The 144,179-nt window shown below is 35.3% G+C and overlaps 4 protein-coding genes and 1 long non-coding RNA gene across 6 annotated transcripts; all 5 read right to left on the bottom strand.

Annotated features, from left to right (window-relative positions):
- Nucleotides 1-289: 289 nt before the first annotated feature.
- On the bottom strand, nt 290-8,755 carry LOC140165440 (uncharacterized). The gene is made up of 4 exons (XM_072188741.1): nt 8,634-8,755; nt 2,989-3,275; nt 1,779-1,865; nt 290-431 (listed from the first exon to the last, which is right to left on the bottom strand). The coding sequence occupies exons 2-4, from the start codon at nt 3,266-3,268 to the stop codon at nt 418-420; spliced, it is 381 nt and encodes a 126-aa protein (XP_072044842.1). The 5' UTR covers nt 3,269-3,275; nt 8,634-8,755; the 3' UTR covers nt 290-417.
- Nucleotides 8,756-43,866: 35,111 nt separating this feature from the next.
- LOC140166483 (uncharacterized) lies at nt 43,867-48,610 on the bottom strand. The gene is made up of 4 exons (XM_072189962.1): nt 48,451-48,610; nt 46,628-46,884; nt 45,315-45,401; nt 43,867-44,449 (listed from the first exon to the last, which is right to left on the bottom strand). Exons 2-4 carry the CDS (start codon nt 46,875-46,877, stop codon nt 44,436-44,438), a joined length of 351 nt encoding a protein of 116 aa, XP_072046063.1. The 5' UTR covers nt 46,878-46,884; nt 48,451-48,610; the 3' UTR covers nt 43,867-44,435.
- Nucleotides 48,611-51,899: 3,289 nt separating this feature from the next.
- On the bottom strand, nt 51,900-57,422 carry LOC140166482 (uncharacterized). The gene is made up of 4 exons (XM_072189961.1): nt 57,296-57,422; nt 55,293-55,615; nt 54,326-54,412; nt 51,900-52,703 (listed from the first exon to the last, which is right to left on the bottom strand). The coding sequence occupies exons 2-4, from the start codon at nt 55,606-55,608 to the stop codon at nt 52,678-52,680; spliced, it is 429 nt and encodes a 142-aa protein (XP_072046062.1). The 5' UTR covers nt 55,609-55,615; nt 57,296-57,422; the 3' UTR covers nt 51,900-52,677.
- A 21,081-nt stretch (nt 57,423-78,503) lies between these two features.
- LOC140166481 (uncharacterized) lies at nt 78,504-93,547 on the bottom strand. 2 transcript variants are annotated; one of them, XM_072189960.1, is made up of 7 exons: nt 93,431-93,547; nt 91,829-92,011; nt 90,645-90,737; nt 84,919-87,759; nt 81,658-81,896; nt 80,953-81,039; nt 78,504-78,654 (listed from the first exon to the last, which is right to left on the bottom strand). In XM_072189960.1, the coding sequence occupies exons 2-4, from the start codon at nt 92,001-92,003 to the stop codon at nt 87,737-87,739; spliced, it is 291 nt and encodes a 96-aa protein (XP_072046061.1). In that variant the 5' UTR covers nt 92,004-92,011; nt 93,431-93,547; the 3' UTR covers nt 78,504-78,654; nt 80,953-81,039; nt 81,658-81,896; nt 84,919-87,736. The 2 variants fall into 2 exon arrangements, with proteins under 2 accessions (XP_072046061.1, XP_072046060.1); XM_072189959.1 differs by lacking the exons at nt 90,645-90,737; nt 91,829-92,011; nt 93,431-93,547 and having other exon boundaries at nt 84,919-85,072.
- Nucleotides 93,548-106,442: 12,895 nt separating this feature from the next.
- On the bottom strand, nt 106,443-114,989 carry LOC140166480 (uncharacterized). The gene is made up of 4 exons (XR_011860871.1): nt 114,857-114,989; nt 111,821-112,025; nt 109,254-109,352; nt 106,443-107,070 (listed from the first exon to the last, which is right to left on the bottom strand). It is a non-coding gene; the product is annotated as an uncharacterized lncRNA (long non-coding RNA).
- Between the last annotated feature and the right edge of the window lie 29,190 nt (nt 114,990-144,179).

Here is a 144,179-nt window from a genome sequence, read left to right as displayed (position 1 = left end):
AATCATATCTGAAATTTATTCACGTACTAGATATTACAAACAAATAAACAAACAAACACATTTTAATAGAAATACATTAATAAGCATTACTCCCAATGTTATATTTCCTTTATAAAAGGAAACAAAGACGCTCACCACTTCTTCGTAAAATAGTGGGTTTTTTTCAACTTTTAAAAATAAACACATTGCCAATATATAATATGTCCAAGTGTTTTCAGTAGCTGTATTTAAAAAAACCCAAAACTGTTATGTTTACGTTTTCAGTTCAATCTAAAACAGTTTTGTACAAAAACACGCTATTGTATCCATGGTATCCGTTGATCACAAAATACTCGAAGAACGATCGATGTTGAGTCCATTTCCAGTTCAAGAGTTTAATAGTATTATAGTACAGCATATAGAAGGTAGCACAATTGCTTAATATTTTCCGCCTGAAATAAAAAAAAATAATGAAATAATTTATATTAATTTAATTGAGTTTAATAAAGCTATGTCTGTAATGTTAACCTTTCATATATCACATCTAGTGATGCAGAATGGTGCATCATAGTAAACAAATTGTTAATTTTGTGTGAAAAGCCCCAAAATTGGCACAGATGTAGCTCTTGATATGCTTAACAAATTTGGATCGAGGGCCAAATTGAATTCATTCCAAATAGCGGGTAGAGGTCATCGAACTTTATACAGGGAAAAAATTCAAAGTTGTTCAAATTGAGTTATAAGCAAAAAGGTCAAATGTCAAGGTTTGACCTCTACAGTGGTCAAATTTGAAAAATTGCTCCGATTGTTATCAAAATGGTCTCGAATTGTTTCTCTCAGCATACTAGTCCATAATAGGATAAGTTTTACATAATTATGTAGGAAGTTTGCTTCCCAAGGTTGCACAGGCAAATAGGTCAAGACCATAAAGCTCCATATCAAACGTTACATAGACCTATTGACTGACCAATTTTTGGGTGTAACCTTGGGAAGCAAACTTCCTACATATGTGAAATCTTATTATGAATTATTATGATGAAAGGAAGAATTTGAGACCATTTTGACAACAATCTGGGCAAGTTTTCAAAATTAAGCCGAATAAACTATATACTGTTTTCGGGTACACAAGAAATGTTCAAATGACTTATTGTAATCTAAGGACCATCTCTTACCGTGCTTAATACGCTCATATCATATCGAGATATAATATTATTGAACTGCTATGTTGGCATATAGTTTATGCACAGCTAGTATATCCCCATTTTGATATGGCTCACTTACATTATGACGTCATATAAATATTACGTGAGGAACATTGGTTCTTATTTAGGTATCACTAGGTAGAGAACGACAACAGTTATCTATACTGGTACCTAATTACATAAATCCAGAAAATGACTCAATTTTTGCTCAATAAAATAGTTTCAACTAAATAAGAATGAGAATCAACAATAATTGTTTCTTTTTACTATCCTCTACCGTGTGATAGATGATAGACAAGTCTATTTTTTTTAGTAATGGATGACTACGATAAAAAAAACTCCCTATCGTTTATTCGCTAATTAATTTGCAAAGGGCTATTTCAAAATGAATGTTGCCCAGTAGTTTTCTGTTATTATGGACGAGCATGGTACATACCAAATGCGATAAATTATGATGCACCTATTTGTAAATAAATGTAATGGTCACATGTTAATGTTGCATTTGGACGAAGCATGGTTTTCAATAAACATCAAATTTGATGGGCAACAATCATTTCGATACAACCTGTACAGTATTGAAACGGTGAATTGGCTTACCACACAGGACGTATCTTCTCATGTCAGTTTGGTTTCGCACCTTCAAGTTACAAATCTGGCAAAATACACCGTTAGGCATGCTGCATGCTGCAAAATAAATAAATAAATAAATAAATAAATAAATAAATAAATAAATAAATAAATAAATAAATAAATAAATAAATAAATAAATAAATACACGAATGAATGAATCACATGGAAATGTTTAGCCAAAAAATGATTCTTTTATAAACGCATCTATACACAGTTTCCACCTGGATACACCTGAGCACACAATTTCATCCAAGCAAGCAGTGCCTTGTCTCTACACAGTCTGTGTTTACACTACACGGTTTAGTGCATAGCATCATAAGAGCTGTGTGAGCTTCTAGCTGGTGACCGGTTTTGTGATTGGTTTTTAACAAAACCCAGAATGTTCTCTTCATCCAATCAGCTTTTTTGATATTGAACGAAAGCCTGTCAACAGACGACGCAATTCAATGTTTATAGCAATGTGATTAATTTGTTGAAAACGGCCTATCCAAGCACGATTTTTGACCAAAATCACCGAGTGATCCTTCCAATATTCTTCAAATTTGATGTCAATAAATGAAAGAGCACACTTATATTTTCCATAAACTAGATTCATTTCAATAAGCAATGATCAATTCTGAATGAATGAATGAATGAATGAATGAATGAATGAATGAATGAATGAATGAATGAATGAATGAATGAATGAATGAATGAACGAACGAACGAACGAACGAATGAATGAATGAATGAATAAATGAATGAATGAATGAATGAATGAATAAATAAATGAATGAATAAATAAATGAATGAATGAATGAATGAATGAATGAATGAATGAATGAATGAATGAATGAATGATTGAATGAATGAATGAATGAATGAAAATTCTTCTAATAATAATCTATTCGTTGCTAGTACAGAGGATTTGGTCCACGTTGCGTGCGTCTATCTTAAAGTTTATTAATGTAGGGTCTATATAGTATAAATCAATTTAAACCATAATTAATCTCATAAATTTGCAACAAGTTTATATAGCTCTAAATAAACAAACAAGATAAACGAAGTGTCCTTGGGTATTTGTTTAAAAGCAATTCGTAAACAATAAACATGAACACAAAGAGCTTTTTAACTCAACAATTTATATACTAGTATTATATTCTTCCGCGCCCATGACATAACAAGCTTTTTCACTTACGTCCAATCTTCTTCTGTGACTTTCTTCCTCTTCCTCTTCCTCTTCCTCTTCCTCTTCCCTTTCGTCCTCTTTTCTCCATCTCCATCTCCATCAACTCTACAGCCCTATCCATCGGTGAATTTTGTTCTTCGAGATACTCCAAGACATCAAACAAATTCAGTTTATCGTCGGTAGCTAAAGCATTTTCATCTTCGTCTAATTCGTCAATCTCGTCATCAAAGAAAGTATAAGCACTGGCAATCACCAGGGTGCAAAACAAGAGGTATAACGTGAGCTTCATCGTGGTTCTGTTAAGCAAAAATGCAAGAAGGATTAAAAGTATTAGTCTAGTGTACTAAGATTTTGACACAATTTTCATCAAGATCAGAGCAAGTCTAAAATGTTGACCTTTTAGAGGTCAACGCTTCACCTTCAACATTTTTGGTAATAACTCAAGAACGGTACATCCTAGATAGGTAAAACTATACATTTTCTGAATTCTTATGACCAGAGGAATACATTTAGTAATGTTTTGACGAAGTTTGAAATTTGATCCCATGTAAAGTTTAATGACCTTTATGACCCATGGGACAATGTTTTATTTTGGGAACAACACAATTTGTGGGATTTTAAGGATTACGAAGAAGTAGGTTAGAAAAAAGCATCTGGGTGTATGGGGAACAATAGCGGTGAACTAGACTATATGAATATACTCCAAAGTGAACATATTGCGCTGGCAAGTATGTTAAATGAGCTATGACTACTAACAGACTGCTTGAAAAAAATCAGTGTTGAATTGTTTGGCATGTTATTTGATTTCCGGAATAATTATAAAATACTCACACCCTATAGCACTAACTCTAAACCCTAATCATAACCCGAACCCCATGGACCATATCTGAAACCGATGTTGTGGCACAGTTTTATCTAAACATGAACATACTTTGCCAAAATAATGTAAGTACCTACCAAGTCCGGCGCAAGAAAGTGTTAATAATATATAATTGATTAACTTTCAATAACGCAAGTATCGGTCACAAGCTAAAAAAATATATTGCTTGGTTAGCACTTGAAGATCATGGACTTTGATACACGATTGCTTGCACAGCAATTCAAATTTTTCAAATTCAATTCAAATTTTTCAAATTCAATTCAATTCAATTCAATTCAATTCAATTCAATTCAATTCAATTTAATTCAAAATTCAATTCAAATTCAATTCAAATTCAATTCAATGCAATTCAATTCAAATGTATTTATTTCCATATGTGACACATCACATCGAAACAGACCACCTCGCGGCAGAAATGAAAATGGAGATTTAAACATTAGGATAAACTGCTGCTTTTTAGCTTGAAAATGACACCTTACTTGTTGAAATCAGATAAAATAAAAATGTTTTATGAGGCAAAACAAGCTCAGAATTCTTTTTATTTTCTTTATATTTTTCCATCTTCTTGGTTATTCCTTCATGTAATTTTACTCTTTCATTGTTATCTGCCAATGAAGCTAGCCGCGAAGTGGTCTGTTTCGATGTGATGGGTCACAGATACATATAAAAACAAACGGCAAACAAAAAAGACAATATGGAGGAGTTGACCGGAAGGCCAATGAGGCCTAAATAAACCAACCCCTAAACAAAATTCGTTGCAAAAACAGCCTCGCGGAGAAACAAAAAGCTTTCTACTTAAATTACCTGTGGAAAGTTATATAATTACGAACGTTTTTAGAACATATTGTTTTGTTTCGTGACTGATGATTAAAAATATTACAGGGTTTGCAAATTTTGTGGTCACATATGTGAGCGTACACTACGAATGAGCCGTAAGATACAGTGTAAAATGAGATACAGTGTAAAATGTGCGTGAAGGTCATATTCATAGTTATCTCAATTAGGCGCGACATGTTTCTCATTTGATAGCGTTTAAACCAATCAATAATCCTATTGCTGAAGAGGATAATAATCTTCTACCTTTTTCTATAGAATCATTAAATAGCTCTAGTCTTTATTTGCTTTGGCTAAATCCTGTTCAAGTGGTGGGTTACAATTGCATTGTATTTTGTCTAGGTATGTATAACCAACAATTAACAATGAGAGGACATTCCTGAACCTCGTTGACTTGGGGAAGATTTAAAATGACCGCAAATTATGACTTAAACCTGCAATGTGAAAAAATAGACACATGAAGAACTGAAAAAAGGTACCATTTTGTTGAAGGAACAGAGTTCAACAAACCATAACCTCGCTTCTGGATATCATTTGAAGTCAAATGATATGATATATATTTTCTAAACTTAAGAGCGCGGGTTAGTGTAGTGGTCTTCTCACTCGCTTCTCACCACTGCGGCCCGGGTTCAATTCCCCGCGGCGCCACATGTGAGTTTGGTTGCCGATCCATGCTCGTCCTCGCAGGTTTTTCTCCGGGTGCTCCGGTTTTCCTCCTGCATCTAAAATCGGACCTCTTCCCATATCCCTGTCCCGTCATATCCGGATGGCGTCCCTTAAATTTAGTAGCCTCTGAGCACTATTGGGATTAGCCTGGCTTCGGTCGAATGTTATAAATAAAAAAATTTAAAAAAACATGAAATAAAACAAAATTTACCGGGGCCGACTTAACGGCTGATTCGTAGTGTCCGGTCACATATTATTTTCATTTCGCGAAAACATGACACAGCAACCAGTTTTGTGATCAAATTAAAAAATATATGGCATAAAAACCGTTTTAAACAGAATATGTTGCAATGTTAGAAACATGGTAAACAAATGAAAGAAATAATGGATACAGGTGGTCGGTGGATACCAATCATTTAGTGGAGCTTGTATTAAATACACGTTCACATTACTTACATTCCACAACATTCATCTTCACACTAAACTTAAGATTGCTAAAATTAAGCATTAACAATCACGGCTACAGGACTGGTTTAACAATAATTTAGAGACATTCTGTGTCTTAAATGCTAAAATTGTCATGGGAATAAAGGAAAACGTATAGTTGATCAAACTATTGTAACGTTGGTGACAATTTACGTTAGAAATAATCTTTGTTTTTCATTATTTTATTCTTGGCACACATAAACAAATATATTGAGTGGGTACAACGACCAGGCTCAACCATCCGCAGGCATATTATACAGCACATTGCGAAAATAATAATTGCGTTAAAATAATACATCGAAAACTATTAATTTAAAATATAGGCCTATATTGCATAAAAATAAGTTTTACGGGCCCGCTCCAATGGAATTGGGCGAGACGGTATTAGTACAACAGTACATAATACTATACAATCAAAGCAGGATTTTGACAATCGGCCGAACGCAAATGCAATAAAGTAAAGTTAGTAAAGGATTGCAATTAAAGAATACCTGTTCACTGACTTAACAAATTATGGCAAAAGGTACGTAAACGTCAAAGTATGAAACTTTTTAGCCTAGTTAGTTATTAAATAGAACAAATCTCATCTTTTTACATGAGCAATGAATGGTCTATTACCCTGGAATTATGGAAACTTTAAGGCATCATTACTGCTAAACTGATGATCTAACATGTTTAAAGTTTAAAGTAAATACATATTTTACCCCAATTTTGGACACCATAAATAGTATTTTTCTTATTACCTTTTTTTATCAAAAACTTATCCGATGGATTATTCAATTGTTTGCTATTCTAACAAACAATTTGGCATTTATGAGACGCTAAAGTTTTCAAGTTAAAACCAATAAGCCTATCAAACCCAAAACCATAATACCTATTAGGGATCAAATCAAAACTCGACCGCCGGTTGCCCGCCGGTTCCGGGCGGTTCCGTCCGGTTGTAAATTATAGACAGTAATGAGGTCAGTCGTCACACCCTGGCTCATATGGCCGGTTGGTATCATCGAGTGAATGAGTGGAGTGATTTCAAGTGGTTTCTTTTCAAATTTAGTACAATAGGAAAAATCGATTTTCCTTCTCGGAGTTCTTCTCAATCAATATAGCTACTTTTAGCATTTTATTTTGATAAAATATAAGCAGAGACCTGGTCTATTTATTTCTAATTATTTTACATCGTGACAGGTTTTATTTCCGAGGGATAATCGCGATCACGAAATTCTGCATGTTTTAAAACGCAAGGGTAACACACTAAGAAAGGAAAAAAAAAAAAAAAACAAGACAGAAAGGGAGAAAGAAGGGAAGAGAGGGGAGCGGAACAGGGAGATGGAGGATGGGGAGAGGTGGAAAAGGGGTGAGAGTATGAGATGTGTCTCTCAAATCACATGAGAGAGAGAGAGGGGGGGATAAAAACTACACGAAGTTCGTAATATAGGCCTAGGCCATTAGGCCGGTATATTGGGCCTACAATGATGTTGGCCAGGCTCGTTGAGGTGATGTGCAAGAAGAACTAATGATTTTGCAAGATCGACAAAATATATGCGAATCCCATTACCCCTCGGCACCGCGTCCGTCATCAGCACCAATGGAGATTAGCCATGGAGCAGGGTGGCAAGTCATTCCCCTCTCCTGCTCAGTCGTCAGAAATGTTGTTACAAAATCTTCATTTTGGTCTATTTTAGACCCAAAATCAACCCCATTTTGTACCATATTGGGCTATCATTTTCTTCGGAAGGAGAGGGAGGTGTCCCAAATATACGGGAGGGGGAGGGTCATAAATGTTTGGAAAGAAAAAATGTGGGGGGGTCATAAAATCTTTGTTGACCAAAATGTAGGGAGTCATAAGATGACCACAGATAGTGTGTTTGTTTCCTTCAAAAAGACTGATTTCAGTACAATTTTTGCCTGTTTAGGGGTGTGTCGGGAGTGTTAGATCAGCTCCTCTGATATAATACTCTTTAGGTGGATCAAAATAAGCCTACCGGGACTAAAATATAAATATGGGGATTTCTTTTGTGATTTATGCACGCATCATATCTTCTGGAGGCAGTTTTGAACTAATGACCTTTCGTATATAAAATAATAATAATTGTCCATCACCAATACAGGCCTATGTGATTCACAAAATAATAAATTCACAACTTCTAAATTACTTAACCTATAGAAATCATTGAAACACTGTTCTGAACTTAAATGAACTGATTAAAACAATAGTGATATATTCAAGCAATTTTAACCATAAACAAGAAATCATTTCCAAAATTAATTTGCTTTGGTGACAAGTCAATAGACACGCGACTAAGAAAAATCGATCATCGTGCAGTACTTTAAAGTATGACTTGAAATTTCACGGTCACAATAGACCGTGAAATTTCAAGTATCTATTGTGATCGCGAAATAAACATATCGATATTTTGTTAATCTCTCCGGTTATGTGCTTAAACCAACCGGCGGTTACTACTCATGCATTCTTGAATATTCATATACCAATGACCTCTGCCAACCGGACGGAACCGCCCGGAACCGGCGGGCAACCGGCGGTCGAGTTTTGATTTGATCCCTAAGTACCAATTAGTTAAATACCCAAGTTTCAAAAGTCATATACTAAAATATAACATAGGCTGGCATGATTCATTCCAAACTTTCTCAATAAAAGTAAAAAGCACAACACTTCTTCCACAATATCACTTCGAATTCATCAGCGGTATAAGAGTTATCATCTTGTGGATGTTACATGATAGACAAAATACTCGCAAAGCTATTGATATAAGTATCAATTACACACACTTACCGTGATTGCGGATCCTTTATCTACACAGCACAACAATTCCTCACGAAAGCTATTCAACTTGTGAACCACCGCTGATTTCCAATGTTATTTTATATCATGTTCCCTCTCTTAATTTAAACTACGATATTACTAATTATCGAGTGGGGAAGAACCACTAATTGTTTTAACATTGTTATTAATGAAATAATCACACCGCACAATATATTTATGACATTCGTATTGCATTTAAATTAAACTATACTGTGTATACTACGCATTGAGTGGGAGCCAGATGGGGGACATATTGTCTCCATTCTCCTAAATCTTATTCTAAACTTAGAATAAAGCTGATTTCAATACATAAAAACTAGTCCATCTTAAAAACAAAAATGTGTAAAATTCATTATCAACTGGGGTATTCCAGGGCAAAATTGACACTCCATCTCAAACTTGATAATCTATAATGAATAACATGGGCTATTAATTGAAAAATAATAATTTAGAAGCGGCCAATTTATTGCATTCTTTATCATGTGTGATAAAGTGATAAGCTAGGAAGTCGCCCTTGAAGTGTTGAGGTGTGGACGGGACATTTTAATAAAAATTCTTTTGTTTACGCGTGGGATTTCCCCTTATAATTCATGATGTGGTCCTGATGTAATAATAGGTGTACCATTGATATTGACCTGTTAGCCTGCATAAAGAGTTTTATTCTAGTCTTTTGTTACTTGAAAACTTGAAAAAAGTGTATTTTCGTATTTGGAGGTTATGTTAATTTAAGGTTATTAGCGCTAAAATGTTACATCGCGCTAATTAGCGCTATCAGCGCTAATTGCGCCCTCTCACTCGGTCATCTCCGACACTCTGGAAGTACTTCCCTGAGGACATTATCCAATGTAGTTTTCTGCAGTTCTTTAAGTCAGCCATTCGTGCCCATCTTGGCTAGCCAGTTCCTTTGTTTTTAATTTTTGTTTTCGTTGTTGTTGTTTTGATGTTTTGGCCTCTCTTTAATTTATTGCTTTTGCAATATTGGGCTGTGCCAGGCCTATGGGCCGAATGGTATAAAAAATATAAGCGCTAATCACGCCTCTCACACTCGGTCATCTTCAATTTAGCAAATTAGCGACAGAGTGCAAGTCACTGCTAATTAGCGTTAAAATGTTACATCGCGCTAATTAGCGCTTATTGCGCTATTAGCGCAAATTGCGCCCCTCTGACTTAGAACATCTTCAATTTGTCTTTAGCGAATTAGCACCCTTTTGGGCTAGCGTGGCAATTTAGCGCTAATTTACGTCGACTCTACACACTAATTCCATGCTAATAGCGGTATTAGAAAAATTGCGCTAATACGCTGAAGGTCCAATCCCGCACTTGACTCGTGTAAAAATAAGTGGTAATCTGGTCATTCGCTTATTAGCGCTAATTGCACCTACTGTGTCATCTTCAATTTAGGTAATTAGCGACAGAGTGCCGCTAATTAGCGTTATTAGCGCTAAAATGCTACACCGCGCTAATAAGCGCTAATTGCGCTATTGGCGATATTTGCGCCCCTCTCACTGGGTCATCTTTAATTGAGTAAAATAGCGACAATATGCTAGGTACAGCTAATCATAAGAGCCAAAACGCTACATCGCGCTACTTAGTGCTAATTGAGTCTTCAATTTAGCAAATTAGCAACAGAGTGCTAGGTGCCGTTAATTCGCGTTATTTGCGCTAAAATGCTACATCGTTCTAATTTGTATGTTGAATATTATGCTGTGCTGGTCTCAAGCAGGTCTGCAAATTAATGTAACACCTAATAACAAGGATGGATGGATGTACACTACTACTGACCACTATATAATTTTCTCCCATTGATATGCTGTAGAAACTATTGTAGAAATGGCCCGTGACTTTTAAAGTCATATTTCCTAAAAACATGACTTTCGAAATTCTCACTCTTTTTTATTCGTTGAAACGGGCAAAACATACGTTTTTTTCTTACAAATCGAATAACAGTATTTACAGACATTTTCACCATTAAAAGTTAATATAATAATTAAAATCAATACTAATACTCTATCATCTTTTATGTCCACAAACCCGCTCTCCGTCTCAAATAGCCGGCCTTTAGCGGGCGAAAACCATCAAATAGCCAACAAAATCAAAATCAAGATGTTTTCAAAATATGCTTGAAAGAGGACACGGACCCCACTTCCCGAGTCTCCATTGTCGTCTTATTCCATATGCCATGTATGCGGGGAGCAGCGACAGCAAGGGAGGAACCATCAGCCTTTTTATAAGATCGCTGCATGGAAAGGCAGGTGTAATCGGGAGTGAAAGCGGAGTCTGTGTCCTGTAAAGATGGATTATTATTCTGTAAGAAGGAGATTGGTCATTGAGACCGTTGCATTAAAACATATAACATAATCCTGTATTAAATAACGATGCATGTCTTTTAATAAGCCAGCAAAAGGCTTCTCCCTGGCAACTGCAGAGAGTTTGGATAATCAATGCTTAAGGTGGTACTACACCCCATGATAAATTTGTTACTATTATTGCATTTTTCTCAACAAACAATAATACACTGTTAACAAAAGTTATGTATATTATAGGGGCAAGGATTCCAGTTACTACACTGGAATTCCAGTGACTCAAGACAAGCGGTGCGTTATTTATGATAAAAAAAGAGGTACCGCTAGAATGCACCTCATTTCTTATATAATGAACCAATTGTCTTGAATTACTGAAATTTCAGTGAAGTAATTGGATTCCTTGCCCCTATAATATACATAACTTTTGTTACCAGCGTGTAGTTTTTTTTTTGAGAAAAATGCAAAGTTAGTCACGAAAGTTATCATGGGGTGTAGTACCACCTTAAGAGGACCAGTCCCCTAACTGCATTGTGGCAAACTTCGCGGGTGATGTAGCGGCGCCGGGATCATTCAATGGTTTCTTAATGAAAATTGATGGATTTACAAAGGACCAATAAAGCAATATGACATTGGTTGAACTTTTCCTAATTTTATAATAATTATTTATAAAACACATTTTATCCTATACCGATATATAGCCTGTCTCAAAAAAAATTGTGCAAGTGAAAAGCGCCCTCTCTGGCAATTAGAAAATAACGTTGTGAAATAATGCTTACATCAACGTCAAGGGTGTAGTCCTAGCTCTCAAATGCCGTTTGTGCTGTTCAATTTGCTTGTTTTAATCTTGAGATATGTTTAGTTAAAGACGAAAGGGTAAAATCACAATTGTGCCACTTTTACTTGGGAAGAGGGCTTTAACAGTGATAGCATCAAGTTTATCAAGAGTTCCTTCGTAAAATCAAAAGAATGCATCAATTAATTACACAATACACATTTTTTTGACTGTTTTTACTGTTTTATCATGATGCAGGAATGATGATTCTCTTTTTCCACTTAATAGAGATTAAAAGATAAATAAATATTTCACATTCTGCTGTAAAAATGGATTTCACATTCTGCTATTCTGCATGTGCGTGTCAATGATTTTATCATGGTAAATACTGCTCTCTTAGTCAATTTTAAGTCTTAAAAGACATGTTAAAAGACAAAAAAATATTGCGAACGTATACATGTTATAGGTTAATGAACGCGTATTACTTGTTGGGAGAGATATTAGACAAAATAATCCACGCGTGCTGATGTTGATGCGTCTAATGCATGCGCCCCAAAGGGGAGTGCATTAGACGCATCAACATCAGCTATCATTGATTTACATGTACAGCTCTCTTCCCTAGTAAAAGTGGCACAATTGTGATTTTACCCTTTCGTTGTTAAATAAACATATCTGAAATTGGAACAAGCTAATTGAACAGAACAAACGGCATTTAAGAGCTAAGACTGCGCCCGTGACGTTGATGTAAGCATTATGTCACAACGGTATTTTTTAATTGCCAAAGAGGGCGCTTTTCACTTGCACAATTTTTTGAGACAGGCTGTATATCATTATGTCCAAGTGTTCGGCGGCGTTAGCAAAACACACAAATTAATATGTTTACGTTTCATAGTTCAATCAGGAGATAAATAGTTTCTACAATGACAAGCTTGTGACTCTTCCGCGTCCAGTTTCCGAACAAAATACAACTTGGTGATCATCTTGTGTTCAGCATTTACCAATAGGAATAACGCCTGACTCTGAACCTGTCCGTGAACCAAAGTCTGCCTTCAGTCACTAGAGGAAGTTTTGGATGAGAAAACGGACATTTTGATGAGAAACGGCCAAAATGGTGAGAATTTAAATTTTCTCATTCTTTTGGATGAGAAACTTCCTGGTGCGTGTGTGTCAATCATTATTGTCTTATTAAAACTGGTGAGAATTGCTAATCCCCGCTGAGCTCAAAATAAACATTATTATTTTCTCATCCAAAAGAATGAGAAAATTTGAATTCTCACCATTTTGGCCGTTTCTCATCAAAATGTCCGTTTTCTCATCCAAAACTTCGTCTAGTGTAAGTTGTCATACAGACCAAAAATCACATCATCATCATCATCATCATCATCATCATCATCATCATCATCATCATCATCATCATCATCATCATCATTATCATTATCATTATCATCATCATCATCATCATCATCATCATCATCATCATCATCATCATCATCATCATCATCAATACATACATAATTATCATACGTAGGTCTGGGCATACGTAATTATTTATTTAATTATTTATTTATCTATCATTCAAACATACAACAAATCCGTATGCGAGTTAACGCATCGTAATAGGTCTGTCACACTACGACGGACTGGATCAACGTACATCACCGAATACAAAAATATTTTATTCGGTGGAAAAATCACCAGTCCGGCAGAAGATTCGGTGGGATTTTGGGTCCGATTCCCGTTCGTCTCTCTATGCGTTGTGGCCGCTAATAATCCTGCAGGCGTCTTATATCCGATCGTTCAACGTCCGACAAATGACCGGATTTGGGGTCCGATTCCCGTTCGTTTCTCTATGCGTTGTGGCCGCTAATAATCCTGCAGGCGTCTTATATTCGATCGTTCAACGTCCGACAAATGACCGGATTTGGGGTCAACGTCCTACAAATGTCCGGATTTGGGGTCCGATTCCCGTTCGTCTCTCTATGCGTTGTGGCCGCTAATAATCCTGCAGGCGTTTTATATTCAATCGTTCAACGTCCGACAAATGACCGGCGAATCCGTGGCATGTGGCACCAACAGGGACGTCCACCCTATCAGAAAAGTGGGGGAGGAGAGGGTGTTTGAGAGGGGTTTTGACCCCTTAGAGGCAGTGACGTAGCAAGCACTTTTTCAGAGGGTGAACAAAGTGGGGAAAGACAACTTTTAAGGGGGAAAACTTTGACGAAAATGGTCAAATATTGGCTAATAAGTACAAAAGGGCTACAAATCTGATATATCAGGGCAACCAGCGTCCCGGGGAAATAGACGTGAGAAACCTTTGGACAATGAAGGCCCAATTGAAGCCATTTGTCATTTTTGGATCAATTTAGCACTATTATTGGGTACTATTTTAGTTTGAAACAGCCGCAAATTGGTGAAACGAAAGCCTAATTGAAGCCATTGAAAAGTTTTCACCATTATGATTATTGTATAATATAAACAATTATTTTAAAAATAACACGTGGATGTCCATAGCAGAAGCAAAAAGGAAGACTTGTCCATTTTTCAAAATGAAGGTGCAATTGAAACCATTTGCATGGGCACTGTAGGGCCTATTTACATTATTAGTCCTAGGCCTATTGTGTAGAAATTTAGTTTTAAAAATGGAAAATTTGGAAAATTGTTTTTGGTGCATCATTTTTACACTATTATTGCCTTAAACAAAAAACAAAGAAGGCCCGAACTGAATTTGCAAAATTTAAAATGTTACACTGATCCACTGACATCACAATAAGACTTCAGACTCGTAATTTCAGGTAATACATGCATGGATTGATATGTTAAAGTCAGTTATAGACCTAAGTCCGTCTTAATACTGATTTTTGTGACAACATGTCACGGGCCCTACATATCGACGGGCCGACAGTATTTTTTCACAGGCTTTTGGACCAAGGAACCACATTTAAGCACTGCCTATAATAATCACAGGCCTATACTTAGGCTTACTATATACTATCCTGGGCCTACTCAATAACGTACAATTTAACCTTTTCCATGTTTTCTCTTCTTTTTTCTTTCTTGTCAATCACTAAAACTGGTAGGAATTTGATATTGCGTCCTCTACCCTTCAGAAAGTGCCCCTCCTCAATACTACTTACATGCATGGTCCTACTAAATTACGTGCAATTTAACTTTTCTCTTCTCTTCTCTCTTCAATTTTTCTCACTTTCTTTTCTTTTTCTCTCCTTTCCCCTTTTTCTTCTTGTCAGTCACTAAAGTACTGGGGCAATATGATACTGCGTCACACACCCTTCAGAAAGTCCCCCCATGATCGATGCACATGTTCGCCATAGGCCTACATCCGGCACAAGCGCCTGCGAAACCTTGCAAACACCTGCGGTATATAAACGAAAGAATAACGAACAAACCCAGGGTATTATACAGAACAGTACGAACACACATCGGACAACTTCCGAACATGTGTATTCGGCACACTCCGTTTCAAGTTTTGTGCATGCACAAAACTTGAAACGTATTAATCGACGGACTAAACAAACATCACCTAACACGAAACGCATTTGGCGGATAATAGCAGGATATATGAAGAACATAAAACGAACATTGACGAACACTAACGGATTTGCTAAAATACCATCCGTTTTTTATACGGAAGACCGATCCGGTGTAGTGTGACACTAACACGGTCTGGGTCAACGTACATCACCGAATGCAAAAATATGCTATCCGGTGGTGAAGGCCTCACAGGAACGTATTTGCAACGAACACGGGCCGAGTGCAACGAACAAAGAACAAACATGAACGAAAGGAGAACGAACAAACTCCGGCAATATGCAGCACCATACGAACACACATCGGATAAATACCGAACATGTGTATTCGGTACACTCCGTTTCAAGTTTTGTGCATGCACAAAACTTACCGACGGACTTAACGAACATCACCTAACACGAAACGCATTTGGCGGATGATAGCAGGACATAAAAAGAACATAAAACGATCATTGACGAACAACAACGGATTTACTAAAATACCATCCGTTTCTTGTACGGAAGACCTATTCGGTGTAGTGTGACAGAAGCATAAAGAATTCCTTCATAATCACTATATGTAGCAAGTCCTTCATTCAGTCTCGTTCCAAAACTAAGTCTAATCGTGAAATTTAAATATACTGTATGGACTTTGCATTTTAGGATGCGCACATGACGATAAGCCAACGGTATACCACACGCAAATCAATGCATACCATCGATAATCCACTACTGTTAAGGGGTACTACACCCATTGCATTTTTTGCGGTTTTTTGCATTTTGTGAAGAAATGAGAAAAAAAAAATGGACAAAGTGGTATGCAAAATGAAGGGGCAAATCTTCTCGTTATATTGGTGGCATCGGTATGAATGTAGCTTACATGCTTTTGAAGATAGAAGCCAAAAGGAGGTACATCACTCATGCTTAAAATTCACTTCATTTTGGAAAGCTTGCTATCAACGGATTTCGTTAAAATTTTGGATACGTGTTGCCAACGCATTAGAGAAATAATGTTGATATGTAAAATAGGAATAAGTGGTTCCTGATGGCTTCATGAACTTGGTGATTTTCAGAGCTCCACATCTATCAAAAACGAACTGGTTAAAATGCTTCTATTTTCAATGTTGAGCTATATTTTGTATTTGTAACTAGCGACATTATTTCACTGAAACTTACTTAAGCCATAGGTAACAGGTTACCACAACCATACTACAGCAATGTTGAAAAAAATTGCATTTCTCGTCACCTATACCCACCATATTCAATAAGACTCGTAAGCTTAGATTTGCTAATTTTGGTAACTATTTTGTCGTTATTTTCTAATCCATTTCAACTAGGAACTCCAAAATTGATACAGTGATATAATATTTTAAGTGGGTTCATATTTTTTGTGTCTTACCTATCATTGTCGCTATCCAAGGCAAAAAAAAGCAAATATATTCCATAGAATTCTGCACTCGCCACGGTATCCGAATTTTGACACGCGAATTTTGACATCACCCGTGCGTTATAATTACTTTTTATATATAACGAGCTGTCTCCGGGCTGGTTATAACCAGTTGCCGTGTTTTATGCATGTATATATTTAGGTATTTTTAAGCTATTCTGGCGTATGGGGCAATCCCAATACAGGGCCATGGAGTATGGAAAAAAAAATTGGACAAGCCAAGACGGGCCGGGGAAAGGAATTTGGGAAAATTGGGCAGATCGAAGGGGGGGAAAGCGATATTTGGTGCACATTAAATGGGACACGACTGATTTTTGAATAACACGCACTTTTGGAAGTCACGTCACGGGTAGGCCTATGCCTACAGTATTACGCAGTAAAAATCATGAACAATTTCCTGCATGCTATCCGGCACGCTACGTAGGCCCTACGCTCGCATTTAGACATTCCCATCTATACAATTTTAAAGGCCTATCCAGTAATCCCAGCAAAGTGTGAAAAATTAAAATTAATTATAATGTCTAAAAGTGAAGGATACCCCAGTAAGTCATTTAAATTGTCATTTGGTATTTTTGAAATGTAATATTTGGCACATAGGATCCTATCAGCAGTAGGCCAATTGATGTAGGTGGCCTATCATAGGCTTAGCTAGTAATCAGATTCGTGTAAAATGTCTGATGATTTTGGAAATCCCCCAGTGAGCCCCTTATCATGCTTATTGAATATTTTAGTAGTGTTATGACCCCGGGCTAACTTTTATTTTTCCGTGTTATGTACGCCTAATTATTAAATTGCGGAATTGTAGGCCTATACTCGTGCTTTACACCGATGATTCAGTTTATATTATCGCAACTCGCCATCTGGGGCGGTGAATTGCTTTCCCCATGCCAACAAATCTTTGCCCTCCCCACTTTGACATGCCAACCCCTCTATCGACATACCAAAACATTATCCCCCTACACCTACATGGCAGCCGGTATTCAGTTTTAGGCAGCAGGCCGAGAAGGGGCAAGCCGCAAGTTTTGGCACGTAGGCGAGTATATTATTGCAAAAGCCAAGTATTAATATACCCGGGGTATAATAGGTCTACTATTATTTAATATGTTCACGTTCTCTACTTACTTTATTAGGGCCTACCATTTAAAATGTCTAAAATTGCGGAATTGTTAAAATGTCTTAAATTGCGGAATTGAGCAAATTTCTCATACGTCCAGTGCCGTAGGCCCATACATAAGGGGGCAATGGGGGAAGCTACCCCCACCCCCTGTGGGAAGTCCGCCCCCCCCCCCTTGGATGCGGTCGCCCTGAAGAATTTTATTAGGGTCTTTTTGTACTTTTGAGCCTATTTTGTTTCGTCACAAATTCCCCCTTGAATGAGGGTTTCCCCTTTCACTCCTTTGCCCCCCCCCTTAAAAATTCCTAGCTACGCCCATGACCCCCCCCCCCCCATGACGCCACTTCACGGGGAGGGGAAGAGGCACAACATACATTTCTTGATTTTATCAGGGATTTTACCAAGAGAAGGTGCTAGGCATACATGCTCATGTTTGAATCTGGCAACACGAGAACTTTGAACTTCTGCGGTAGTCTTGTAGCCGTCCGGCCCTGTTCAGTTTTATACACGCATTTGAATAGGAATTGTTTTGCGCACTTACTTAATGTTTATGGAGCACATTTTCTTCATTAGTTTGTCAAGTTGATGTCAAATGTTCTATTCTATATTATTTGGCAATAGTGTTTTTTTGCCTACAGTATGTCCAAACATGGTCCAATGTTGTAATTTGTTGTTTTTGATCGCAAAGGTCGGATATTTTTATTCCCGATTTAACTGTGCACCCGCCGAGGGCTTCGCAAGGGTGCAGAATTCGGCGAAAGTTTGACGGTAATTTTGCCTTTTTTGACACTAAAACGCATTCGATCCTTAATTTTATTTCAACAAAATTTTTGATTAGGTAGCATATTAAATGAGGCGGCTACCAACTTTTTTACCAAATCTTAAAGAATTATTCTCAAATGTCTGACCTGTGTATTTCCTATTGGTAATACAAATTGACGTGTCAGCCCTAGTAGGCAGGTCGTATTTTGGACCGGTAGCGAGTCTAATACGTACTGTATCATATGTGAATATCGATGAATGTTAGAAACGGCAGAACCCGGTTGTGAAGAAGACTACGTGGATCGTATAAGCGTCCTTACCAACCAGCCAACTTTAAGACAAATGGGTGAAAAAGGACACTCTTTCACGATGTTTTTCATATTTTTTTATTTCACATGATTCGTGCATATATCGCCTAGCTATATATGAAAAAATATTTTTTTAGACCAATCAAACCAATATATGGGTGTAGTACGCCCTTAAAGATTTGATCATAGTGATTTCTAATATTCTATGAATATGGTGGTATATCGTTAATTTATGTGTTTATGGTGTACAAATCGACACAATTTTTTCACAACAATATGGATTACCGATATGATCATTTCAGAAATTAATTTTTTTAGCGCAATTTGTCAATTTAAATAACATGATTAATATGACACTTCTCAATGAACAAAACCAAACCAAAACCACTGGCCTTCAATAGCTCAATCGGTTAGAGCGCTCTTGATCTGCAGTTAACGTGGCGGGTTCGAATCAATCCAAGTATTTTTTTTACTATTTATTAATTGTTATAAATATTTCAGTAAAATTTTCATTCAAATAACTTTGCAGAGCAACTGTTGTCAAACTCTTTCTATTTTTCCAACTAAAATGCAAAATGTCACTATTATGCGCAGTTTATTGTGTCTTCTTAGTATCTCAGGCAGATTCTCCTATACTCCGGTTGTTGTGCTATAAGTTAATATGTTGTTTCATGAAGATGATTCATATTTTCCTGTGATTTATCCCTAAATCGTGGACTATACATTTACCATGTTTACTAGTATTCATCCTTATGATCACCAAGACCTACAAGGATATGAATTTGAAAACATCTCCTTGCGCATTTACACATAGATTTTCTTAGAATGTGAATTTGCATGGTTTTTATGGTCCGGTATACATTTTCATTGACCGTTCCATTAATTTACAATATTTAATACTGCCCATTTTATAAAACTGAGAACATATTGTTGTGATAAAACGTGCCAAATTTGGTTGTAATAGCTGCTTCCGTTTTAAAGATATGAGCCAAAAACCAATTTTAGATGATTTTTTTGGTCATCGCCAATACAATCCCGGACATAAGTCGTTCGAACACTTGTGTCAAAGTAGGACTGTTTGAGACCGTATTTCTGATATACTTGACATATTAAAATATCGCTTTCTTTGACGTGAAGTCTGAACCATTTCCTATTACTACAACCCTCCCCCTGCCCCACCAATCAATGTTGGATGTTTCTAGGGTTCATGACCAAAAAACAACCAACAACATTGATCAGGGGAATGGGGGCATATTTGAGGTACCCATATTAAAGTGTTCGAACAATTATGACCGGGATTGTATTTGCGATGTCAAAAATATAACATCTAAATTTGTAGTAGGTAGGTATTACAACCAAATTTGGCACACATTATCACAATGATATGTGTCATGTTTTCTGAATTGAACAGCATGATATTGATTAAATTAAGGGAACGGTCAATTAAAATGTGTCGCACACCATGTAAACCTATGTGAAAACTGTCCTATTTTCAAGAGTGTTTTGCCTGCCAATTTAAAATAATTTAGTAGAATTTAATGATTTTTTCAGATATTATTCCTGAAAGTAAGAACTTTATATACACAATAATATTTTCTATGGGGGATCTTTATATTTTAGGGATCGGTCAATATAAATATTGAATATTATAGGTTTTTGATGTAAATTAGGTACTTTTTTTGAGAAAAGACCACAATTTGATATTAAGTGTTAAAAAGAAATCATTTTCATTGCAAATATATTTAAACTGTGTACAATTTAATAAATGTTCCATATTAAATGCCAAACTTTGTGCTAAATTGATCAGCCACTGGAAGTGAATAACCGCAGAGGCAAGATTTATCTTCAGTAGATAGCAGGGTTTATCTTCAGTAGATAGCAAACCACTGCACAACCTGTACGTTTTTGGTTCGTGATCAGTAGAGTATAATCATTTCGACCCATATAAACAGAAAGCCAGAGATTCACAGACGGAGGCGACACCCCGAGCAATGTGTTTTGGGAATGTATCCTCAATTCAAATATTACAGTGAAAAACAAAACAATCAACGTGCATTTTCAAGAAATTTGATGTAAATTTGATGTAAATGTCAAAATCCAAAATGTTAATACATCTTATTCAGACAAAGTTACTTAATGACTCATCATTAAAAATGAAAAAAATTGTAAAAATATATCCATTTACTTTTGATTATTTTATTCAACAGTGTCAAAGCAATTTAATGTGTAAATGAGAGGGGACGATAATGACAATGTTTAACACTAGAGGAAGTTTTGGTTGAGAAAACGGACATTTTGATGAGAAACGGCCAAAATGGTGAGAATTTAAATTTTCTCATTCTTTTGGATGAGAAACTTCCTGGTGTGTGTGTCAATCATTATAGTCTTATTAAAACTGGTGAGAATTGCTAATCCCCGCTGAGCTCATAATAAACATTGGCCGTTTCTCATCAAAATGTCCGTTTTCTCATCCAAAACTTCGTCTAGTGAGTGTGTATTAGAACATCACTCTGGCAAGCCACTGCCCCCACCTGAAATAAAAGGGGACACGGTTGAGTTTAGACCTATGTATGCAACAGCTTTCAATGTCAACTCACATCAAAATACATAAATTATATAATTTCAACAAAGTAAAAAATAAAATGGAGGGGTTTATTTATCGATTAATATTATTATTATTATTATTAGTATTATTATTATTATTATTATTATTATTATTATTATTATTATTATTATTATTATTAATATTATTATTATTATTATTATTATTATTATTATTATTAGTGTTATTATTATTATGGTATAATTATTGTTATTATTATTAATATTAATATTATTATTATTATTATTATTATTATTATTATTATTATTATTATTATTATTATTATTATTATTATTATTATTATAAAACATTTATATGGCGCTCTACAAAGCACAAAGCGCCTTACAAATAAACATATACAAATTCAATTCAAGCAAATATACAAAGCAATTCCAACAATTGAAGCAAAAATACAAAAACAAGCAGCAATACTAATCCGGATAAAGATGAGTTTTGAGCATGCGCTTGAATTCAGACCCCACCTCTCTGATGAAGCATCCCCAGCCTTTCTAAAAGAACGAGGAACCCAAAGGCGGGTGAGATCAGATGAGGAACGAAGCCGAGATCTGACAAGCGCAACAATACTATTCAAGAGATGAATTAGATCAGTCAGGTAACCTGGAGCTTGAGCATTATTAGTGCATTTTAAAAAGTACAGAAGTAATTTGAAATGAACCCTTTGTTTAACTGGAAGCCAGTGAAGCGCGTCAAGTAAGCTGGCAGAGGGCTGGTCCCGTCCACAACTAAACACCAGGCATTGTGATAAGCATTGTGACAAACTCCCTGTGTTATGAGACGGCGAATACGCCACAGATTTCTATAATGAAAATTAACAGAACTACATATTGAATTTATGTGAACAGACATGTCTAGAGAAGCATAACACCAAGATTCTTCACAGATGATTTTGCATGAATACACAGATTACCAAGTTTGAGTTGAAAATTCTGAAGCGTAGGCAAAACACGGTTATTTGCAAAAACAATGAATTCTGTTTTGTCTTGATTAAGTTGGAGCATATTGTCCACCATCCATTCATTTATTCTAGCAACACAAGATGTTAATGAAGAACACATTCACAGTCCCCTATGATCTTAGGATTGAATTGAGCAAAAAGTTGGATGTCATCCGCGTAAGCATGAAAAGAAACTTCATATGCACGAATGATGTCACCAAGTGGGGCGGTATATAACGTAAACCCTTGTTTCATTTTCATGAGCCTATTATAGAGCCCTGAGGAAGTGAGTACGTGAGCAAATGCTCTTTGGAAAATGTGTTCTTGACATTGACCTTTACGGTGCGGTTATGAAGATATGTACTAAACCAAGATTTAACGACACCGCCCATGCCAAACCTAGTCTGAAGCCTATGAAGTAAGATACTATGATCCATAGTATCAAAGGCAGCGGACATGTCCAGTAGAACCATGAAGACAGCAATACCTTTGTCAAGAGCCTGCAGGATATCATTCTTAAAGCAATATTATAACATTTTCAAACAAAATAGATTTGCATTTCTTTGCCATAAAATGTTAGCTTTTACTGTCAGATATATCCCCTTTTATTTTTGAGCCGAACAACTATGGCAAAGCAAAGAAAATTGGAATTTACTACCAGCGCACATGTCGCCAATACGTACCACTCCTTCGGTCATGTTGTGGTACGACCCTTTGTTGTGTATATTACCGTCCCACACGCCGTGACGTACTGTGTGTTATGAACATCGTGTATGCGTTCGACTAATAATTCCATCGTAATAATAAAGCGCTGAATCAGCGTTTTATTCAAAATCACGGATTTTGACAAAACTACAGCAGTTAGAATCTTGATTTTTGCAGGGTACATTGGTTTAATAAAGTACAATTTAATCGTGTAAAAAAGAGGAATTTTAAAAATTCAGTGAGGGCGTCTTCCTCAGCAAATATTATAATATGGCTTTAACTTTTAACAATGCAGTCTCCGTATTATGGTTTCGCCTATATAGGCAGACTGATGTTGTTCACCAAGGCAATTGCTGTCCACACAGTCGGTAACCTGACATGTCACTGCCTTTTCCACTAGACAGAAAGGTAATATTCGCAACATGGCGATAGCTCTTTAATGTGTTTGGATCCATGGCGTTCTTCTTAATAACAGGTTTTATGATGGAATGTTTCAACCTTGATGGAAATACACCTGATGCAAGAGAAGCATTGACAATTGTGGTTATTACAGGAAGCATGGTAGGAAGGTTTTCTTTTACTAACCATGAGGGCATAGTATCCAGCAGGCATGACTTACTAGGACATTTCATAATGATATTGTGAACATCTTCATCTGAGCACACATTATTTCGTATTTTCCGCAAGATCTTCTTGAAAGTCAGGGAGAACTTTGTGTGTCTTATTTAACTGTACATTGATTGTATTGTACAGAGGCATTTTTACATTTATTAGTAAAGTAATCAATTTTAGCATTTGTTATAAGTCTACAGACATGGTCATTCTGAACTTTGAAAGCGGTCTCATCAGCTTCAGAGCGACTTTTCTTCCATCTACGTTCTAGACGCCGACGGATATTCCTCGTTTGATAGATGGTATCATTATACCATGGAAGTCCAGGTTTAATGGTACGCGTTTTTGTCACAAGAGGACAAACCTCATCAAGGACATAAAAGATGTAATAGACTCATATGAAGCGACAAAAAAAAGGCTCGTCACTCTCAGGGAACTCTGCTAAGCGTTCTTCAAGCAAAGTGGTTAATTTATTTTGATCCACTTTACCATACTCACGAGAAGTAGTGGTGACTACTAAAGAGGGAGGTTTTGCACATTGGAAAATGCATGACACAACAAAATGATCAGAGTAAATGCAAATTGTCAACTTTGACGATCTGAATAATATCGTCATCCAGGCGAGCAATAACAAGGTCTAATAAATGACCCTTTATATGAGTTGGTTCTAAGACAAACTGATGTAAACCAGTGTTGGGGAGACTATTGTTGAATTTCTTGGTATCATAGTTGTCAGGTTCATCCATGTGCACATTGAAATCCCCTAATACAGCAACTTTTTGGGGTGTGACACAGATTTCGATAGGCTACGATTAATACTTTTCGAACATTGTCGAAGGTTATTAACAAAATTAAAGGCGAAATCCATTATCATAATACCGTAGAAGATCACCTAATGGTTCAAACGCCATTAATACGCGAATCTCCCGAACAAGAAGAGGACATCACAGAACGTAATCTCTAACAGCATCCTAGTAGTACTTTTTAGGACAAGTTGCATGCTACACGAATGAACAATGATACATAGTGACAAATCGGGGCGATATTATAGATAATGTTATTGAATAAATATTGAATAAAGTAACTGTTGGGTTTAAAAAGCAAGACAAGTAAGACAAAATGATTTTAATTCGAAGGTGGATTGGCATTGAAGTCTATGATATCTTTAAATAAATTTGGTTAATTTTTGTCATGAAATTGTGTCTTTTAGTGTAAGATTTTTGATTTTTATAGGAATCAACTTCGCCTGTGAGCTTTTATATTTTTTTGGAATTAACTTTTTAGCGTTTCAAACTAATATAGTTCACGAAAAAAAAAAAATTCCCACCCTTATGAAGTCACATCGTGTGGTCTATATATTTAATTATAGTTTTGTCAGAATATCCGTTTTGATTTCACCATTTTTCACATACGGTTGCCAAAATGTCCAACTCAGTACAACCAGCAGAAATAATCGATATTTCTATTGTGGCTTGCAAAATCATCCATCTATGGGTACAGTAGCGAGTTGATTTTGACAAAAATTGGTAATCGGAATTGAAAAATGGTGCAATAAAAACCGAAATTCTAACAAAACTATGATAAATAGTCTTATATGATCTGCTTTAGAAAGTTGGGAAATATCTCTCATTAGCGAATAATGTTACTTTGAAAAGCAAAAAAGTTTAACACCAGAGTTTGAAAAATGACATTTACCGAAGAAATGAAACTTATTGATTTTCATTTGACTTTCAACACCGAATCGATCGTTTCCAGTGCTTAATTAAGTGACTAAGGTTTATAACAATAGCCATCGGCTGAATAGCGTTCTGAGTGAATCATATTGATATAACCTGTAATCGAACAGTGAGTTGACTTACCACACGTCATGTATCGTCTCATGTCATCGTGGTTTCTAATCTTTAAGTTGCAAACCTGGCAGTAAACTCCGTTAGGCATGCTGCATGCTGTAAAACAATGCAAAGAATAAATAAATAAATAAATAACTCAATAAATAAATAAATAAATAAATAAATAAATAAATTAATAAATAAATAAATAAATAAATAAATAAATAAATAAATAAATATATAAATAAAATAAATAAAACAAAATAAAATAAAATACCTCTACAGGTCCGCGTGGTCCGTTTTTAATTCGCAACTGTTGAAAATGCACCAAATTTCATATACTGGTATCAATCTCTGTGAATTTAGAGTTTTCGGCAGCAAATTTGGTACCAAATTGCAGCTAACAAGATTCTGAACACGACCTTTTTAATCAAATTGTCATAACAAGATCAAGTTTTGGTGTAGGACGGGTTATATGACTGCGGACTTTCTTTATTTGAGCAGTTTATTGTAATGAATTCATTTTGCTTTTAGGTGTGGCATTGACCAGTGACGTCAATGTATATATGCGGGGTCTTTAAGGGGGTACTACACCCATTGATTTTTTTTTGCATTTTTTGCATTTTGTGAAGAAATTACAAAAAAAATTGGACAAAGTGGTATGCAAAATGAAGGGGCAAATCTTCTCGTTTTATTGGTGGTATCGGTATCAATGTAGCTTACATGCTTTTACAGATAGAAGCCAAAAGGAGGTACATCACTGATGATTTAAATTCACTTCATTTTGGAAAGCTTACTATCAACGGATTTCGTTAAAATTTTGGATATGTGTTGCTAACACATTAGGGAAATAAAGTTGATATGTAAAATGGGAATAAGTGGTTCCTGATTTCTTTTATGACTTCATGAACTTGGTGCTCCACAACTATCAAAAAAGGAACTGGTTAAAATGCTTCTATTTTCAATGTTGAGCTATATTTTGCATTTTTAACTTGCGACATTATTGCACTGAAACTTAATTAAGCCATAGGTAACAGGTTACAACAACCATACTACAGCAATGATGAAAAAATTGTATTTCTTGTCACCTATACAACCATATTGGGTAGTTTTCCGTAAGCTTAAGTTTTGTGATTTTGGTAACTATTTTATATTTATTTGTGAAATCCGTCTCAACTAGGCATTCTAAATTGTACTCACCATTTACATCCCAAGGTATATTAGTATATCCACCATGCACTTCTCGATATATATCCAGTTAAAGACAGAATATCAAAATTATGCCTCATATGATATCACAGACTCTCACATGTGTATTCAAAATTGATGCTTAAATTTGACCTGAACCAATTGACCTATAACCTGACATACGGTGACCTAATAGCCTTTTCTTCTCCTAACAACTAATGACTATGCATCCATTGTATAAGTGTTTATTTAATTTATTCAGTGTTATATCATGGTAGGTATTTTGCATGCACCACTATAGATTTTCTATAGAGAGTATAACAAAGGATTTAATGTATTCTATTCATGTACCCTACTTGAACATTTTCAAAAGAATAAATTATGGTTTGTTATGAAACACAGATCTGAGTTACTAGGTTACAGTAAACAAAAAATATATAGGGCTAAAATGACTTACTAAAATTGTTGAAATTCACTTTATATGTAGATATATTTTATAAGTTCAGGACATGAGGTGATAAACATATATATGTACTTAATAAATTTGCAAGAAAAAAAAGAAGAGGGGTACTGATGAAAATCGGGGTATTATATCGCCTTAAGCGAGTGCCTGTTTACATCAGCGCTTTAAGCGAACGCTATCAATTTGAGGCTGCGCGAAATAAAATGCACACTGACGTCACTGTCACATCAGGGTGAAAAATGGTATAGTATAGAGTTTTTGGTCCACGATGCGTGCATTGTCTTAAAAGTTTTAAATGTAGGTAAGTAGGGGGATTATAAAAATGTGCAAATACTGCATGGTTAGAGGACGAATATGGCAAATCATTTTTCCGAGGCACTGGGCACAGTCTTGTCACTCCGAACCCGAGGGGTAAGGGTGATAGGCCCGTACCCAGCAAACTTGTTAAAAAGTTTTCATACACTCTTAGATAGCACGAATCAATCAGAGCAATCGTTAGAAAAATCCAAACCATGCATGTATATTGTGCACTCCGTGTATTACTCGCAGTGCTTGCACACGCGTTCGCGTCGCGTAGGTTGATGGGTTGATGCATTTATATTTGGTTCTGTTTTCAAAGAGTGATGTGTATCTCAAACAAGGGAAGAGGCTTACGCATCATACACAGTGGAGCATTGGAAACATTTAAACATAACAAACTAACGCACGGGATCAAATTAATGATGCTTAACCGTTATGATCTCGTACACTGGTTTGTAATGTGTTGTTTGCATTGTTTACCCTGGCTGCTCATATCCATAAGTACCAGACGTGAGTCCTGTTTATCAGGAACAGTCTGTGTAACTCCGTGGTAGAGTGCTCGCCCGACAAGCGAGAGGTCTTGGTTTAAGTCCCCGCACAGGCAGGTATCTCCGGAGTTTTTACTCTGGTATATCTGCATATGCATGTCATGTTTCTTGTTTGACACATTTTCCGATAAAGTGTTCAAAATGCCAAATATGTGTCGTCCATAGTTTCAAGTCGTATTCAGACTTGTTTTGTCAGAAAGAAATAACTTTTATTAATATAACTTATACTTAGGAGTTGCTTTTTAAAATATAATTTGTCACTGCTCGCTAAACATGCGCGCATATAATGGATTATAGGTACTTTTCATTAGCTGGTATCATTCCCTAATTATAAAGTATAAAACATCACAACACAGGTAGGTTATTAAATGTTTCCAACAGGTATTTGAGATTATGTCGCCAATATTGTTCACAGATACGTTAGCATATTTCTGATGGATAACAATCTGTGAAAATAATTGGCTAAATGAATGTTCTCATATGTGATGGATCAAGCAGGCTCCATAGTTATATTACATATGTGGTACATAACACAATGGTTTCAAAGTAAAAAATCAGGTCTATTAATGGCAAAAGTCCTGACGTTACGTTCATGTCATCCCAGATACGTTACCTAAATTCTACTATTCTATTTTACAAGATTTGTATCTTCACAGGCTCTCAGCATTTAGGATGGGGCTTGCTCAAGGATGGCAACACATGGACACGATAGGGCAAGTAAGATAGGGCAACGCGTTGTTAAAAGCTCTATTTCTATTGGCTGGCTTAGCAACGCGTTGCTTTGGCGAAAGCAACCAAAACTCGCCTTTCGCCCTTGACCACAACTCGCCTTTCGCCCTTGACCACAACTATCAGTAACTCACCTATCCTGTAACTCACCTTTTATCCAGTCCCCATAAATCCCCCACATACACACACTTTCAAACCCGTTTCGCCGCCGATGACAGTAAGTACATGCTACATATTCTACTTACGTCCAATCTTTTTTTTTTCCTTTTCCTTTTGATCCCCTTTTCTCCAATATCTCCATAACCCTCTTCATAGGTGAATTTTGTTCTTCGAGATACTCCAACACATCAAACAAATTCAGTTTATCGTCGGTATCTAGGGCATCGTCATATTCGTCATCCTCGTCATCAAAAAAAGTAAATGCACTGGCAATCACCAGCGTACATAGAAAAAGGTATAGTGTGAACTTCATGGTAGTTCTGTTAAGTAAAAATACAAGAAGGTTTAAAAAACAACCGTATTGTGCTAACCTATTTATTTTGACATTTGAGTTATAATCTGATCTACTGGACTTGCGTTTTATGAGTGGCAATATTTCACATCATATCTCGGATGCATCATCAGGCACCTGATATTAAAGCGGCAAAAGTTCGTTGACCTTATCGCGCGGTTATGAATAATTCATATTCGACCCCTACATCATGTTAATTAGGTTGACAAATAAAGCCGCGTTTAGTTTTGCGAACTATGTCTGTTCATGCGAGAAACATGCTTGAAAGCCCGCCCGCTATTAGAGCTGAGAGCAGACCGGTAGTGAAATGCGGGACAAGTATAACGTATGAAATACAAGTAATTTTTGAAGGCGCCACCTTCTGATCCTCCATCATGACGCCGTAATCGTCGTAATTCGAGCTCTTAGTTTTTGAAGACTTGTAATGAGTACATGAGACCCCCAGTTAGCAATAAATACAATCAAAACCTAAGAGCCCCAATGATATTGTGGCTGTAAAGCCCTACTTTGTGTACATGTTCAATAAGAACTTGCATCCATCAGCTGATCAGGAACCTGTTTTATGTTTTTTTGCAAAAGCATGGTGCATTATGGTATGGTGATGTGGTGTTAATCTTTTCTGAGTTCAACCGAGTGTAACAAGTAGCTACGAGTGCAGTTGTGACTTTTAGGCTATCATGATTAGTGCATATTTGCTTGACGTGTTATTGGTTTTCAGGAACAAGTATTACAATAACCATATAACACGAATCCTAACGTCATACGGAACAAGAAACCTCAGGCTGAACTCTAAGAAACAGACTGTAGAGGATATCAAAATTGGTGACGACACATGGGCCATTTTCAAAAAAATTTAAAACTATGAAATCAATTACCTTTTAAATTAAATAACAAAGATTAAAATTATTCAATTTTTGATAGACAAATCCAATGATTTAAAACTCGCGTTTCTTAGCTTTCGATAGCATCTGTAGTCTGGCACTCGTTTGACTCACTCTCGTTACTCACCTAGGTTTCATTATCATTGAGGAGAAGAGCAGGTAGGGCAACTACTTGATTATATTTCTACATGTTCATACTAAATACTCTGAAAATTTTAGAAAATTCGCACATTTTTGTTCTTAAAATGGGGGTTATAGCGCCCTCAACGGGCACTCTCTCCATAGGGCTACATGTAAAGACCAGTTATAGACAAATGGCCCTAAAATAAAACGGACTCGTGCGAATTTCCTCAAATTTTGCATATGATGTAGATTTAACATCTGGAATGTAATGCAAGTGATGTCGTTGCTGCTCTTCTAAATTCATTTTTAAAATGTCCGCCCAGACCAACATATAATATCGTAGGAACGAGACTACTAGTTCCACTCGGGAGATGCAATGAGCCTGAAAAGCACCTGTGATCAAGATGGCATACCATGCTATCGAAAGCTAAGAAACGTCAGTTTTAAATCATCGGATTTGTCTATCAAAAATTCATCTGGGAAATGTTCAAATTGTAATATGGTCAACCAGAAAACTCACTTTTTAGTTAGATGGAATCACCGAAACCTTCGGTCTTTAGCTGGGTGGATGACCTTCAGGGGCGTAGCAAGAGCATCAGGGGCCCATGGACAAGGAGCAGTACGGGCCCTTTTAGCCAGGGCGGGATTTACCTTATGGGGCCCTACACAGTGACATCGCCCCGATATCTTCATAGTAGAAATCGCCATGGTAGGTTGAATCCACAGCCACACATGGCTATTTTATTCGGACCTTATGAGATGCATATTATTAGCGAAGTGACCTGACTAAGGCTATGACAATAGACGGGGTAATTGATTTCTCGCTGTGTGAGCAAGCTTGTATACGACATTGCGGTCAATGGTTAATATACTGTCTCCACTTGAGTGAGTGCCGCTCAAATTTTGAGTTCAAAGCGCACGGCCAATTTTCAAAGCGCACGCTAACGACTAGAATATCTGTTCAACACGTATTTTCAAGTGTATGAGACCACATCTGGTTTCTTGAGAAAAATTCATTTACGGGAGATATTCATCATTTTCTAACTCAGTATCCGAAGATTTTCGTCTGATATCAAAATCGTGCATAGCAATTCACGTGTATCGATCCCGTGTATTCATTTTAATGTCTCTGCTGCACCAAATAATTATTAGCCAGGCGATGTCGGTGTGCCCTAGGACAGGCCGAAATTTGGAGGCCCCGAATTCACGTGCTGAGGAAGGCATGAGCACTCAAGTCAGTTGCCAAGTTTTGGTTTACGTATAATATAGAGGGGGACTAACATATTTTGTTCCAATGTTACTAGGACATCTGCGCGCAAAGCACGCGAAAAAAATTCAATTTTAGACCATTTTAGTCCCAGGTCAGCATGAATCTTGCCATCTGGCCCAATGGTACATTCGGCTGTGCTCTCCATTAATATTTAATTTTCGCTTTTGTGCTCGGGGCCCCTGAACCCTCGGGACCCATGGACTTCGTCCACCCTGTCCCCCCGCTTGCTACGCCCCTGATGACCTTGGGTCGTCCGAGGTCAAAAGACGAGGAAGTAAGTTACTTGATGACCCAAACCCAACTATGTGACAGATCGACGCCAAATGAAATTAAATTCTTGGAGAAAGACAAGGTTTATTGATATAAATCTGAAACATTAGATGTATACTACACCAGAAACAATACGCACTTTATCATCAATGCCATGGCCGCCTATTATTATTATAATTATCTCACCTCTAACTTGAAACATGGAGCGACTTGAAAAGTTTGTTTTGTCGTCTTACTCCGTTTCGCCACCATCCAAATGGTACCGATATGTCGACGATACCCGGGTTATAGTCGCAACTTCTTCGCCTATATCAACTAAGTGAACGACAACATTAAATTACCCAAGAAGGTCTAACGGAAAGTGAACTTCCCTTCTTGGAAGGCTTAGCTACTGTCAACCAAGATTGTACTCTCTTATCAGTATCAGCACACACTGATCAAATTTTGCAGTTCAACTCAAATCACCCATTATCCAGAAGCTTCGGACTCTGAATCTGATAAAAAATATCAAACACAAACATTTGTAAAACTGGACAATTAATAAAGCCTATAAGCGTGGTGGTAAAGACACTAAACCAACTAAGAAAGGCACCACTCCATCTGGCACCAAAACCTATTTACCATTCCTTATCATATATATATTATGAAGCTAAAGGGGATCTTTTGCGAAAGGGCATCAGAGTACATACTGTATGCCAAACAATACCCTTCGGTAATCGTTAGTGGTGTAACCAGCGGGGAGGTCATTGGGTAGAATGCCCTGTCAAAACATGAAAGACAAAAATCGGGAAAATCAGGAATCCAAAAGGAAAAGAAAATGGGAAAGGAGGAAAATGAAAACAAAATAAAAATGAAAGAAAGAAAAGAACATTGTCGCAATAATATTCGGAATATTTATATATCCAACCGATAATACTGGGTATAAAAAATGCACCTTGATCTTGTGATTTTGAGTCCATTTTACCTCAAATCATTTTAGAAGTAAGGCACTGACTTAACAAGTTGAACAATAATTTTATATTGGTCAAAATAATATTAAGATTTCGAAATATTATACATATCATAGTAAAATTGTGCAGCCTCAGCAAAAAATTATGGTAAACTAGTTTTACAGTAGTATCAAACCTTTCCAGCATGATATTAAGGTGTGTTCGTATGTTTGAAGAAATGGACTTGGCTAAATGTAACTAGCCTGAGCGATCAACATTTAACTAGCCAAAATAGGACGCCCTCTATTGATTTTGAATTTGCTAACTAGCCAAATAACAAATTCCCACAAATATTGTGGGGTTCTGCTAATAAGTATAATTTAAACAGACTTGTGAAACTCCAAAAAAGAGCAGTAAGAAATGGACGGCTGTTTTGTAAAACACAATTTTACTACGGGTATTTTGTTTTCTGCACATCACATCATAGATTAAAGTAACGCTACACAAGTTAGCATGTGAAAATTGCGAGCTGGCTCTGGTTGCCTTTTTGGTATTATATCGCGGACTGTTATATTAAATTGGAACAAATTGGTTATGGTTTCATACTTTGATTTCATGAGGACTTTTGCACAGCAAAGAAAACTAGGAGATAGCGGAGGTACACAAAACTTGCAATTATTGTACTGCCATCAAAAAGGTGTTGTAAATAGTTGGATAGAAAAAGCTACTACTCATCCAAATAAATGGAGGTGATCGAAAACAGTTGTTTAATGCTTCCATGAGTCAGATGACGCTTTTGATGAACAGTTCTCTGCATTTGTTTAGTAACTTAACATAATATTGATTCGTACGAAGACATTTCCAAGCAAATGCACTGATTCGATATTCAGTTAGTGAAAATTCATCAAATACAACTGTCCTTCTTACTATATTTGAACCGACCATAAAGTCTGAAGTTCAGAATATCATATGACTGTAAATCAACTTGTAAATCCTGTGAACGACGTCACTGATTGAGAGTGTATTGATGTTTTTTGTGTGTAATAGTTTATCACCATTGTTAATATGTTATGGTTATGTTAATAAGACGTGTTCTAGAAATATTGGTGTTCTAAACAAACTAAAACCTTATTTTACCAAAATTATTTGGCAAGTTGTCATTTGGCTAGTTAAGTTCAAAATCAATATAGGGCGTCCTATTTTGGCTAGTTAAATGTTAACATGACCAGCTCAAGAAGGATATTAAATAGCTGAGGTGAGATCACGCACCCTTGTCGTACTCCAACTGCAGTAGTAAACCATTCCGTTAACTCTCCATTAACTCTTACAGCGCTTTCTGATTTCCGGTAGAGTGCTTCTAGCAGCTTAATAATTTTGTTGGGGAATCCGAAGAATCCAAGTGCCTTCCACAGGCCCTCCTGCCACACGGAATCAAAGGCCTTTTCGAAGTCAATGTAACAGCAAAAGAGTCCTTTGTCCTTTTCTAGGTGTTTTTCCATTATTTGTCTCAAGGTGAACAGTTGATCAATTGTTGACCGCCCTGGTCTAAACCCTCGACATGGAATTTACCATCCTGGACAGAATCTCAACCAAAAGACTCCGGTACTTTGGCCATATACAGAGAATGCCACCATCACGTTTTCCTAAACTAGCATTTGAGGCACATATCCATGGCAAACCCCCAACAGGGAGACCACCAAAAAGATGGAGTGACTCCCTGAAAGCCGACTGTAATAAAGTAAACATCAGCTCATTGGTCAGCGCTAGCAGGCTAGGTCAAAACAGAAGGAAGTAGCAGGACATCATGAAGCAGATGACACCACTCAACCCCAAGTTGGAGTGAACGCCATAGGTCAAGGTAGGTCAAATGTTGGTCACCCAGTCTAGTTAAATATTAGTCCGTCAGGCTAGTTAAAATTTTGTCCCTGAGGCTAATTACATTTTTGCCGCTCAGGCTAGTTAAACATTTGTCCCTCAAGCTAGTTAAAATGTGGTCTCTCAGGCTAGTTAAATTTTGGCTCCTCAGGCTAGTTAATTTTGTATCCATCAAGCCACCCATGGTGCTCTAAATGTCATGATCAGGCAAATTTGTCCTTTTTGGCGCCCTCTACGGAGGCGCCAAAATATAGGCATGACTTTGTGAAAAGCTTCTAATTTCACTCTTGCTAGATTGACTTCGCAATTGTTTTGCTAAAATTATGCCCAGCTCAGAAATAAAACCACAATTTGCTTGGATTTTATTTTATTATTGTTTTCTGATATGCACAGGATAAAATGGTGAGCGTATATTCTTTGTTTAAAATACAAAATTAGGATTTATAAAAACACCAAATAAATCCTGACCTTTGTATGGGTTCAACCAGTTTACCGTGTGCCTTAGAACCCGATAGACGGTGACATTTGACCATACACTAGGATCCACAACATGCTCATCTATCATGGGAACAGTTCTTAAGCCCTAATACATTTGTACTTTCATCCTTTGAAAATTTGGGTACACAAACTCATACTCTGCAACTTGAGGTCAAATTTTGCACTATGATTATGTAATTGAGGTTGTTGGACTATGCCATTGGGATGAGACTCTTGTGGTCCATAGTGATAAGATCAATTAACGAGGACTCTACTGATGGCTTTTGTTTGCTAATTACCATATAATCTATATAGCGGTTATTGCCAAAGTTGCAATATGGTGGCACAATTGGGCGGCAAACTGTATGCAAAAAACAACGGCATATTAATTATACATGTTCTACATTGTTGTATTTTAAAACACTGAAGACCAAAATTGACGTTATTGCCATGATTGGATCATGGAGGTAGTACTACAACTCTGGCGGAAATTCGTTGCCACACCAGGGCCACACCAGCACGTTCTGGTGTTAAAAGCACGCAATCGAAGCTAAATATGTGATAGTTCCGTATTATTTTGTATAATAGTTGCAAATGCACATTCAGATTACACTTGGCCCTTCCCCGCCCCCCCACCCCCTATTTTCCAATGTTGGGAGACTGTAATGTAGAAATGATGACGATTTTGTCCAAATCAACATTGCAATAGGGGAGCGGGGAAGGATGTTGGCCAATTAACGCTCAGGTGTGGCAACATTTTTCGCCAAGATTGTAGCTACTACCTCCATGATTGGATTAAGTAAATAACTAAATCCTGTTATCTACCCAGCAATGTTTGCTTATCTTAATGATTGTAACAAACTGTAGTGTACTATAAATGGTACAAGATAGAAAAGGCAAACAGACAGAAATTTAGAGTTTTAAATTAGAGAGTTGACAGGAAGTTGTAAGAGTTAAATTGTTATGGATATGATTGGTGTAAGGGCGAAAAAGTTGAATGTCAGATCAAAGTCATCCGAGGTGAATTAAGTAATGTCAATCACAAATTGTTACAGGTCATTTGAGGTGGACTAAGTTTATATTTGGATTGTCAGAACACCTTCCCCAATCAGACACATTTCTCTTGTTTGGCTTGACTTTGCAAAGAGCGTCTAATTTCGGTCTTGCTAGATTTACTTCGCAACTGTTTTGCTTAAAAGTATGCCCAGCTTAGAAATAAAACCACAATTTGCTTGGTTTTTCTGATATGTACGGGATAAAATGTTGTGCGTATATTCTTTGTTTAAAATACAAAATTAATGGACTTATTGGCTTTATTCAATAATAAATTCTGGCTTAATAGCATTGATTATTATGTATGCATGTATAATATCACGTAGGCCCTGAACATGGTCTATTTTGTATTCAGTAAGCCTATTAAATATTTTGTGAAAAATAAATTAAATGTTTATAAATCACCTTAGTAACAACCTATAATTCTTATTATCTATTTCTATAACACGTTTAGTGGTCTAATCTAGGACTAGTATGTATAGGTCTAAAGCATTGTTATCTAAATGTTAATATTCATATATCTTTCAGTATTGATTTTTTTTTTAAATCACTAAATAACACTTCTTCAGATTGTTTGTCCTTGTCTTCTTTACCGATGCAGTCAATCATAAGAAATTTATAAATACCCCTGTTTGGGAAACAATCCATAAGGATAAAATATGTAAAGCTATATTCTGAATAAAATAATTCTGCTCCAACAATTACCACCCACCCCCATCATAAATCATAAACCATTTCCTACCAAATGGTAACCTGATGCAGTCAATCGTAAGAAATAAAAGCTGTTTACAACAATCCATAAGGATAAAATATGTAAACCTTAGGCCTATAGGCCTATTATGAATGAAATAATTTTGCTCCAACAATCACTCCCCCACATGATCTACCATTTCCTAACACTGAATAGTAACCGAAATGGTAACCTGAGCTTTATTCCTTTTTATTTGAAACCAATCATCTTACATCACATGCAAACGATTTTACACCTCTCCCACTGCAATAAATAGCTTTACATTTCCAAATCTTTCTTTGCTTTATATGCTAATATTACATTATTGATTTAAAGAGAAAAAAAGTATCCAAACAGTTGGGCGCCCATTCCTTTTTTAAAGGAATTTTTATTTGTATTATGTAGGCCTATGTAGCAGTGTTGAAATATCATCAAAATTAAAGACTATGTGGTTTGATCATGTGCTAGTCAGACCAGCACTGACCATGCTGACCTCCACTGTGTCAAGACCATGCTGGCCTCGCCTCAACTTTTGTATTATACTCAATTGTCCATCTGATTGGTATAAAGCAATTTTATAAATGTTCATCTGATTTAACTAGCCTGAGGGACAACATTTTAACTAGCACGAGGGACTAAAATTTAACTAGCCTGAAGGACAAAATTTATCTAGCCTGAGGGACTAAAATTTAACTAGCCCAAGGGACACACATTTAACTGGCCTGAGGGACAAACATTTAACTAGCCTGAGCGACAAAAATGTAACTAGCCTCAGGGACAAAATTTTAACTAGCCTGAGGGACTAAATTTAACTAGCCTGAGCGACCAACATTTAACTAGCCAAAATAGGACGCCCTCTATTGATTTTGAATTTAACTAGCCAAATGCTAACTAGCCAAATAACAAATTCCCACAAATATTGTGGGATTATACTTATTAATTTAAACAGACTTGTGAAGCTAAAAAAAGAGCAGTAAGAATAATTATAATAACTAATAGTTCGTATCTTTGCTACACCAAGTCATTGTTCGAAAAGTGCAATATTAATATATGCCATCTATAATATAAACTTAATACTCCGTTGGTGAGCGACGGGCGATTGGTATTTCACCGAACGCAAGAAAAGGAGGCCTATCTGATTGGCTAGAAATCGATCGCTTGATCGCTCAGTGGTGTAGTACAAACTCAAAATGGAGACATGTATTCAATTCGATTGAAATCGATATTCTATTATTGACGCAGATAAAGAAAGTCGATAATGTACATTGTATTATAGATAAAGTACCTGGATCTTACACGGGTTCCTTTATATAATTCGTTTCTCAAACAGTTGAATATATCACAATTTTAACTTTTGATTTCAAAATCGTTACTTATAAAATGCAGTAAAACATATCCACAGCAAAATACCGGTCCCCGCTAATTAGTGTATTTAATTTCCAGTTAGTGTATTAAAAATAAGACCTTGGATTTACCTGACAACAAATCAAATTTTCTTGTAATAGAAATACCATATGGGATACTGATCATATACTATATCATACTGAAAACATAGAATAGAAACTGTGTGGCAGGCTCTGTCTCATATCGTCTGTAAATGGTATGCTTAGCCTGAGTCGCTCGGCCTATCTTGAACAAAATCGCCATGCGTACCTGTTGAAAAACGAGAGGATTCATCGTACTATCACGGCAATTTTTGACACGAAGATATAGGGATGATGACGCTGTGCTGGGTATATTTATGTACAATTACCAAGATCATTTGACAACTTGTTCATAAACATGAAGTCTATTCACAATTATAATACCAGAAAAAAAGAGAATTATCGCAGTGATATCCATAAAGTCACTGATGTTTTAACACTTGGTCCTAGGCTATAGATTAGTTTGCCAAGTGAAATTAAAGAAGCTAATCTGGTAAATGAATTCAAGAATAAAATAATGTTAAGGTATCTAAAAGATAACAAATAGGCCTACTGCCTCTCATAATTCATATTATGTTGACTCTATGTTATTCACTATACTACTTATCAAACAAACGCTGTTCAAATATTTGCTTAAAATTATATTATTGTAACTTAAGATGGGTTCTTTGTAATCGTTTTCTTTATGTTTATGTGTATATTCGTTGTTTTGATTAAATTATAATTATTTGTTAGTTAAAAGGTGGTACATCGTTATCAGCTTTGTGATGTACCTACCTTCATCAATACTTGTTAATACACAATAATTGTATATAATCATGATAATAATACTATAAATGTTTGTATGAGATTGATGAAAATTAAGATTGATTGATTGATTGATGGATGGATTGATTGATTGATTGATTGATTGATTGATCGATCGATCGATCGATCGATCGATCGATCGATTGATTGGTTGATTGATTGATTGATTGATTGATTGATTGATTGATTGATTGATTGATTGATTGATTGATTGATTGATTGATTGATTGATCCCTCAGAAGCGTCTTTCAAAGAAGGGCCTTCCATGGATTACAGGTGACCTTAGTGAACTAACTAGTCGTAGAAATCGTTTGTACAATCAGTCATAGTTCACAAACAACTAAAACCACTGGAATTGTTATAAAAAATTGCGTAACTCCATAGTCAAGAAACTTAGGTAAGCTAAGCGGCTTTTGATTCTATTTCTGGCTGAGTTAAAATCGTTGGGAGATGGTGATAATAATAATGTGTGCCTCGGCAAAAATGGGAAAGTTTCTATCCGATGACGTGACAATGTATTTTTCAAAAATTGTGTACCCAATGACACTTTTTATCAAAATGTTGTACCAAATGACCACCTTTAGATTTCTTTATAACAATCCCATTTTTAAAACAACATAAGGCCCATACTTCCCGACTCCGGTAGGCACATACCTTTTAAAATATCCCCCTCCCCAGAATAATTACAAAGGGGCCACTTTTTCATGTTAAACTGTTCAAAATAACCCACAAAAGCATATTTTTAGAGAGGTGAAGTAAACATTTTTGTTGCATGCTAGTGAGTATGGAAGGGGTCCACATTTTACATCCAATTTTTATTGGGGTCTTTTCTTGAATAATTCAAATGACCTTTTTGCGCACTACATTAGGATAAACTGTTGTGATATTTAGCTAAACAAAAAATTAAATTCTTTTGCCCATCAGTAAAATGACCAAATAGAATCAATTATCACATTTAAGATGAAATAATTATAATAATATGAAGACATACAAATTTACTTGAAATTCAATTTACATACATGGCACAAAGAAATATAGAGTGAGAGAAAACACAGCCTAAGTGAGGAATTGGCCCTAGTGGGCAATGGTCTAAGTGGGACATGGCCCTAGTGGGACATGGACCTAGTGGGACATGGCCCTAGTGGGACATGGCCCTAGTGGAACATGACCCTAGTGGGACATGGACCTAGTGGGACATGGCCCTAGTGGGACATGGACCTAGTGGGACATGGCCCTAGTTGGTCATGGTCTAGGTGGGACATGGCCTAGATGGGACATGGCCCTATTGAGACATGGTCTAAGTGGGACATGGCCTAACTGGGACTGGACCAAGTGGGAATTGGACCAAATGGGATTGGCCTAAGTGGGATTGGACCAAATGGGATTGGACCAAGTGGGAATTGCCCCATTAATCTAAGTTCCAAATTGGTTCTACATGCATGTGACATGTTTTGGCTGTGCAATTAAACATGCTTTGTTTTATCTACAGGCATTGTAAATTATTGTATTTTGTATATTATCATGTTTTATATGTCTTTATATGTATTTTAATTTAAAACTTTAATGTACGATTTCCCTTTTGTTATTCTTACTCAAAATCTAAAATAATATTAGAAATAACTGGCAGGAAAGGTATCCGTCCATTTAAACCGAAATAACAAGATAACGTGAAAAACACACACACTATTTTGACCGTTTGATGCTAAGTTCTATTTATATAGGTATATAAGTTGTGACATGTTTAAACATTGCATAATATGCTAAAAGATCCACGAAAAACCAGATAGCAAGTAACTTGCTCAAATGGGTGTTGGCTCTTACAAAAGTGAACCTTGTTATGTAAACCAGACAGTTTTCACGCTCCATGGCTTTTACACAGAATTCGGAGTTTGCTCTTTTGTTAGAACCTTTCCCAATTTTATGTGTTTGAGGTCGTTCCTACACAGGTGAATGAACATGAAAAGAGAGTATCGCACGAGTATATCGTGCGGACTAAATATCACATTAGTGTACTTTAAGGGGGTACTACACCCATTGCATTTTTTTTTTGCATTTATTTGCATTTTGTGAAGAAATGAGAAAAAGAAATTGGACAAAGTGGTATGCAAAATGAAGGGGCAAATCTTCTCGTTCAATTGGTGGCATCAGTATCAATGACGCGTACATGCTTCTAATGGTATAAGCCAAAAAGTGGCACATCACTGATTTAAATTCACTTCATTTTGGAAAGCTTACTATCAACGGATTTCGTTAAAATTTTGGATATGTGTTGCTAACACATTAGGGAAATAATGTTGATATGTAAAATGGGAATAAGTGGTCCCTGATTTCTTTTATGACTTCATGAACTTGGTGCTCCACAACTATCAAAAACGAACCGGTTAAAATGCTTCTATTTTCAATGTTGAGCTATATTTTGTATTTTGAACTTGCGACACTATTTCACTGAAACTTAATTAGGAAGCCATAGGTAACAGGTTATCACAACCACACTACAGCAATGTTGAAAAAGATTGTATTTTTTGTCACCTATACCACCATATTAGGTAGTTTTCCGTAAGCTTCATTTTTGTGATTTTCGTAACTATTTTATATTTATTTGCCCAATCCATCTCAACTAGGCAATCTAAATTGTACTCACCATTTATATCCCAAGGTATTTTAGTATATCCACCTCACACATTTCCATTATATATCCAGTAACAGACAAAATATCAAAATTGATGCCTCATTATGACATGCATGATATCACAGACTATCACATGTATTCAGAATTGATGCCTGAATTTGACCTGAACCAATTGACCTATAACCTGACCTTTGATGACCTTATAGCCTTTTTTAATCTCTTTTCCTAACAACACATTGTGGAAGATACATACATGGTGTAGTATTAAATTGTCTATGTGGAAGAGATTAGGCCTATTTAATGTATTCAGTGTTATAATCAGTGAGTACATTTCTATAGATAGTATAACAAAGGATTTAATGTATTCTATTCATGTATTCTACTTGGACATGTTCAATAGAATAAATTATGGTTTGTTATGAAACACACATCTCAGTTACCAGGATACAGTAAACATAAAAATATATAGGGCTAAAATGATTTTCTAAAATGGTTTAAAACCACTTTGTATGTAGAGATATTTTATAAGTTCAGGACATGAGATGATGAACATATTTATATACTTTATAAATTTGCAACAAAAAAAAGAAGATGGGTACTGATGATAATCAGGGTATTATATCGCCTTAATAGGGAATGTAATGTCAGGTTTGGGGGAAAAACATTTTTTAAATATTTTATGTCGTGTGCAGAATGAATATTGTATACATTAATAAAACCAGTGGCGTAACTAGCGGGGGCAGGGGCGGCGATTTGAACCCTTTCCCCCTGCTTGCCCCCTCCCCCCGTGAAAAAAGTAAAGTAGACCTACTTCTGAGAGTTATTAATTAACCTCATATTTGGTCATTTTAATTGCACTTTTGTACCATATGTCACTAGTTTAGCTTCAGTATCCCAAAATTTTTCGCGCGCTTCGCACGCATTTGTACCATAAACTTCTTTTGTCGCCAAAAGGTGCTGCATTCACTCTACTTCAAGACAATTTTTCCAACCCCATACGTCCCATGTCAATTAGAAATCTACGCCACTGTTCAGGGGACATATATTCCAAGCAGACCCCAAGACTCCTCAGACCCACCCACCCCGTGTCGCCCAGTGCGACGAGGGTGTTGACGCGCTTACAAACATAAACAGCACGAACGATGTCTGCCCTCTCATTTATTATCTTTGCCCTCGCTTGCCCCCTCAAATGAAAATGTCTAGTTACGCCACTGAGTAAAACACTGTTAAAGGTGGGTAACCTGATTGACAATCTCATCCCCCACTTAACCTCATCAAACGTATTGAAATTTGGCGTTCCAAATCGATATATTTCCGAAGAAATCATCAAAAAACTGTCGAATTAGTCTCAAATATGGTATACCACTAATTCGACAGTTTTTTGATGATATCTTCAGAAATACACTGAGTTGGAACTTCTAATTTCAATATGTTTATGAGCAAAATAGGGCCTTTCACTTGAAATCAATATATCATTACATGATCATGATGATTATCATTAATAAAAACACTGTAGACTACCAATATCACGCTGTATAAATGTCGGTAATTCCATTAGGAATTAGTCACATTTACAAAAAACATTTACATGTTCTTTTTGCATGAGTGCTTGAAAGGGATGACATTTTATGTTATACATAAGTTTAAAAGAATTTGATTTCCCAAATATATCAGGTCACCTTCCTTTAAAGAAGACTGGCCTGGACAATGAGATACTAAAATTTATAACCAGTCTGAAATTCCCCGTAAAGAAAATTGAGCTTGTTGTATCATCACACTTATGCTCATGATACACACTTGTATGTTGCTTTTATTTTATATCAGAAACATAGGTAAAACCAGACGTTATTTAAGTCATTTCACTATACATACCTATGATGATCCAACTTGATATTCCAGTACTACGCTCGGTGCTCGCTATTCGAGAGGCGTCGCGGTTTGTGGAACGGGGCTAGTTCCAAACAATATAACTTTGATGAAATGCTAGTTTTCATGACCCTCCAGTGCACATTGCCCTAACCTTACCTGTGTTTTGAAATAAACTCACAAAATGATATACTGTATTCCACAATTCTTATATGTTATTTTATTGTATACACTAATATAAAACGATCTCCCAATAGTTTTTGTAATTGGATTGTTTACATTTTTTAATATGTATTCAATCCAATTAAATTCTGCATAGCAGATCGAATAGGTGTGCGCATCTATGTCGAAGGTTCGTTTTGTCTGAAATTACGAAATAATTATAAGGTGCACTTAAACGAATATACAATAAATCTGTCAAATAAGGGTTGGTGTTACGGTTAGATGACAGATAAAGTCGACATAGCCAACCTTATTTCATGATCGACATGGCGAATCTTCAACATAGAGGGATGTAACCATGGTAACCATAGGAACAACAAAAACATAACATGAAACAAATAATTACACGTATCTTCACTCTTTGCTGCTATATAATATTTACAATTTCAGCAGCAGCAGCATTAGAAAGTCACGAAAACGTTATGTTTTACTGCGTTTCTCAGTTCAATCGAAAGATCTTTTAATCGATCACAAGATAACCGAACCACGATCAAAGTTCTTTTCCAGTTGAGGATTGGATAGTACTGCATAGAACCAACATCGTTTAAAATTTTCCACCTGAAATAATAATAATAAAAAAGAATGAGTATAGCATTATTGGAGCGATTACCACTAGTCTTATTACAAAACTGCCCTACCCCAACCCTAAACCCTAACCCTAAACTCCGTAAACGAGGACTGGACTCAAGTTTAGCCAGTTGCACCCTAATAATTATTGTTATTTGCTTGGTTTGATTTTATGTTTGTGACACTTTTCAATGTGAACTTTTTCGTATAATTACCTTACCCTTCTGAGATTGACCGACCACCCAACCCCTAGATAGGGCGGTAAGTAGGTCACATTGTGTTCGCTAAAATGAGCGTAAAGGATGGACGTACGTTTAGTAATTTGAGCGCATGTTTAGCGTTTTAGTACCTCGGGAAATATATGTGGGGTGGAACTAGTCCCCACAAATCCTTTATTAAGACGACAGTCAAAATCTAAATGTGTAAAACGGTCACCCTCATAATCTATTTTGCTGGAATTTTATGGTTTTTTTTTATAATTTTCTATAAAAAATGTAAAAATGCAGTGCTTCATCTGTTTTCATCTGAAGAATCCCAGATAATTATGATGTTATCGATTCTGTTGCACTGTATAATAAACACCATGTTGTTGATTTTACTTTATTCGGGCATTGTGACAAAATATCTTGTTAATTTCAAAAACGAAGGCCATGATGACGCTCATGACCATATATTTTCGGTTTCTTTTGGATTATGATGAATTATGCATTATTATTATTATTATTATGTTGATTTAAATGTCATCATGATCCAATGTTGGACTGTGAAGAAACACGGTTTCAATAAACATCGAATTTGATGTGTAACAATCATTTCGATACAAGCTGTACAGTATCGAAACGGTGAATTGACTTACCACACAGGACGTATCTTCTCATGTCACTTTGGTTTCTAATCTTCAAGTTACAAATCTGGCAAAATATACCGTTGGGCATTGTACATGCTGTAAAACAATGAAATTGATAATATAATTAATAAGTAGATAGGATTTCTCAACGGGATTTAATAATGTTAAAGTAAACATCTCAAAACAAAGTAACTAACCCCCTTAAAAATGGCCATTATTCAAAAGGGGACTATTGTATTACAAGTCTGTAAAATGCGTTAGAAGCAGAATTTGTTTCTGCGCATTTTGACACCTCATTTCGAGGGCTTAGAGCAAGAACTAGATTTGTAATACAATCGCCCGGTCATAATGGTCATTATTTAAGGGGGGTTAGTTCCTAATATTAATGTGATTATTTTTCATTATTATCATTAATTTTTTATTTCATTTCAAATTGTAATATAAATATTTTATGTAGGCTTAACCTTTATTTCATGCAGATTAATGCGTTAAACTTGGTCAATATCGTATAGGGGTCCGCTGCCATGCAGACTAATCTTTTTTGAATTTGGCAAGTTGCCTCGAGGATAATTGCTTATCAATTCTCGCTATTCGCAATAAGGGCGCCGCCAGCGGTTTGCGATGTAATCGTGATGTATCATGGGAAAATCGTGATGTATCATGGGAAAAGGTCGACATCCAAGTCCGCGCAATACGAATATTACCATGCTATTACATAGCAAACGATAGAGAGAAAAAATTAATTGTGCACATTTCAAATCACATTATTAAGTATTATTGAGTATCGATTCGCGTGTAACACCTTTATTTTGACAAACTAAAAAATATTGTCACGTGTTCCTATGTAATAGCATGGTAATATTCGTATTGCGCGGACTTGATGTCGACCTTTTCCTATGATACATTACGATTACATCGCAAACCGCTGGCGGCGCCCTTATTGCGAATAGCGAGAATTGGATTGATCATGGATAAACGTATTGGTGGTGTCATCGGCGTAACTTTGGTAGACAACAGAATAAGCATTGATTGACAAGGTTACCCCTGCGTCCCGTAGCCGCTTGTGAAAAAACCGTCCCTTCCTTCGTTCCTCTTGTCACAACACAAACGATCAGATTGTGCATTTCTCCAATGGTTCTATCCAGACACTAAACAATCACTCGTGTTTTATGTCTATTACATTGGAAGGGATTATCCCTTATAAAGAAGGGATTATCACTTAAAAGGATATGCTTGCAAGAGACTTGATTATAGCAAGAAAAAATCTCCAATAACGCCTTTTCTCTCAACACGATGAGTACATGACAAACTTTTCTACTTACGTCCAACCTTCTTCTTTGGTTTTCTTCCTCTTCCTTTTCTTCCTCTTTTCTCCATCTCCATCATCTCCATAGCCCTCTCCATAGGTGAGTTTTGTTCTTCGAGATACTCCAAGACATCAAACAAATTCAGTTTATCGTCGGTAGCTAAAGCATTTTCATCTTCGTCATATTCATCAACCTCGTTATCAAAGAAATTAAAAGCACTGGCAATCACCAGAGTGCATAGGAAAAGGTAGAGAGTGAGCTTCATCGTGGTTCTGTTAAGCAAAAATACGAAAAGGATTAGAAAGCATGAAAAGGCTTCAGATTGAAATTATTGTGCTATACTAAAATGCAAAATTTCTTTTCAAAAATTTGCGTACCACTAATCGTTCATCCGCGCGTTTTTTAAATATCTTGTTTGTTAGTTTGTATATATTTATTTATTTACTTATTTATTTATTTATTTATTTATTTTTATCGGGCTCGGATGGTATGTATGCCTATACGCTTGACGTCGCGCACGTACTACGCGAGGGCGACGCTTAAGTGAATAAAACTCGTTTTTTAGACGGTTTAGTAAGTTGGGCATAACTTTTAAAGCTGACTCAAACTGCTTCTGATCCTATACATTGCTTACAATACAGGAAACATAATGCCATTGCGTCTTTTGGAGACTGAGGTATTGGCAAATATTTGCCACAAGAAAGGTAACAATTTTGATTGGCTCACGCTGCATACATTGGCGAGCGAGTGCTTCTACTGAACTGTAGAGCTTTGTGCTTAATTACATGTGCCAAATTATATAATTACGAGTGGGTTATGAACGTGTTTGAAATCAATATTGCTTCGTGACTTGTGGTTTAAAAATATTACAGGGTTTACAAATTTTGTCACATTTAATTTTCATTTCGGGGAAACATCATCGTGATCATGCGCCAACGAGCATACAAGCTTTGCGGTCAAATTCTAGAAAGATGTTTCTTAAAAGGAATTTTGAACAGAATGTGATATTTCTACGATCAAAAATGCAACAAAAAAAATACCTGCTAAACAGATTGTTGCCAGCAACATGGTAAAATAATAATTAGACCAATTATTTTGATACAGCTTGTTATACTAGATTTTCCAATGACTTGCATTCCACAACATTTATCTCTTTATAATGTTATAAAATAAAACATTGATGAGGCTATGTTGGTATTGTAATGTTTTTACGCAAAAATTATAAGAATCAATTATAGACATCTGTGTTCTAAGTACAAACATTTACGTATTGTCGAAAGTATTGGTGACAAGTTAGGAACGAGAATCAACATCTTAAAAACACTGTTCAATCAGAACTCAATCCGATGTATGACTATCGGGCAAACGCAGACATGATTAAATGTAATAAATAAATGCAATAAAAGAATACCTGTTTACAGACTTAGGCATGACAACCCCTTGTACATAAAATACGAAAACGGCAAGGTAGAAAACCTTAGAACCAATTAGGTTGGTAACCATGGTTACTTATTAGAAAGAAAACATCCTTTTTATATAAACAATGAATTTATTAAATTTATTAACACCTGTAACATGGTAACGTATATCAAACCCCAAAACCTAAATACCAATTGATTAAATACCTGAATGCCAAAAGTCATACTAAATGTCAAGATCATCAGTTGATAGAGCATGAGCATGACTCACAACTTTCCCATAAAAGTCAAAAGCACAACGCTTCTTTCACAATATCACTTTGAGTTCATCAACATTAAGTGTTATCATCTTGTGGATGTTAAATGATAGACAAAATAATCGTAGTGATATTGATATAAGTATCAATTACACACACTTACCGTGATTGCGGATCCTCTTTCTACACAGCACAACAATTCCTTACGAAAGCTATTCTAGTTGTGAATCACCGCAAATGTACAACTGTTATTTTTATATCATACAGTTCCCCCTCTTAATTTAAACCACGATATTAATATCGAGTGGAGAAGAACTACTAATTGTTTTTACATTGTTGTTAATGAAATAATCACTGGTGGAGAAACGAACAAGCTACATTTATGACATTCGTATATTGCATTGAGATTAAACTATACTACGCATTGAGTGGGAGCTAGATGTAGGCCATAAAATTATTGGCTCCATCCTGATCCTAAATCTTATTCTAAACTTAGATTAAATTTGATTCCAATCCATAACAAATGTGTCTTAAAATATGTAAAAATCATTATCTCCCATCCACGGGGGTATTGCAGGGCAAAATTGATGTTCCATCTCAAACGTAATATCTATCTAACATGGACTATTAATTGAAAAAGTAATAACTAGAAGAGGCCAGTTTATTGCATTCGTTATTGTGTGTGGTAAACTAGGAAGTCACCCTTGAAACGTTGAGGTGGGGACATGTGTGTCTTCATCTTATTATTGCATTATTATATGTTGTTAATAAAAGATATGAATATGTATATAAATAACATTTCTATAATCGGGAGTAAAGATGCGTGTTATGATCAGTATATGAGATAAGCCTGCGAGTAGTTGCTTATTTCCAAATTGTTCCATGTTATCTTTTATACCTCGTATGTCTTTGTTTTAGACAAGCTATTCGCCCAGACTGTAACAATAAAAGTTATACAATTACAATTTCGCTTTAATGCTATATACAGTGGAATCAGTAACATCTTGACTAACAAAAAAATTTCACTTGGTTTCTTTTACTGGTTCGTTTTCGAACGTATGCTCAATTAACTAAATGGTCCAGAAAACGAATTGGCCCACTTTTGACATTAGCAATTGCGTTTTGCGTAAATGTAATATGCAGTAGAATCAATAATATCTTGGCTAACAGACAAATCTTGGATTCTTTCCCAGTTCAGGTTCAAACGCTTTGCCCGATTTTACTTAATCGCTCAAGTTGAGCCACTTTTGCCATGTTTGCATGTATCAAGTTTGTACCACGTGAAATGAACTTTCATGCTTATCGTCAAACTTTTACATTTTTTCTTTCACTTAATTGACATTCGAATATAAATAATATTGTATTTATTTCAAATTTATAAATTAAAATAAATGCCCAATGTTTAAAATTACCTATCTTCAGAAGACCGATGGTTCATGATTCAACTCAATTCAGTCACCTTTGCTACACAAAGACACAAAAGTGGCCCAAGCTGTTTTAGGACTACTTTACACAATTGGCCATATCTTCGCTTGTAAACCACCAATTGTATTGAAACAAATCGTATGTAGTAGCTTAAAATATCATTTCGTGATCCACGGCCTCATCCCCCACTTTCCGCAAAAAAAGTTGAGATTTTTATACCACTGGAAACCTCTGGCTACATAATGTTTATGTACCAAAAATTTCTTGCAGATTAATTCGTTTATATCGTCAAATTTGAATTTCGTTCTGGTATACCAGAAAGAAATTACAACAGCGGTCTATGGAGCAGACGGTGTAATACACATACTCATGCATAACTCGCAAACGCAAAATCGGAATCAACTGAGATTTTGGGATTACACTTTTTTCGTGGATATCTACAAAAAATGTCATAAAAAGATGATGATAGGATCACGAAATCCTCCTTTAAGAAATTACCATGGCGACCAAGTAAAATTCAATATAATCAATAAGTACGATGTTTGCGTAATACTATTTTCTATATCGTGTAATGTAAGTTGGTTACAACCTGTATAGACGAATCCAACGAGCCAAGTCATGGTCAGGATTTGGTCGGCCATCTTTGGGTCCCCGTAACACCAAAAAGCCGCTTAAAAATCGATGTTAGATTCATTTGTGTTGTAAACTGTCATCATTCTTTTGTCTACGTGTAACACGGGTGATAAAATGCAGTTTAAAATACCCTCCAAGGCCGCAATTTTTCACATTTTAGGTGAGATTGAGCCGACGGGGACCCAACTTTGGCAGCCATTAAGGTATAGGAATGCATGAAATTGGATTCGTCTATAGCGATAAGTGAAAACAATTTTTGAATGTATTACCACACAATAAGTGGGCTGCGCTCATAACCTGTCATGTTTGTGTGTGTGCAATTATATATTGAATACAATAATGCTCTTTTCAAAGTACTAATCGTACAGGTGTAAGTCAAACGTGCATTGATTCTTCATAATGTGAAATTTAGCATACCCATACTGCAGTTACTGTCCGTTTTCCTATACACAATACACAGTGCTCTCACCATTGACGCGCGACCTTTACAAATAGTGTATGTTAGAAGTATATTGCATTTGCCTAGTTAACATCACTGTGTGAAAAATAACCGGCCAATATTTAAACTATTCTCCAAACTTCTAGCAAATATATTTCTCTAAAATTACAGCTAGGTTAGATGTTCAGAAATAGTCGCACTTTCGTAGAATATGAGTGAGGGCAAAGCATAGCTAGCTCATAGCTAGCCGACTCCCCGTGTTAATTGAATGGAGATTTGACCGAAAATATTGAGCTATATTGGTAACGGACCGCTCCGTTCTGAAGGATGCCACAAAAAAACGGTACAAGCTACATTTAAACTATTCTATGAAATTCTAGAAAATATAGTTTTGTAACATGTCCTAAATTTTTAGCTAATTTAGGTGTTTGGAAATAGTCGCACTTTTGTGTTTTAGGAAGGATATGTAAACGACAGATAACACCAAAAATATGAAGACATTATCCACAATCATTATGTTGCTAATTTTCAAGAATGCTGGTTAACAAAAAGCAGGCCATTGTCTCATTTCGTGAACAAAGGTCCACATACCATTGTTTCCTTGCGTTTCCTTTAAATCAGTTACCCAACTGAAGCTGTATTATAGCACCTCATAGCAATACCGCACATATAAAACAGACACATGTGCACAACCAGAGAAGATCCGACTTAATCAGTTGAGCTGTTTCAATGAGTGTTATCTTGGTTTAATAGCTTTTAATGGGGTTTAAGTCCTGCAAAGGTCGAGATGAATTCTACTGTAGACATGACTGCATCATGCATAATACCAACGCTGAGCTCAATTAAAATATATAATAATCTAGCTTCATTCACCAACATTACAAACAAAAACAAATAAACAAAAGAATATTAACAAAATACACAAATTTCTCCCAATTCTCCTGAAATCGATAGAAATATCCGGAGTAATACGTACTCCCATCTCCCCTTTTCCCAATAGTAATGTTATTCCAAATGCAATGTTGAAGAATTCACACCATCAGTAACTCAATGCGTTTCACTCCTTCTTACCATGACTGAAGCAATATTGGTTGATAAGAAAATCAAACCGACTCTTATGTTATCAAACACATATTTTAATTGCACATATTGTATTCACCCTCTGCCGATATGCCGCCTTAGAAAATTGTTTACAATTCTCAATTCAATCGAAAGATCTTTTAATGTTTATCCTAAAGTTTAAACAATTATTCTGCATCACACATCACGATAAACATTTAGTTCTTTTTCAGCTTGGAGTGTATTAAAATGCTGCTACATTTAAGGTATATGTACCAATATCGTTTTTGGTGTCATAGTGATTACATCGTCATCCTGGATAAACACAGCTCGGGGGATTTGAAGTGTTTGTGTTTATATGGACAGTATCACGCATTTTAGCGAGCCCCATAGTTGTTGATGTAATCATGCGCGATGTAAACATTGTCGGGTATCAATATGACAACTAATCGCATTGCCTAAATGTCCTCATTGTGTGATTCATCATGTATCACTTATGAATGCAAGCGAGGGAATATTTTGGTCCAAGTACCCCCGGGTAGGTACCTTTCTAGGAGCTTCATGGATAGCGCACTAACTGTGCATATGAAACCAGCCATCCCGGGCCAGCCATATCATTTAGCATGATTAATTCTGGCTGAATGTTATTTATACCCATGAAAGCAGAATCTTATGATATAAATTGATCATTTATACAATTTTTTTACAAGATTTGATTTTGATTTTTAAAAAGCTTCCGAGATGTCATTTGGGTGGATGCAATCTTCTTGTGTGCAGCAACCGACTAAGATCCTATCCGTGAATCAAAGTATGCCTTCAGTCTATATTAGGACATCACTGTGGTAGGCCATTTCCCCCACCTGAAATAAAAAACAAAACATTAATTTGATTGAGTTTAGAACTATGTTTGCAACTTTCATTGTCATATATATATATTACATCAAAATACATGTATAATTTTAACGAAGTAAATAGTGAAAATGGATGGGTTAGCCCGGAGGTGAGTTCATGTTTAAGCCTGGACATGAAGAGGGATTCGTTACAGGACACGTTACATGCGAAAGAACAATCGTGGCGGACAAAGCGATCAATCTTTAAACTGATAAATGAGTTATCGATTATCGATACTAATGTTGATGATTTGACTTCTATCGTGTTTTGAAAGAAGTGACAAATTATCTTGTATGTTTTTAACACAAAGGCCATAATGCCGGATTGGCATTGAAGTCAGAATGTACGATGACGTTGGTTAATTTTTGTCAAAGTTGATCAGACGTATCTTTAATGTTTAAACATGTCCCAAGTTACATCTAATTGGAATTGACCAGATTTAATGTGCTAGTAATTCAAAAGAGCAGCTTTGAATTAATTGTCTTACTAAGATATTGTAACAATTTAAATGCCCTACAGTACACTAAGCGTCAAATATGATAAGTGGGGTTTGTTTAATTTTACCTCATTATTTCGGCTTAAAAATAAACAAAAACCTTCTTGACTGAAATAGTTCATTACTCAAACACCACTTTTCCGCGTTGACGTGATGTATTCTGCGCTCCATTTGAGCAAAGGATTTTGGGATATTTGTTTGTATAAAGATGATTATTACCCAGCAGTTTTCTGGAAGACTAGTATATACATCAAGATTACAACATGCGATGCACCTAACAATTTTTAGATTAAGGGATCTAGAATGAGCGTTTATGGCGTTTCGACAGTAGTATTTTTTGTGGGACATGAGAGCACCTCAGACGTATCGAATTGCATTCTGAATACGAAGCATGTCTTTCTGATATCAAATAATTTTCATTTTTGAAATTCACGATATAATACAAATTTTATGACAAATTATTAAAATTTGATATTTTTCAAATTTTGATTTATAACAGTCCTCGAAATAAATTTTATAAATCTAATGATATATTCTTAAAGTGTATGTAGCTGGGAGGAAAAGCCGACGATCAATTGAAAATTTTGACCTTTTATATTGAAGATATGGATTTTTCCCAAAAGACCTATTTTATTTTGGTGTTTTGGGGAAAAAAATCCATATCTTCAATACGAAAGGTCAAAATTGTCAATGATCGTCGGCTTTTCATCCCACCTACATACTTTAAGTATAAATCATCAGATTTATAAAGTTTACTTCAAGTACTGTTAAATATCAAAAATATCAATTTTAATGATTTGCCATAAAATGTGTATTACATTGCGAATTTCAAAAATCAAAATTGTTTGATATCAGAAGGACATTCTTCGTATTCAGAATGCAATTCGATATGCCTGATGTGCTCTAATGTCCCACAATAAATACTGTCCAAACGTTCATACCCCTTCCCTTAATGGTATAAAAGATTACATTACACAATAACTTCTGGTCTTTTGAAGATGACCCAATGTCGCATTTAGAAGAAGCATGGCTTTCAATAAACATCAGTTTTGATGGATTAGCATTATTTTCATACAACATGTCTAAATGACTTACCACATAAAACGTATCGTCTCATATCATCTCGGTTTCTAATCTTCAAGTTACACATCTGGCAAGTTACACCGCTGGGCATGGTGCATGCTGTAAAATAATGCAACGACAAAGGAATGATGAAATACATTAGTAGATGAATAAATACATGTATATAAAAAAATTATACTAGTGACATGTTAACACTCATTTTCCACATTGCTCCTGAAGAGTGTGGATGGTTTAAGCCATCTATATGAAACAGATTTGTATTACTTAGAGAATAAAGGTATTGGTTTTAGCCACTGGAGTGCATCTATCCTCTCATATAACACGGGCGACATCATTATTTTAAGTAAAACAACGAGGCGAAGCCGAGTTGTTTTACGCCCAAAATAATGATGTCGCCCGTGTTATATGAGACGATAGATGCACGACAACTAAAAACAATACCTTTATTCTCATTCTTAAACACTTCAATTCAAATAGAAATATCATAAATATTGCAAATTTTAATCAAATAAAATCCTACATTTAACAAGGAACTACCTAGAGCTTAAAATCGATCAGTCCGTTGTTGCTATGCGCCTCCGATTGGTTCAAATAGCGAGTACGCGTATTGCGTTGATGCACACGCGATGACCCGTGTGATATCGTGTCATATCACACGGGTAAGAACCAATAAGATTGCAAGAAGTGTTTAAGAATGTGTGTTAAAATTTATTATAATGGTTATATTTCACTCGTATATAGCACTGTCTAAATAAATAAATAAATAAATAAATAAATAATTAAATAAATAAATAAATAAATAAATAAATAAATAAATAAATAAATAAATAAATAAATAAATAAATAAATAAATAAATAAATAACGCATACACGCCCTTGCGACAAACGACGCATCCACCTCTCACACGATTGAAGCCCCTTCCCCTACACTTTCATAAACATTTCCACCGCCGTTTACATGACACGCTTCTTTACTTACGTCCAATTTTCTTCTTCTTTCCTTTCCCTTTTCCTTTTCCTCTTCCTTTCCCTTTTCCTCTTCCCCTCCCTCTTCCTTTTGATCCCCTTTTCTCCATCATCTCCATAGTCATCTCCATAGGTGAATTTTGTTCTTCGAGATACTCCAACACATCAAACAAATTCAGTTTCTCGTCTGTAGCTAAGGCATTTTCATCTTCATCATATTCATCTTCGTCGAATTCATCTTCGTCAAATTCCTCATCCTCGTCATCAAAGAAAGTAAAAGCACTGGCAATCACCAGAGTGCATAACAAAAGGTATAATGTGAGCTTCATCGTGATTCTGTTAAGCAAAAATACAAGACGGAAGTAAGAATGGGCTCCAAAGTGAAATTATTATGCATAAACTAAAATGTAAAATCCCTTTACTACTAATCGTTCAGTGCGTACGCAGGACTCACTCAAAGTCGGAAATGTTAAACATTATTTTGTGTTGCATCTTAAAAAGTGATGATGATAAGTACATAAAAGTATACATTTTCAGAAAGGAAATGACACAAGGAATCCAACTAGCACGACAGATTTCTGCAAAAATGAGCAGTTTTTAAGAAAAGCGCCAATATTGATTTTCCATGCCAATTTTTTTCGGTCCGCCATAACAACTTACCCAAAATATCAAAATGGATGTAAATTGCATATTTGTGTTCTAAAGACACGCATCTAGAAAGTGTTTTCTTAAATTTTTGATTTTTTTCTTCGTTTTAAAAATTGGGTCAAAAAAGATCAAAATGTACTTGACTTTTTTTTTTTCAATTTTGACCAAAATTTGAGATAATTTAAGGTATATTTTCAAAACGAAGAAAAAACTTCATTACTTTTAAAGATGCAATACAAAATAATGTCTAAAATTTCCCACTTTGAGTGATCCTGCGTGCCACCTTAATGCGTATTAATTTGAACGATGTCGTATGGTATACGATTGACAATTACCTTTTAAACCCTAGTTTAAAGAGTAGCAGTGTGTACAATTCAGCCAAAAAGCAACTAGTCCGCAGGACAGGCTACTCCTAAAGTAACCTGTCCGCCCTGAAAGTAAATCTGTCCATATATTTTATGAGTAACTTCAAATCAGAATTATGACAATCAGGCAAAGTAGAAATATGTAGTAAAGGAATTTTGTGCATAATAATGACAACTTCTATTATAAAATGTATGAAAACGGTAAATTGTTAAAGCTTAAAACCAATTATCGAAAGAAAGAACATCTCCTCTTATACCTATGAATTTTATTAACACCTGGTTAAAGCATCAGAACTGTGGTTATAAGCCTTATTTTAATACGGGTTTTAATAGGGCTTAAAATACCGAGTTTGGTTACCTTTGCAATGTATTTTTGTGAGACCTGAGAGCACATCAGACACACCAAATTGCATTCAATTTGAGGTCTTTTATGAAACGTCATGTATATCTTCAATGCAATAGGTCAAAATGGTTGGCTTTTCCTTCCAGCTAAACACACTTTAAATACATATCATTAGATTTATAAAGTTTACTTCGAGGACTGTTAAATGTCAAAAATTTAAATTTTTAATCAATAAAAGTTTTATTATATCGCGAATTTCAAAACAAAATAAATGATTTGATATCAGAAGGACATTCCTCGTATTCAGAATGAAATTTGTTGTGTCTGATGTGCTCACAGATCCCACAAAATACTGCGCAAAAATGGGTGACCGAGCCCTTAAGCAGCAGGACTGTGGTTATAAGCCTATCAAATACTATAATACCTAAACACCACAATTGGTTAAACACCTAAATGCCAAAAGTCATAATGTCAAGATCATCAAAAATGAACATGAGTCAATCACAACTTTCCCATAAAAGTAACAAGCACAACGCTTCTTTCACAATATCACTTCGAGTTCATCAGCATTCAGTATTATCATCTTGTGGATGTTGTTGGATGATATAAAAAAAAATACTCACAGTAATATCGATATAAGTATAAATTACACACACTTACCGTGATTGCGGATCCTCTATCTATACGGCACAACAATTCCTCACCAATTCTATTCAGCTTGTGAAGTGAACCACTGTCCACTGTTATTTTTATATCCTACGGTTCCCCTCCCAATTTCAACCACAACTTTTAATCAAGTGGGGAAGAGCCGCTAATTGTTTTTACATTGTTTTTACTGGAATAATCACTGATGGAGAAACGTACAACCTACATTTTTGACATTCTTATCTTACATTCTATTACACTTAGTCGTTGTGGGTGACATCCGGCCAGATGGGGCCATATCATATGTCCGCTTCCTGACCATAAAGCTCATTAAAACCAGTTAAATTTCATCGCAATTCATTAAATCAGTCCATCTTAAAAACAAAAGTAAGTAAAAATCGTTATCCACTCGGGACGAAATTTATGCTTCATCTCAAACATGATAATCTATATACCCAACATATGCTATTAATTGCAAAAGTTATATTTTTGAAGCGACCAGTTTATTAAATTCTTTATCATGTGTGGTTAATTAGGAAGTCACCCTTGAAGTGTTGAAATGTGGATGGTTCGTCTTGATTTGATAAAAAGCGTATAGTTGACGAGTGAGTTTTCCCCCTGATAAAGAATTTTGAAATGGATAGAAAAATAACCATTTATGAACACTTTACTGGGACTATGAGCGTTTTCATCTTGTCAGTTTTGGTTTCTTGTTTCGTTTTCGGTTTCGGATCTCATTGTTATTTTGAGGTGTGAGCCTCTCTTGATTAGTCTGTCAGTATCACTTGTTTTTTGTGCTTCTTTATCATCTTTTAAATTATGAGGCTTTCTTAACTTTTTACTTGTGTCATACTGAGGAATCTTGTGGTGACCATGCCGGTGTTTGAAGCGGTCAAACACCCTATGTCGCTCATTACGATTCACCCCTTCCCCAGCCTCTCATCCGGCCCCCTCCTATCCTGACTTCTCCTCTCCTCTCCTCTCCTCTCCTCTCCTCTCCTCTCCTCTCTCCTCTCCTCCTCCTCTCTCCTCTCCTCTCCTCTCCTCTCCTCTCCTCTCCTCTCCTCTCCCTCTCCTCTCCTCTCCTCTCCTCTCCTCTCCTCTCCTCTCCTCTCCTCTCCTCTCCTCTCCTCTCCCAGCAAACACAAATCGTTTTCGACATCATTCGCAAAAGGTTATAAAAGGTTGTCAGAAAACGTTTAAATGTCGGGTGATGTAAAGGGTATTTTAAGAGTATAAAACATTTTCATAACCTTAAAAAACATTTTTTGATAATCTACTGCTCAGCAATCAAAAATGTTTTACAGAAAACGTTTAAATATCGGGTTATATAAAGGGTATAAAAACGTTTTAATAACATTCCAAAAACAGTCTTGAAAACTTGATACAAAACATTCTAAACAGAATGTTATTTTGGGGTTGAAAAAATATTTTGCGAAAAATGTTTGCCCAAAATATTTTCAATAACGTTTTAAAAACGTTTTCATGACCTTTATATAACCCGACATTTAAATGTTATTAAAAGGTTTTGAAAAAAACAGTGTAAGAACATTTCTGTGTTTGCTGGCTTCAAATATTTTAACATAATGTTATTTAAAGTATTGACACAATATTTGGTAAAAATGTTTGCAAAAATAGTTTACAATAACATTTTATGAAAACATTTAAAAATATTGTTGTAGTGTGTTTTCATACAAAACGTTTTAAAACGTTATCATGATCTTGATATAACCCGACATTTTAATGTTATTAAAACGTTTTTTACCTAAACCAAAAGCCAAAATATAACTTTTTTAAAACGTTTTTAAAACGTTTTTGTGTTTGCTGGGAGCTCCTCTCCTCTCCTTTTTAAATAAGTTATATTAAGGTTGGTCTGAACCCTGGAATTATGGAAACTTTCGGGCCTCATAACTGCTAAATTGTTGGTGTAAAGTATATAAAAGTATACATATTTAGAATGGCAAAGACTGTGAGGTCAAATTTGGGCCAAAATGCCATTTTTGGCCCAAAATCCCAAAAATAACGTTTTTTCTTGTGCCAAAATTTTATTTTTTATTAATTTTTAAAAACTAGATAACAATATCTAAGAGCCGTTTTTTTATTTTTTTTTATTTTGACCAACTTCCCCAAAAATATTTGAAATTTGGGCAAAAATCGGGCTTTTCTATGATTTTTTTGAAAATTCAGCATTTTTTGAACATTTTTGGTGCAAATTTCTCGAATGATCCCAGTGCAACTACGAGGGCCATTCAGTAAGTTCTACTTCTGCTGTTACAGCTTTGGTTCTGTAAATGGCAGCTTCTTCAAATTTAGCCCGATTGGAATGTCACCACCAAAATGGGAGCAAATGTATATAATAAAAAATTATTGATACATATTTTAGATTTTTGTAAGCAGTGACCTCAGAACCAAAATACGATTTGATACAACGGAAACGGTAAAGAATCGTGAAACATTTACATGAAAATATGTGTGTATCCCTCCTACGAAATAATCTCGGTATGCAAGTGTTATGGTTATGCTAACAGATTATAACTGAACCAACACCAAATGTGTTATCAAACAGCAAGATGACCAGATAGACTGGTTCTATTTTGGAAAAATCGTGTTCCTAGCGGCAAGTTTACACTGATAGCCAGACTGGGGTCAAGTGACTCTCTAAGTGGAGTAAACAAGCACTGACTCTCAAAAGGAGTCACCTGGTCGTCACAGGAGAGTCAGTATAGTATAAGTCCTATTCTGGTAGGTATATACTTTTAATTTTTATCTTTTGTGCTATTTCAAAACTGTCGGAGTGACCCTTTAATGGAGTCAGGGTGACTCTATAAATGGAGTCTGGGTTACTCTAGAAGCCGAGTCCAGCCACTACGCGACTCTATGTCTAAAATGACTCCATATTGGGAGTCAAATGACTCCTGTGTAATGTCATCAACGAACGGTGACTCTTCCGCGGAGTCAAGAAATTCATGACTCTTCAAGGGAGTCAGATGACTCCAAATATGGAGTCAGATGACTCCAAATATGGAGTCATTTTAGACATAGAGTCGCAGAGTGGCTGGACTCTGCATTTGGAGTCACCCTGACTACTGTTTGGCTTTCAGTGTGCGTAAAAGTTTTTGTTAATTTGGGTATGCAGAAATCGAATCTGCTGTCTGCCAAGCAATATATTGAGACCGTGACCCTCAAAAGACCCCAAATGACTACATATAATCGTATAGAGGGCAAAAATTAATTTTATTCAAATAACAATTTCAAGCATGTCAAATTGTGCGTCTGGTCCCGCGGATCCCAGAAATGTAATTGTTGTGCGTATCACAGCAAACACAAAAACGTTTTTAAAACATTTTAAATAAGTTATATTTTGGGTTTTGGTTTAGGTAAAACTTTTTAATAACATTAAAATGTCGGGTTATATAAAGGTCATGAAATCGTTTTAAAACGTTTTGTATGAAAACACACTACAATAATATTTTTAAAATGTTTTCGAAATGTCATTGTAAACTATTTTTGCAAACATTTTTGGCCAAATATTTTGTCAACACTGAAATAACGTTGTGTTGAAATATTTGCACCCAGCAAATACAGAAATGTTCTTACAATTTATTTTACAAAACGTTTTAATAACATTTAAATGTCGGGTTATATAAAGGTCGTGAAAACATTTTAAAAACGTTATTGTAAATATTTTGGGCTAACATTTTTTGCAAAATATTTTTCAACCCCAAAATAACATTCTGTTTAGAATGATTTGTACCAAGTTTTCAAAAATGTTTTTGGAATGTTAGTAAAACGTTTTTATACCCTTTATATAACCCGACATTTAAATGTTTTCTATAAAACATGTTTTCTATAAAACATTTGTGGTTGCTGTGCAGTAAATTACCAACAAATGTTATTTAATGTTATGAAAACGTTTTATACCATTAATGTACCCTTTATATAACCCGACATTTAAACGTTTTCTGACAACCTTTTATAACCTTTTTGCGAATGATGTCGAAAACGTTTTGTGTTTGCTGGGATACGACTTATCGGTGAGAAGTTATGGGGCACAAAAGGTCACTGGTCGATTTGTTAGTTGTGTATGGGTCAAAAGTTAAAGTTGCTCAAATTATCGTAAAAGTTGACGCAAATTGTTTCAGAAAAAAGAAAAGTTTGCACTATCTGCGTCGTCTAGTTAGCATGTTGCATTGCAAAGAGTCAAAAGTATGTAAGATTGCATAGGATTCAATATAATTTGCATTTATTTGTCATCTATATTACTGATACAACTATTCTTTTTCTGAATCCCTTGAACTTGAGGAACAGCATCCATATTTACGATAATCGGGGCAACTTTAAGTTTTTACCCCTGCATAACATGCAAATTGATCTTGGACCTGTTGAGCCTCATAACTTGGTAACTATTATGTCCTAATCGCAAATTTGTTACATTTTTGTGATCCTATTTGAGACCCAGACGATTTTGCAGCATGTATAATTTTTGCCCCCTATGAGCATGTAGGGGTTTGGGGTCTTTTTTAAGGGTCACGGAATTCCAATATAGCTTGACAGACAAAAGTTTTGAGTTCAAAGATACACCATCATCTAATTTTACTGCTATGTCTCCGGTTTGGCACTGCCTATTCATTCAAAGGCGTAACGCATGATCGTTCCCAAAGTCAAAAATACCCCCTATTTTGCGCGATTTCAAGAACATTTTCAGCATTTGTTACCCCTATTTTTTCACAAAAACTGGTACAAATTAGCCTTAAAAATGTTTTGCATGTCAAGTACACTTTTGCAATAGCACCACTTTTTTAACATTTCAAGAACACACACCAAAGAATACGGCGGCCAAACTGGAAAGTCTCTAGTGACGTAATCGGTGTAAACAAACCCCAGAAACAAACTGAGTGAGTTGTTGAATATTAGAAAGGCACAAAAGTTTGACAAAAGTGAAATCCGGGAGTAAATTGGGCAATAAATGGTAAGATTTCTTGGGATTTCAACATTCTCAAGATTCACAAAAATAATTCACACGAAATTGGCGTACTCATAGTTAATATTAAGTGATAACACCGGGGCTATAGGTCTGAGTGTGTTTCAGAGTATGCTTGGTGACCATCTGTATGAAATGACGTCTAAGTTCTGTTTGAGACCTGAAATTAAAAAATAAAGGCACCCAACCATTTGTTGTCACTTGTTTTATTTCTTAAGGCTAAAATTCCACCACAATCTGACAAGATTTTTTGCAAACATGTTCTTTAAACATTTTCAGCCAAAATTTATCAATTTTTGTCCCATAACGGCTTTTTTTATTACAGACAATTTTTGCATTAATGTCTTTTGGGTATTTTCAAGAAAAACATTAAATTGGATTACAGTTCTTATCTGCTCTTATCTTTTCTTTACTAAAAAGGCAACGATTTTTATTGGAGTGAAGCAGCTTCTTTTGCCATATTACATAACTGTTACTCTTTTTCTTTATGTCAGCTTCAATTTAAGGGCAAAATAAAAGGCGATACATGCAAATTTGAAATTTCTTGACACTTATCTTTTTTATGTTTTTTTGCACTATCGTTTAGAGCACATCAAAGTCTAGGGAAGGTTTTCTCACATTTTCATTGTTATCAAACTATTTGCTTAAAACAACGATATACACCACTGTAATGTTGCCTGAGTAATTTAATTTAACTATTTAACTTTGTTTACAAGCTGAAAGTATGTAATAAGAAATATGAGACAATGGGGTACACCTTGGAAGTAATCATGCAAGAGTTTGTATATATGTTATGGCATGTTTTATCACTTACAGTCGTCAAGTGATCAAAACAAATTGAATCATATCTCATAACATGAGAGATTGTAAACTCTTCATGTATGTGTTGGATGTCATTGTGCTTCAAAAAGAGGTACATTTTAACCAGTTTACCAGCCAATAATGTTCTATTTTTAATACAGCAACGAAGGAGATTTTGAGTACATAAATGTGCTCTTCCTCATCAAAGGAATTAAAGTTCTTCTGTCGAATTGCTGGAGTCTGGTTTATAAAACAACACATCTGTCAATTACAGTGGAGCAGTGCCGAAAGAAGCCTGTTTCCTGGAGAAGGAGTGATTGGTGAAAGAAGCACCATTTTTGGAGAAAGCAGTGTAAGGAGATAAAGTGTTTGGAGAAAGCAGCGCAAGGAGATAAGTGTATGCAATTGTTGTTATATGTATATACCAATTATATTTTACTTTCAATTAAAGACTTAGATTGTGTTAGCTTAATCAACCAGTGTATTGGTGTTGTGCATTCGTGTGGATTTGGGTAAAAGGTGATTTTGGCCTTGAGTCGGTACGACTCGTAACAAAATTATATGCAATTTTTTGCTGATCAGAGTGACAAAATTGCTTTTTTCACACGTTTTTTTTTAATATTTCGAAAAACGAGGCGAATTTCCGAAAAATAAAATCGCACTATCGTGTTCATTGTTTTCAAACTGTTTGCTCAAAACAAAAATATACACCATTGTATGCATTTTTTTTGCTGATCAGAGTGACAAAATTGCTTTTTCACACGATTAAATTTTTTTTTTCAAAACTGAACATTTCTGTGTAAATCTGACGTTACCATAGGATTTCGTGACTCATTTCCATTCCAAAAATGTATAGTTTAATATACGTTGGACATAAACTTCAGAAATAATGAAAAGGGTCATTTTCTCTCCCGTTACTCTCCCCTTAAAGGGCAGGTCTATTGCAAAAACAACATCATATCATTGGCAAGCTAATAATACGAGGACAATGAAAATGACTCCTTGTTTGAGAAAATAAGACGTTTAAAATTGATATTCCGCAAAAACCAACTTAAGCGGTGAGTTCCTTCGAACGAGACAGATTTGGCCTACAAAAACGGTGAAGTCATGAAATGAGATGTGCCCGCTTTGAGAAAAGAGACTATAAACGCTCTCAATGGACAGAACGTATACTGTTGTTGTTCACAGAAAAAAATTCCAAATTAAGTATTACAAATTTAATGGTTTTTAAACATATGGATAAAATCAGCCGCTTCTTTTTTTTATATATTAGACAATTGTAATATTACAATTCATATGTATATCAATATCATGAGAAATATTAGGCCTAAAAAAATAAATACATAATTTGAGCTTAGAATTTCATCTTAGACTAGCATATAAACCGTATTTAAGTCCACAAACTCATGTATCTGATTTCCCTGTATATTGAAATGCTATAGTTTCAGTTGGATGAAATATTACAAAGCAAATGCATAGTAACAATACTGTGTGGGCTTTGTTCCCGAAATGAGAATAATAGTGTGCATATTGTTATGCAGCATTGTTATGGTAAGTGATAGTACAACTCATTGTTGCTACTGTCAAACTTGTCAAAGTGATTGTGATTGTATGATGAGAGCATGATATAGTGCCCGCTTCATTTACCTACGTCATCAGCCAAACGGGGGAGAACATGTACGCTTCAAACGGGGGAAGAACACGTACGAGGCTGAACTTTACCCACACAATTTCTCCTTTTTCAGGAGAAATACGCACAAAAAATTGCAACAAGTGTCAACTTGTAATGTAATAATTATTCTCTTCGAATAGAGATAAACTTGTTTTTGCAATAGACCTGCCCTTTAAGCCATCTGAAGTGACCAAATGGTACTTCAATTTGGCCTTCTTATTAAAAACCTCGGTCGAGGTTTTCAAAGTTTAAAAATAACGGTTAGTTAATGAAAAGAAGAAGTGAAATTTAGCAGCGCGACGAGGTTTATTTACCCGTAATAGAGTTCTTTTGTATTCGCTATTGTATCCGCTATTATATTTTATTCATAAAAACTAGTGCATGAATCGCGGAAATTGCTGAGATACACATTTATTGCTGATCTCTACCGCCGGCGCGTCGGCGTTTCGCAATGATTAATTTTCAAAATGATCCCATACTTTTTACAATTAGTAGTTGTACAGAAAATAACAGTTAAATGTTACATGTTTTTAGTAGTAACTGGCAGTTACTACTAAAAACATGTAACATTTAACTGTTATTTTCTGTACAACTACTAGAACGCTCTTCAATAAAGAATTGAGCACTTTCTCCTGACAGTTTTTCACTTACGCTGCATATATTCAATTATATATTTATATGTGCTTTTTATATAATAATAACAAATTGCAATTATGAAAACTACAAACTATGAAAGTGAAAATATATTTACCATCGAAAATATACCATACTTAAATTCTATCATAATATCCAACCCAGAAGTGCCCATTTATTTTCTAAATTATTGTTGTAATAGAGCCCAAATATCCCCGCAAATATCTTATACACGATTTTATTGATTCATTTTGGGCTTACCAAAAGTCAGAAGTCGTCAAAAATGGCAACATCCTCACCATTACCAAACCGTGTATGACTTGCTGCTTTACAAATTATCTTCACTTGACCAAACACGCATAGTACGTTGATCGAAAGACCCAGCAGTTATAAGACACCGCATGGCTTGTCTTAACAAGTCTTAACAATGCAAAAGAGACCTATATCTTACCTACAGGCACTAGCTCATTTACAAACATCTATTGAACAGTTACGTAGTCAATCGATAGTGCGGACACTCTTCACTCGCAAACCACCAAAATTCGTGCTATTTTGGCATAGTGCCCTCTCAACAATATCTACTATCTGCCTACATGTTTACACTCTAGAAATGCCAACTAAAATCATCCAACAACTTCATTTTAAGAATAATTTCAGTATAGAAGTCAGTAGGAACAGAAAGAGTATGGTCTATACATTCCAGGAAAATGTTTCATTTGTTTCTTCCATCATTCTATATTTCCCTAAAATTATCACATTTTTTCTCCAAAATCCTCTGCAAATGATTCTCCACGCTACGCCGAAATTATGTGCGATAAATCATACAAATTTTACACAATTTTACATAACTTCAGACAGTATTGGAATATCTTGATGATTTTTAGGCATTTTGAAGGGCAACATGAGCATACTAAGAAATCGAAGGTCGTAAAAGTTAATCCGATAACAATAGAGGTTATTCATTACTTCAAATGTGACCCCTCGGCACAACTGAGCCCTGAAGTCGCCAATCATCATTTTTGAGATATTCAACCAAAATATTCTGCTTGAAATTAGCTTTAAAATGATGTATATCATGTCTATAGTACTTGACATTTAAGTAGTGAAAAATTAATAAAACAGTCAATAAATCCTTTGTTTCCTATTGTTTATTGTTAAGTTCGATGGAGCATATCTCAATAGTGGCACTGGCGACATCCGGGCTCAGTTGTGCCGAGGGGTCACATATGTGGTTGCTCATGTACAAAATTCCTCCACATAGGCTGTTTAGTTTAATCGGGAAGTGACCTCTTGAAATGATATCACACTGATCAGACTGATCTTTATGTTATTACAGCGAGGCCCACATACAATGTTCAACACAAAGTGAACGATGTTATAACTTGAAGGGCTAATAAACCAACACCGCCAAATTTGACTGACGTGTGTACAACGTGGATGCTATGAGGAAATTGAACACTTTGTTTGATCATGCATGTGTGTTTATGGTTCGGATAGCGGTTACTTAGCAACTCTCGTTCCGCTTGGGTTTATTGAATACACTTTATATAAAATCATCAATATGTCGTTTCCAGTATTAAAATAATTCTTTAACAGTTTTAAACCTATAAGAGCACATTGTTGCATGTACAAATTACGACTCATTCTTCATGTTATTACTACTTTACTAAATGGGACCAAGTTTTAAAAAGGGTGAAAAGCCACACATGAAAGATTTTTTTAACTTTGGCCCCTTTTTACGTTTTGAAACGTTTTTTGGTAGATATCTTCTTTGTAGATGTACATATTTTCTCCGTTTCATCAGCACTGAATCCTGATTTTATTTTTACCTCGCCTACAAAAAATGGGGAAAATATATCAAAACAAACCCGAGGTTACAATCATGGCAAATATAAAATTACTGCTAATTGCAGAAGCAGAGATAGGGTAGAGGTAGAACTTTTTGAATGACCCTCATATAGTTTAGCAATGTTCTCTTATTGTTACTGAGCTGTCAATTATATTCGCCGTAGAAGTGACGTAATAATCGGATTAACTACCATAGCAATAAATGAATACAATTTTTGAATAGATCGCCATGCACTACAACGTTCACGCGGTTTAGAGGTCAAGTTAGCTCAATCGATAAGGTTGCGGGTTCGAACCCTGGCGGTTCCTAGTACGCTCTCGTGGAAAAATTGAGTTAGCTTGAAATTCCCCTGGACAAGGAACTTCCTGCTAATTTGTCTCGTTGTAACCCGTACGAAACTCGGGGAGCTGATCCTGGTTGCGATGGTTATTTGTGGAATGCCTAGGGTGTGCGCTCTTGAAGCAGCAAAGTCCCTGAATTGTGTTTAATGATTTGTGGAATGATGTGGGCCGTAGTGGTCAGCGACAACCTGTAAAAGTGTGCTGAGGCTTGTGGATCAACGTCTAGGCGGTTTTTTACCTATGCATTGAACCATAGATGTCAAAGAAAGGCTGATCACTCGCAGCTGTAAGATTAGTATCTTTGAAAAGAGCGCTATTGTATTCAATCTATGTTTGCTGACATACACAGGTGATAAGTGTAATCTGCTTGTAGTGCAGGGCGATCTATTCAAAAATTGTATTCACCTATTACTATGGTAGTTAATCCGATTATTATTAGAGACAGTGAGACACTACAAGTAGGGATGACCAATGAACCATCAACTTGATTAGAACACTCCCATAGACATGCAGGGAGCTCAACTGTGCACTGCTTGCACAGACATTTCTAAATTGAGCTCATTCTTTTATTTTTAATTTTTTTTCTGTAAAAATTGGAGATGTTAATGGCAATTATGTTTTGTAACTATCCTGCAAATTACAGCAACATAACTTATTTGGTTTTTCTGTAAGTGTGAGTCAAAATTGGTCCATCACCACAGTGCGCTTAATTGCCAGTGGCCAAATGCAGCACTGCTCAGAATGGCACAAAATATTCAGATGAATAAGATCAGGTGAACACCTTGACCTACTGAGCTGTAATTTAGCAGAGTTGTCGTTATTACCTCTATCATACCATCTGTAAAAAGATTTAAAAAATGGACAAGTAGATCTCGAGTTAAAAATTAAATCACCAGCTTCCCTTTGGAATTTCAATACACCTTTCGAATCATGTTAAATAGACACCTTTCTGAACATAAATGTGAAGTTTCGTGCTCATTTGATGTATTTTTCACCTGATCTCAACCCTAAACATTTTCTTATATTTATACCATCTGCACTGACTTGCTGCTATACACGCACAGGAGCTGTACTTTTAAAATACGCGCCTAATCAATAATGAGTCTTTCACTCCATTGTTAAAGTACTGTGCTCCCTGTAGCATATGGAGTGACCAGGTCCTAGAGTGTGATGGTTTTGTAGCAGATGACAGTATTCATTCAAGCCTATCAAGGTCAGTTATTAGCCACTTGCTGAATGGCTGGGCATTATCAGCTATCAAAGAGATACCTTACCCAGTGGGCACACGGGTCAGTTTCTGACGTTGTATCGACGTTGTATCAACGTCCGATTTCGACGTTGAAATAAGGTTGAAATCACGTTGTATTTGCAAATGGGCATCAACCTTGATACAACGTTGTATCGACGTTGTATCAACGTCGAAATTCAACCTGATTTCAACCTGATTTCAACCCGATTTCAACCCGATTTCAACCTGATTATATCCCGATTTTAACCCGATTTTGTAAATTATCATTCAAATATAGGGCCTAATTACTAAATAATAGTAATAAATTGATACTTACCCGTGTAGAGTTTCACAATCGGCCGACTGGTGTATTATATCATGATTATAGGCCTGGTATCGCCCTGGGGAATAGCCACGGGTATATCGCCCGCATCGTAGTCGGTGCAGAATGCGCAGTTGGCACTCATACGCGGGAGCCAGCGGCGGGAGGCAACCCGGTGTGGAGTTGGTAGGTCGTGCGCAGCGGTCATGCGTTGTTGTCGGTGCAGAGGGCCCCGTGCAGTAGGCACCCATACGCGGAACTGGGTGTGGAGTGCCGTGTGCAGCGGTCACATTTTTGACCAAAAATCACATATTTGACTAAAAATCACATTTTTGACTAAAAATCACATTTTTGACCAAAAATCTAATTTTTGGCCAAAAATCCGATCTTTGACCAAAAATCTGATCTTTGACCAAAAATCTCATTTTTGACCAAAAATCACATTTTTGACGAAAATTCACAATTTTGACCAAAAATCTCATTTTGACCAAAAACTCATTTTTTACCAAAAATCTCATTTTTAACAAAAATCTCATTTTTGACCAAAAATCTCATTTTTAACCAAAAAAATCTCATTTTGACCAAAAATCTCACTTTGATCAAAAATCTTATTTTTGACCAAAAATCTCATTTTGACCAAAAATTTACTTTTTGACCAAAAAATTACTTGTTTGACCAAAAATCTACTTTTTGACCAAAAATCTCATTTTGACCAAAAATTTTTGACCAATTTGTTTTTTCAAGATGGCCACCACTGAGTAAACCTGCAACCTTGTGCTAATTTCTCACCTTTTCATATCAGTTTACCGTAATAAGCCTCAATTTGATGATTGGACCTACTTTTAACCTTCAAATCCTAAATGGCCGCCAAATTTATCAGCTCACATAGGCTTTAATTAAAGCACTGATCATGATGAATTGAGGGTGCAAAATACACGATACCCAGTTAAATTGCACTACATGCAAGCATTAGATATTGATTAAAGTATTTGAACAAAAATACAGCAATTTAATTATTTTCAGAAATAAATCTGTAATGACTTTCACATAGATGTAGGCCACCTTTTAAATCTTTCAGACCGTTTCCGGCGCACCAAATCTGTATTCGCTTCAACAAACACATCTTAAAAACCAAACATTACATTTAATAACTTTTATTTTGTAGCCAAGATGTAAGGGTATAATCATCCCAGCAAACAAAAAAACGTTTTAAAAACGTTTTAGATAAGTTATATTTTGGCTTTTGGCTTAGGTAAAAACGTATTTATAACATTAAAATGTCGGGTTATATAAAGGTCATGAAAACGTTTTAAAACGTTGTGTATAAAAACACACTGCAACAATATCTTAACAATGTTTTCAAAATGCTATTGTAAACTATCAATGCAAACATTTTTGCCAAATATTTTGTCAACATTTAAATAACTAATTATGTTAAAATATTTGCATCCAGCAAACACAGAAATGTTCTTAAAATGTTTTTTAAACGTTTTAATAACATTTAAATGTCGGGTTATATAAATGTCATGAAAACGGTTTTAAAATGTTATTACAAATATTTTAGGCAAACATTTTTCGCAAAATATTTTTTCAACCCCAAAATAACATTCTGTTCAGAATGTTTTGTATCAAGTTTTCAAAAATGTTTTTGGAATGTTATTAAAACGTTTTTATACCCTTTATATAACCCGACATTTAAACGTTTCTGCAATACATTTTGTGTTTGCTGGGCAGAAGATTATCAAAAAATCTTTTTTAATGTTATGAAAACGTTTTATACCCTTAATATAACCTTTATATAACCCGACATTTAACCGTTTTCTGACAACCTTTTATAACCTTTTGCGAATGATCTCGAAAACATTTTGAATTTCAATTGCCTGACACGTAAGATAGAGAGGTGACGATGGAGGTTTTTGAATGAACCTCGTATTTAATGTTAATAAGGGTTTCCTGGCTTGCGCATTTGGAATATCCATTCAATATTAACTTGAAGAAAACGCGTAAAAATCTTCTTTTCACGTTACAACTTACTTAAAACTTCTGATACCATGCAAGTGCAAGGTATCTTTAAAATATGGTTTCTACGTCTTGACTTTTGATACGCTAACTAAACTGGAAATTGTTGACAGATTATACAACTAAATACTTTTATTTTTCTCATGGAAGAACTTCACACTAACTTTCTTAGACTGATGATCAGATCATACAGAGAATGTGATCAATAGTTTTGGTACTGTTCTGCGCTTGCACTCCACCCTTCAACACATGTTCAAAGGATCCTTGTCGTGCTCAGTTTTAGCTGAAGGAGATAAGCATCGAAAACGTCAACCCTATCAGTAGGCTTATTTCGCATTGATGATGTCATCACTACCAATATCAAGAAAATCTAGACCAGAATCTGTATTGCTTGCTTAGTTGTTCACCTTCTTTCTTTGTATGTTAAGACACATATCAAGGCAATAACAGCTGTTATCATTAAGCTGATGGGTTGGCGCCTAGATTTGAAGCTGGTCCGTTTCACAATTCCTGGAATTTGATGCGGGAGTACATTCCATCTGCGGGATATAGATGGAATGAAGGACCCTTTGACCCTTCATGACTAACAAGGTTAGAACTTAAACTGATGAGTAGTACGTGGCACTAACTGCTCTACGATGGACCCAAAGGCAGAATTTGCAGGAAGAAGGAGGGTTGATCTAGGAGTTGCTCCATGCCATTCTTTTTAAACTAATGGCTCTCTCAAGTGACCAGTTCATCCGAAATCTTTGGCTGCATCTAACCTTTCTGATGTTACGTCAATTTTCTTGATGCTTTATACATTGTACATTGTCATGGACTATAGCCTTTATCATGTGGCGCAACGACACGTCAGCTGTAACGACAAAAATAACAATTTAGGGATTATCATTTAAAATAAAAACACAACTATTTCCATAATTTACACAGAAACATTATATTTGGCATAGATATGCAGTAGGATTAAATATGCGTAATGTATATCAAAAAATCAAAAAACTTGATGGAGTTACAAACCTAGACTCCCCTACCGGTAACGTAAATGTCTAAATATAAAATCATTTAATACACGACCTAGCACATCATGCACATGCATATGACATGAACATGACTTGGACGTAGTCTAGGGCCTAGGGTTCATCTATCTATGCTCCCAGCAGTACCAAGCAAGACCTTTTACTGTACGATATGACTAGGGCTAGGGGCCTAGCATGCCTAGTTCGTTAATTAAAAAGGAAGGTTTTTATTTCAAACACAGTCTCACAGAATAAATTACATTTACATTGCCCCAGCAAATATTCCAAACTGACCGAGTCTTCTACAAAGTAGGCCTACAAGTCAAGGCACTGTCATGACTGTATCGTGTCTGTCTAATGGTGCATTCATCGTATATACAGCATGCAGCAGGCATGTTGCTCGAAAAACACTAGCAACGAATTTGCTCACGGATACCCTCGCATTGCGTTAGAGAATATGCTCGAACAACATGAACAACAGGCATGTATCTTAACTTCTGCTTAGTAAGCTTAACTATTTTAACATATCCTGATGATACAAAATGGAAAAACAAGTTGAAATATACATGCTGCAATATGTCCAAAATTCAAGTAGACTTTTAAAGAAAATTTAAATGTTTACTAACCTGTTTTATTTGCAAATTTAGGCCTCAAGCATGCAAGTTCATGTACGTCACTCGTACGTGTGTAACTCCATTTACTTTCACTGCTGTACATTGGGCAATATCAAGGATTCTCGAGTACTAATATACTATAGGATAAGCCACTCGTTTGCGCAAATGAAGTCAGTCATTCAGCCTATGCGCGATAATGCATGTGATGGCATAGTACTCCTGTACGTGTATGAGTGTATAACCTGTGGAAGAGATGATGCAATGTTTACGTCATCGTTTCCAAAAAAATTAAATGGTGAAAAACGGCGAACATTTGGTCGAATCTTTCTATTACTATCATATCGTGAAAAACCAAATAGCTGAGGAGTTAGCTCAATATGCTAGGAAAATATTCTGTTCGAGGACCCTATGACGAGACTGGCTAAATAAGCTGTATTTTTGCTGGAAGGGGTCCGAAAAATTGGCAGTCGATGGGCGCCATCTTGGACAAATTTAGGGTACCAAACTACCCAAAACTGTCAATCAACATTCCGATGGTACCAAACTCCCTAGCAACCGTCAATCAAACTGCCGAAGTGACTTCAATTTTTGTACAGGGATTGAATACGAGTGTCACGGCCCTGGCAATATCCCATAGTGTTGGGCGAAAGCGATACGTACTTGCAAACACCTGCGCACGCACGTGCGTACCCGAAATAACTTTTGAACGCAGGTGCGTATCCATAAACACTTGCACATGTGCGTGCGTACCCATAAACACTTGCGCACACGCTTGCGTACTTGCAAACACTTTCGAACGTGCTTGCGTACGCATAAACACTTGCGAACGGGTGTGTACATGCAAACACTTGCGCACACGTGTACGTACTTTCAAATACTTGCGAACGTGTTTGCGTACTCGCAAACACTTGCGAATGGGCATGCGCACATGCAAATAACCTGCGCACGCACGCGAGTACTCATAAACACTTGCGAACGCACAAGCAAACACGAAAACACTTGCGAACACTTGCAAACTCGCATGCCAAATGCGTGCCCATAAACACTTGCGAACGTACGTTTGTACTTGCAAGTACTTGTGTACGCGCGTGCGTACCTGCAATAACTCGCGAACGCATGTGCGTACCCATAACACTTGAGCATGTGCATGCGTACCCATAAACCGCAATATCATATAACCACTTGAGATTGCGCATGCGTACTTGCAAACACTTGTGCACGCGCGTGCGTACTTGCAAACACTTGCAAACGTGTGTGCATACCGGTAATGTTCGCAAGCGTACGCATGAAAACTTCCAAACGTGAGTGCGTACTCGCAAACATTTGCGAACCCGCGTGCGTACTCACCAACACTTGCGAACGCGTGTGTGTAGGGCCTACCGGCAATGTGCGCGAGCGTACGCGCCCACCTACAATAGCTTGCCAAACGTGCGTGTATAGGCCTACCTATAACACTTGCCGTTCCATGAAAAATTTGAGAGAGTGCGTTCCCCCTCCCCTGCTTTCGCCGACTATGATCAACAACATAGAGGCCTATGATGCGGCCGGCTCCAGCCAGGGGCTAGGGGCCGGACTACATGACCGCTGCGTACGGCCCACTCACTCCACACCCGGTTGCCTCCCGCGTATGGATGCCGACCTCTGCACCTCTGACGCCGGCTACGCCGACGGCGATACCCGGGACATTACCCCGGGGCGATATCACGTGTTAGTAAAATGGTTAAAAGAATATGCGAAATAACAATAGGCCTGTTAGGGACCGTTCAAAACACTTGTTCGGGGTCTGACAAAAAAAAAAATCAGTTCTCAAATAGTTCAGGGTCCCCTTTTGACATAAAAATTATGGGTCAATCCCATCGAAAATCATGTAAACTCAATTTTCACAGGAAAATTGTTAGTTTATTTTTTTCAAGGCCACCCCCCCCCTAGAAGGGTCAAAACTTTTAAGCACCCCCCCTTTTTTTTTTTTTTTTTTCTACAAGTGTTTGTCGCACCAGCTTCCACCAAGTTGTAGGAATTCCCATATCAACATCAGCCAGCCAATTGAGCGGCGACGGGGCCGTATAGCATACCCCGTACCACCCGGTGTTTTCGCGTAAGTCATTACATGCTTGTTGGAGGTAGTGAACGCCACGGCGGGCCACTTTTGAAGAAGAGAAACGGAAGTACGGTATAAATCGGGAGATCATGCGGCATGGATATAATTACTTTAATCATGTTATACTAAGCATAGGCCTATTTCGTCCTAATAATATCTTATGTATTAAAAAGGCCATTAAGTTGTGCGTTGAAACATTGGTTGAAATCAGGTTGAAATTTCAACGTTGTATCAACGTTGAAGTTCAACCTGATTTCAACCTTCTTAATTTTTTGCATTGAAAGTTGGTTGAAATCAGGTTGAAATTTCAACGTTGTATCGACGTTGAAATTTCAACCTGATTTCAACCAATCTCTAGGTTGAAATCGGGTTGAAATCTGGTTAGGTTAGATTTCGACGTTGTATCAACGTTGATACAACGTCGAAATCCTAACCTGTGCCCACTGGGTTATGCTGCTGCCAATCACAATAGAGGTTAAACATTTTTGTTAAAACCCCAGAAGTGATATCAGGACAAAGCTGTGCATGTTGGTACTTGATTGTTTGGATTCCTATGTAGAAAATCCCTTGTAGTACATTAGTATTTTTCTTATGTGTAGTGTATATTGTTGTGGAAAAAAGTTCACCTGGACTTTTGATTTTGTGCCACTTCGGCCATTATGGATGATTTTGAGCAAATGTTTTCTAAAAGTATGATTTCAGTGCCTCGATTTGAAGAAATACTTAATGCTATTGACTAGTAAAGTGCCATTTCATAAGAAACCCCTTTGATACTTTCACAATATGCTTGCTTCATGTTTGCATATATATTAAAATAAAGAAATATAAAAAGGTAAATATATGCTTATACCAATTTTGCTCACATTGCTATTTTTAGACTTTGTCAATTTATTTCGTTCCAATGACCGGTCAGAATGGGAAACTTTGAAAATTCATAATTCGAAAAGTTGTTGACCGATTTTGACCATTTAACCACCAAAATACTTCTGTTGATGAGTTCTGTCCAGAAAACAATCTTTTTTAGCAATAGGGGCAACATGAAATTATGATGGTCATCCCTACTACAAGGTTACTAACCCCTTTATCAAAAGGATTTTAATTATGTCAATAACAAGCTCCAACAAATGATATATAGTTATCATTGATTAGGGACGAATTTGGAAACTCAACTATATTTTGTAACTGGCGCTTGGTGGTGTAGATAGCAGAGCCACGTGATTCGATGTAGGGCGTATTTCTATTGGTACAAAAATATAATATTTACCTGGTGCTGATGATGCTGTGGCTAAATGTGTTAGAAGCTCAGATAAATAGCGGTCATTGGTTGAGAAAGCCCCGAAAATAGATTCTTCAGTGGCACATTTGTGGGTCCATGTGCCAATACAAAAATGTTCAACAAATTATTCTAAATTCAATAAATTTAAACAAAATTTGCAACAAAAAAAGAACTACGCCACATTCTGGTCATGTCAGAGAAAAGCTAAATATTGGGTCATTGGGTCACAGCAAAACAAAATAAGAGGGTCATTGGCTGATAGGTGGTTTAAAAAAGGCTATAAGTGCCCGCACATCCCTGCCACCCATTTTCAGTGAGTGTAGTACATGATATTTGAGTTAGCATTTTGTCTTGCTACATTAGTGGACCTTTGACCAATGATTTTGGTAGTTATTCCTCTCATTGCTCATGTTGCTAGGCATAATAAAAAGTGTATTGTCATATTACACTAGGGTGCTTACGTCAAATGTCGAATATCTTATGCACAGAGGCCAAATTTTCAAAATGCACCGATTCAATCGCGCCGTGTAGAAATAGGAAAATAATTTGTTTGAGAAATGTATAACCTCAAAATCGGATAAAATTATGGGTCAAAGGTTATGCATGTATTATTTCTATTGGAATTGGCTTCATTAAGGGGTGGGTATGAACGTTTGGACAGTATTTATTGTGGGACATTAGAGCACATCAGACATATCGAATTGCATTCTGAATACGAAGAATGTCCTTCTGATATCAAATAATTTAGATTTTTTGAAATTCGCAATGTAATACACATTTTATGGCAAATCATTAAAAATTGATATTTTTGATATTTAACAGTACTCGAAGTAAACTTTAATCTGATGATTTATACTTAAGGTGTATGTAGGTGGGATGAAAAGCCGACGATCAATTGAAAATTTTGACCTTTCGTATTGAAGATATGGATTTTTTTCCCAAAACACAAAAAAAAAATTAGGCCTTTTTGGGAAAAAAAATCCATATCTTCAATATGAAAGGTCTAAATTTTCAATTGATCGTCGGCTTTTCCTCCCAGCTACATACACTTTAAGAATATGTCATTAGATTTATAAAATTTACTTCGAGAACTGTTATATATCAAAAATGTGAAAAATATCAAATTTTAATAATTTGTCATAAAATTTGTATTATATCGTGAATTTCAAAAAAATAAAATAATTTGATATCAGAAAGACATTCTTCGTATTCAGAATGCAATTAGATATGTCTGATGTGCTCTCATCGCTCTCATGTCCCACATAAAATACTGTCGAAACGCTCAAAACGCTCATTACAGATCCCTTAAGTTCATTAAGGGACATGACAATACAAACTGCACCAAAGTTGTGAATTAATTAATTAATAATAATAATAATAATAATAATAATAATAATAATAATAATAATAATAATAATAATAATAATAATAATAATAATAATAATAATAATAATATGGAGGCGCTTTTAAGTGCATTAACAAAACACGTCTCTATGCCCTTTACAAAAACTAAATGTTTGAGATTTCTTATGTTAAGGTGGTACTACATCCCCCTGATACATTTTGTGACTACGTTTGCATTTTTCTCAAAAAATAATAACACACTGGTAACAAAAGTTATGTTATATTATTGGGGCAAGGAATCAATTACTTCACAGAAATTGCAGTGATTCGAGACAAGTGGTTCATTATATATGTTAAGAAATGAGGTACATACTAGCGGTACCTCTTTTCTTATCATAAATAACGTATTGCTTGTCTTGAGTCACTGGATTCTTGCCCCTATAATATACATAACTTTTGTGACCAGTGTGTATTTTTTTGAGAAAAATGCAAAAATAGTCACAAATTTAACAAGAGGTGTAGTTCCACCTCAAGGGGGTAAATTAATTTAATTTGTGGCTTCTGTGTATGAAACGTTTGACCCATAGCGCCATGTACTTATGTGGCAAACTATATTTAATACCAACACTGAGCTCAATGAAAAGATCTCATAAGAAGTTTAATTAGTCTCATAGTTTTATTCACCAACATCACCAACAAACAAGCAAACAAACAAACAAACAAAAAGCATATTAACAAATGTAAACATTTTTCCCAATTATTTGATTTCTTGTACGACAGCAATGGTCGGTATAATATTCTCTTCTCATGCCATAAAATGGCATGTTCCAAATGCAACTCAGTGCATTTCACTCAATACACTCATAATCATGATAATGAAGCGATATGACATTTGGTTAAACATTTCCTATATTGCAGTAAGATAATTAACCTGACTCTTCTATTATGAAATGTTTTGTTTGCGTTTCACAGTTCAATCGAAAATTGAACTAATTGCAAAAAAATAATTTCTACAACACTGTTTTTAACTCTTAAAATCGTATATTTTCCGACATAATGCAATTTGGGTGGATGCAATCTTCTTGAGTTCAGCATTTACACAATTCAGCTACCTGTCCTTGAACCAAAATATTTCTTCAGACTGTGTTAGGCATTCACACGGGAAGACCTGTTCCCCCACCTGCAACAAGAAGGGAACCGATTTATATTAGTTAGATTGAGTTTAGAACTATTGTTGCAACAATCTTCAATGTCAACTTATCATAATATCACATCAAAATACATGACGAAAGTAAATAAAGTTATTACAGCAAAAACAAAAACCAATTCGTCGGCCGGCAAGGTATTCGACATTTTAAACATTTTTGAGAAAATTGGAACATTAATTTCTTATGTTCTACTGTATATATTCACCTAAAGCCATGACTCAAAGTGGCTTAATTAGTAAGATAATGATTATTTTAAGGGGTACTACACCCCTGGCCAATTTTGTGCCTATTTTTGCATTTTTCCCACAAATTATAGCGCATTGGTGACAAGTAAGATATGTATATTATAGGGGCAATGACTACAACTACTGCACTGAAAATTCAGCAACTCAAGGCAAGTAGTTATTGATTTATTGATCAAATATTGGTTTTCCCTCATTTTTGACTGTAACTCCACAACTGTTGTCTATGCTGAAATAAAATTTCCAGTGCAGTAGTTGTAGTCCTTGCCCCTATAATATACATATCTTACTTGTCACCAATGCGCTATAATTTTTGAGAAAAATGCAAAAATAGGCAAAAAATTAGACAGGGGTGTGGTACCCCCTTAATTATGTCGTATTTGCAAATCTTGATGCCGATCATCTATACTGCGCATGCCCAGTATGTCGTATCTGCAATTTGAAGAATTTATCGTTTTACATAGTGACAAACTTGCTGGACGTATGCTCGACTTTGTCATTGAACGGTAAAATTGCTGTTTTTTCCTTTTCATATAGTGACGTATTTGCGCAACCGATGTTTCATATAGTGACATATTTTATTTAATATTTGTTTGCAGAATAATTTCTTCGAATAAGTCATAATAATGGTATATTTGCATTACTTTTAACCAGGTTTTAATCGACAATATTAATGTTTTAATCAAGAGTGGCATTGGAAGAGAACAGGGAGGTGCAGTAGCGGTAGCTAAGGGGATCTAAGACGATAGCTAAGGGGGATGGACAGGTCCTCCATATGGCATCTTGTCCTCCTGCTTGACCTTCCCACAGTGGGATACTGGTCGCCGTGATATTTTATGTTTATAGGCCCTTTTGCCCATTTTTGTCAATAATGTGTCACCTTGAGAGTCGCCTCCCGCGCCCTTCTAAAAGAACCCCCCCCCCTCCGGGATACCCTGACAACGCCACTGGGGATAAGAAAACTGGAGTAGGAGTGGGCTATTATAGGAGGTGGAATAAAGTTTGAAAGAGCGAGAATAGATGGAGGGGGAGGGAGGGGAGAATGTGGAGAAGGGAGGGGAGGGGAAACAGGGGAAAGAGAGGTAGATATTGAAAAAGAGAACAAAGATAAAATTGGTGTTTCATTACACTTCGTGCTGTAAAATGGAAATATGAAATTTAATCCTTAATAATGGAGCCTTTATTAAATAATATATTACTACTATCGTAATAATATTAATTGAAACATAACAGATCTGGGGCACTCGTAAATCACAGACGTGTCTGATATCATATACGGGTCGGTAATTTCACATACTGGGTGATATCACATACTACGAGCTTTGTTGACAGCTGAGCACTCGAGGGCGCACACCACTAAATAAAGTCCCATTGAAATACGTGTAAATATACATGAAAGTAAGTTTGTTTTTCTACCCCATGTAAAACCATTTTTCATATTTTGGTAGCACCAATGTCTTAAATAAAGATTAAAATTTAATTTAAAATTGTTTTTTGACACAAGTTGAGACTAACTTTTAAGCTACGGGGACCTGAACAGCGCCACCCTTATTTTCAGCTTGTACGAATGCCTGTTTATTTTGATATAATGTGAAGTTGCCGTGGAAGTTAAAGTCAATTCCGCTGTTGTCTTTGTTCATAGCACAACTCCACAATACAAAATCGCGAAGTCAGACGTGAAAAACTCGCAATACAATTCTTCATCTTGACCACATTGAAACCTTCTTAAGAACTGAAAGGTGGCCTGTTCTTGTCAAGAAACTCGTTTAACGAAAAACATTCGATTGAAGAGTAGAAAAAAACCCCGCAATGGGTTTTCAAGTTTTGGATGGGATTTGAGACAAATTATTAAATAAAGATGGCCTATAATAATTCCGGTTTTATCAAAATGATTATTAGCCAGTAGATTAATGTTATAACAAGGTTATAAAACAATAACTCCTGGTTATTTGAAGGTGAACATATTAAATGTTGCATTTGCAAGAATGCTTTTCATACAACCTGTATCCAAAAATCGAATTGACTTACCACACACGACGTATCGCCTCATGTCATTAAGGTTTCTAATCTTATAGTTGCAAACCTGGCAAGACATACCGTTAGGCATGTTGCATGCTGTAAAAACAATACAAAGATAAATAAATAAATAAATAAATAAATAAATAAATAAATAAATAAATAAATAAATAAATACAAATAATTAAACTGGCGCTGTTATTAGAGATGGTTTCACTGTAGTGTCGTACTATGAATGAATGAATGAATCAATTAATTAATAAACCAATCAATCAATTAATCAACACAAATAATTAAATAAATAAATAAATAAATAAATAAATAAATAAATAAATAAATAAATAAATAAATAAATAAATAAATAAATAAAATAAATAAATAAATGAACGTAAAATCTTACAAAGTTTATTTTCAACCCGGCAATGTTCACCTGCATAGACCACCGGGTCATTAAGTGATATATACTTCATAAGTACATCACAATAAATATCTATTATTTTTTATCTACGTATCCTGTGAAGGGATCATCTAAATTATCCCTTATTAAAAAAAAAAAAAAAAAAATGTATGTTTGCCAAGAACCTTTATTGGCAATATTTTGAGCGACATATCCACAGCTCGCTTCACACTCGTTTTATCTCACATTAATGCCCCCTCCACATATGCACACTTTCAAAAGCGTCCCGCCCCCGTAAACATGGTAAGCTTTCTACTTACGTCCGACCTTCTTCTTTCCCTTTCCTTTTCCTTTTGATCCCCTTTTCTCCAGCATATTCATGGCCCTCTCCATAGGTGAATTCTGTTCTTCGAGATACTCCAACACATCAAACAAATTTAGTTTATCGTCGGTAGCTAAGGCATTGTCATCTTCGTCATCATCGTCATCAAAGAAAGTATAAGCACTGGCAATCACCAGAGTGCATAACAAAAGGTATAGTGTGAGTTTCATCGTGGTTCTGAAAGCAAACATACAAAAAGGATTGAAAAGAAAATGTGTTAAATGATACTCTGGAACAATTATGAAATACTCACTAGCGCTAACTATAACTATAACTATAACTATAACTATAACTATAACTATAACTATAACTATAACTATAACTATAACCCTAAATATAAACCATAATCCTAAGCACCATACCGACCTTTTCTAAAACATCAACCTAAATTCTAAAAACGGGTTGGAGGATATTATGTACAAAATATGGCTCAGTAGTTCTCGGGTTAAAAAGTAATTAATTTCAAATTTTAAGATTTGAAATTAATTACTTTTTAACCCGAGAACTACTGAGCAATATTTTGTAACAATTTTCAATTATGAGCATCATATACCGTTATATTTGGTACCAATGTATAGCTATGGGTCTCCTCTATCCAGTGATACCACAATCAGTACAAACATTCCCCACATAATTTTGCTATGACGTCATAATCTGAGGGTACCCATGAGAATTTAATAGATTCTGGCTATATACAAAAGTATAGGATTTTTGGCTCAAAATTCTACAAAAAATTTTCTCTTAAATATAAAAAGAAATGACAATTTTAAACTAACTAACAAGTAAAAAGTCTCAGTAGCTCTTGGAAAATTTTTACAACAGCGAAATGAAAATCATACTGTTGAAACCAATGGTGGGTCTCAACCATCACCACCCCTCCCCCCCCCCTCCCCCTCTGTGGTCATCTTTGATGGCTGGTTCTACTCCGGGTAAGGTGCTGGGAAAAAACAATTATCATTAAAATAAGCGCAAAGGATGGATCTACAATTACCTTAGGTCGCTTGGGCGGGCGCGGTTTTTTATGATGGATAAAAAATCTTAGGGGGTTCTATAGGGTTACACTAAATAACAAAGATTAAAATTGCAATTGTATTTGTACTACTTGGTCTGTTCAATTTAAGGCAATCTGTTTCTGATTTGAGCAATTAAGTATCGGTCGAAAAAATACGAAAAAATGTTTGGCTAGCGCTGCCTACATTAATTGTGGTGGTATATTCGTAGGTACGTAGTAACCTGGTGCGCTCCGGTTGCGATCAGGGTTCGTGTACAGTTGCGTTCACATTCCGGTCGCTTAAAACCAGTTTTGGTAATTTAACATTAAAAAAAAATGGTAAAACTCTCCATGCTTTCACAGGGAATTAAACCTGTAGCTTCTTGTTACTGTCTGGCCATGGTCCGGCCTGCTATCTACTGTCTTTCTGGGAAACGATGGTTTTCAATATGAGGGTTTACGCCCATGCGCTACATTTTTAAAGAATAAAGTGCAATAAGTAGTCAGGTTAACGCAGTTGAAAGGGTATCAGACTCCAAAAAACTTGAGGTCCAGAGTTAGAGGCCTGAGGGAGAAAAATATCTTTGTGAAAATAATTACGCTAGCTTGAAATACCCCTCGACAAGCAACTAGCTGCCCAGCAAACACAAAACGTTTTCGACATCGTTCGCAAAAGGTTATAAAAGGTTATCAGAAAACGTTTAAATGTCGGGTTATACAAAGGGTACATTAATGGTATAAAACGTTTTCATAACATTATATCACATTTGTTGTTAATTTACTGCACAGCAAACACAAATGTTTTACAGAAAACATTTAAATGTCGGGTTATATAAAGGGTATAAAACGTTTTAATAACATTCCAAAAACATTTTTGAAAGCTTGGTACAAATCATTCTAAACAGCATGTTATTTTGGGGTTGAAAAAATATTTTGCAAAAAATGTTTGCCCAAAATATTTACAATGACGTTTTTAAAATGTTTTCACGACCTTTATATAACCCGACATTTAAATGTTATAAAAACGTTTTGTAAAAAACATTTTAAGAACATTTCTGTGTTTGCTGGATGCAAATATTTTAACATATTGTTATTTAAGTGTTGACAAAATATTTGGCCAAAAATGTTTGCAAAAATAGTTTACAATGGCATTTCGAAAACATTTTAAAAATATTGCTGTGTTTTAAAACCTAAACCAAATACCAAAATATAACTTATTTAAAACGTTTTAAAAACGTTTTTGTATTTGCTGGGTGTCTAATTGACTCGGTTCACCCTAACAAATACTAGCATGACTATAGAGGAGCTGATCCTGGTTGCGATGGTTATTATGTGATAGACTAGGAGACAGCACTTATGTTGAGCTGTGTCCCTGAATGTTGTATAAGGTGTGTCTTGAGCCACAGTGATCAGCGAAAATCTGTAAAGTGTACAGAGGCATGTGGGTTGGCATCGTGAACGATAAATACCCAAATATATATATTTATAGATATATAGATATATATGTATATGCAGCGTTTTAAGTTAATAATTACCCAATAATTCCCCCTCATTATTCAAGTATTGTCCTTTTTACGCGGATGTGAGAATATAAGTTAAAAACTATATTTTCAAATCCCGTTAACATATTTTAAACCTAATGGCTAAAAATGCAAAAAAATGACACTCAAGGCGACACTGGTTCTGTAATGTGTTTAAATAGTTATGGTAACTATCAGTTTGAGAGATTTTGTGTTTTAAATCCTAAAGCTGCATGGGAACAGTTGCTGATTAATGTATTGTAACGTTGATGATAACTGTTAAAGTTAGAAATGAGAAGCTATGAGAATCGATGTCATACAAAATCTAAATTCAATCAGGAATTTCAAATCAGAATTATGACAATCGGACAAAAAGAAAGAAAGAGCACCCATCGTACCTGTGAATTCTATTACCACGTGATTAAGCAGTGGAATTGCGGTTAAGCTTAAGCCAATCTAACCCTAAAAACTAAACACCTATTGGTTAAATACCTAAATACCAAAAGTCATACTAAATGTCAAGAACATGAGTGACTCACAACTTTCCCATAAAAGAAACAAGCACAAGACTTCTTCCACAATATCACTTCGAGTTCATCAGCATTAAGTATTATCATCTTGTGGATGTTAAATGATAGACAAAATACTCGCAGTAATATTGATATAAGTATCAATTACATACACTTACCGTGATTGCGGATCCTCTTAGCTGTACAGCACAACAATTCCTCACAAATTATATTCTAGCTGTGAACCATGGTTGAAGCCAACTGTTATTTTTATATCCTACGGTTCCCTCCTAATTTCAACCGCAAATTTGAATCAAGTGGAGAAGAACCACTAATTGTTTCTGCGTTGTTTTTAATTTTAAAATCACTGGTGGAGAAACTTACAACCTACATTTTGACATCCTTGTTTTGCTTTGAGATTATACTACACTATGCATTCAGTGGGAGCCAGATGGGGCCATAATAAATTAATTTCATTGCAATTCATAAAAATTAGTCCATCTTGCAAACAAAAAAGTGTGTAAAAACCATTATATACCAGGGTATTCAAGGGTAAAACTGACGCTTCATGTCAAATATAAATAATCTATCTGACAAATTAATTACGCATCGCACACTAGCACAATTAAACATGAAATTAAAACATGGAAACATGACATGCATAGTCAGTTTTACCAGAGTAAAAACTCAGGATATACAGGGTGTCCCCCAAAAAAGAGAACCCTCATTGCGCCCTCTTTTTCTCCTATTTCTGAAAAGTTGATCAAATATATTTTGGTATGTAAAGAAACCTTTAATCGTTAGCTTTAATAAAAAAAAGTTTGCAAAAGTTATTTTACAATAAACATTTTGACAACATTTTAATAATGTTGTTGCAGTGTTTTTTGGTACAAAACGTATTGTGGCCTTTATAAAACCCGACATTGAAAGATATTAAAACGTTTTTACCAAAAGCAAAACCCAAAATATAATATGTGACCCATCACATTAAAACCGACCACTTCACGACTGGCTTTATTGACATATAGCAATGAAAGAAGATGAGAAAATGTAAAAAAAATAAAAGGAAATCTGAGCTTGTTTTGCCTCATAAAACATTTCTACTGTATCTGATTTCAACAGGATTTCTGCCGCAAAGTGGTCTGTTTTGATGTGATGGGTCACATATATTTAAAAAGTTTTAAAAACATTTTGTGTTTACTGGGGGTTCCATTGTCAATTAAATATCTGACATTAACATAGTGGCTTGAAAGATTTTAATTCAAACCTAGACTAACTAAAAGCATAAATGGCTGAACATATTACAGGTTACGTGTCTACGACTTCGACAATTTGCGGTGTATTCTGAAACTCAGTGCCTGGATTTCCAGTCATTTCTATCACTTTGGACAGCTACTCTAATTGAATTACTGGCTGTATCAAAATGATTCACCCGTAGCAATGATGCCTGTATAATACAGAACGCATCATTGCATATTGAGCACTTAATTGGTATCCATCAGTTTTGATGTTGATTGACAAGTCTACTTCTTCAAAGTGCAACATTGGTCATAAATTAAAAGTTCTCTGATCTTTTACAGCATGAAAATGAACAAGTTCAAAGATGATGATTATTTGCATATTGAGCTGGCTAAAGAAAAATAACATGAAATGAAAAATAAAAAACATCATTCGATATTGTGTCTGACGCTATTAATAAGATATTTGTCGTTGGTCGTTGATATTTTTCCAGTTTTAGCCATTTAACTGTAACACTGCAGTGTAATTCTTAATTTCAATGCATTTTAAAATAAATGAGTCAAGGAAGCTAATAATCGCATTTATATTTTCAGGTCTTGTGGTTCTTGAGTTAAAACGATAGTTTTGGGCATTTCCCCATCCCGAAAAAAAAACACATGCACATGGAACGGAACTTATATCAAGCTTTTGGGTCGCCCTTTTAGAACCCGTACAGTCTGTATCAAAAGGATTGGTACCCATCAGTTTTGATATTTGTGGCCGTACACTACGAATGAGCCGTAAAGTCAGCAGATTGTATTCTGAGTTATAGTGTAAAATGTACGTGAAGGTCGTATTCATAGGTACCTCAATTTGGTGCGACAAGTTTTTTCATTTGATAGCGCGACTTAAACACCGTTTAAACCAATCAACAAAAGGTACCATTTTGTTGAAAGAGCAGAGTTCAACAAACCATAACCCCGCTCCTGGATATCGTTTGAAGTCAAATGATATACCATTTTAAAGCTTACGATATATATTTTCTAAACGCGAAATAAAACAAAATTGATCGGGGCCGACTTTACGGCTGATTAGTGATGTACGGATGCAACATTGGGTCTTCTTGTACTGACCAGAACCTACAGTTTTAGGACCTTTAATAACACATATCTACCAATTATGTTGGCCCTATGTTTCATTTTGATGTGACAGTCTTATCCATAATCACTTGAAATTGATGGGTACCAATCATTTTGATACACTCTGTACCATTCCATTTGTATGACGGGTTTGTTATATTTATTTGCAAACACCACTAGATCATGCTCCCCTATGACCCGCCGTAAAGCAAACACACAATATACAGTAGTTGCAGCTCAAAAACATTTAATTATATTTTGATCTACATTTTAATCTATAAAATTTGCTTGTTCACACATTCATAAGTCATAACTTGTGACATAAACGTCAATGTGTCTTTAAACGTACATCGAAATGGTTCTAAAGATTGTTAAATGTAACAATTTGTTCAAACTTTTATAAATAACAATGAATTATATTTTGCCCGGTCTTTCTAAATGATTCCCCACATGAAGGTATCATGATATTGTTCTTATCACATCAATGTTAAAATCACGATGCGTTTAAACCAGTGCAAATCCTTTAGTTCTAAACATTTAGACAACCCTTATGTTATTTACAAATATTGAACTTTATTCATCGTCATATATTTGATTGGTTCGAAATCCGTGCAGTCCTGTAGAGGTAGAGGTGAAATGTTTAGATATGTCCATTTTTCATGCCTGTGTAAAAACAAAAGGCAAAATTAAATTAGGATTAAACACAATGTGATATAATACAGCTTATTATTATTATTGCGAATTAGTTGAAGAATGTCCTATGCCAGTTGAAATCCATACATTCAAATGGAGTCACACATGATCCAGGTAACCCCATTTGAATTGTACACACTTCGGACAATATCATATCATTGGCAAGCTAATATTTTGAGGAAAATGAAAATGACTCTTTTTTGGAGAAAATAAGACGTTTAAAATTGATATTCCGCAAAAACCCAACTTAAGCGGTGAGTTCCTTCGAACGAGACAGATTTGACCTAGAAAAAAGTTGACGTCATGAAATGACTGTGCCTGCTTTGCCAGAAGGGACTATAAACAATGCACAGAACTTATAATGTTGTAGTTCACAGAAAAAACGCTGAATTAAGGGCTGGGGTATGAACGTTTGGACAGTATTTATTTTGGGACATTAGAGCACGTCAGACATATCGAATTGCATTCTGAATACGAAGAATGTCATTCTGATATCAAATAATTTTGATTTTTTGAAATTCGCAATTTAATACACATTTTATGGCAAATCATTAAAATTGATATTTTTGATATTTAACAGTACTTGAAGTAAACTTTATAAATCTGATGATTTATACTTAAAGTGTATTTAGGTGGGATGAAAAGCCGACGATCAATTGAAAATTTTGACCTTTCGTATTATAGATATGGATTTTTCCCCAAAACACAAAAAAAAAATAGGTCTTTTTGGGAAAAAAATCCATATCTTCAATATGAAAGGTCAAAATTTTCAATTGACCGTCGGCATTTCCTCCCTGCTACATACACTTTAAGAATATATCATTAGATTTATATAATTTACTTCGAGGACTGTTATATATCAAAAATTTGAAAAATATCAAATTTTTATAATTTGTCATAAAATTTGTATTATATTGTGATTTAAAAAAATGAAAATTATTTGATATCAGAAAGACATGCTTCGTATTCAGAATGCAATTTGATAGGTCTGAGGTGCTCTCATATCCCACAAAAAATACTGTCGAAACCCAAATAAACGCTCATTTTGGATCCCTTAAGTATTACAAATTTAATGGTTTTTACTGTTGTTGTTGTTCACAGAAATAAACCCTGAAAGTATTAGAAATTTAATGGTTTTAAACATATGGATCAAATCAGCCGCTTCTTGTTTTTATATATATTAGTAAATTGTGATATTACAATTCATACGTATATCAATATCATGAGAAATATTTGGGCTAAAAAATGAGACTAGCATATAAACCGTGTTAAGTCCACAAACTCATGTATCTGATTTCCCCGTGCGATATTGCAATGCTGTAGTTATTATAGTTTCAGTTGGATGAAGTATTACAAAGTAAACGCATAGTAACAATACTGTGTGAGGCTTTGTTTCCGAAATGAGAACAATAGTCTGCATAATGTTATGCCGCATTGAGAACAATAGTCTGCATAATGTTATGCCGCATTGTTATGGTAAATAATAGTACAACTCATTGTTGCTAATGTTAAACTTGTCAAAGTGATTGTGATTGTGTCACACTCACACAAGTAAATGAGAGCATGATAAAGTGTCCGCTTCATTTAATTTACGTCATCAGCCGGCTGCCTTGAAAATTAATTTATCTTCAAACGGGGGAAGAACACGTACGAGCCCGAACTTTACCCACACAATTTCTCTTTTTTCAGGAGAAATACGCATAAAAAATTGCAACGAGTGTCAACTTGAAATGTAATAATTATTCTCCTCGAATAGAGATAAATAGAGATACCGCTCCTGTCACAATTCTGATGAAGTCCCACGGATGTGGTGATGAAATATTAAAAGTAAGTCACTATTTTGTTGAGAGAACTGTTTAAAATATTCATTCTAACAGAGATAAACTTGTTTTTGCAATAGACCTGCCCTTTAAGGTCATGCCTTCCAACAGGGGTGTAGATTTTAACTGGACTAGCCCAATAGCTGCCAAATAGCAATTTGAAAATGTCTGCTTTATACGATTGTGATGATGATCAGAATTCTATATAATTCACACGTCTAAAAATATTTTACACAATCTCTATAATTATTTTACACATCTGAAAATATGACCAAGTATAGCTTTTGCCATCATTAGTGTAAACAGGCATTGTAGCATTGGCGTAGATCCTCCCCAATATTTAGCCAGGGGGTGGTCCATACAATCACCCCCCCCCCCAATGTTGACGCCTGTACGTGGGTTTCTGACCAAATTAACCTCATATTTGGCAATTTTCGCCACCAAAGTGTAAATTTGATTCCACTCTTGCACAATATTTCATCAGTTTAGTTTCAAAATGGCAAATTTTTCGCTCGCTTCACGCGCATTTGTACCATAAACTTATTCTGTCGCCAAAAGGTGCTGGACTCACTGTACTTCAAGAAATTGTGAATACTCTCAAGAAATATTTCCCAACACCATACATGCCCCCCCCCCCCAATTTCAAAAAGAAATCTACGCCACTACATTGTAGACACGATGAGGGCGTCCTTCTCATGGTAATTTTGTAATTTTGTACATATGTAGTGTTTTAAAAAAGTTGTAAATAAAGGTAGACTTCAATCGCTACAGGAAATCATGCTTTCATTAAGTGCCACCAAAAAAAAATACATTGCCCTTTTCCGACCGACACAAAGGTAAATAATCTAAGGTCAATTTTTTTCAAATTTGAATTTTCACATTTTTTGGTTTAAAATGCGCAAATCGTACGTATATATTTAATTACCGATCCTGAAAAACATGAAAAATTAGGGAGAGGGGTGCGCATTGTATTCGGCAACAACGCATAATTCATAAAAAATGATTATAATTGATCACAGTTTAACCTGTACATACCTCCTCCGCAAACCATGTATCTTCGCATATCGTTGCGGTTCTTCACTTTCAAGTTACACACTTGGCAACTTATTCCACTTGGTGATGTACATGCTGCGGAAATAATCAAATGAAATGCATAAATATTCAGCGAATGAACATTTCAGTAGTTTGTAATAGATTTTGTATTTGTGTAAAGAGTTGACTAGAAGTTCGTATGATCATGATCATTGTCTGTAATATATCAATCTTAAAGCTACAATAAATTCAATATATAATTTCAATAACAATTTATGCAACTACAGTGTAATTTGTGAGCGCGATTATAATGTCGGCGGTAATATTTGCTGGTTTAGAAATACGTATAGGCTGCGAGTTCAAAACAGTATTTTGGGCCCCATTGATAGTATAAAATTGTTCACCTGATTTGATGGGCGTGGCCTTCTTTTTCTTGATCTCTGCATCCTCAAATATTATCCTTTTTTCTTTTATATACAAACCAATATGTTTAATTATGCTTTTCAGCTCGATATGAATTGTATCTGATCCTGTTGCTGTAAGGACACAAGCATAATTCCGTACGAAGTGACCGTTTAAACAAGCACCGATATACGCACACTCCACGTAGAGTTTGAGCAACCAATCACATACAAGCTCATCCGATGTCGCGATCAACTCAAAATATTAAACAAACCAGTTCAATTGAAAGGCCAGCTCTGTATTGCTTGAGAAATGTGTGAACAATATTTTTGCTGTGAAAAACATTCTTTGAGAGATTTATTGATTTATATCTACCATTGTATGAAAGTACCTCTTTCGGCCGATGTGAACTTCGCACTGTACATGATGCTGATGAGGTACTTTTTCCTGCGTGCGCGTTTTGGGACATTATTTTACGCTTCGGGTTTAATCAGAATGTTAAAGTAGCCCAGTATTTACTGCCTATCGACTTGGGATATAGATTTACTTTCTAAAATAAAATTTAGTATCCACGTAGCAGATATTGTGTTTTTACTTAATGGTGGTAAATTAGACGGTTTTGAATCAATGTGCTCCAGCCCATTGTAAAATTTTAAAAATGTACATTTTAGATATAGCCTTTTTCGGGAGGAGAGCCGAGATATCAATATTTTAATAGGTGGAGAGATTTTAAGGAAATTATTTCTTCAAAAGATTTATAGAAATTATTTCATCCAAAGACTTACCACCGACTTTCTTCCTCCCCCTCTTCTCCATTGGATTGGGTGAGTTTTGTTCCTCGAAGTACTCTAGGAAGTCTTGCACAGTGAGTGCCTCCTCTGGAGAGAGGTCATCTTCGTAGGCGGCAATTACAGTGGCAATTGCCAGAGTAAACACAAGAACGTATGCTGCGGTCTTCATTGTTGTAACTGAAGATTTGACACAAGAGGTTAAATTAAATTTAGTCTTTCCATAAAGTTTAATTTAAAAGAAGGCACAAAACAAAAGTCCGTCAAATTCCGAACAAACTCATATACAACAAAAACAACAACACGACACATTTTACAGCATACATATCGAAGAAATGAATTAATTTGGAAAAAGCAACTTTGCTGTAGGACTAGGGTGTTTCTGAAGAACTATCGGGGGAAAATGAGTATTTTGAATCCGTAAAGAAAATAACAAAATGTTCTTCTCTGTTATGTTATTGAGTAATAAACCAGCTATTAAATACTTTTAAGATAATTGACCCCTCCGTTCTTGAATTGCAATAATATCATCTTAAGTTGAGTCTACGAGTTTCAAAGGATGTGATTATCGAACCAATCATGCTTAATTACTCAGCACACTCGCTCAGCGCTTGTTACTTTAGAGTAATGGTTGGTTGCTGGATTCAACATGAGCTATCATTGTAAAAATCATATATATATATTGCAAGATCGAAGCGGTCAATTTTCGACATTCAAAAAGTATATGAAACTTGCTGACATTATTGAATCTTGCTTGAATCATGAGATAAAATACTCATATCACCATTTCCGTCGTTCTTTCAACGAATTGAGAGAAATGTGTGATAGACCTGTGTAGGTCCGTATGTACAAAACAAGTTAGACCAGGAGAATTGTGGTGGGGTCACCAGGCTTTACTCTTTTCTTTTCCTCTTTTACTCCTAGGAAAGTCCAAAAGTTCTAATATTAAGCTACGTGTTTTTATCTTTAACACGATCTACAATAATATAAAAATGGTATGTAAATACCAAAAAGTTCATTCTCCATAGTTAAACCAATTTTAAAGTTAGACCTGGTCCAACACGTTTTGTGCATACGGACCTAAGGATCATATGCACAAAACAAGTTAGACCAGGTCTAACTATAGACCTGATCTATACAATGATGTACAGCATAGAGTAGCGACTTCACCATATTTATTTGTTACTCATGGAGTGCAAAATATTGTACCTCCGGATTATTTGCCCGGTACATAGTAAACTATTCCAGCGGTATTCTATTTTGCTCTCCATAAGTGACAAGCAAGCATGATGAAGTCGGTCCGTGCTATATGTTCTACATTATTGTTTAGACCAGGTTCAAAGTTAGAGCTGTTCTAACTTGTTTCTTCTGATATCAAATCTACTATGAGTTTTAGATGTATTAAAAGAAGACAATTCATTTAGATCTACAAAAGACACCAAGGAGTAATATAATAGCAACCAATCTACTACAATAGCCTACAATCTAACAAGAAGGACATTGGTGGTTATATCAAATCAAAATAGTGTTTTTCTCCTATCTTATTTTACACCACAAATCTCGTGACAAAACATACAATCCCCAAAGCAGATTGCTTACCTGTTTTGGTGTCTCTGACTGTACCTCAAAGAATGTTCAGATGTTATCCAACTGTTCTTATGTGGAGCTTAACACCACATTTATATATTTTCAATCAGTGTTAACATAATGAATTTTAATTAAGTTGGTCATATGTCAGAGTCATATGCTAGCAATTAAGGTCATGTTTTTGTTACGTTCTTATTTTGTGTTCAACGATGTTGAACGCATTCCTCTAGGGTCAAAGTTAATGATGTGACGAATTCCATTGAATAAGCCAAAATGAATTTTTTTTGGAGTGACCATGCAATACACATCTGGTGTTTTCATATATGAGAGTTTTAACCTAGGCTGACATTATAAGCTAGAAGATTAATATCAATTAAAGTTTTGGTATTACTTCACCATCCATACAGGAGATAAAGCAAATGCCAACCCTTTCACTTTTTGTATATAGCTCTTTGTACCGCCATTATCGAAATCACAAACCCGTTCCATATTTTAACAGGACACTCAGAGCTTTTGCCTTTCTAAAGGTGGTACTACACCCCTTGATAAATTTGTGACTATTTTTGCACGTTTCTCAGAAAATATTAACACACTGTTAACAAAACTTCTGTATACATATTATAGGGGCAAATAATCCAGTTACTACAATGGAATTTCAGTGACTCAAGACAAGCGGTACGATATTTACGATAAGAAAAGAGGTACCGCTAGAATGTACCTCATTTCTTAACATAAATAATGAACCACATATCTTGAATCACTGAAATTTCGGTGAAGTAATTGGATTCCTTGTCCCTATTATACATAACTTTTGTTACCAGTGTCATTAGAGAATGAATTTGGAGAAAACCTTCTGATAATTACAAACACTCGTTGAGCAGCAAGACCTTCCCTCTAAGCTTTTAATCCGATAAGCTGATTATCTATTTGTTTTCATGAATTAGAAGACATTTTTTGATGTATTACTGAGCTCAATCATCTGAAATTACTGGAGCGTGAGTCACCCAGGCTGGTGGCTCAGCATAGTATTTTATTAACAGAAAGTTTTCTCCAAATTCATTTCCAAATGTGTAGATATTTTGTGAGAAAAATGCAAAATTATTCACAACATTTATCAGGAGTGTAGTACCACCTTAATGTTTGCATAAATATGTTTAATTATGGTACATATTTCAAAAGTTAAATTTGAGGAAATGTTTTATAGTGCCTTACAGCCTGTTCATGCTGGGATCACAATAATTGTGATGCCTTTACCGGATAAATTGTATCTATATTAATTTACTAATACATGTCTCATTCATCTTACATATCATGTTTGTCATAAATTTCATAAAGTTCAACACATTTAGACCATGATATGGGTTGGTACCCTGAGTTTCATGTTTGTCACATATTTTTCAAGTAACTGACATGGTCATGTTGGACTAACAAAAAACATTCGATTATACATGTATGTATATGTATGTATGATAATACATGTATATCTAACAAACTTCAGGTAATGGGAGCTCAATCCATTGATCGGTTTCGATCAATATATGTCGTTGTGTCAGACAATTCATTTAATAGTACTTAGTCAGAGCAAATTCTCATATCATGTGGATACCCCAGGGCAGTGTTCTGGGCAACTGTTATTTCTTTGTTACCTTGACGACATGCCTGTCAACATAATCCATGTCAATTGTGTCAATTGTAAGCTCATGATTTGTGCGAATGAAAGAGCATAGTTATTTGATGGGGAAATCCGTCCGAAATAGCTGTTATATTAAAGTTACACAAAGAAACATATAAAAAACGTATAAAAGACGTATAAAGTTGTTCTCTAAAACCCGGTTTTCTCACCAATTTCAGTTGTTCCGATTTTGCGTTTGAGAGTTATGCATGATTATGTGTATTACACTGCTCCATAGGCCACTGTTGTAATTTCGTTCTGGTTTACTAGAACGAAATCAAATTTGACGATATTTTTGCTAAACGAATTAATCTGCAAGAAGTTTTTGGTACATAAACATTATGTAGCCAGAGGTTTCCAATGGGATGAATATCTCAACTTTTTTGAGAAAAGTGGGGGGATGAGGCTGTGGATCACGAAATACCCTTTTAAAACAGAAACTACCCTAATCGGGTCAAAAATAAATCTGAAACCCTCATAATTTTACAGTGACGTGATTGTATTCAACAACCAATCAAATCAATTGCTCCAGTGAAATATTTGGGTGTCACAGTTAGATGAATGTCTCTCTGGAGAGAGTATACATGTATAGCTACAAGTATCACTAAATAAAAAGTCTGGACATACGAAAGATCAATTCCTAAATAAAGCAACTCGTATATAGTAAAACTCTTATTTCTGCTCTGATACAATCGGTCCTTTCAAGTAATGAGTTTTAGGATTGGTTTTGGTCGCGTAGTTTCTTATTATCTTGCCTAAGCTCTTGACTGACGTTATTACCGATAACTTTGTCTGTACATTCAGAACGCTAAATGCCATCCTCTGTTGTTATGTATAGTCGCGCTGAATGTCGATCGATACATGCTGAAATCAACTTAATTGTAAGAAACACCTTTTTGCTTTGAAAATAATTTTCTTGGTCAAATAAAAAACAACAATTTTATTTTTTTCAGTGATGTCACATAAAAACATAGTGCTTGAATATCTTTTTAAGAAAATCCTGGTGTTAAAATTAGGCATGTGCCTTTTAAAATTAGATGTTTGACTTTTATATGCCTGAACATCGCCCATAAGCTTTTTGGGGTAACTTTTTAGCGTTTCAAACTAATAAAATTTGCTAAAGAAAGACTTTCCCAAACTCTATAAGGCACATCGTACGGATCTATATACAGTAAGCCAAAATATTAAGGTACCAGTTATGTTCACCTCCTGTATATCCTAAACAAAGACAGATATGTCAGAATTGGAACCTGCAGCCAATAGCTCGAATTTAAGACCTCATTCGTTGAAATTGTTCAAGAAATAAAGACATGGCGATCCCAAAACCCAAGGAAGATACCAATGTAAAAGTTGCAGTTTCCTTCATTGCATGCCCTATTGATTTGTACACAAAACGTTCGTGAACAAGAGAACTAGCGCCGCGCTTCTATTGATTAGCACGTTAAAACTAGCGTCGTGCTTTCACTGATTAGAACACAAAAGTGCAACTTTCGATTTCGTTTCTTCATTGGATTTTAGATCACCGTTTCTTTAATTCTCAACAAATAAGGTCTTACATCCGAGCTAAAGAGTACAGGTATTGACTGTTTGTTTTAATTTTGACATATTTGTCTTTATTTGGGATATACATGGGTGAATACAACTGGTACCTTAATTATTTGGCTTACTGTTTTGTCAGAATTCTCGATTTGATCTTTCTTTACCTAGGTTGGTCCATAATACGCACGCTTGAGGCCGGGACTTGAGGTCCATGGCAATCCACGGTGGAAGTTCTGGAAATACGGTACTGTATCTTTTCCACAATCTTCTTACGCAAATCTCAAGGATATCGATTCACAATGTTGCTCGCCTCAGATTTCTCGGTGAAAAATGGTGAAATCAAAATGGATATTCTGTCTAAACTATGACATTTAGCCCCCGATAATGTGCGTTAGAGAGTTGGGAAAATTCTTCATTAGCAAACTTTTACTTTGAAAAGTTAAATGGTTGATTCAAAAAAGCTCATTGGGCAAGTTGAAGCCTGTAATGCTCGAAAATGTTACACGAGCAGGCTAAATTTCACACCTAAGTTCAACACCAGGATTTGAATTTAAAACAATACAATATCAAGCATTATAATGTAGTTTTGTTTTGTTTTATTTGACATTTATTGAAGAGATGAAAATTATTGCTTTTCATTTCATCGAGAAAACTAACTTTTAAATGAAAAGATGTATTATATATCAAAATTTTACACATTCCAACACCGAAATCGATCGTTTCTAGTGCCTAATTAAGTGACTGAGACTCACTGAGTGGGAGTTGGAGGTGGAAAGGGATTAGGGGAAGAGGAGGTGACTCAATCATGGAACTCAATCATGTTAATCAAATATTTCATAACAACTCACCGACCGGTATATTTATCATAGCGAACAGTTTCTCAAAGCTGTCGATGCCAGTGATAACCAATATGTCGACTTCACATTACGTACTGGATGACAATGCTCTTTGCATGAAGCATATCGGGTTACTCAATGGGAAGGAAGGGGCATCTTGTGCATAGTGCTTAAAATGCCAATGGATTCATTTGGTTTCTGCAAGATATCTGGAAAACGGTTACGGAAGAAGGTTGCACGGAAGTGATGCTTGGATGAAAACAACAGTCAAGGATGGCCGATATCTTGCAAGGGTTAAGAGATTCATCAGTATTTGAAATAAAATCACGTGGTTACTCCACATAATGAACACATAAGACAATGTTTGTGTATGATTCAACGTCATCCAGGTGCCTGATAGGGTAGCCACTTGCCCCTTTTCTCCCGAATCCCCACCCTTGAAGGACCTTTGTCTTCTATAGCTGGTAATTTCATGCATTCGACACATCCATGAATCATTCCCCACCACCATTGTCTTGATACCATGCAAAACCAATTAAACCATTTGCGACCATTATCAAGCCATCTGGACATTTTGTGGACTACGTCTCTGCATTCAAACGGATGTCCTTCTTTCCGCCATTGTAAGCACTGAAATACACGCTTGATGTCAACGCAATGAATACCATACAGCCTATTGACAATATACAGTAAGCCAAAAAATTAAGGTACCAGTTATGTTCACCTCCTGTATATCCTTAACAAAGACAGATATGTCATAATTGGAACCAGCAGCCAATAGCTGCATCTCGAATTTAAGACCTCATTCGTTGAAATTGTTCAAGAAATAAAGACACGGCGATCCCGAAACCCAAGGAAGATACCAATTTAAAAGTTGCAGTTTGCTGCATTATATGCCCTATTGATTTGTACACAAAGCGTTCGTGAACAAGAGAACTAGCGCTGCGCTTCCATTGATTAGCACGTTAAAACTAGCGTCGTGCTTTTATTGATTAGAACACAAAAGTGCAGATTTGATTTCGTTTCTTCATTAGGTATTAGATCACTGTTTCTTTAATTCTCAACCAATTTCAACAAGTAAGGTCTTAAATTAGAGCTAAAGAGTACATGTATTGGCTGCTTGTTTTAATTTTGACATATTTGTCTTTATTTAGGATATACAGGGGTGAACACAACTGGTACCTTAATATTTTGGCTTACTGTAGATGACATGTAGTACATAATGCAAAATCGACATTTTATGAATGGCCAAGTGGACCAAAAACGTGTAAGATTATACGTGTAACCTTACACGTGTAAGATGGCATCTGACACATGTAAGATTGCATTATGTGTAAGACCCCATCTTATACGTCTTAGAATCTAGCGGGGTACTTAAATTAACGAATCAAATATAAAGAACCCATATCTAAACCCCAAACAACCAATCATCTTACGCGTATTCATCTTCGACCAATGAAATCTTGCCATACCATTTCTTATACGCGTAAGAATTGTGTCATTAGGGATGGACGTTATTCAAATTTGACTGGTACATACGACAAGCACCTAATAATCTCAACCTCGATATCGATATGTACCACAGTAGTTTTCGCAAACGTGATCATTTTACTTTCACCTCTTGAAATTAATTGATATTGAGTATAGATTGACTCCAGATAACTGAGAAAAGCAGCCACCCAGCAAACACAAAACGTTTTCGACATCATTCGCAAAAGGTTATAAAAGGTTGTCAGAAAACGTTTAAATGTCGGGTTATATAAAGGGTATATTAAGAGTATAAAACGTTTTCATAACCTTAAAAACATTTTTGATAATCTACTGCTCATCAAACAAAAATGTTTTACAGAAAACGTTTAAATGTCGGGTTATATAAAGGGTATAAAAACATTTTAATAACATTCCAAAAACATTCTTGAAAACTTGATACAAAACATTCTAAGCAGAATGTTATTTTGGGGTTGAAAAAATATTTTGCGAAAAATGTTTGCCCAAAAGATTTTCAATAACGTTTAAAAAATGTTTTCATGACCTTTATATAACCCGACATTTAAATGTTATTAAAAGGTTTTGAAAAAAACATTTTAAGAATATTTGTTTGCTGGGTTCAAATATTTTAACATAATGTTATTTAAGTATAGACACAATATTTGACAAAAATGTTTGCAAAAATAGTTTACAATAACATTTTTTTAAACATTTAAAAATATTGTTGTAGTGTGTTTTCATACAAAACGTTTTAAAACGTTATCATGACCTTTATATAACCCGACATTTAAATGTTATTAAAACGTTTTTACCTAAACCAAAAGCCAAAATATAACTTATTTAAAACGTTTTTAAAACGTTTTTGTGTTTGCTGGGCAGTGAGATCAATCGGGCTGTGACCATGATAGACCAAAAATCGGAGCGATTCCTGACAGAGCTTCGCCATACAATACAGGACATTGTAGCACTCATACAAATTACGTATCTTCGGTACCCCGCCAATAATATCGCGTATCGTCCATCACTAAAGTCCAAATCTCACTCGTATAAAAAGGCGTGGGTGTTAGAAATCTCAAGTTTGTTACGCGTGAGATGATTGGTTGTTTGTGATTTCTTACTCTGTGGTTCGTCAATTTAAGAATCCCGCTTCATTCTTCATGTTCTTACACGTATAAGATGCAATCTTACACGTATAAGATTTAATCTTACGCGTATAAGATGCAACCTTTCACTGGTAAGATGCAATCTTATACGTGTAACCTTACACGTTTGTCTTACACGTTTTTGGACACTTGGCCATTCATAGAATTTGCCTTAAAACGTCATTGTTTCTCCGCAGGACCGACTAAGTTATTAGCTGTTGAAATCAGCCCTTGTCTGATCGCTCAAGAAATACCAATAGGTATACCAATAGGTTTACAGGCATTCACAACTGCACTTAAATAGTCCATCAGCGAAATAAATTGACCTATCACTTTACCGAGGGGAAGGGTGGATTATCATGGGTAGTGGGGTGAAGTGGTGGTTCATAAATAATCTGATCTTTTTTTCTTTGTAAATTCATTTATCATTGAAATGCAACTGCATATTGAATATTAAGCTTTGTGATACTGAGAACCCCATACTGCAGACTTCCATATGAGGTTACAAATTTTGGATGTTTTATTGATATTTGTTTAATTGATCAGATCATGTTAAAAGATTGCCGAATGCGGCTATTTATCGGCGGTCTTATTTTGTTTTGATGACGTAACCCTCCTAGCAGAACTAAGTTCACAACGACACTGAATACAAACTTGGTGGCGAATTAATGTTTTGATATCATTTATTCTTTACAATGTGCATTTATATAAGAAAGTGTCCATAAAAATATTAGACAAGGTGGCACGTAAAACAATATATCCAGATAATTACAATTACATTTTTAAATCTTTACATACACCCCTGTCATGCATGTGGAAGACATGACATTAATCTAACATATAGGGATCGAGTCACCCATTCAGGGAGCCCCATATCTTCCATAGGGGTATGTGGATTTCAACCGGAATAATCCATTTCGACCAGTTGGATGACGAAGATCGATAATAATCAACATTAGGTGGACCGTGCCTGACCATATCGAAACAGAAGACCCGTGAAAAACCAAAAATCCCAGGTCATAATAATCCTAATCTTTCACCTGCTTAAAGCAGTCAATAGCACAATAGGGCTTGAGGCTAGTGTGCTATTGACTGGTTAAAATTATGCGAAAGATTAGGATGATAAATTGTATGACCTGTTATTTTGGTTTTTCACAAGGCGTTCTCCTTGGATTTTTAAGGCACTGTCGACGCGATGAACCATTAAGCAAGCAGATTTTCAGCAAAAATATTTTTGTAAGACAGTGATTTATATTTGAACCTAATCTTATTGTATTATGCTTTATCGTTTGCTTTATGGAACATGATAATTTGGTAATCGTGCAGATGTTTTAAACCCATGGCAAAGAATCCGCTAGAATTAATATAGACAGCAACTAATATCATCAAGACATTTGTAAACAAACCGTGCACGAGTTTGATTGACATATGACGTCAGACGCGATTTAGTCTTTCTATCTCTGTCTTTCATTATATTCTTTTAGATAACGAAAGACTTTTTAAATATTTTAAATTGGTGCCTTTGATTAGAAGATACGGAGTCTTAATTGAGTGGCCCAGTATAAAAACGGCCCATGGCACATTTTTCGTCATTGGGAGAAATCGGCACTGTAAATGTACGAATGTTCAATAAAATACATAAGAAATTTTATGCTTAAAAGATTAAATTGACAACATTCCCGAGTTACATTCATGATGTGTTATGTTTGTATGGATGACCTTTGGTGACCTTTGACATTTTTCAACAGCGCCCTATATTTTTCAAAAATGTGCCATGGGCCGTTTTTATACTGGGCCACTCAATTGTTGTCTCTAAATGACCTATGACAAAAAGGAAAATTTTAATTTCTTACCAAGGACTGCAGTTTAAAGTTGAAATAAGAGACATCGGGACAGATTTAGTTAACTCATTATTTCATTAGCATCTTTATATTTTGAAGTATAAACACTGCTCAAAAAGGTATCGTTACACTTGTCGCCATGATATAAAAACCAAAAGACCAATCCGACCCTTTACTGTGTTTACCATTTTACTGCTTGTAAGTTTTCTTAACGAGATTGCATATCAACAAATGAGGTGTCAAATTCGCAGTATAGAATGCTGCATTCAGCAAGTTTCTTGATTTGCTCAATATCATTTTGGTTTTTAAATCATCGGCTCGCGACTTTTCCAAATGTAACTTTACTTTTTTGAGCAGTGTATAATGATATAATATACAACGTACCACCCTAATTGTAAGTTACCATATGAAATTATTTGTATCCGGATAAAAATATTTTTTAAAGCTGGGTACAGTTCGGTACAGATCGAGTTTACTATCATGTCACTTATGCCTTCATGAAATCTCTTATTATCTACAAAAAACACGCTGATCACCCAGATAGGTTGTTCATTAATTTGGTCACAGTGTTTTGCTTACGTGTTATCGGTTTTACTTATTGAATATTACTATCTCTGCTATAACTCAACACAATTAAATAAAGTAGCAGATGTGTATCTAAATAGTAACACAAATCAATGTCAATTCAAAGGACGCTCAATTATATCGTCCCTAGGCGGGAAAACATCATGCAATTTAAACGTTCAAATACAAACCTCATAATATGTAAAAGTGGGCCCTAATGACAAAACTTCATTTGTAACGATTTTGTCCTTTTGCGTGATGCCCTAAACAGTTCAAAATTAAGAGGATTTACATAGAAAATTGCGTTGGTTATTATGTTATTCATATACACTTATACAGTTTACAAACGTATGTGTGTAAATTGGCATTTACCAAAATTACACATCTTTATGAGGTTTTGATATTGGGGCCCACTTGTTACAAACGAAGTTTTGCACTTGACCTATTTTGTCCCGCCCAGCGACCATATTCAAATCTTTGGCAATTTGTCACATTAAATAACAAAGCTTTTCATAATTGATTCCGTTATCGACAAAATGGCTATCCAGCAAATCCAGCCCACAGTCTTAAGGGATCTAAAATGAGCGTTTATTGCGTTTCGACAGTATTTTTTGTGGGACATGAGAGCACCTCAGACCTATCGAATTGCATTCTGATTACGAAGCATGTCTTTCTGATATCAAATAATTTTCATTTTTTGAAAATCATAATATAATACAAATTTTATGACAAATTATAAAAATTTGATATTTTTCAATTTTTGATATATAACAGTCCTCGAAGTAAATTATATAAATCTAATGATATATTTTAAAGTGTATGTAGCAGGAGGAAAAGCCGACGGTCAATTGAAAATTTTGACCTTTCATATTGAAGATATGGATTTTTTTCCCAAAAGACCTAATTTTTTTTAGTGTTTTGGGGAAAAAATCCATATCTTCACTACGAAAGGTCACAATTTTCAATTGATCGTCGGCTTTTCATCCCACCTACATACACTCATCAGATTTATAAAGTTTACTTCAAGTACTGTTAAATATCAAAAATGTCAATTTTTAATGATTTGCCATAAAATGTGTATTACATTGCGAATTTCAAAAAATCAAAATTATTTGATATCAGAATAACATTCTTCGTATTCAGAATGCAATTCGATATGTCTGATGTGCTCTAATGTCCCAAAATAAATACTCTCCAAACGTTCATACCCCAGCCCTTAATCGTCAATCATATTCAGGGCGTAGCGCATTCCTCCGCTTGTCCGACAACAAGATAAGACCTTTATGTAAGAGAGCACGAAATACTAATAGGATTAGAGTTAGGGTTAGGGTTAGGATTTAGGTTTAGGGTTAGGATTTAGGGTTCGGGGTAGGGTTAGGGTTAGGGTTAGGACAAAGGTTAGGGTTAGGGTGATGTTAGGTTTAAGGTGGTACTACACCCCCTGATAAATTTTGTGGCTAATTTTGCATTTTTCTCAAAAAAACAACTACACACTGGTAACAAAAGTTATGTATATTATAGGGGCAAGGAATCCAATTATTTCATTGACATGTCAGTGATTCAAGACAAGTGGTTCATTATATATGTTAAGAAATGAGGTACATTCTAGCAGTTTTCTTATCATAAATAACTTTTATTACCAGTGTATTTCTTTTTTGAGAAAAATGCAAAAATAGTCACAAACCAGGGGTGTAGTACCACCTTAAGGCAATGGTTGGGGTTCTAGCGTTTACCGTGTCAAACAAGCGGAGGCTTGACCAAACGGAGGGATACATAATATATTTTTTCACAATTCGCCGTAGAAGTAGTGATGCGACGCAACATTATTAATTAGCACGGTGGTGGATATACACTATTTGTGTATGTAATGCCCTGCACTAGACGTGCGCCGTTCTTCTGAATTTGCACATAGATTATAAAAGAACAGTGATAAATACCTGGATCATTATTCTATAGAAATTTCACTGACCACTCGCACCTGCATGTAATGGGCGGTATCTTATTCATTCTGTGATTGTACACATACAAAAGTGATGAGTGCAGCCTGCTGATAGTGGGGGCAAGCTATTCAAAAATAGTGCAGTAATTAATCCTGTTACATCACTATTTCTACAGCAAATTGTGATGTTTCACGCATTCATGCACTTAAATGAGCCATGTCCGTCTGTAAGCTTATAATAGGGGTCACACAAACACTGAGGCACCCAAACCATTGTTCAGCAAGGCACCAGATTTGAACACCCTGTTGTACATTACATCATAGCTATAATCGGAGACTGAACTAAATAAAAAGCTAGTTTGCGTCTGACAATCAACTCCATGCCAACCATGTAGCGCGTAAAGGTAAGGTTGATTCATCTGGAGCCTTCATTGGAGAAAAGGACGCAAAACTGACGCAAACTAGTATTTTAATTCAGTCTCTGATTATAAGCACATTATGTGGTTCAACTTGATCAGGTTGAGAATGCAAACATTCTTGGCACGTTTAAGATTGCTAAAGATATTTTAAACATAAGCACAAGATTTGAAACATATGTTAAGCTAACTTAATATTATTGTGAGAAATTTTTAAACACATGAGATATACAATGCAGTGAAAGAAATACTTATATATGCTTAAAATTTACATTATATAAATAATAAAACTCTTAATATACATACATGTATATATATTTAATGTTTGTGATACAATTGTGAAACACAGTTCATATTTCGTCGAATGAATATTCATTCCAACATAAGAATTAAAAACAATCAATATTTGTTCGGCATAACTCATATATTGTAAAGATTTTTCCTCCACTTGTTCTTTTACTTCTAATTGGTATTACAAGAGTCTATGTATGAATTTTATAAAACATTTACTTAAAGCAAGTAATTATTGGAAAGTATGTTTTACACAGTTCAATAAAGTAAATGCCCATGCCATCTCATCTTCACAAACGCATACAACATGCTTTTGAAAAACTGTTTGAGCATATTAAAGTGTGCAACAATAGTAATAGTGAGTAGGTCGTGAGTTCCATTCAATCATGGCAATTAAAAGGATTTCGTCATCCCAGCATCCTCTTTTTATGACATTTTTCAGTAGATATCCACGACAAAAGCTTATACCCAAAATTTCAGTTGATTCTGATTTTGCGTTTGCGAGTTATGCATGATTATGTGTATTACACTGCTCTATAGCGGTATATCAGAACGAAATTCAAATTTGACGATAATTTTGCTAAACGAATTAATCGGCAAGAAATATTTGGTAAATTATGTAGTCAGAGGTTTCCAGTGGTATAAAAATCTCAACTGTTTAAAAGGAAAGTGGGGGATGAGGCTGTGGATCACGAAATGCCCTTTTAAGTAAACATATTTAATCTTATCGGTGTTACTGGCAAGAGAAAATGCACTTTGCTTACAAACTTGTTAAGGGAACAGACAATGCAAATAGGTGAAATAGCAGTAGTAAAAATCCAAGTGAAATCGATCTTATGAGGCAACAACAAGAGTGAAAAAGAAGCATCATTCACTTTCGAATGAATATGCCTACATTCTTTTGAATCTGGTGGATTTTTAAATTTCTAATAGTACTAAGAATTGTTAATGAATTTTTGTTTTATATGATTTGTCATTTAACGTTTTATTATAATTTTTTCTGATGTATAGCGTACACAGAGAGAGGGCGGTATTTTAAGTAGATAAAATACAAAACGCCATCCTTTTGTGTCCGCCATGCCTCAAAAATGCTAATTCTGCATCACAAAACTCTCTGACCAGCTTAATGGACGTCCTCTACTACAGCGAACAGGAGAGGCAATTTCGTATTATATCACCCGTGCCATAAACCTACCATGCTTACCGAACAAACACAATAACGTGTTACTCCGTGATTGACTGTATGACGTCACGGATGATATAATTTAAGATTACCGACTTTACACGATGAAGTAGCCTTGTTGTCACGTGATGCTGGCTGCTACGTGCTCTTGAACAAACTGAAGACGGAGTAAAATATGTTCGTAATATAAATTCCATCATACAAATGATCGATGTACGCATTCTGTTTTGAGTTGTGTCAAGCATTTAACCATGTTGACTAATTTTGATGATATTGCCGCTTACTGGGTGTGGCTAAACCCGCCCACACTCCGTAGATTGTTGCCAATGTTGCGTTCGGTAATATAAAATGCGAAAGCCATTGTTGACTGTCATATTATTCGTGTCATGATCGGAATGTACTAGCCAACATACATGTTGACAATCTGTTGAAGTTTTGAACGGTAATTTTACCTCTGATTTCATTGCTCTGCAGGTAACAAACTCATCTAACATAAAATAAGTTCCATAGGAACTATTTTGTCTGGTTCTCAAATTGTTAAAAATATTTGGCGTTACCTTTTGTTCCATCCACATGTTTGGTAAAGTACGCTATTAAACAGATGATGTATAAGATAAAGAGAATCCCAATATAGATCCATACTAGCATATTAAGCATTTTAGTGATATGATGTTTTCATAAGACATATCCAGTGATGTCTCTTATTAACGTTGAGATGTGATATTATCTTCTACTTCCCACCTATAAAGAAACAAGAAACAAAGAAACAATACATTTTTTTATATTGTATTCAATGCTAAAAGGATCCAAACTGCATAAAATCATACAAAGTTGAATGAACTTAACTTATTAAGGGATCTGGAATGAGCGTTTTGAGCGTTTCGACAGTATTTTTGTGGGACATGAGAGCACATCAGACATATCGAATTGCATTCTGAATACGAAGAATGTCTTTCTGATATCAAAAAAAAAAATTGAAATTCACGATATAATACAAATTTTATGGCAAATTATTAAAATTTGATATTTTTCATATTTTGATATATAACAGTCCTCGAAGTAAATTTTATAAATCTAATGATATATACTTAAAGTGTATACATGTAACTGGGAGGAAAAGCCGACGATCAATTGAAAATTTTGACCTTTCATATTGAAGATATGGATTTTTTCCCAAAAAGACCTAATATTTTTTTTTTGGTTTTTTGAAAAAAAATCCATATCTTCAATACGAACGGTCAAAATTTTCAATTGATCGTCGGCTTTTCATCCCACCTACATACACCTTATGTACATATTATCAGATTTACAAAGTTTACTTCGAGTACTGTTAAATATCAAAAATATCAATTTTTAATCATTTGCCATAAAATGTGTATTACATTGCGAATTTTAAAAAAATCGAAATTATTTGATATCAGAAGGACATTCTTCGTATTCAGATTGCAATTCGATATGTCTGATGTGCTCTAATGTCCCACAATAAATACTGTCCAAAGGTTCCTACACCACCCCTTAAAGTTGCCTAAATTCGATCTGGCAAGTTTAGGCAATTTAACGTAATTTTGAAAACTATTCGCAATTTTTTGGCAGCGTTGTACATGTTCAAGTTCGTGTAATGTTGTCAATTGTTATGCAATTGTTTGGCCAATTTCGGACATTTTTCATTGTATTGATAATAAACATTCATGTTAATCAATTATTGACATTAAGAGCGAACATCTCCACAATATCATTGCTTGTAGTTAGGGTTGTATATTTTGATGTTATGATATTGAAATAAAGTTGATTGATTGATGTAACAACGTCGCTGAAGGAGGCACCCGATTAGTAATCCTATTCTTTTATTAGTTGCTCTACCTCTAACATTCTGCCCCTAATTACTACCCTAACGAGTGCCTAACTAGTATGACCTACAACATGGTGTCATATGACGCTCTCTCATTCAGAAGTCACTTAGGGCTGTTTACTAGAAGCTATAAAATAAGGCTCCATTAAATCTTTGATATCATTAAATATTTGTTTTAAGTACGTTTTTAAATCTGCTTTGTGCGAATGTTTACAAACACATCCAGCTTGTAGGACTAGAATTATTCCTTCTATTCCTCCACTGCCCGCTCCTCAGATTAAGGCCTGACCAATATTTTTCTTATAAAGATAAGTAAAATTCAATTTTTTTTTCAGATTTGGAGTATCTCTGGACCTAGCTAGAGCTAAATACTAAGATCTTTCATGGTTGAAAGTAAAAAAAAAAAAAAAAAACATTTTGTGTCTTCAATATGCAAAGTTATAACTTGTGTTCATGTCTTAGTCTATCATTTTAGTAACTTCAAAATACATTGGATTTGAAATCATTAAAAAACTATGATGTGAACACAAATTATAACTTTAACTGCATATAAAAGAAACAAAATGTTGTTTTTTAAGTCACCATGAATGATTGTAGCATTTAGCTCTACCTAGGTCCAGGAATACGCCAAATCCAAAAAAAAAAAATTACAAAAAAAAATCCGTCCGCCCGCACACCCTCTTTCAAAGCTGTGGAGGACAAACAAACAATTTTTTTGGCCTAATCAGGTCATAATATGTGGCTCAAACTCTGCTTTACGCCGAACTTCAACAACCCAGGTTCAAGAAACACAGCTCATGTTATTTTTATATTGAAGTTCACCGAGGGTACTTGATAGGTATGGAATACCAATACCAACTTATGGGGGCAATCACTTACAGTGTTTAATAACCCTGGGAGAAATAATCTTACTGTGTACATAATCAGGCTGGCAGACTGTTTTGATCCCTGGTGTCAATTACTTAGTCATTTTAATGAGTAATTTATTCAAATTGCATAGTAAGACTGGAAGCCTATTAAAAATACGTAAACAAAACCTCTTGGTTATATAGAGAACGGAAATGTACCATCATACCTCTACGTTTTGGGCAAATCAAGTAGCGCCTCCGGTCCTTAGGGTTGGTAATTTTCAGGTTGCAGGAGGTACATTTCAAACCACTTGGAGTCTTACACGCTTGAAAGTAAAGAAAAAAAATCAGGAAATATATCATCAAATTATTAACGTACTTCAATCATTTAAATTCTCGTCATATTCAAAATTAAATACTATAATTTCAAATAGCACATTAATTATAACTGATACCAAAACAATATTCATGTACTAGTCCTATTAAACCTAAAATAAATTGTATACACTACCCCGTGATGATACCTTTTTCTTGGTCTCCACATTGAGCAGAACCATGGTCCTCTTGAAAAATAACAGAAACCGGGTTATTCCAAATATTTTCGAAGAAATATTTGCTCCGTATCTGCGCAAAATCTATCATGGTTTACATCAGCAACGTAAGTCACATGCGTCAATGCACCATTTTATCTCGAAGTAACCAGAGCGTCTCTTTGAACCTTTACCATTTTATACAAAAGGTCAAAGGGCCTTATGTACATGTCTAACATGTCTAAAGCGCACATCATCAGCGTCTTCAATAATCGGTAGTGTTGGCCAATGTTCATGCTCGTGAATTACCTTGAAATTAAAACTCAAGCATGTCTAGTCAGTTTACTTCACTCATCTGCTGTGATATCCAAAGAAGCGTATTAGGCGACATCATCTTTCACACTTCTTGTTTTTCTTACTAAATCTAGTTAAAGTCTTTTACTGATGTTCAAAGTACTTTACACTCACCAAGCATAAAAAGACCGCTGCGCAAACCTGCCGAGCGACATGTGGTAGATTAACATAGTTTAAATGGTGGATGAAAATGTAGAGTTGGGACGCATACGGAGAACTTGTAATATCTAAAATATTTTATTTCCGTAATCTTTTAACTGCTGAAATCCCCTCAGAAATACCAATCAATGTGTAGCCTTTAATACACGAGAGGTTATAAGTTTTATTTGGTTAATTTATGGGGTTTACCCATGGACGAAAAAGATAACAGACCGCGTACAACCAGCAAAAGTCTCAGCATCACCCGATAATGAGGCCGGTTGTTCCATGAATTGCGACAGGCAAAAGTGCTTCGCGAAGGCACGCAACGCTCTATCGCGTATACGCGTAGGTATGCAACTCTGGGGTGATTGTAAGAACGACACAATTGAACAATCGGCCCTTATGAATATGCAAGAATTCACAGCATACAATGCACGGGGACTTTGACTGTTGATACATGGTCTGTAGTAGTCTGTGGGTAAACCTCTATTATTTTATCTCGTCTCATGTTGAGAGTAACATCAAGTTGAATATCACAGTAGCAGTGCATTTTTTGCGGTTGCGTCGCCAGCGTACGGACAAATCGCATTCGTACGCGTGTTTATATGCCCCACCCGATTAGGTATAAAAACGCGCGCGATTTGAAACTGCCACTATATTGTAGTACTTTCATCGAGATACTCCCCAGCAAACACAAAACGTTTTCGACATAATTCGCAAAAGGTTATAAAAGGTTGTCAGAAAACGTTTAAATGTCGGGTTATATAAAGGGTACATTAATGGTATAAAACGTTTTCATAACATTAAATAACATTTGTTGGTAATTTACTGTACAGCAAACACAAATGTTTTACAGAAAACATTTAAATGTCGGGTTATATAAAGGGTATAAAAACGTTTTAATAACATTTCAAAAACATTTTGAAAACTTGGTACAAATCATTCTAAACAGAATGTTATTTTGGGGTTGAACAAATATTTTGCAAAAAATGTTTGCCCAAAAATTCTACAATAACGTTTTTTAAATGTTTTAACGACCTTTATATAACCCGACATTTAAATGTTATTAAAACGTTTTGTAAACACCATTTTAAGAACATTTCTGTGTTTGCTGGGTGCAAATATTTTAACATAATGTTATTTAAGTGTTGACAAAATATTTGGCCAAAAATATTTGCAAAAATAGTTTACAATGACATTTCGAAAACATTTAAAAAATATTGTTGTAGTGTGTTTTCATACAAAACGTTTTAAAACGATTTCATGACCTTTATATAACCCGACATTTTAATGTTATTAAAACGTTTTTACCTAAACCAAAACCCAAAATATAACTTATTTAAAACGTTTTAAAAACGTTTTTGTGTTTGCTGGGTCTATGGCCTTTGATTGATTTACTCATTGAATTACATAATTCCGTTTACTATGAAAGGATTATTAAACAAATGAGAGCTATCGATCAATTTTGGAATTTAACAACAGAAATCGCAAAATATATATATTAAAGCTATGGGTTCTTTATGTTTCTTTAATATAGCCACGTAGCAAAAAAACTGCGAAAAACTGTGAACACAGTCACGTCCTGTAAATCCGAAAGAATAAATTCTGTATTTTTTGTAATACCATTCTTTAAAAACAAAGATAAAACAATAAACAACAACCCAAACGGACGATTTTGTAATAACGGACAATTGCCATGCATAATTGCTGGAAACCAAGCTGCCAGGTTTGCTGTTTTTTACAAAAAATATTTTCAACAGTTTACGTACGTCCTATATTTCGATGATTCCTCTTGTCCGTTGCCATATTTCCCGCTCCTAGATGCTGGAAAACGTGAGCCAAAGATAAGGCATCCCCTGGTTGTAAATCATCTTGCAGTATACCAAAGATAGGAACGAGTAACAGAGAAAACAGAATCGGATACACGTAAATATTCATCGTCCTGTGTAGTGCCTTTTGGATGTTTATGATGAGCTGATAAGAAATTGAAAGCAAAACCTAGTGATTAGAAAAGATATTCAAAATAAACATTTAGTTATTAATTTGGGATATTGATGTAGCACTGAAGACTACAGCTAAGCTATATGGCTTTCAATGCACAGCCACATCCCGGAGCCACGTTACCTGAATTTAGGCGAAATTGTGATGTTATTTCATTGATTTTAAACTTTTTGCATCTTTAAAAGACTCCCCGAAGTACCGATCCAATCTGTTGTCTATATATAGTCCAGATATATGAGCGTTAATTTCACGGTTTGAAAACGCTGTCATTATTGGTAAATAACCAAAACGAGTGGTACCGTAAGTATGCGAAAAAGAGCGATATTAGCTCTGACATAATCTTTGACATTTCTATTTCCCAAAATAAATATACCATAAAAATATCAAATTTGGGGGGAAATGCCCAAAAATTAAAACAAACATTAACTTTTCAAAATAAATACACATTTTCACTCGATGGCTCTGTCTTTACCTGCCGCCGAGATTTGGGGTAGATAGTGTCTTCCCCTTTTCCGTAATCTGTACTTGTATTTTACCCATGCCACACCCCTCAGTTCTGTAGCTCGCTAGGTTCGTAACGGTCCTAGTTCGAGGACTTGTAGTGTCGTTGGTATGTTCCGTTAGCTTATATGTTCTAATTCTCCTGCTAATTGTCGAAATTTTACAAATATAGCCAATAGATTGGATTCTGTTTTGTTTGTTTTGATTTATTTTGATCTTAATGGCAATCATGGTTCTTCCTCTTTAATTTGATACCAAATCAAGGTCTATACATGAAGCTCTGGAGGAGGTCTGGACACGGAGCCATACAAACTGTATATGGAAAGTGTCCAGCACAGTTTGATGACATACTTGTGTTCCCTTTTATGTTGATTAAACAACTTAAGTCCATGGTTGATAGCAATCATATAATCAATAAAATTATTATGTAGTTTGAGTAATTTCAATTCACCAATTAAACTAACGAGCTGTTTTATGGGTCACTCCCATAGACTTCTATGTAAAACGGTCGATTTTCAGAATTGAAAATAAGTCCGATAGGGTCAAACGAAGAGATAATTTGTACTCTTTCTGGGATGTTATGATTATTTGTGAACGTATTTATCAGCTAATTAGCATTAATTATAATTTTTGAATAATTAATTAGGTATAATAATTACGACAACTTTGATCACTCTATGCATATCAGCAAGCATCGTACCCTATACAAACTACATGTTTTCTGGGGGGCCTTTTCAAGCCTTTACTCTACGGATTATGAAAATACTCCTGAAAAGAAATAGGCAATTCAAACTATACAACATGTTCGTTCAAATTTAATTGGTACACCCTGTAAATCTTCTTGCACACCCTGAATATTGATTTCAAGTTTAGGTCATTGTATAATGTGTTATTTATGCTTTCCAACAAAGTATTCTTTTACATACCTGTAATTGGTGCATAAAAGTTATAACCATTTATCTCATTACTGATGTTTTCACCTATGAAAATAGCATGTCACAAAAGAGAGTCCCAACTTGAGACACGTGGCCCTAAATAAAAAGTCAAGGAATTGATCCTGGCTGCGATGGCTAATCCAAACTTAGCCTGATAAGGGTATTGTAGGCGGTACAAACATAAAACACATAATTTGTATGTATAATTCACAATTTTTCATCATTTTTATACAATTCTACCCTTTTTTCTGTCACCCTGGGTAAAAAATAGTCTATTGTTAACTCAATTTTTTTCATCAACGCCTTCCATCTACCGACGGCCTTACATCACCAATATCTGTGCTTACATGAACCGACGGCCATGACGAGCGGGGGGCACCGGCCCCCTGCCCACCTCCACTGGCTACGCCACTGGTATTGTTCCTGTTTAGCAACGCGTCGCTGAATGATGCTATTAAAGATAATGGCTATGGATTATTATGGTGCGTCTTGCACCAATTCGCTGGCGAAGGGATGTAATAATCAGATTAACTACCATAGCATCAGGGTAAAACCATTATTGAATATATCGCGCTGCACTACAAGCAGGTTGCACTCATCATCTGTGCATTTCTGAAATCATAGTTTGAATGTAATACTGTTCTAATCTTACAGGTGCGAGTGATCAACATGATATGGTTCAATGCAGAGGTACCCCGTGAACATGGTAAACGTAATAGTCAAGTACAGTATATTCAAAAATTGTTTTACCCTATTGCTATGGTAGTTAATGCGATTATTACATAACTTCGCCAGCGAATATGGCCAACGACATTCTGTAAAGACCAATGATCTCTTGTGATTGTGCTTTATAACTCCCTGGATTTTGAACACGGATTAAAATATTAAGACATTAATTTTTATACATCTTGACACTAAGCTGATTAAATCAATCACTAAGGAAATCGGTCCACTGATAAATCAATAATTAAATGTGTATGGTGTATGTGGGTGTAGGTGTAAGTTTTTCTTTATTATAACCGTCCTTTCGCTTGCAATACTCAATAGATATTCATATTAAGAAACGACAAACAAGATGAAAACATCAAAGTACATGAATCATAGGAATAAATTTAGAATATACTAAGATAAAGATAGTATTTTAATGAAGTGTTGATAGGAGCTGCGGCGTCTCGCACCAGGTATTGCAGACCGAGTACCACAAAATGAGTTCTACAAAATAATGACAAGCTACTCGTGATGGCTGCAGATTCTCGTGTGAATTCCTTTTAATCTTAATATCATAACTAACCAATGATATTATGGTCTTATATATAAACATAATGATATTGATTTATGTAAATATTACAATGTCTTGACATAACTTACCAATGTCTTTGATGATTGCCTCCTCAATTATGAAAAAACTGCACCGCAACGTTACTCTTCGGACATGTATTTAAATGTCTTAATAAATGCTCTGCGCACGTGCATAAGCTATCCCATATGGATAGAGAATACGATCCTTTTAAGTCACCAAACCATAAAATTATCCCCAATTTTAAAAGATATCCCAAATACGCTTAAACCGATACCGGGCATGTTTGTACTCGTTGGGATGCATATATCATGTAGATTGCAACATTATTGATAACTATGTGTTATTGTTATAGTGTTGAGAATTTTTTTGTTAAAAAATGTTTTTTCTTGTTTACGTTAATTGACAGATGGGAAACTAATAACCAAACGCTAGTATAGCTTAATAATATTGCTTTATTGAAGAGGGCTTTGATTTCACAAGTGTTAAAGTAATTTTATCTTGTTCATCTCTCGTATATTTCATATATTCGTTAAATGCTTTGATATTAAATAGCTAATTAAAGTCAACCAAGCGGAACTATTCCATTTTGGCTGGCTTTTTTTCACAGAAAACTCCAATTTTAGACAATATCAGGTTCAAAAAAGTTGTTAATTTTGGTAGAGTCAAGGGATTAACCAGCTAAGGTTACATTTTTATGTAAATTGGAAAAATAAAATGTTATGCTCTATTTATAATAGGTTTCGCATAAATTTGGGAACCGCCCCTTTTATTAATATGCTGGCGCACCATTTAATTTCCAAGGGAGGGCATGGAAGTTTTTAAAGAAGAAAAATACCTTCGCCCACTGGTGAGAAGAAGAAGAAAAACACGCCAACTGATGAGTAAGGCACACCGTCATCATCCCTATATCTTCGTGTTAAAAATTGCCGTGATAGTACGATGAATCCTCACGTTTTTCAACAGCTACGCACGTGCTCTATATACTTAGTCCATGATTTTATTCGAGATAGGCCGAGCGACTCAGGCTAAGCATACAATTTGAGATTTTGAGAGCCTGCCACACTGTTTCTATTCTATGTTTTTACGATTTTCGCATGATCAGTATATGGCTGGCCGTAACCGCCACAACGTGGAGCTGCTACGCGTAGCTTACTTTTCGCTTCGCGGAGCTAAATTGACCAATCATGTTAGATCTTTTCATTACGCGGAGCCAGTGGATGCATCCTCGTTCCAGAGAGAGAAACTCTTGCCAAAATTAATGTTTACTATGGGGATTTTAAATGAATCGATTGTAAATAAACCACGACCAGTTGTACATGATCAATACCATTGTTTGATTAGTGTATAGTCAATGTTACCTTGCATGCATGTGTCATGTGTGTGGCGTGTTTGTTTGTTTGTTTGTCTACTGTGTCAGGCCAGGATCACTGACACCCACGGTGATACTGTCATACTATCACGGTGATCATATTGTTGAATGTTGTTGACTTTAAAATAATCATGATGCAGTCATGTCTACAGTAGAATTCGCCACGACCTTTGAAGGACTTAAACCCCATTAAAAGCTATTAAACCAAGATAACACTCAATGAAAACAACTCAACTATGTTACATCAGATCTTCTCTGGTTAAATACACACTGCACTTGTGTCTGTTTTACCTGTGCAATGAGCAATGAGCTGGTATTATAGTTTCAGTTGGGTGAACGATTATACAGCGAACGCAAGGTAACAATACTGTGGGCTTTTGTTTACGAAATGAAACAATAGTCTGCTTAGTGTTAACCAGCGTTCTTTAAAATGAGAAGCTTAATGACTTAACACGGTTTAGAAATAATTTCTTCATATTTTTTGGTGTTATCTGTCGTTTACATATCCTTCCTAAAACACTAAAGTACCAATATTTCCAAACACCTAAATTAGCACAAATTTAGGACATGTTACAAAACTATATTTTCTAGAATTTCAGAGAATACTTTAAATATTGGCCGGTTATTTTTTACACAGTGACGTCAACTAGGCAATGGCCTATACTTCTAACATACACTATTTGTAGAGGTCACGCGTCAATGGTGAGCGCACTGAGTATTGTGTGTAGGAAAACGGACAGTAACTACAGTATGTATGGCCTACTACTAGTATATAAAGTAAATCCGAACTGGTTTGCAGTTTGCTGAAGGTCGAATTCCGCAGGGACACCGCGCAAGTTATACAAAATAGCTCCCGGCGATACACAGCAGATCGCAGAACTGTGTGCATAGTTTACCACCACTCTGCCTAGCTATATAGTTATGTACAATACTGTATGAGTTTCTTATGAGTGCATGTCCATCTTAATAATAAGTCAGTTCGTACTTTTCATAAACTACTTTTTGAATCATAACTTTCGTGACCGAGGATATCTTGCAACTACGTGACGCTCGTCTGGCAAATTCTTAATGAATAAATTCGCTTCACGTAATGAGTAAGTCGTACTTAATTGGTCAGTTTTACCTCCGAGTAATGAAAAACTCTAACATGATCATGATTGGTCAATTTGGCTCCACGGAGCAAAAGTCAGCTACGCGTAGCAGCTCCACGTTGTGGCCGTCCCCGCCACAGCGTGGAGCTGCTACGCGTAGCTTACATTTTTGCTTCGCGGAGCTAAATTGACCAATCATGTTAGATCTTTCATTACGCGGAGCCAGTTGATGCATCATCGTTCCAGAGAGAGAAAACTCTTGCCAAAATTAATGTTTACTATGTGGATTTTAAATGAATCGAATGTAAATAAACCACAAACAGTTGTACAGGATCAATACCATTGTTTGATTAGTGTATAGTCAATGTTACCTTGCATGCATGTGCCATGTGTGTGGCGTGTTTGTTTGTTTGTCTACTGTGTCAGGCCAGGATCACTGACACCCACGGTACTGATACTGTCATACTATCACGGTGATCATATTGTTGAATGTTGTTGACTTTAAAATAATCATGATGCAGTCATGTCTACAGTAGAATTCACCACGACCTTTGAAGGACTTAAACCCCATTAAAAGCTATTAAACCAAGATAACACTCAATGAAAACAGCTCAACTATGTTACATCAGATCTTCTCTGGTTAAATACACACTGCACTTGTGTCTGTTTTACCTGTGCAATGAACAATGAGCTGGTATTATAGTTTCAGTTGGGTGAATGATTATAAAGCGAACGCAAGGTAACAATACTGTCTGGGCTTTTGTTTACGAAATGAGACAATAGTCTGCTTATTGTTAACCAGCGTTCTTGAAAATGAGAAGCATAATGGTTTGCAGACTTAACACGGTTTAGAAATAATTTGTTCATATTTTTTAGTGTTATCTGTCGTTTACATATCCTTCCTAAAACACAAAAGTACCAATATTTCCAAACACCTAAATTAGCTAAAAATTTAGGAAATGTTACAAAACTATATTTTCTAGAATTTCAGAGAATACTTTAAATATTGACTGGTTATTTTTTACACAGTGACGTCATATAGGCAATGGCATAATACTTATTAGAAATTACTAAAAATTTATTAATAAATTAGCTAAAAATTTAGGAAATGTTACAAAACTATATTTTCTAGAATTTCAGAGAATACTTTAAATATTGACTGGTTATTTTTTACACAGTGACGTCATATAGGCAATGGCATAATACTTCTAACATACACTAGGTCACGCGTCAATGGTGAGCGCACTGAGTATTGTGTATAGGAAAACGGGCAGTACCGTAACTACAGTATGTATGGCCTACTACTAGTATATAAAGTAAATCCGAACTGGTTTGCTGAAGGTCGAATTCCGCAGGCCACGCCGCGCAAGATGTACAAATGAGCTCCCGGCGATACACTGCAGATCGCAGAATTGTGTGCATGGTTTACCACCACTCTGCCTAGCTATATAGTTGTGTACAATACTGTATGAGTTTCTTGTGAGTGCATGTCCATCTTAATAATAAGTCGGTTCGTACTTTTCATAAATTACTTTTTGAATCATAACTATCGTGACCGAGGATATCTTGCAACTACGTGAAGCTCGTCTGGCAAATTCTTAATGACTAAATTCGCTTCACGTAATGAGTAAGTCGTACTTGATTGGTCAGTTTTACCTCCGAGTAATGAAAAACTCTAACATGATTGGTCAATTTGGCTCCACGGAACAAAAAGTCAGCTACACGTAGCAGCTCCACGTTGTGGCGGTTGCGGCCTACCATAGCGGCCTACCATATCAGTATCCCATATGATATTTCTATTGCAAGAAAATTTAATTTGTTGTCAGGTTTATCTTAAATACACTAACTGGAAATTAAATACACTAATTAGTGAGGACCGGTATTTTGCTGTGGATATGTTTAACTGCAATTTGCGGGTAAAAATTTGAAATCCTGGGTAAAAATTGTGATCATATTCAACTCTTTGAGAAATAATAATATAAAGGAATGTATGTAAAATCCAGCTGCAATACAATGTACATTATTGACACACTATCACTCTCTTTATCTACGCCAATAATAGAATATCGATTTCAATCGAATTGAATACAAACTCAGTTTTGAGTTTGTAGTTGACTACTAAGCGACCTAAGCGATAGATTGCTAGCCAATCAGATAGAACTCCTGTTCAGTAAAGATAGAACTCCTTTTCTTGCGTTCGGTGAAATACCACTCGCCCGTCGCTCACCAACGGTTTATCATATAGGACGTCGACACTGTGTAAGGTATACATTAAAATTGAAAATCCCCCTGAGTGAACATTAAAATGGAAGGAGATGAGTCTAGTCCCGGGAATTTAGCAATATAATTTAAGAAAGATTAGATGCTTCATATTCCCCAACATTCAAATAGTTACACTATGTTATCCAATCACACGGGGTGTTTAGTTTGATTGACAGGAACGGCATACCCGAATTTTTTTTAATGATTTCTGTCATTATAACAACACACGGACTTAATGAAATTGGGCTCCTAATGTAATACATTATGGGAGTTCTAAGCGTTGCAGAATGATGAAAAATTGTGTTGTGCGGATTTCTTTTTTTATTAAATGAGCCATACTTGCATTAATAGCACAATTGAAAAAGTATTAATGTATAAGTATTTTTGGTAATCAAATTCAAAATGATTAGTACGCATCGATTTGATGTTTAGTGAAAAGCCTTGCCTCTTCCAAAAGCAACATTGGATACTTTCGAAATGTCCAGAATGTATAATTTAAGACTTGTTATACAATTTATTTACTAATTATTTGGATCTTATCTTGAATTTTGATGTATCAGACTCTTTCATTATCAATGAAAACTGATAGGTACCAATCATTGATTTATATAACTCATACAAAGTTTCTTGTTACTTGATTGGCCAATTACTATTGATTATTTTTATCTTTAGCGGCCAGCTGCAAAAGGACTATTGCACTAGCATTCAGCGCGAGTGCAATAGATATTTTCCCATTGCACTGACGCGGAGTTACCTTACACGCGCAAGCGTATAGCGCGAGGTTTCTACCTGGAATCGCCAATTATAGGTGCGGGTGTTGCTTCTTAAATAAATATTAATACATTTAGATACTTTTTATGAGTTATATAAAACAAATATTGAATGTTTTTATTCGTTCAATGGAAATAATATTTTCATTCGGTGAAATATGAACTGTTTCATTCAACTCAGCAAATCCTCGCTGAATGGAACAGTCCATATTTCACCTCATGGAAATATTCTTATAATCTTCAATATTTTTATAACAGTTTATATCATTGATATGACACATCAAAATTCAACATAAGATCCAAATAATTAGTAAATAAATAAGAAGTCATAAACTATACATTCTGGACAATTCGAATGCATATGTGGAATGTGCGTTGCGGAATAATGCACATGGGTGCCTTTTTAATTTCCTTTTACATTTTAGAAGCCAAGAAATTATTTATAATAGAATTGAAGGATTTTAAAATATCATAAGTATCAAGGTCATATTGTGGAATGATGCCAGTAGCGTTACTGGATGATGCTCGTCGAAACAATACCTATCTAAAATTGAATAAGAAACTATCAGAAAAGAGGAAGATATGTTGGAAACACCAACCAACCTTTATTTCAAAATAAAAAGTAACAAAAATAAACAGAAAAACTTGTTTAGGGTGTTAATTTTTAATTATGATATCCAACTATGAGGGCATTTGACCAGTAAAAATTGCTAAATTTTACCCCCAAAACCATTTTTGCAGATCTTCATTATGAAACATATCAAATACCACTCAGATTAAAGCGTTTGTTGAGCTCCTTGATATGATACCAAGTTTGTCAGTGTGGCGTTATTGAATACTGAGTTCAAAGTTTTTACCTAGGACCATCTTGCTTGGAATGTAACCTTGCTGTGAAAGAATGAATGAATCTGTATTTTCATAATAAAAAACAACAAAATACAAAGAAGATCCCGGATCTACTTCGGTCAGCCACAAGAGATCATTTCTTCCCTTTTTCTGCTGTCATAATTATGAAAATAATGCTCTTCTGGAATTCGTTGTTTCAAACCAGGATATACGCAGAGCTTCAAGCGAAGGTAACCGCTATTTTGGTGACACGGTAATCGGTTACCACTACCTATAATAGCTAACGCTTTGTTAATTCCTTGATATGAACTTTTGAAAGAATCTAAACGCAACTACAATTACATTGTATCAATATTTTATTAAAAAACATTGAACACAAAATGTTGCACATGTAAATAGAGAGGACAAAATGCAGGATATTTATTGAATAGATATCTATCATTGGACTTTAAAATTCAAAGAACAGACCTTCCAGAATAGGTAGCCGTTACTCTGAGTTTCATGCCTAAAAATGTTATCGTCAGACGACACGACGGGATGCTTTGGAGGGACTACCATCTCTTGGGAATGTGAATGAATATACATTCCATGGTGTCAACACAGCCAAAGTCTATCCCAGAGTATGTCTGTAGTCAGAAAGTGCTCAACTGCAAAACAGGAACATAATAACAACTTTTTACTCATCTTTTGAATGAAAGTGCTCAATCTCAAAAAAGGGAGAGCGTATAAAAATACGCTCTTATTGATCAGTAAACTTATATACTTCGTTCTAGGCAATATTCGGATAACAAGTTTCTATGTTGAAAACTACCAAGATGAAGGGCCATTACACTCAGTCTTGGCGCAAAAGGCGTAATTTTGAAGCGTTAATGCTCACAAATAAAAGCCATAGTACTGAAAACAAGTTAAGTTGCTTGATTAGTAACTTAATAGTTTAAGCTAGTCAAACTGCTGCGTGATTAATTTAATTTTGAGGCTTGGTAGTATAGCATTGCCTACACCTTAATCATCGCGATCAAACTCTGAGACGAATATAACTAAATTCGTATAGATCAAACTGGTAAGTAAACTAGTCAAACATGGCGGACACATAGAGTTTAGAATCTACAGAGCATTCTAAGGTATACGTTTATTATAAAACATGATAAGTACCGAAAAGTGTCTGTATTGTCTAGTATTATTAATGGGTCAATAGTTCACAATCAAAGTAGATAAGTGGTCATAAATCTGCTGTCATCATGATTACCAGGTAAAGTGGATTTTTGTAAGGTGATACTTTCTAAAAGCGAAACTATTAGCATAAATCTTACCAGATCTTGCAAGCAACGCTGCGGCTGTGCTGCTGTTTGCAGTACAGTAGTCAAGCACGACAGTCTTGCATGGGAACAGCAGATTAGTCAGCCAGATGGACTAAAGCTTAAAACTTCTAAAGTAACGTCATGATGCAGTCATGTCTACAGTAGAATTCATCTCGACCTTTGCAGGACTTAACCCCATTAAAAGCTATTAAACCAAGATAACACTCATTGAAACAGCTCAACTGATTAAATCGGATCTTCTCTGGTTGTGCACAAGTGACTGTTTTCATGTGCGATATCACAATAAAGCTGGTATTCATAGCTTCAGTTGGGTAACCGATTATAAAGGAAACGAAAGGAAACAATGTTATGTGTGGCTTTGTTCACGAAATCAGACAATGTCGTGCTTTTTGTAAACCAGCATTCTTGAAAATGAGCAACATAATGATTTTTGACTTAACACGGTTTAGAAATAATTTCTTCATATTTTTGGTGTTATCTGTCGTTTACATATCCTTCCTAAAACACCAAAGTACGAGTATTTCCAAACATCTAAATTTGCTAAAAATTTAGGACATGTTACAAAACTATATTGTCTAGAATTTTAGAAGAGTACTTTTAATATTGGCCGGTTATTTTTCACACAGCGACGTTAACTAGGCAATGTACTATTACCTATAACATTAACTAAAACACCAAAGTACGAATATTTCCAAACATCTAAATTAGCTAAAAATTTAGGACATGTTAAAAACTATATTTTCTAGAACTTTAGAAGAGTACTTTTAATATTGGCCGGTTATTTTTCACACAGCGACGTTAACTAGTCATATCCCCATACTGTTAACGTAGGGCTATTTGTAAAGGTCACGCGTCAATGGGAAAGAGCACTGTGTATTGTGTATAGGAAAACGGACAGTAACTGCAGTATGTTAAACTACGTGCACCATCTGGGCTAATTTTAAGCTAAACCTAAACTAGTCAAGCGTCTCATGCTACTAGATTAACGTTCACGCTATAGTCAGGATAGTTAGTCAAGCATTCGTGACAAACATCAAGTTACCCCAGCTAGTTGGTACAGTAGGACTGACTAGCATCACGTTAGTTAGAATAGGCATCATCTGTAGCCTACTCGCTTTAAGCTATATGTGACGTGGTATATCAAAAAGAGACACTTTGGGGGCATGTTATCAATTTTAAGTGTTTTACATATCTTAAATATAGAGATATTTTGCTCCACAACACCGTTTATCCCAATGAAATCGGACATTCCTAAGCATGCTAAGCGAAGATATTGAGTTCGTAAGTTATGTATTATAAAATTAGAAATTGAGATTTCGGCCTCTAAAAATATTATTGACAATGCTGAGAGTAGGAATGACCTTGAAAAATGTCTGAAAAAATACAAGATGCCAGTTATATTCCGGTCTGAATCTATCAGACAATGTTTTAAACATCATTAACATCACAAATTTGCAACAAACCCAAATTGTGAAAAAATCACCCGGCTGATTTTTTTGCTGATTCTCCATTTATGATCCTGTCCAAAAGTGTTACCTTTCGATATACCACGTCACATTATTAGCTAGGCGAACCAATTTGAGTATTCAGTAATTAGACTGTTGTACAAAAGTATTGCTACATTGCTGAAAAAAGAAGGATTCCGCAAACTGTGGTTGAACATTGTGCCAATATCCTATCGATTTCACATGACGTACTGCGTGGAATTGTTCTGTCCTTGAAATAAGTAAGATAAGGCTAATAAATGGGATGGAAGGTGTCACTTGTGGTGACATCATGCGCCTACTCCGGTGCTTATAGTGGCGGAAAACGGGAATCCATTAAAATGCAGAGAAAAAGAAACTTTAGTCCACAAAATGTCCAGATGCATTTACAATGGTCGCCAAATGGTTTAATCGGTTTTTGCAAGGTATCAGAAAAATGGTACGGAAGGAGCTTGCTCGGAAGTGGTGATAAGGCGAAAATAACAGTCAAACATGGCTGGGGACTCGGAAATTTTAATTGCAATAATAAGATCATGTGGTTACTCACATAAAGGACATGGTTAAACACGTAATGAACACACAAAATAATTTTTTTGTGCGATTCAAGGTCATCCGGTGCCAATACCAATTATATTATTTAAAGACCATTGTAAAGGAATTGGAATATTTTGTGGACTAAAGTCTCATTGTCTCTGCATTCAAACGAATTTCAGTCTTTCCGCCATTGTGACACAAGTGACACCTTTCATCCCATGCATTAGCCTAATCTTACTTATTTTATCAAAGAACATATCCATCCAGTTCGTCATGTGAAATCGACAGGATATAGGATCAATGTTCAACTTACAGTTTGATGAATTCTTCCCTTTGCAGCAACGTTGCAATACTTTTGTGTAGTGCGTGTGTGTATAAGTGCATTATTTCTAAGTATTTCCCTCGAATCACACAGATAGTTGATCCCTTGAATTCACTCTAAATAAATATTACTCAATGTCGAGTAAAAATGGAATAGAGTAACAAAAAATAGAAATCAAATTGAGTAAAAATGTAATCAATATCGAGTTCCATTTGACTTATTTTGTTACTTTGTTCCTTTTTGCTCAACATTAAGTAATGTTTGCAATCTTTGTTTATTTAAAGTGAAGGTGACCATTGAAAATCTAATTTTGAGTTCTATTGCACCAGCGGTTTTGAAATTAATATTAGAGAGGATGCTATTTCCAAACGTACGTATCGTACGTCCAATCTATTCAAAATCCCGTCATATGAGAGTGACTTTGAATAGATGTACGGGAGTATGATGCATACGTTTGGAAATCGTATCCTCTCTATTATTTATTTTTCATTTATTTTTTATTTTACAAATTCGGCTAAAATACATCAAAAAATAAAATAAAATTACTTATTACAATCAAAAGAAAACCAAGACGATACTACCCAAATAGACTTGCCTGGAATAGCCACAACCATCATCCCAGCAAACACACAAATGTTTTAAAAACGTCACAAACGTGTTATAAACAACATTTAAATGTCCGGTTATATAAAGGTCATGAAAACATTTTTTATGAAAAAACACTATAATAACGTTTTTGTAAGTGTTGTCCAAACGTTATTGCAAAATATTTTTGGCAAACATTTTTGCAAAATATTTTCTCAACACTTAATACATTACGAGTATGTTAGAATATTTTGCAATGTTATATAAAGTTTGTCCGGTTATATAAAGGTCATGAAAACATTTTTAAAACATTTTTTATGAAAAAACACTATAATAACGTTTTTGTAAGTGTTGTCCAAACGTTATTGCAAAATATTTTCTCAACACTTAATACACTCCGAGTATGTTAGAATGTTTTGCAATTTTATTGAAACGTTTTATAGCCCGTCATTTCTGTAAACGTTTTGTGTTTGCTGGAAAGACACTGTACACTATTGCACAATACTTATATTTAAAAACAATATCAGATTGCAATCTGCTCAGTGATCTCTTCTAGCCAGAAATGTAATTTGACCCCTTCCCCACCAAACCCACCCGCAACACCCACTCCCACCCACCCACCCAACCCGACCAACACAGAACACGCATAACAAATCCCCCAAAGAATGTTACATACTTCTTACATACATTTTTAAACACATTTTTGTTCCAACATCTAAACGAAATCTCGGATGTAAATTTTACTGGGCTAACAAGTAAAACATAAGCTTTCATCTGATTTCAAAATCTCAGTAAAATGAGGTAAAATGGTTCAATTTACTCAATGCTTGCCCTCAAACTTTCTCACAGTGACGAGATTATTTATACCTCCCTTAAATATTACCCTTAATAACTACGAAATTTCTAGTGATATTTTCTTAACTTAGTGTTCTTCTCATTTCTGAAAAAAAAATCACTACTCAGAGAACAAATTAATGTTGTGTCTAAATGATTTTGAAGAAAACTTCATCTCTTCTTGATGTTTAAAAAATCTTCTTATCTTTTTAAGCTGCCGAAAATTGAAGTGTGCAGAAACATCTAAATAATTTATTAACATCATTTAAGAAATATAATTTTTTCTCCGTTTTTAAGAGAACCCCTACTACTAATTTTAAATCTTGATTCTGAAAGAAAAGAAAATGGGTCACATAGAAAATAGGTACTGGATGCTGGGGTAACATAATAAACAAAAGTACGATAGAAAACGCCTCATAGATGCTTTTGTTATCTTTGGATGTCTGTTCAATGAAGATCATAATATTTATTGCTACGGGCTCCATGATGCACATCCCGATGAATGTCTTCTTTGGTAATATTCTTCATTGTAGATGAAAGACATTAGTTGAGTGTTTTAGGCAACCTCGAAGGGTGTGATAATCCTCATAATGATAACTTCCTCCGGTATTCTAAACATTCATGTACATGCCCTGCCAAGGTTCTGTCTGTGATTTTAAAATCCGGGTGAAATGCATTTAAATAATTCAGATATTGAATCTTCCACATAATCCATAGGTATATTGTTAGTTGTATTCTGTCAAGTGTGTTTCTTTGGTAAGTGTATCTTCAGATGCCAAATTATCATGGTTATGATGCACCTGACAAAGAAATAAGAAAACAAATACCACATGAATACATGACAACTAAACATCTCAAAAAAAGTAACTAACCCCCTTATATAATGGCCATTATTCAAAAAGGGGCTATTGTATCACAAATCTTTAAAATGCGTTGGAACATTATTTCTGCGCATTTTGACACCTCATTTGATACGATAGCCCAGAAAACAATAAAACACCGGTCAATTTAATGTAGTGAGGTCCAGATTTGAAAGTTGCACTTACATACAATACAAAAACACTCAAATCACATTCAAATCTTGGGTTGATTTAATATACGCTGTGACGTCAATATTTAGACAATTGCTACAAATGAGGTGTCAAAATGCTCGTTTTTGAATAATGGTCATTATTTTAGGCGGGTTAGTTACTTTTTTTGTGATGTGTATATAGAACAGTAACGTCTTTACTCTCTGTTTACGAAATAATAAAAACATATGAATGCGTTTCTAGCAGAAATAAGGGGTAATAATGATTTTTATAGTATTATTGGCCTGAAAGCACATGTCATGATAGTTTAAAGAATGTTATGCATTTTCTTTAATCAGTCGATAGATGTAAACTGAATTGTCTTCATTGGCTAACGTGATGAAAATAATAAGAGTTTGAAAGAGCCATCAGTGGGTGGAGTAGAGATCTGAACCCGGGATCTCCAATTACAGTTGGATGTATTTGTATTGACCGTTTAGGCGGAACGGGTGGGAGAAATGGCAGCTTTAATCAATACTGAAAAAAATATTATATCTGCAGTGACATGAGGTGGGAGTGATTGCCCCCTCACAACTCAAACAAAAAGAAACATTCCTTGGTCTTCTTAGTACTGTTTAAATACGTACACGTACGTAAACACCTTGTTTAGAAATGGGGTTCAACTTTCACTTCAAAGAGTATGAAACTGCAAAATTATCCCTGTAAAATTGGGACGAACTATAATGCTGATTGGGCAAATTTGTTTCTTTGAACCCCTGACAAAAAGTCCAGGCACGTCACTGCCGGTAGCTGAACTTTAATTAGCATTGGGATCTTATACATCCCTTGTCAATTCATACACGAATACAGACTATTTTCCAACAGTCAAAGTCCCCGTGCATTGCGTACGTACGTAGCAGTTTTGCCTGACGCATTCATTGAACGATCGGCCCTCATTGTCTGGTGATGCTGAGACTTTGATTGTTTGAAGTTTGTCTGTATCTCTTTATACTGGGAATTTCAATTGAATGATTACAGCTGCACAACAGCGTGACGACCGTCCGCGTACACTGTGTGATGAACACTCGCGTGTGCGTGACGCGGAAGTAAATCCTACCATCCCAGCTCACTTGTGATTGGTTAGTATTATTGTATCCAAGGTCGTGCGTTCGTGTTGTAGTTTGAAATACGCGATATACGATCGCGGTTGGGTCGAATACAACTGTTGAAAGATGTATTCATTTAATTGAAATTCCCAGTATAGTCCATGGGTCAATTGGTTTAATCAAACTAAAGAGTGCGTACCTCCTGCGCAAACCATGTAGCGTCTCCTATCGCTCCTGTTCTTGATCTTCAAGTTACAAACTTGGCACTTTGTTCCCGATGGCATTCTACATGCTGTTAAGGAAAATTGAAATTAATGGCAACGTTTATTTTAAACGATACATAGATGTTTTGAATTACAAGACAGATTTCGCACACTTGACTTGCCCTTACTTATGCCGTATATTTTGCATTTGAAGGGTCTCCCGATTCCAGAAAAGTACAGTACTATTGTTTTTATTAAAAGCATTATCCTGTTTTGACAAATGGAAGATAGCTAAATCCTAATTAAATCCTCACGTTGCTTCTAATTCTCGCTATTCGCAATAAGGGCGCCGCCAGCGGTTGCGATGTAATCGTGATGTATCATGGGAAAATCGTGATGTATCATGGGAAAGGTCGACATCAAGTCCGCGCAATACGAATATTCCATGCTATTACATAGGAACACGTGACAATATTTTTTAGTTTGTCAATATAACGGTATTACACGCAAATCGATAGAGAAAAATTAATTGTGCACATTTCAAATCACATTATTAAGTATTATTGAGTATCGATTCGCGTGTAACACCTTTATTTTGACAAACTAAAAAAATATTGTCACGTGTTCCATGTAATAGCATGGTAATATTCGTATTGCGCGGACTTGGATATCGACCTTTTCCCATGATACATCACGATTACATCGCAAACCGCTGGCGGCGCCCTTATTGCGAATAGCGAGAATTGGCAATGAAAGTCAACTTTTATGCATTTTTAGTGCGTTTTTTTCGAATGCTGGGGCAATCAAGTCCAAAACACTTTAGTTAAGGGGGTACTACACCCCTCGATAAATTTGTGTCTATTTTTGCATTTTTCACATAAACTAATAACACAGTGGTAATAAAAGTTATGTATATTATAGGGGCAAGGAATCCAATTACTACACTGGAATTTCATTGACCCAAGACAAGTGGTTTGTTATTTATGATAAAAAATAAGGTACCGCTAGCATGTACCTCGTTTCCTATCATATATACTGAACCGCTTGTCTTGAGTCGCTGAAATTTCAGTGTAGTAATTGGATTCCTTGCCCCAATAATATACATAATTTTTATTACCAGTGTATTATTATTTTTTGAGAAAAATGCAAAAATAGTCACAAATTTACCACAGGGGTGTAGTGCCCCCTTAAGCATTCTAATGTTTAGAATGTTTTGGAAAACACATTTTTCAATATGTTTCACAATTATAGAATAACACAAAATATTAACATTTTGATTCAACTCCTAGCCTATACTCAAGATTTTGAATGCTTAGACTTGTGCCAAGTCTAGAACTTTGTGACTACAATAATGTAAGAAAATGTGCAAAATTACATGTTTTGGTCCATTTTCCCTCAAGAATATTAAAATTTGAATTTGATTGCCAGGTAAAACTAAACTAAAGTATTAAGATTTAGCCATATTTCATTTGGCAAAACAGTATAATATCTTTTAATCCAATATTTTTAAATCCAAAACATGCTTTTCCTGGAATAGTGAGTAGATAGCAAGATACATGTATTACGGTCGGTTGCTATATGATAGGAAACTGTGGTAAAGTGTGCGGTCTAATTAAAGGACTCGGGCTAATACGCTCGTATACCACACAGGGCAATTGTCTCCCCACTTGATATGAATCATGCTAATTTTCTTTCGGTTAGTGTCTGATCCCTGGAGGTACTTGATTTTCGTTTGGGTAGGGATGTGCGGGAGGGGTTCTGAAAACGTACCCAAAAAGATACCAAAATTCACGGAAAAAAGACTCCAAATCTAATACTTATTTTCAATTATTTAACTTCAATAGTAAATTTGTCTATTTTTGGAAAATTGTTGCAAATTTTGCTCAAAAACAAGAAAGAAGCTTAATTTTTGAGACAATTTTGAATACAACACATCCATCTCTGCCGCACATTCCCGGCCGTACCCACATCTAAGTATCCCAAGGGTCTGATCCTATACCATGTATACGTACGTCCTAAATTTGGATTAGCCCTCTTTTGCATGTGCAGCGCCGTATTTTCCGCTTCTAGATACTGGAAAAGGTCGTCCAAAGATAAGGCATCCCCTGGTTGTAAATCGTCTCTTAGTACACCAAAGATAGGAACGAGTAACAAAGATAACAGGATTGGGTACACGTAAATGTTCTTCATCATGTGTGGTGACTTTTCTTCGTTTCTGATGAACTGAAAGCAACAAATAAGGATTAGATAAAAGGTGCCAATTAAACATTCAATAGCAATTGAAATATATTGCACTTTTCATAACATGCAATTTAAATATAATGTACTTTTATTTTAAAATATGATAAACAAAATTGATATAATCCTTGACATAATTAATTCATCTGTAATGCGCTATACGATTTCTCTTCAGCTAGCTTGAACAAATAGTATGCTCAACGAACTTACTGCAAATCTGGCTGCGACGGTTAATCTAGATTGAAGCTGATAAGGGTATTGTGTCTGATTAGAGCTGCGTTCCAGAATGATGCTAAAATGATGGCTATTGCTTGTGTGGGCCAATGCGGTTAGCATGATCTATCTATAAATGATCTCTTGTAATTTTGGTAAATAAATCTGCGGTTGAAAGTATTTAAGCCTTCATTTCATATTTTGTTGACTGAAAAACCTGATATTGTGGTGTATTGCTAATGTTTACACATGTCCCAACTCACACTTATTAAAATGTGCTCAATTGGTTGTGTTTGTAGGACAACATATAGCAATTTGGAATTAATGTTTTAATAAAGACATAATTTAAATCCCCCATAGTACCGCGTTTTGAAATTAATGTTTTAATACAGACATACAATCCCCCATAGAGTCCAACAGTTTGGAATTAATGGCTTAATAAAGACATATAAATCCCCCATAGAGTTCCGCAATTATGCAGCCACGATAGTAAGTGAGTTTTCTTGCATTTTACGTCATTTGTTTCAGCTTAAGAGAGATTTTCTGAGAAATACTGATGCCATGGGAAAAAGGTGGAAGATGGGGGTCAGCAAATTTCAACCATATTTTGGCAATTTAATAAGTTTGGATAAGTGTTCATAATAATCAGTATAAAAAAATCTGCTATGCCCCTCCTGAGAAATATGGGCCCCTAAAATATGCCCCTAACACGTATTTCCCTGACTTGTAAAATGCCGTTTTATGCCATTTTTGCACAAATCTTTGGCACCTAAGACAAGCATCTATGAAAGTAAATTTTTCTACACATCTTCTTTCATCCTTTGTCTTTATCAAAAATATAAAACAACAAATGTTTATATTGGGATGTTCCATTTATGAACAGGGTGGGGCCCATATTTCACATTTTACAACTTTTGAAAAAAAGTGAAATATCCCTCTACTTTGTGACGTCATTGTAGGAGTTCCTCAATCTTTCTCAAATTGTTCATTACAGGAGAATACCTCTGTACATAGGTCATTTATATAATGCAATAAAAATCATGGAGACTTTTTTACTTTTTATAGAACACAAACATGGATTTTCCCAATATGTGACATTGGTATAATGATGCTGTATATAACGCCAACATCAAATATAAGATCTTTTCACTGTAGCAGTCCCTTTTCTTGAGCCAATAGTCAGTTATTCCATTGAGGAGTAAAGAACCACATTTAAGAATGCAAATCAAGTACAGGGGTAGGGGTTTCTCTTTTACAGCATATTGGTAAAATCGCCAGTAGATAATGCTCCTTGAATATGAGCCCCTCTCATGTCACAAGCTCATATTCATACATGTTAGTGGTATTATGATTATTATGAAAATCACAAGCTCCTATTCTGATTCTTAATCATTTCACATGCAGCAGTACTTAAGCTATAGGAACTAGACCTAGTAGGGCCCCATACCCCAAAGTACTAAATCCTAATAACCTGGGGTGGAACTTAATGCTAGGAGTGGGCTATAAATGGGACTTGTTTTGTTTTGCTTCGGGATAAGTTTTTTTGTATGTTCTATTTAACCTAGGCCTATCTCAACATGAAATTACAAAATGTTAAGCCTGGGTTTCAAAAAAGAATGTGCACAGCAAAAATCCAAAATGGCCACATTTTCCCTGAAAATCACATTTTAGCCATAACTTTGTCATTTTTGGGTCTTTTTACCAGGTTCTGGTGTCTAGTCTATGGTTTTTTTTGGTCAATCAATCTATTTATGCAGTTAGAAGAAGTCTCAAATCTTCATGTGTTGAGTTACGACCATTTCTGACCCAATGCACCTTTTTACCCAAATTTTGAACCAGGCCCATAGACCTCATATTTAAATTACAGAAAAAGCTAGACAACAGGTTAAAACTTACATAACACTATAAATTGGAAAAACGAAATAGACACACAACATACGTTACATCAAGTAAAAAATGTAGATTTTTGCACTGCAGACTTTTATACAATTTTGATAGTTTAATGGATTTTATTGTATTTACATTTTTAGCAATTTCTTGCATTACAAAAGTTTGTATTACACTTTAGGCCGTGTAAAATTAATATTTTGGTTCTCGTCCCCTCCCTCCTCAATTTCTGGGATTTGTCCGATTTTTTTTTTTTTTTTAGATTTTTCAATTTTTTTAGACTTTGGAATGATTTATGAAATCTTCATACATATAAATAAGTTTATTAGAGAACAAGCATCACTTCCAAGTCTTTTTGTGGTACTCTAGGGGTTTATCCTCAGAATCTCACATTTGAAAAAAAAAAAAAAAGGGCCTCATCGTTTCCTCGAGCACTGTTGGAGAAGACCGAAAACTACTGACAATGCTAATTTTACATTGGAAAAAAAAAAAAAAAAAACACCTCCCTCCCTCATCAATTGATGAAAATCCTCTGGACGAGAACCAAAACATTAATTTTATACGGCCTTATATTACTGATAATATGAGGCTTCTTTAATTGTGAGCTAGGATAATTCAAAGAGAAGGCAGTTTCCACTAATTTTAAAGCAAATTTCCCCAGTAACATTTGACAAATTCCCTCATCATGTGAACATGACCTAAACATTTTACCCGGAATAGCCAGTATCAGGGATAATAAATTCTCTTTTCCTGATCTCTTTTTTACACTGTCAGTATGGGAGAGCTCCAACTAAGCCATGTGTATTGACCCTTGACCTTCTACAGTGACAGTGGTATGTTAAAATAAGATGAGGGAAAGAAAATTTGTTATCCCCAATACTGGCTATTTGGGAGTAAAATTTGTAAGGACATCTCCACAATATGAGGTAAAATTTACAAAAAAAACCCATAATATTAATGGCTACTTGTTATGTTGCTATGAAAACTGATAAGTGTCACAGGCACAATCTCAAACTGCTGCATGATAGTGTCCTAGATATCATCATCAGTGCCATGTGGTCGCTGCTAACTTTCATCTCCGGTATCAGTACCAACGCGCATCAGGTGATCCACTCGAAGGTTTTGTCCCCCGCGTTTCATCCCCATTATCATCAAGGTAAAACCCAATATACCAACTTTTGTTGCCTCCCTCATCCCAGATGACAGCAACAACATTTTTCTGTGACCTATGACCTTTGAATTTTGGGCAGTTTGACCCCAAATTTTGAGCAATTTGTTGCATTAAAAAAGTTTGTATTACACTTAATGAGTATATTATTGATATATGGATTCTTTAATTGTAAGTTACATGTATTAGGAGATTTCAAAGGGAAGGCAATTGCCATGGCAATGGCCATTTATACTAATATTTAAGCAAATTTCCCCAGTAATCTATGATCTTTGAATTTTGGGCAGTTTGACCCCAAATTGACCCATTTTCTTCATTTTGAGCAATTTGTTGCATTTAAAAAGTTTGTATTACACTTTATAAGTATACTATTGATATACATGGATTCTTTAATTTTAAGCTACATGTATTGGAGATTTCAAAGAGAAGGCAGTTGTCATGGCAATGGCCATTTATACTAATATTTAAGCGAATTTCCCCAGTAACATTAAGCAAATTCGATTTCACAAGAAAAGTATAGGCCCTCTCCGAATAACTGCTAACAGAGCCCGTTTTAGTACTAATTTCGATGTTGAAATAGCAGCCATCACTTTCTAACATTTGTTAATAAAAACTGAACCTTACCTGTAAAGATAGACAAATTGGAGCTTAAGTGAAAATTTAGGCTTTATTTAATACAGCTAAAAATAAAGAAAACTATTGTCATGCGTGGTAGAATTGCCGCTTAAAAATGTTGATTTTTACATGCTTTTCACTATGATGGAGAGGTTATTTTGGTTTTTTGCGCCCCCTTAATAGACAGAGGTCACTCAGATGAAAGAGAGCAGTTTACTAGTATATTGACCATCAAAGGATCCTCAATACAAACCCCAAAATCCATATAATGTGTCAGCATTTTTGGTATTTTTTAAATCGAGAATCATAGATACATAAGCGTTTTTATGTTTAACACAATAACACCCCTACTTGATCAATGTAGTGTTCCAATATATTATTGTCTTTGTTGTTAACTACATAGTGATAGAAAATAATTATTGTAGGGCCCTACCTGCGTTCCTTGGAAGAAAAAGGTAATATTCATTTGAGGGTGCATAAAGCAAGATTATTTTTAAATCAGCACAGACAGAATTTTAGTACTGACCCGGGGTACTGAACCCTTTATAGAATAGTCCTGTTCTATAAGCATTTATCCAACACAATTTAGGCCCCAATTTATTATGTAATAGTTTTGTTGATGTTGTTTACTTCTGATAGGCTCCCTTTTCATCAAATTTCATTTTTAAACTTTAGCATGAAAATATCGCAATTTTGCACTTTTCTGAAAAAGAGCATAAAGTAAGATGTGCTCATTTTAAAACGGAAAAAGTCTCCACGATTTTTATTTGCTCAATTGTTCAACCTATATCTACTTTATCCAACAAGTAAATAACTTTGACAAATATATTGAGGAACTCTCACAATCATCTTGCAAACTTTGCTTCAAAATTAGTATTTTGCACTTTTCTGAAAAAGAGCATAAAGTAAGATGTGCTCATTTTAAAACGGAAAAAGTCTCCACGATTTTTATTTGCTCAATTGATCAACCTATATCTACTTTATCCAACAAGTAAATAACTTTGACAAAAATATTGAGGAACTCTCACAATCATCTTGCAAACTTTGCTTCAAAATTAGGATTTTCACATTTACACAATTGCTGAAAAGGCCATTACACCCCTCTCTGAAAATGGAACAACCCAAATGTTGTACAAAGAATTTTTAATTGTTATGTCGAGACAAAATGTGTATTATTACTGTGAAGTATAAATAAAATGTCTGCAGATGCGCGTTATTACGTGGCCCTAATCAAAAGTTAGTGCACATTTCAAAGTTTTTGTGTCTGAGAAGACAATCATGGGGGGTCAATTTGAGGGGGGGTCCAGTATCTCCCAGTGGGGGTCCTCAAAATTTTTTAATACCTCCACTGTAAATACTCATGGACACATGTTTGATTGACAAAATATGAACAAAATTTGCTGACCCCCATCTTCCACCTACCATCTGAGTCTATCGGATAAACCCTCTTAAAATATACAAAGAACCTTGCCCCCTCGATTCAGTGCTGTTAGCAAATATAGTAAAAGTAAAATTTGGCCAAAATCGAATATTATGGCTTTAAATAATTCAGTCAGTAAATCATTCTGTAAATCGGTCAATTAATGGGTCAGTATGGGCAGATTGCCATACATCTCAGTTTTGAGTAAAAATAATGGGAAAGAGACTGTCGATTACATCAAAATATAATTAAGACTATTTTCGGCAGCGATAATAGAGAAATTGCTGTATATAAGGATAAACTTGATAATTGATATGTTAATGCTCTTCAATGACACTAAAGTTATTGTAAGTAAAACATTTCGTTATCCTAGCATCCTTTTTTATGACATTTTCCAATAGTTATCCACGAAAAAGCTTGTTCCCAAAATTTCAGTTGATTGCGATTTTGAGTTGGTGAGTTATGCATGATTATGTGTATTACACTGCTCCATGTGTTGAATTTCGTTCTGGTGCACCAGAACGTAATTAAAATCTTTTTTGTACATAGGCATTATGTAGCCAGAGGTTTCTAGTGGTATAAAAATATCAAATCTTTTTGAGAAAAGTTGGGGGATGCTGCTGTGTTAGTCTTTATCATGCATGACAAGAAATAATATGAACTAAATCATCGTATTTATCATTTTAATGTGCTATTCAAAGATATCCATCAAACATATTTACATGTACTTCTAATCCATGTGTGCTAGTATTATTTGATTTGTTTTATTTTAGAATATTATTTCCTTGTAGACCACATAATTTAGATTTTTTGAAAGTTACGATATCATACAAATTTTATGGATATTTTTAACATTCAAGGTCAAAAATATCAAATATATAAAGATATAAAAATTTTAATAATTTGCCATAAAATTTATATTATATCGCGAATTTCAAAAAATATATATGGCTATTAAAGACTATTATGGATATTAGAATGACATTCCTCGTATTCAGAATGCAATTTGGTGTGTCTGCTGTGCTTTCAGGTCCCACAAAAAAATACTGTGCAAAAAACGTTGCTATCTAATCCCTGAGGTTAATGATGCTTTCATAGCATGTTTACTAGTCCTCGTCTTAGCAAGCCTTTTTGGAAACACCATTTACCAAATGCAAGGCGAGTTTGATACTAAGATGAAGTACTAACATGCCTCGCATGACGTCACAATTTCCGCGAACCTTCACAACTTGACCCCGGGCTTCACAATAGCTAATCTCGATTCTCGATATTCCTTTATGTACACTGTACATTGTATAGTTCCGAACAGACATACTTTAACCGGATCTTATGTATTTCCGTGAAGAGTTATTACAAAGAAATAAACAAACGGAGGCGGGAAACTGTTTTCATAGCAAATTTTCGATGCAAAGCGCATCTTCCTCAGGCAGTTTTAATTATGAAACACAAACACAAGCAACACAAACATAATGTTCTTTTTTTGTGTTTGTATTTTATAATTACCTGCCTGAGGAAGGTGCGCTTTGCAACATACAACATACATCATAGTCATACGCCATACAACATCTTTTTTCTGCTTCGAAAATTAGCTATAAATTGTCTCCTTTTTATGTATGGGTATATATTTAATTTTAGGCCACAATTAATGTATAAATGTATTTGTTTATAAATTTATACATTTAATTTTTCTCAACAAAGTGGCAACAAAAATATAAATTTTCTCTCCTCTTATTATCGCAATATAATCTTCATAAATAGCACCTTGTAAAATAATAATATTTCCACCCTGACAACTAAAAGAAGAAGATAAAAGAAATATTCCTTGTTCTTTAGTATAAATACGTACACATTCGGTTAAACATCTAGATTTTGGTATAGATAAAATTGGTAATTTTTGCGCGCTTCGCACGAAATTAACCCAATGTGTATCAACTTTCACTTCAATTATTATAGAACTGAAAGTTTTCACGCGCTGCGCGCACAGATATTCCGAAAGATTTGAGTCTAACTATTAATGCTCACATGTAGCATTTTTCTTTGCCCCTGACAGTAAGTCCACGACAGACACGTCACTGTATACTACACCCTACCACCAGGTAAGGTATGGTAGTCAATTGCTAGTGCACGGGATAGTCCCACAATTACATAAAAGCTTTTGGTTATCATTGCCCATTATAAGCGCAACAAGTTTAACCCTTGGTAAGAGAAGCAAAGCTTAAATGACCTGCAATAAATTCCAAACCATTTGGCCTAATATACATGGTGATAGTGTTATAGTACATGTAGGCCTATGTTGTAAATCATTCGGAAAAAAACAACATATAAACTTCTAAGTACATGAATCAAAAGTAAATTTAGAATACGCCAAGATAAAGATAGATCTGTAATGAAGTGTTGATAGGCGCGGCGGCGTCTCGCACCAGGTATTGCAGACCGAGTATCACATAATTGGCTCTACATAAAATACTATACTAAATGAACCATTAGCTAATGGCCCGTCTAATGGTGATATCGAAAATGGCTGCAGATTCTCGTGTGAATTCCTTGCACCAGTCATACATATCATATTAACGTATCCCATGATGTTTATGGTCTCACATATTAAAAAAATAATGTTATTGGTTTATTTAAATCTTGCCATTACTTACCAACGTTCAGATGATTGCCTCCTCAATTCAGTGCTGCCGCATTGTTACTTTTCGGACATGTATTTAAATGTCTTAATAAATGCTCTGCGCAAGTGCATAGCTATGCCATATGGAAAGGAGTACGATCCTGTTGACTCATCAAACCACAAATTTCTCCTATTTGCTAAAAATATCTACAACGGAACCCCTTAATACTAAACATGTTTGTACTGATTCAAATACACTTTATATTGATCAAAAATATTAACTTCTTAATATGATCTATTTAAAAGATATCGTAAGAGTGTCTTTATGTTTTTGGTTTTTTTAGTTAATCTACAGATGATAAAGCGATCAGCGTAAGATTATTGCTTTATTGAATTCACAAGTGTGAAGGCATCTCGTTTGTCTCTCATATTATTGAGAAATTCGATAAGTGTTTTGATATTCAATCGATAATTAAAGTAAATCATGCATATATTTCAATTTGGATAACTTTGGCGTAATGATAAACCTGAAAAGGATCTTCAACAAGAACAGTCTTTTAAAAAGACAATCGCACGCATCCTGTTATGATGTTTAATAATTTAACATTAGAAGACGTACGTGAATCCTGGGTATCTCTACCAGAAGTAAGTTTGACCGAAATTCCGTATTTTATAACAAAGAAGATGAATTAACCTCCGAGTTGTATATTGAATACCAAAGGAGATGGATTAACCTTCGAGTTGAATATGAAGAGTTTGGTTCCAAAAGGCGTTAACTCCAAAGACTGCTTGTGTAAAATTTATTTGATTTTATTTGGTTATCTTAAAAAAAAACATTTGCAAATTATTTTAACCTCCCACGTGCGAAGCAGAAAAAAATAAATATAAAAGAATATTTTTGTTCAAAAATGAAGCTAAATCCAAGTTCGGCCCTAATTTGGTAACTCGAAGATAGACTTTTTGCCTAATTAAGGCTCTGCAGAAAAATATTTAGACCTGCTTTGGTGAAAACCTCGAACTTTAGGAACACAATAATAAGCTGGACATTTGGAAAAAAGAAATGGCATGAAGTCTTTTAAGCTTTTTTCAGCACAGTCCAAATTAGGCACAAAAGTCTATCTCGAGTTAGGTCGTTTTACCAAATTATGGCCGCAATGGCCCAATGGCAGCCATTTTGAAACTTTGCATTGGAGAATTTTAAGGGACAAAATGATGTTGAAAATAGTTAGAAAATAAGCTAGAGTTACAAACATACCATTCTAATCGTTAAATGTTATTTAAACTTTAAAATGTTAAATTATACCAGCAAAATGTGACACAAGACGGCTATTGGATTAAACGCCTTTTTAAAACAAACTCTTCATATTGTTATGCAATATTATTACCATGATTACCTTGTGAGACGGAATTTCGGTCAAATTGACTTCCGGTAGAGAAACCCAAGATCAACGAAAATATTTAGTAAATGAGTTCACGTAGAGTATACCAACTTTTTTAATGACGGGGAAATATCATATTTCATATTCAGACGCATCATAACATGTTATTTCTCTTCAAAATAATTCAACAAAATGACATGTCGAGGTCATTCATCAAGGTCATTCAACATAATCATGATAATGGAGTATGTGAACATGTGACAAACACTATTGTAGTCAGTCTCGCTTTTTGTCCCGCTTTTTGTATTCTTGTCTCAAGTCTCGCTTGGGTTCACTGTTTAACTTCTCAGAGCGGGATATAACAGAAGCTTGTCAAAATGAAATAGGTAATCTTATCAAACAATGAGTTGGAGATCTTGTCAATCTGAATAGTTACTTGTTAAAACAGAAACTATTCATTTTGATAAGATTGTCGGTTCAAAGTGATATAACTAACCAAAATGAACAGTATATCTCATCAAAACGAATAGTGTTGGGATCAAAAATAAATGAGTAGGGATCATTCTATTGAATAAAAATGAAAAGTACGAAATTAGAATGTAAGGTAAGGTATTCCAAAACGTTTACCAGTACCCTAACCCGAATTCGAACTCTAGCGAACCCTTATTATGTGTCGGACTAGCGAACCATTTTTTCGGGCTAACAACCCTTATTTTCGGACTCGCCAGCCTTCGGACTAGTGAAACTCATGACTAGCCTTTGCACACCGTATTACACATGTGGCCAAAAAGTTAGGAAGATGAACCAAGGGCTGGAGGACAAAGCAAAGGGTAGAGTAAAACTTAAAAATGCTACTTAAACTTGTTATATCCAGTTGGCAAATTTAGATGAATTTTAGGGTTAATAAAACCAAGCAGAGCTGGAAAAGTTGGATTCGGCGTTTGAAATTCTCAACGGTAAATACAGAATTGTGTGGCATTTTGGGAAGTGAAATGAAGCTCAGCTTTGTTTCGCTCTATTTGGTGTCCGACTAAAAATAAGTTTGGGTGTACATGGTATATTTTAAGAACCAAGACACGTGATTGGAATAAGATCCTGTGTGGTGCACATAATCCAAGCAAGACCAGGGACAGGAATTTTCCAACTTCGGTGACGTCATCTACTGTGATGTCATCTCCTTAGGTTGGTCTCAAGCCGTTTCCAAGAAACATGAGAGCTGACCACTGTAAGCTAAGACCATCGACCTGATGAGGAGGAAGTGCCTCGAAAGCGCTTCCGGTAAGCAAAAATAAATGTTGAAGTCTAATTTTGCAATTGGGATTTTGATATAAACTAAACAATGATTCAACATCAATATGTAAGAAGAACCTGTTGTAGAATTAATCTGTCCATAATTTTGTTGCACGATAGTTTAATGTACTTTTAAAGCAACAAAGTAAGCATGTTTGTGTATTATCATTATCCGCGTTCTATTCTGCTGCTCATACGTAAATATTTTGCGGCTTATTCTTCATTAAATATAGAAATAGCAAATATTGAAAAAGTATTTATCATAAGATTTTTTTTAGAATTGTGGTGGGTTCTTTCCGTTTTCAATTGTTTCTCTAGTAAACTACGACAGATATGTTTAAATCCCTAACCTTTTGATTAATATTAATCAGAAAAATGTAACTCTCTAATTTTTTTTATTTTCCCAGTTCAATTTCAAACTAGAAACACCGTGTGTAAGGTGAGGCCTTTTGCAATTAGACACACGTGGCCAAAAACGTCAGGAAGATGAATGAGGGGCTGGAGGAGCAATTAAAGGATAAAAGAATACGTCTTAACATACTGTCCAAGCTGATTATTTTGTTGGCAACCCAATATTCAGAGCAAAATTTAATTTTAATGAAACCAAGCAGAGCTTGGAAAGTGAGTGTCTAGTTATAAGATGAACATAATATATGGTGCAAAATTGGAAATCTGATGCAAGCCATACGTTGGTTAAAAATCAGAAATATGTAAATAAAAGAACCTGTTTTAACCCAAGTACTGATATCTGTCAGCAATTGCTGTAAAGATTGATTTTCGCAAAGAAAGCGTGCAAAAACTTCAAATATTGGCTTCACGTAAGTTAAGTGTGTTCTTTCAAATCTGAGATGTACCCATACATCTTTCAAACATGTTTGCGTATTATCACTATCCGCATTATGCTGCTCATACCATACGTAAATACTTTGGGACTTCCTAGCTTAATATTATAAATTATAACAATTAGAGAAATAACAACTATAGGTATTGAAAAAAAATTTCCTAAACGTTTTATTAGAATTGTGGTGTGTGTTTTTTCCACCTTTTCCCGTTTTTCAATTATCGTAAATTATATCAACATGAATATATTAACTATGACAATTATTTATTTACTTCTGTTACTTTCTAATTAATGTTAATCAGTGAAAATGTAACTCTTTGAATTTGTGCCATTTTCTAGTTCAATGTATTTCAAACAAAAGCTTTCAAACTATTACAAAAAAGATAACGGCGAAGCAGCATTATCGAAGACAATAGTTTCAGAAACTAATTACATTAGTTAATGGGCTATTCCAGAAAATAAGTGCACACCCCCTATAGAGGAGTAACTTTTCAATCAAAGAAATGTCTGGATTTCCAAGTCAGCTTTCTGAAAACGAATGGAATTCCAGTTGCCAATGTCACTTGATAAAGCTTGGAAATCCAATTAAATGAATGAAAAATCACGGAAATCTTCAAAATGAGCTCTCAAATTGAGGATTTCTGATTTTGAACTATTTTTCGGCCGGATTTGGTTGCCTTTGGGCATTTACATCCCCTGATAAATGTTGTGACTAATTTTGCATTTTTCTCACAAAATAACTACACACTGGTAGCAAAAGATATGTATATTATAGAGGCAAGGAATCCAATTACTTCACTGACATTTCAGTGATTCAAGACAAGTGGTTCATTAAGAAATGAGGTATATGCTAGCGGTACCTCTTTTCTTATCATAAATAACGTACCGCTTGTCTTGAGTCACTGAAATTCCAGTGTAGTATGGATTCCTTGCCCCTATAATATACATAACTTTGCTACCTGTGTTATTATTTTTGAGAAAATGCAAAAATAGTCACAAATTTATCAAGGGGTGTAGTACCACCTTAAAGTAAATAAATTGCCAGAAAGTTATAGAATACACTTGTTTATTTTGACTAATTATTGTTCCACACCTCTTGCAGTATTTACCTTTACGTCCAATTGGGCTATTTGCAGAAAATAAGTGCAACCCCGTATAGAGGAGTAACTTTTCAATAATAGAAATATCTGGATTTCTAAGTCTGCTTCTTGAAAACGACTGGAATTCCAGTTGCCAATGTTGCTGGAAAATGCTTGGAAATGCAATTAAGTGAATGAAAAATCACCATGATCACGGAATTGTCCAAAATGAGCTCTCAAATTGCGGATTTCTGATTTTGAACTATTTTTCTGCTGGATTTTTTCGCCTTTGGACACTTTAAAAATCTGGATTTCCAACAATCACGACTGGACAAAAAGAACGAGCTCCTCTATAGGGGGTGTGCATCTATTTTCTGGAATAGCCCATTGTTAACTAATGTTGCCCTCTCCTGTTTGTTACTGAACTTTGCAGCGTTAATTTTTCTTGTTTTAGGAAAGTGTACCATTAGCGTGATTAGAGTAATGAAAACAGCCCCAATCTATATTAAAGCAGGGAGACGACTCGGCTCATACAACTAGCCTGCCAGCTTTATAACACTCTGTCATTGGAGCGTCATTCGAGACACATTACAATGTTGAAATAGAAATATAATATTCACTCTCTATAGCCTAGTCTTGACTTTTGTCTTTGACTGGGTTTTATGCCATAACTGGGTAAAAATGACACGTTGTTATTTTTGAGGAAAATTTAATTAAAAGGGTAATAATTACTCTAGATCGGAGTATGTAGAATCGCACCCATCAACAGCTGGGTAGAGTTGTGCTTAACCAGTGTCCTTTTTACCTGTAAATGTATTCTATGTTGCACAATAATTGTATACACTATTCTAGGGTGTATGCCTCCTTCCCCGAAAATGGAATAAACGTTATACGCGGTTTATTGACACCCAC

The sequence above is a fragment of the Amphiura filiformis genome, chromosome 12 (genome assembly GCF_039555335.1).
Source record: "Amphiura filiformis chromosome 12, Afil_fr2py, whole genome shotgun sequence".
Classification (NCBI taxonomy): domain Eukaryota; kingdom Metazoa; phylum Echinodermata; class Ophiuroidea; order Amphilepidida; family Amphiuridae; genus Amphiura; species Amphiura filiformis.
Note: the sequence above shows the minus strand (reverse complement) of the source record. Positions and strands in the feature narration are given on the sequence as shown.

What these genes read in the sequence shown, in the direction of transcription:
- LOC140165440 (XM_072188741.1), bottom strand. Translation starts at nt 3,268, where the DNA reads ATGAAGCTCACGTTATACCTCTTGTTTTGCACCCTGGTGATTGCCAGT. An exon ending in GTCACAGAAGAAGATTGGAC is followed by an intron (nt 1,866 to 2,988) that starts GTAAGTGAAAAA and finishes TTTATTTTGCAG; the next exon opens with CATGCAGCATGCCTAACGGT.
- LOC140166483 (XM_072189962.1), bottom strand. Translation starts at nt 46,877, where the DNA reads ATGAAGCTCACTCTCTACCTTTTCCTATGCACTCTGGTGATTGCCAGT. An exon ending in ACCAAAGAAGAAGGTTGGAC is followed by an intron (nt 45,402 to 46,627) that starts GTAAGTAGAAAA and finishes ATTGTTTTACAG; the next exon opens with CATGTACAATGCCCAACGGT.
- LOC140166482 (XM_072189961.1), bottom strand. Translation starts at nt 55,608, where the DNA reads ATGAAGCTCACATTATACCTTTTGTTATGCACTCTGGTGATTGCCAGT. An exon ending in AAAGAAGAAGAAAATTGGAC is followed by an intron (nt 54,413 to 55,292) that starts GTAAGTAAAGAA and finishes ATTATTTTACAG; the next exon opens with CATGCACCATGCCCAGCGGT. An exon ending in GAGACGATACGTTTTATGTG is followed by an intron (nt 52,704 to 54,325) that starts GTAAGTCATTTA and finishes TTTTTATTTCAG; the next exon opens with GTGGGGGAAATGGCCTACCA.
- LOC140166481 (XM_072189959.1), bottom strand. Translation starts at nt 81,889, where the DNA reads ATGAAACTCACACTATACCTTTTGTTATGCACTCTGGTGATTGCCAGT. An exon ending in GGGAAAGAAGAAGGTCGGAC is followed by an intron (nt 81,040 to 81,657) that starts GTAAGTAGAAAG and finishes TTGTTTTTACAG; the next exon opens with CATGCAACATGCCTAACGGT. An exon ending in GAGGCGATACGTCGTGTGTG is followed by an intron (nt 78,655 to 80,952) that starts GTAAGTCAATTC and finishes TTCTTGTTGCAG; the next exon opens with GTGGGGGAACAGGTCTTCCC.